Raw genomic sequence first — 103,589 nt, forward strand, 5'->3', positions numbered from 1 at the left:
CTACCCCTGCCTCCATCTTTCTCTGCCTCCATCTCTGATCCAGGATCACACCTGTTAGGCCACCCCAAAACAATGGAATACTGGAGTTAGAGGGTAGGTTTATTGTTGGGTGGGGGAAGCCCACGGTCCGGGGGTGGGTGTGGGTAGAGGGCAAGAGGTTAGGAGAGAGGAGAGTGAAAGAGAGAGATCAAGAGAGAGAGCAGGTGTTCAGTTACAGGTCCTGTTAAAACTTTGCGAGGGGTGGGGTGGGGGTTGGCAGGGAAGTAGGAGCATCGAATCCCATTAGGGTGGGGGTGGGGGTGGAACTGACACCTGTGGTCACCTGGCTTCCAGCAGTGTGTGTGTGGGGGGGCAGAACCCAAGATGGCGCCACAGATAAGACTGCACCATTTTACTAACAACAACGAGGTCTCCAGGGGCTGCTCCCTTGGCTGAGCTCCACTTCGTTGCTTCTTCCAGACTCTGGTGCCATGGGTGTCATGCCGCGTCTGTCACTTAGGGAATGCTCACTGTGGGCGGGCTTTCCAAATTAGCTCATTTAATCCTCCCCCAAATCTATGCGCTGTGTCCACAGGGAGCCCGAAGCATACAGTAGCCGAGAGGCCGCCCTGCTTGTCCAGTGAGCTCCCGTGTGTCCTGATCCTGGGGTGTTGCCAAGCTTCCAAGCAAGGCTGGCTAGAGGGGTGGTGGTGGTTTCCAGGGGGTGGTTGCAGGCTGGAGCTACTGGGCACCTTCTCTGCCATCAGGGCCTTTCTTTGGCTTAAAGTGTGCAGGAACAGATCTGTGGGGCACACATTCCCAAAGGGCGACCTGGCCGTGAGGAATCCGATATAAACAATGATTAGCTAAGCTGTGGAGCCAACAAGAAATGTCCAAGCCAGCATTGGCCCTTCTGGGATGGGACCACTGGGAGGGCGGGAGGCAGGGATTCCATTCCCCGAGGGAGCCTGGAGGGGGTGGGGCAGGATCTCCAGCCGGGATCAGAGGAATTCCCTCCTCTAGGGAAAGGAACCAGGCAAGGGTCATCCTGCCTGCCACACACTGGGGCAGCCCATGGTCATCAGGGGCTGACTCAGCTCCAGGTATCCTGGTAAACCTTTCTCACGCCTTTTTCTCAGTGTTCTACCTGACCCCTACGAGGCAGGTACGGGTGCCCTAGCGAGGGATGAACAACGTACCCGAGGTACAAAGTGCCGCGTTAAAAATAAAGGAATTGCAGAGCCACACCCGAGGCGACTTCAGAAAGTGAATGAAAATGAGATGATTTTGGTGCAAAGACAGTGTTGAAATCCAGGCTTCGGTTTTTCAAAATACACACCTCAATTTTAAGCATTTTTGACCTCAAAATGTTTACGTGACCCTTCAGCACCTGCTACTGTTTCTTGGCAAATGGTCACAGATGGCCACGGGGATAGACTCACGACACAAGAGTGCTACACAGTTTGTGGAAAATGGAATTAAGAGATAAGTTTATTTTGATGTAAACTTGTGTTGAAATCCATGCATACAAGGGGTCTTCAAGCAGTTCATGAAAAAAATAGGCATGTAGTTCAAATTTTTTTGCACCAAAACAAACCTATGTTTTAATTCCATTTTCCACAAACTTTTGAAGTGCCCTCATATTATGGAAGTCCTTACAAATGGGCAATCATGTGTCCTTGGAAAGAGAGGGAGAGAGAAAGGGAGAGAGGGTTGGGTGAGGGGATTCTTATTGTGGTTTTGTGTTGTACAGAGCCAGTGGGATTCTCTGCTCATGGGAGTAACCCTGGTTCCAGTGCTGGAATGAAAGGTACGCACAGTGGACAGTGGCCCACTGAGCTGGCTGCGATTCCTGGGAGTCTGGGAGCCATGGCAGGGTGGAGGGGGCCGGTCTGGGCGTGGGGCTGGCTGGTGGAAAGATGAGGACCAGGAGAATGGACTGTCAGGGACGGATGCAGCCTGAGGGAAATGCAGTGTGGAGTGAGGACTGCTGACAGAGTGCTCGGAGCAAGGCTTCCGGATTGTGCTGGCTTGGGGAGAAGAGACTGCATTCAGCCTGAGGTGTTCTGAGAGTTTAGGGAAAAGTTTTTTTAAAAAAATTAGGCTGAAATAGTTTAGAACTCTTCTCCAAAGAGCAGATCATTTGAGCCAAACCGAGAGGCAGGGTGTGGTTCCATTCCTTTGATAAGCTGGGGGAGAGCAACTTGGAACAGGAATTTCGGACTCCAGGAGGGAGCGGGATTGACAGGTGAGCAGTGAAGTGTGGCCCTGTTTGCTGAGGCGGGGCATGTGCCGTGTGCTGAGTTCTTCAGAGCCTGGTGGCACAGGCCAGGGGAGCTCTCCAGCCAAAGTTAACAAGGACAATGCCAGGGAGCTCTCCTGCAGCCTGGCGCCTGCTCCCTGATGCACACAGTCAGGCTCTAGGGAAGGCGGAGACAGGTGCAAGCGCTGACTTTTCCTTTCTAACAGTTCTACTGCTGAGAAGCAGCCAGCCAGAGTCAGCCCCTGTCCCTCCGTGGTGCCCCTCTGCGCTACGCAGCTCTCTGCTGGAGTAACTATCACACCGAGAGGAGCAGCCTGGGAGGGAAGACGGCTGGCTTCGGCTCGAAGTCCAAGGTGGAGCAGCACCCCCGGCCTGGCCTCTGGTGGTGGCTGCCGATGGTGGAGTGTGGAGAGGCGGCAGGGAGCAGAGAGACAGGGGCCACCTTCCCCCCTCCCTGTGGTCTCTCCTTGTGAAGCCATCATGGGGCTCTGCGCTGGCATCCTAATCCAATCTCATCACTTCCGAAGGGCCCCACCTTCAGACACCATAACTGGATCAAGCCTACCCTAATCCATCAGCTATTACCATTCACTCATGAAACATTCACATGAGACTTTGGAGCTCAAACATCTGCGTGAATTTGGAGAGCTAAATCCTCCCACTTGGAGTCATAAAGCCTCCAGTCTGGTTTGTTGTGCTCCATAGCAGTACCTGTGTTAGCCAGCTTTTCACGACCACCATGAAATAGCTGAGGCAGCCTCACTTTATAGTGAGAAAAGGTTTATGTAGCTCCATTTGGGAAGTTCAAGCCCATGGCCAGAAAGGCCCACTGTTTTTGGGGAGGGCAGTAGATGGTAGTGGTGGGGTGTGTGTGGAGCAAGGGTCCCTGCTGACCCAGGAAGCAGAGAGAATGGCTGGGCCTAAACTTGGCTTTTTCAACAGCCATCAGGAGAGCTAGCTTCCAAGGCCGTGACTTGCGTGACCTCCCACTGAGCCCACCTCTGGCGTTTCCACTCTCTCCACCATTCCCTTCTGAGCTGGAGGCTTAACACCCTGTAGGAGCTCACATTCTAACCAAGGCAAAGTGCGTTGTGCTTCCCCATCTAAATTCAGGAACCTTATGGAGGTCCTGCTCTTTCTATCCCTCCTCTGCAGCGATGTCTGCCGACCCTTCTGATCTGCATGCTGTGCAGGCACTGGTTGCAAGCATAGTGCTCCCAGCCCTGCGAGGTGTTGCAAGCGGCACCAGGCTAGGAGACTTTTGTGTCCTTTCCAGCCTCGGAGTGGGTATCTAGCGTAAGAATTTGACAAATCAGTGCCAAACCAATACATTCTATTGAGACGCGAGTTTGTGATGGAAAGCAGGGATGCAGGCTGTATCAGTGAAGAAACCAGAAGCCAGGTCTCAAAGGGGAAGCTGTCACTGAAGCACCTGTGCAGGCTGCTGAGGCCTGGGAACCAGCGCCCCGCCCCCAAGTCAGAATCCCAACCCCCAGGACCATATTTGGAAATAGGGTCATTGAGGTGGAATTAAAGATGAGGCCATTGGAGCAGGCAGTCCCCAATCCCATCTGATTGGGGTCCTCATATAAAGGGGAGGTGTGGGCACAGGGATGTGTCCACAGGGAGATGCCATGTACAGATGAGGGAGCTTCTGCATTCTAAGGAGCAGCAGGGGCCACCAGCAAGCCAGGGGCAGGGGGAGGGAAGCAACCCCAGCCACCCCGCGATCTTGGATCGCAGCCCCCTAAGTGTGAGAGTGTGTTTGCTGTTTAAGGCCCTGGTCTGGTACTTTGCCATGGCAGCCTGGGCAAAGGAGTATGGCGGGGGACTTTCAATGTTACTTCATGGCAGTGGCATGGGCAGGCCCGGGAGGCAGACTGAATCCTGCACACTCGGCCCGTGCCCTTTGTCCGTGAGCTTTGTCCCGTGGGTTCACTGGGACCTGAAGCTGACTGAGAGAAGAAGCGGAGTGACAGGCAAAACCCAACCGTGCCATTCACAATGGCCATTTAAAAAATCTGAGTCTTTGCTTGATTACTGAATTGACGCTCGGTATGGAAGGTCCCGGGCGCCAGTGTGCAGGCCCTGCGTTAAGCACACGCAGGTTCCAGCTCAGAGCCCAGCACGATGTCTCTGTCCCTCCTGGCTGCCAGACTGGCAACTCAAGGGGTGTGAGCTCCCATGTCTCCCACAACTGTCAGGGCCGGGCCAGGCCGAAGCCAGGAAGTTCATCGGGGACTCCCACGGGCCATCCAAGCACTTGTGCCGTCCTCCACTGTTTTTTTCCCAGGCCATTAGCAGGGAGCTGGATCAGAAGTGGAGCAGCTGGGACATTAACTGGCCCCCATATGGGATGCCAGCATTGCAGGCGGTGGCTTTACCTGCTACACCACAACACCACCCCCTGCCTTCTCTTTCATTTAACAGGGATTTGTTGAACATCAACCAAGATGCTTGGACACCCTTGAAGGTGTATGTGTTTTAAAAAAAAATGAGTGAGATCTGGTCCCTGCCCAAGTTGAGCTCTCAGGTTAGAGAGGAAGAGAGTTTTGCAAAGTGCTATTGGACAATGATAATAAGTTATTCTATTCTAGGAGTGCACACAAAGGGGCAGTGATGGGAAAAGCGTGGCATTTCTCCTGTCCTTGGGGGAGGTCATGGAATAGCTTCTGCTGAGTGGGTCTTTAATAGGCTCTTTTTTTTTTTTTGACAGGCAGAGTGGACAGTGAGAAAGAGAGAGACAGACAGAAAGGTCTTCCTTTTGCCATTGGTTCACCCTGCAATGGCTGCTGTGGCCGGCGCACTCCGCTGATCTGAAGGCAGGAGCCAGGTGCTTATCCTGGTCTCCCATGGGGTGCAGGGCCCAAGGACTTGGGCCATCCTCCACTGCACTCCCGGGCCACAGCAGAGAGCTAGCCTGGAAGAGGGGCAACCGGGACAGAATCCGGCGCCTCGACCGGGACTAGAACCCGGTGTGCCGGTGCCGCAAGGCGGAGGATTAGCCTATTGAGCCATAAGGGTGACAGTTCTAGTCCCAGCTGCTCCCCTTTGATCCAGCTCTCTGCGATGGCCTGGGGAAGCAGTGGAAGATGGCTCAAGTCCTTGGGCCCCTGCAACCATGTAGGAGACCAAGAAGAGGCTCCTGGCTTCGGATCGGCACAGCTCTGGCCGTTGCAGCCATCTGGGGAGTAAACCAGTGGACAGAAGAAGACCTCTCTCTCTGTATCTACTGCTCTCTGTAACTCTTTCAAATAAAAGTAAAATAAATCTTTAAAAAAAAATCCCCTTTATTCAGTTGAGGATCCAAGACCTTTTGTCGCTAGGGTAATCAGCGCTTATGCCCACTAGTGCTAACTGCCAGAAAGGGAGGAAAGGTGGCAGAGTGGGCAGTTAAGCGCGCGCAGGCATTCCCTTCTCCCAGATATTTAACCACCAGGGCGGGAAGCTTTCCTCAAAGAAACGCAGGAGTTCGGATTACAGCGGGAGGGACCCAGCAGCTGTCCACTGCACACTAATCTCTTCAACGGGGAGATCCAGAAATACCCCAGCAGAGCTGGCCTCGTATTTCTAAGCAGGTCAGGGGGTAATCTGGCCCCTGCGATCCCACAGATTGACTTCAGCATGCTCTGGGGTGCATCCACTTAGTGCCATCCACTCAGGGAAACTTGCAAAACCTCCAGAACAACTCGTTTTGGTGGACTTGTCCGGTTTTAGAGAAGTGGACAGGAGGTGCCCTGTCCCCTGCTCCCACTGACTTTCTGTGGACAGAAAGCTGGAGGGCTGGTGGCTACCCTCACAAGGTCATGGGCATCTCCAGCTCCACCCTTTGAAGTCCTTATTCAGAGGAAGGCAGCACCCAGAAAACAGCACCCAGCCCTGTGCCTTCGGCTTCTTCTCTGACGACTCCGAGGGCAGGCGGTCTTCCCTTCTTTGGACCAGGGCCTGCACTGTCCTCTCCCCTAAGGGGATAGTCCCCCACCATCGGCAATATAATAGGCCTGTTTAATTTAAAGAGCTTTATTACTGCTCACCATGGGACAACAGGGATTAACCAAATAACATGCTCAGATTTTCCTTCCTGAATTACAAGAAGACATCATTACATTATGGTTAAGAACCAATCACTTGGCTGGTGCTGTGGTTTGGTGGGTAAAGCCGCTGCCTGCAGTGCCGGCATCCCATATGGACACTGACTCAAGTCCTGGCCACTCTACTTCCGATGCAGCTCTCTGCTATGGCCTGGGAAAGCAGTAGAAGATGGCCCAAGTGCTTGGGTCCCTGGACCTGCATGGGAGATCCAGAAGAAGCTCCTGGCCCCTGGCTTCAGATCAGTGTAGCTCCAGCCATTGCAGCCAATTGGAGAGTGAACCAGCAGATGGAGGACCTTTCTCTCTTTGCCTCTGCTTCTCTGTAACTCTGCCTTTCAAATAAATAAATAAATCTTACAAACAAAACAAAAAACCAATCGCTCGGAAGCCAGTGCAATGAATGGTTTTCCTACAATAAGTGTTTTTCTCACATTTGGCTTTTTTTTTAAAAATGCGCTTTGTGTTTATTTCTTTCAATTGCTATTAACAGAAACCAACTCTGGAGAGCTTCTCAGTGGAAGCAAAGCACTACCTTAGAAGAGTACTCTCTCCCGAGATGGCTTTGAACTGCTATTGCCTTGTTTGTCCCAGGATCTCCACTGGCATTTTTCTAGAACAGCAGGATCCGCCTAGCCCCGAGTCTTTCCATCCAAGATCCAGGTATGGCCACCAGGTCTCTTTTCCCGAGAACTGTTTGCTTGACTTTAATCTCATTTGAAAGGCAGAGAGACAGAGATCTTCCATCCGTTGGTTCACTTCCTAAATGCCTGCAACAGCTAGGGGTGGGCTGGGCTGGGCGGGAGCCGGGAGCCGGGAGCCGGGAGCCGGGAGCCAGGAGCCAGGGACTCAGTCTAGGTCTATCACAGTGGTAGCAGGGGCCTACTACTTGAACCATCATTTGCTGCTCCCCAGGGTGTGCATTAGCAGGCAGCTGGATGAGCTGCTGAGTAGCTGGGACTGGAGTCAGGCACTCATATAGGCTGCAGGTGTTTCAGACAGTGAGTTAAGAGCTGCACCAAATGCCAGCCGCAGAGAATGGTTTTTACGGTCTCATATGCTTCTTCCTTAACATTCTAGACTCTGGGTCATAATAGGTTTCAAGAAGGTGGGATGGGCTTCTAAGGACGTATCCTAAGATGCATTTGTGTGCACTAAGGAACATGATGCAAACACCCGACACTTGAGGAGCGGGAGACGGGTCAAGCGCCGGCAAACACACAGCTGCAGCCCCTCAGGCCAGTCTGCAGTCACAGCGCACTCCGCACCCCCATGGAAGCATCAGCAGCATTTCTCATTCGCTCCACGTGGGCCCGTCCTCTTGGCAAACAAGGCAACACATTTGGAGAAGCAGCTCTAGCAGTTGACATTACCCAGGGGGCACAGATCCTTTCATTTCTACAATGAAAGTGAATTCTGTGTGCTCAGCCTCCGACAGTGGCAGAGGGCTGACACCGACTCTCCGTCAGTCCTCCTCGGGGCCGGGAGGTAGTAGCTGGTTATTTTACCAACCCTGCATGCGCTCTGTGCCCAGTTCGCTCCCCCCGCCCCGCCCACCTTGCTTTCCAAAGGCGTGGAGGGCACTGCAGGTGCAGTCAGCTCTCTGTTGTTAAACACGAATACACTGCTTGTAACTTTTAAAGGCCTGAGACAGTAATAGAATTGAGCTAGCGCTGAGTTTTCTTCACAGTCCAAATTACTCAATACAACGAACAATTTGTGTAACAGATACGCATGTCACAATTTAAATAATTCACTGAACTCAATTCATTGAAACTCAAGTGTCTCGGATGTAAAAATTTCTCAAAGTGCAGATTCAAAAGTTGGTTATCCAGAGTTGGCAGCTTCAGGAAACCTTTCTCCTGCCCCACACTGTACACACAGCACAGAAATGTTGACTTTACTAAAGATGCCTGTGCCTGATCTGGGGCTTGACCCATCTTCTGGAAGGGCTGAGAATCTATTGTCTTGGTGGTGCAAGGGGGGAATGGTCAGCTGGGTCAGGAGTCTGATCACCCAGAAACGGCTCCCTCTCCTGCTTTCCTCTAGAGGGAAAGCCACCGCAGATTTATTGGCACACCCACATTTCTAAGAATGGGAAGGAGGAAGTGGGGAGCCTCCCCTCCGTTCCTTGGTGACTTGGGCAGGTGCAGGAGCTGTCGGCAGGACACTAGACCAGGGTGCAAGGTGCTTCCCTGGGGAAAACCCAGACCCTCGCCCAAGAAGCAGTCACACCTGCTGGGTTTCTAACTTTACACGGTGCTCGAGGGGCTGGGCGGGGAGGGGGCCAGCAAAGCAACTCTGCCCTTGCCCTCGGGGGCATGTCAACTGGGAACCCCTCCCCCACCCCACGGCCTTAACAGGCTTCTGGAAACGCTGAAACCACCGCGCACAGCCTCGAAGCGGGGGAATTCCCAGTGGGAATTTCTGCAACCCCGGCCAGTTACAGAAAAAGTAAAAATGCCCCGTGCAGCGGGGCATTCTGGGCTTCAGAAAGCAAGTCCGGAAAGCAGGGGAAGCCAGCGAGCTGAAGCTCACCGCTAGCTCCGGTGCACTGGGGTGTGTACGCATCCTCACCAAAAACCGGTGCGCAAGGGTCCCCCAGCCTTTCCGCCCGGGGCTGGGCCGGCCTGGTGATCACACGACCGTGGCTCCGGCTTGGCGCTGTGCGACCCCAGCAGCTCAAGAGGCCTCAAGTTCAAACCTCCCTGTGGCCCGCATTGCCCCTTCGGTTGAGCTCGGTTCCCCCACGATGCTCTTGGCTCGCCTGGCCAAGTCTGGCCCACGGTGGCTATTGTCTGTCCAGTTTTGTTCACATGGACATCCCACGGTTTGGCTCCTGGTGGGAAAAAAGGAAGGAAAGGAGGCGGGGGCTGGTGCGGGGGACAGAGAGAGGCGGTGGTCTCGGCATTGGCCAGCCTCGTTCGTCCCATGAACAGCATCGCCCACCGAGGCGGGGGCGCGCCCTCGCACCTCACCTGCCCGCACCGTCTTCTCCACCGAGACGGGACCCACTGCGCAGCCTCTTCCATCAAGTCAGGTGGCCCCGCGGCGAACCCTCCCCTTCCCCTCCCCCAACCTCGCTCCGGGACCGACGCGGAGGGGCCAAGGCCCGGCCTGGGGGCGCTCCGAGCGCGCCGCGGTAGGGGCTGCGGCCCTGCCCCGCGCTCTCTTCCGTCGCTAGGCTCAGGTGCCAGCTCCCGGTGCTGAGGGTGGGGACCTCGCCGCCGCGGCTAGGTGCCCCCCCATCCCGGTCCAGATGCCCCATACCCACCCCTCCCAGGGTCTCCTGGACCAAGCTGCGAGCCACAGCTGGCCCGGGTTCTGCGGACCCCTTCCCTCCGGGCTTGGATCCCTTGGTGGCAGCCGCGAGCCCCCAGTTTGGAGGACACGGTCCTAGGGGGCACCGGATTCTCCGGTCTCAACTCCGCCGCAGTCCGGGTGGAGTCGGCTCCCGGGCAGTGAGGACACTGGCCCCGCGGGTCTCGGGACCTGACGCCCGCGGCGGGGGCACGCCTCTTGGAGACGCTGGAAGCCACCTCGGCCTTCGGCGTCCCGCGACCCCCGCCCCCGCCCCCAGCCCCGGCGGGCGGAGGGAGGGGCGAGCACTCGCCGCCGCCCGCGACCCGGTTCTCGGCGTCTTCGCTGCTCGTTTCGCTTCTCTTGCGCGTGCTTTTTCTGCTCCGGGCGCACCGCTCAGCGCTCGGGCCGGAGAGACGCGCCGCCAACCGGGGCCCGGGCGGGCGTCTCCCCCGCGCGGCCGCCCCGCCCGCCCGCGCACGCACGCCTGGAAAGCCCCCGCGGCTCCTCCCCGCCCCGGGGCTTTTCTCCGGCCGCCCGGGACTTCTTAGCGAGCACAGCCGCCAGGCGCTCGTGTCCGCTGGGCTGCAGCGCGCGGGCCGCGGCTTCTCCCGGGATTCAGGGGGCGAAGAGCGGTGACCCCGGTGCGCGCTCCGCGCCCGCGTCTACCCGCCCGCGCCCCGGCCCCCGGCCCGCGTCCCGGCCGCCAGCATGGTGCTGCTGGCCGGGCCCGGGCCGGAGGGCGGCGGGGCGCGCTGCGTGTCCCCGCAGCCGCTGACCCCACCTCGGGGCACGGAGGCCGACGAGGAGCTAGGGGAGTATGAGGAGTACGAGGACTTCTCCAGCCTGCCGGACACCCGCAGCATCGCCTCGGACGACTCCTTCTACCCTCCGGGAGGCGAGGAGGAGTTCGGCGCCCCGAGCGAGGACAGCGTCCAGGAGGGCGTCCCGGAGACGGCGACCATCCTGCGCGCCGCCTGCGCCAACGACGTGGGGCTGCTGCGGGCGCTGGTGCGGCGGGGGCCGTGCGTGGACGAGGTGCAGGAGACGGACCGCAACGGCCGGGTGAGCTGGCGTTCCCTCAGGGCGTGGGGCCCGTCGGCTCCCTGTCTCCCTCCCCGCATCCTGAGCCGCTCCGAGCCCTGCGCCGGCCGGTCGGAGGTTGCGCTGTCTCCGCTCGGAGCGCCTTACCCTCTTGGTCTCGGCGCGCGGCTTGTAGGGGGCCCTAGGTGGCCGCCCGTCCGCGGCCGGTGTGCGGGTCGCAGTTTACTCTGGGCGTGCGCCCGTCCCGCGTCCTCAGAGCATCCTCTTCTCGTTGACACCCGGGAGGGTCCTCTCTCCAAATTCCCCGGGGAGGGGGGCGTGTTGTGGCGCGCTGGCATCCAGGGTTGGTCCCTATTGTGGGGTCTCTCCAACGTGGCCTCTTTAACTGGTACCTCTCCCCGCGCCCCTGGCGGGCGACCCTTCTTTCCGCCCAGCGCCCCTCGCACACTGTCTCGCTGCCCTGTGCCAAGAGCGCTGGTGTGCCGACCCGCCGCGCGCGGATTCGGACCTCCTGGGTTCCTGCGCCGTCACCGCAGCGAACCTGGCCTAGGTGCGAACGGGTGGCGTGCGGGAGACACGGGGGGTGCCCGTTAAAGACTCAGAGAAAGCGAGAAGTCTTTAGAAAAGGAAGGGAAAAAGTTGGCTCGAGGAGACTCCAGGAATGGCTTGTGGAACACAAACTACCCAACATGATGCGGAGTAAATCAGCAGTGACCCCCGCGGCCAAGTCCCGCCGAGGTAGTGCCGGCGCCCTCCTCTGAGCTTCGTGCTCCGCGGGGCGCGCGGCAGGTGCAGAGTCAGGGCTGAGCTGTTCGTGCTCAGAAACCCACGGCTGACACAAAGTCACGGGCTTTCCCTTGGGGGCCCCGCTGACTTCGGTTGATCTTGGGGCCAGTGGGCTGGGCTGGGCTGGTGAGGGTCGCTTTCTGCTGTGGGAGCTCCAAGAGACCTTTGAGCTTGGAGGGAGAGGCGGTGCTGGTTGGAAAGTGTCAGTCAAGGAGAGGGAAGGAGGTGAAGGGCGAGCAGGTGGGCTGCAGCTGTGGTCTTTGCACCCTGGCGGGGCAGGCAGTGAGGGCTGCAGCCTCTCCTGGGACTGCTCCTGCAGCCCTGCTTTCGGTTTCACTGAGTGTGAGAGTTTGCAGGCTCTGGTGTTTCTATGGGAACCTTGGCTCCCTTCAGCAGGTGCTGGGAATCCCCCAAAGCTCAGGCACACGTTTGGGGGGGGGTGTCTCTGCCCTGGGCAGCCCAGCCCCGCCCCCACCGTGAGGCACCCTTGGGCTTCCTCAGCTGCGTTACCTCTCCATGAGAAGCAGAAGACACAAGCAAATCCAAGCCGAAGGCTTAGACCTGGCTCCCCAGGGTTCCTGCCCGGGGCTGTGGGCGGGAATGGCGCAGGTGACCCGTGTTCTGCTCTGTGAAGCTGGTGCACCAGCTCCTGGTTGGTTGCTTTCTCACCTGACACCCCCTTGCTCAGAAGAGAGCCGGCAGGTGTGGCTTGGTGTTCTCAGCCTGGCAAACCTTTTGTTTCGCTGCTTTGCGTCTCCGCCTCTCTGCTCCTCATCAGATAACGGTGGGGATGATGGGAGGAGGCCATGAGACCCCAGACTCTGGTTTTCGGGTCAGAAGGAGCATAGCCTTGCGGAGGGGAAGGCAGGCATCTCCCTCCTTCCCAGCGGCCCCTGCGTGGTATTGAGTGCACCTGCTGAAAGGATTCAGTGTGGCCAAGGCCCAGTGCAGGAGCCCATGGGACATGGGGTCTGAGCTTAAGTGTTTTCTGCACGCCTACTGTGCGCTGTTAGGTGCTTTAGGGGACTCGGTGCCTCCACCAGTTCCTGCCTTTGCGAGTCATCACTTTTGATAGGAGGACTGCTGATGCTTCCATGCAGAGACTGGAAGAGGGGACGGGAGAGAGAGGGAGGCTTGGGATGCCAAGTGTGAAAACCCTCCGAGGGGAGACCCAAGGAGGAGGCTGTGGCCAAAGGCCCCGGTGACGGGGCGACATTCCAGCCAGGCAGCTGGAGTTGAGAGGAGGGTGGCATGTGCAGTGTGGCCAAGGTGTGGCTTAGAGAGGAGGGACTGTGGGAACGAAGGCCAGAGAGGCACACCTGGGCCAGGTGAGGAGTGGCCAGCCTGGGCTAGCTGAGTGAGAAGTTGGAAATTGAACAGCAGACTGGTTTCAGCTTGGCAGCTGGTCACACAGGTTCCGTTTTAAGGGCACCTTGGCTGGAAGGCCTTTCTGCCTTCCCTTGGTGAAGCCAGCAGCAGCCACAGCTGGGGAGGAGCAGTCCAGGGTCCAGGGGTCTCTCTCTGAGGTCTGAAATTGTGCCCAGGATGGCCAGCTGAGGGAGCAGAGGCACAGAGAAGGTGTCTGGGGTAAGAGCATTTAGGCAACCGGATCAGCAAGTGCAAAGGCCCTGAGGCAGGGGCCTCCCATCATATGGGAGCAGTGAGGAAGGCCCTAGAGCTTCAGTGAAGTAGGGGGTGGTTGCATTAGTGACAGAATGACAGCTCACAGGTGCCACCCACAGCCAGCGTTGCCTCTTTGTGGTGGTGTGATGGTTGGGCTGTTTGTGTCTGGTCATTAAGGATGTAGCCAGGTGACAAGGCTTTGTTTAGGATAGCAGGTTCCTGCTGAGACTGGTGGATGTCGGATGTGGCTCAGCTTCTGTTTTCCTACTGGAATATCAGTCTTTACGGCTCTGGAAGGATTGCCTGGTTTAATTTGCAACATGTAAATGTTTGGCAAATCACTCGCCGGGACATTGAGAGCATGCCCTCGATGTCTGTTGGATTTGTGGTGTTGTGTCCCCTCTGGCATGCTGCTATGAAAGCTGCTGTCCTTAATCTTTCAATCCCACCCCTGGCTTCACCTTTTCTGCCACGGCGGCCCTGGAGACAGAGGGAACAAAGGAGCTGGCTGTCCCGACTGCTACCTGTGGGTGGTTTGACTCCGAGCCACACTGTACCCCTCTCTTTGTGGACTTCTACTCTTGCAGGTTGAAATCCCAGGGCCTCCCGGTGCACATTTCCAGCCCTTTCCCCACCCCACCCCCCGGGCTCACACCACACACCTGGTCTGGGATGTCTCTCTGCTCTTAGGGGGAGGCGTAAATGTAAATTTCCTGGATTCCAGGTTGTGATCGGGACTTCATGAGGAACTATACTTGAGAAATGTGTTGTTTGCTTGTTTCTTTGAATGCCACTGAGATTTATAAACTTGGGAATCACCTTTCCCCACAATGGAAATTACGTGATTGGAATTCATGTCCAGGCTTCTGCCTTTACCAGGCCTCGGTCTCCATGGCCCGGGTGTGCATAGAAACGAGCTAATTAGTATAGACAGCGAATACTCCGGTCCCTGCCAGATCTGGCCTCTCGCCTGTCTGTACCGGGAGAGGTTTGCTTTGCTGTTTGGGGGTATCTCTTAGGGTCCGGGTTGTGCCCACAAATTCTGAAGTGTGGGAAAAGGTGGGAAGTGGGAGTGTGGAGCAGCAGGCAGACTGGGAGCCCACGGGGCAGGGACAGAAAGGAGCCCACTGAAATGGACCAGGGCAGAGCTGGCCAGGCTCGGGGCAGGCAGGTTGATGGATGTCACTTCTTCTTCCTCTTCTGCTGACCATGGTGGGTTCCTGTGGGCCATCAGCAGTCAAGAAGCCCAGGTAGTATTGTTAAAGATTTATTTATTCGAAAGGCAGAGTTAGAAGGACAGACAGACCTTCCATCCACTGGTTCGCTCCTCCAGTGGCTGCAATAGCTGAGGTTGGGTCAGGCTGCAGCCAGGAACCTGAAATTCCATCCAGGTCTCCCATGAGGTTGCAGGGCCCTGGGCACTCAGGTCGTCTTCTGCTGCTTTCCCAGGCACATTAGCAGGGAGCTGGATCTGTGGTGGAGCAGCCAGGACTTGAACTGGCACTCATACGAAATGCTGGTGACACAGGCAGCGGCTTAACCCCCAGAGCCACAGTGCCGTCTGCATGTCTATGTGTTGATGTATCGGTCAGCTATGGCCATGGTGACGCTGTCCAACAACCACCTGTGAAACCTCACAGGTGCCTACAGCCGTGGCCACTTTCCTGAGGCTGGCCCCGCCCTGCTCAGCTCCGGGAGGCTAGATCTGCACGTTCATCGCATTCAGCTGGTGCGTTGGACTCATTGGGGATGTTCTTTAGAAATCCTAGTGCCCAGGCCACATCCCAGCCCACTTGAGTGAGAAGAAGGCCTGGGGACTGTGTGAAGCTGTCCTCTGCGGGGTGACTCAGCTCTGCTCCACGTGCGCTCTCAGCCTCCAGCAGGCTGGCCCGCGCCGGCTCTCCGCGGCAGGGGCAGGGTTCCAGGAGAGCCAGTGGGACCTCGTGAGCTTCATCTTGGCCCGGGTTCAATGTCCTTCTGCTGATGCAAGTCTCAAGGCCAAGCCTGGGCTCGAGGGGGAGGAAATAGACACCCCAGCCCTCAAGAGGCAGGAGCTGTGACGCCCTGGCAGAGCCAGGGGGAGGATGGGGTTGTATGTGCAGTGAGTTGCTACAGTAAGGATGAGGCTGTGGGAGGGACACCCACCGAGCTGTCCCCGTGGGGGTCCCTCAGACGGAACCCCTGGCCCAAACAGCTGCTATACTGGCTGTGTGTGTGTGTGTGTGTGTGTAACTGGAGCCCCTCCCCCCACCCGAGTCTGCTCACCCAGCAGACCGAGCCCACACAGGGGTGGCAGAAGAAGGTAGGTGTGTATTGCGCAGTGCTGAGCAAGGGGCCGATGGCTAGTGCTGAATTCCTGGCTCCTTGAGGGGCTTGGGTGAGGTTCCTGTCCGTTGACGCTGGTGCAAATCCCTGGGTGGGATGAGTGCTGTGGCCGCCGCCTCTGGTCGCACATGCCACGTCCCTGGGGAGCTGGCAGAGTAGGCTTCAGTCTGTCAGGCTGCTGCTTCCGGCTCAGGGACTGGGATTCCTGGAGAGAGGAGGCGGAATGTAAGGATGTTATCTGCAGACGTGATGAAAGCTCTCCTGAGTCTTGTGATCCAGGACCCCTGGGGCTGGCGGCCACTCCCTCCATTCAGTGAGTGAGTTGTAGATCTAAGGGGAGGCGGGGAGGGAGGCCTGGGAGACCCAGTTGGTAGTGTCTGAGGTCAGCCAGGAGAGGTCGGCTGCGTGGTGCGGTCTTCTGGCTGCCTCGCAGGCATTGGCTCTTGGTCCTTTTAATGAGCCACTTGGATGACTCAAATTCAGGCTCTGTCTGCCACTTAGCATTATTATTAAGAGAAAATAGCTCTTGAATTTAAAAAAAATCCCTTGGTGTAAACATATTTATGTTTATATTACTGTTGTTATTTTTAAGGATCAGCTGCTAGTTCTGCTCTGATCTCCAGAAACCAAGACGGGGCTGTGCTCACGGGGCTGTCTTGTGCATTTGTCTGAGCCAACAGGTGCCTATGCCTGGGGCTTCTGCACAAATCCCAGGGTGTACTTGGGCATCCCAATCCTGATCTCCTGATTGAGGGATTATCCCTTGTCTCAAGGGGAGTGAAGAATTTTCTGAAATGAATTAAGAAACACAGTTTGGATGCATTTAACAGCAAGTGTTTGGGAAACATTCAATCAGGATTTCCAAGGTGTCTTGTGTCACGGTGACTCCCAGAGAGCATGGTTCTTAGCTCTGGCTGGACATTGGCAACATCTAGAATGTTCCAAAAAATCCTGGTGCCCAGACCACATCCCACACACCACCTAAGTTAGAATGGGGGGGAGGGGAGAATGGTGAACAATATTTTTTTAGAGCTCCTGGGTAATTGCACTGTGTGGCCGCATTGAGCATTCATGGTAGGGAGCTTTGAAATGCAAAGTGTGGTGCTCAGACCAGGAGCTTCTGAGGAATGGAAGGTCCCAGGCCCCTGCCCATACCTGTGAATCCAGTCTGCCTTCCAGGCTGATCCTCCCATATTTCTGAGGCACCGTGGTCTTGGAGAGGCCCTAGTACATGGCACCTCATTCGTCCCTAGGAGCCCTGTGATGTGGGTGTGGTTGTCTTGGTTCCTGGGGCTGAGCCAGGAGGCAAATCTGAGGCTGTCTGGTTTTGGCACTCATTATGCCTGCAGCCCCATCCTCAGCCCAGGGTGCAGCAGTCCTGGTTGGGCCCCACAGAGGACGATGGGATACAGCCGGAGGAAGGGTGGGTTGGGGGCTCGCACGGAAACGGGAGTGGCCTGGAGGCGGGAGTGGCCCGTGGAGATGGTGCTGTGTGTGCCCTGGGGACTGTGAGAAGATCCCCCGGTGAAGCGTGGAGTTGCTGCCTGGTAGCCTTTTCCAATTGCTGTTGGTTGGCCAGGCCCTCCTCATTCAGTCACCGAGGGAAGGCCCAGCACCTTAGCGATTGAGCTAGTGGGAGGGTGATTAGGCTGCAGAGCCAGAGAGCTTGTCGCAGTGAGCAGGGCAGGGGGCGGGCTGGCCCCAGGCACCGACTGGTTTGTTTTCGACTTATCGCTACTGTGGAGAACCTTGGCCAGAGACCAAAGTGGAGGGGATGATTCTGCATGCTCCTGGTATCACCAACACCAGCCTTCCAAGGCCTGCTCTCACTTCGATGGGCAGAGTTCCATCTAATGGCACTGTGTGTGTGTCTGCCTGTGGGCACGTGTGAATATGCTGTTCATATGTGCTGGCATATGTGTGTATTGTACATGCATATATGTATAGATGCCTGTGCCTGCATGTACATGTGTGTATGCATATGTTTGTGTATGTGTGCGTGTGGAGGTTTTGGAAGCACAGAAGGACTGTCCTCAGATTAGATCCGGAAGGGATTTCAGGGGTCACCAAATCCCGTCATTTCCTAGATGAAGTAGCAGGGCACAGAGTGGACAGGACTGGGTGTGGCAGGAGAGCTGGGCTCGAACCCTCACTCCTAGGCTACCCTGGTGGGGCCTCTGCAGAGGGCCTGAGCGATCCCTGTTTACCTCCTTGCTGTGCCCAGAGCAGTGGGAGCTTCTAGTGTGGTGGGTGGTGGGGTGATGTTGACCGTGTGAGTTCTTTCCCACCCTGTCCTTGGACAGGAAGACCAAGGAGGCGGTGCTGGAGAAATGCAGGGCAGTTGGGGGGGGGGCAGGTGCACATTTGGGTGCAGTTGGCAGCGCAGCGCCCACATCGGCAGCCCGGGGAGCCGTGGTTCTCACCTGTGTGCGGTGACAACTCCAGCAGCCGTGGCCCGGACCCAGGAAGAGCTCTGGTGTTGTGTAACCACCGTCACCGCAGTTCAGGGCCTCCTGTCAGACCTCCAGCCATGGCCTCACCTCTGTGTGGCTGTCGCAGTTTTCTCTTTCTCAGGGTGTCATGGCCACTTGTGTCTTTCTAGGAAACTGCCCCACTTGCTCTAAGCTTTACATTAAAAAAAAAAAAAGATTTAAAAAAGATTTTTATTTATTTGAGAGGCAGAGTTACAGAGAGGCAAAGGCAGACACAGAAAGATCTCAGTCGGTCTTCCATCCGCTGGTTCGCTCCCCAAATGGCTGCAATGGCCAGAGCTGGGTCTATCCGAAGCCAGGAGCTTCTTCCAGGTCTCTCACGTGGGTGCAGGGGCCCAAGGACTTGGGCCATCTTCCACTGCTTCCCCAGGCCAGAGCAGAGAGCTGGATAGGAAATGGAACAGCCAGGACTCAAACCCATTTGGGATGTCGGCACTGCAGGTGGTGGCTTTACCTGCTACGCCACAGCTCTGGCTCCTGTTTGCAGTTCTTACGTGGTGAGATTTTAAGATGAAGTTGGATGTTAAGGATCCCCAGTGCCACTGAGCGTGTGTGTGTACAGAAGAGAACTTGGAGGAGACTCCGGAAGTGGTGTTCCTGGATTTCAAGGACCGCTGGAGGCAGGTTTGCTTGTTTCTCAGGACATCAGAGATGTAGAAGTGAAGGCAAAAGTGCGTGTCTGTGACAGGTGGCTCCAGTGGCAACACTGGAGAGAGAGATTTGAGAGAGATTTTCAATAATGAGGAGGAAATGTTTGCTTCCAGAGGCATCTTCCTGTTGGGTCTGGACAAGCTCAGATCAAAATCGGGCATCGGGTGGGATACAGGAGCGAGAGTTTTTCTGGTTTCTTCCTCGGTTGCTTAACTGGCCCCTGGAGAGAGGGGTGTGGGCCTGGCTGTGGAAGGGAGACCTGGGAAGGTTGCAGGGATAATCATGTGGACTGTGCTCACGGGAGGGGCCCCGTGCAGGCTGCTAAGTGGATGTACAGCAGTACTTTTTATTTTATTTTTTTTTGCCTGAGACAAGGATTTGAAAGTAAAGGGAGGCCCGGGAATTATGCTAAGTGAGAAGAGTAATCTCAAAAGACTGTAGGCTGTACCATTCCATTTATGTCACATTCATGAAATAATGCAGTTATTATTAGTAGAAAGGGAAACCTGATTAGAGATTTTGGGATTAGGTTTGGGGAGGGAAGGCGCATTGCTACAAGGGGACAGCTGGTGACAGAAGATACACATGTCTTAAAATTGCCTAAATCCGGGGCCGGCATTGTGGCGTAGCAGGTAAAGTCTCTGAGTGTGACACCGGCAGCCCATATGGGTGCCAGTTCGTGACTGGCTGTTCCACTTCCCATCCTGCTCCCTGTTGTTGGCCTGGGAGAGCAGTGGAAGACTGCCCAAGTGTTTGGGCCCCTGCTGTCCACATGGGAGACCCAGAGGAAGCTCCTGGCTTCAGCTTGGCCCAGCCCTGGCTGTTGTAGTCACTGGGGAGTGACTCAGCAGATGGGAGACCTGTCTGTCTCTCTCCTTTTTGTAACTCTGACTTTCAGAATAAATAAATTTTCAAAAATTGCATAAAACCAAACACGGCACCTAGCTGCACTTATTGCAGGTGAAGTCCCAGCTGAGCTCCGTGGATTGCGGCCATGTCACGTGTGTGGCCTTGCTATTGCACTCCAGTTGTGCAAGATGTGACCTCCGGGGTGGGGGAGTGCAAAAGGTGCAAATTCATGCGGTCTGTAACTTTCCCAGTGAAGTCAGCGTGCGGTTCTGCTCACCAGCAGCCTGACCAGCAGTGTAGTTGGAATTCACCTTGGAAATGGAAGCAGGGTTGGACCCGCAGGAACCCTTGGAGCCGCAGCAGCAGTGTCCGTGGGAGCGGTACCTGGGTGCAGGAGCCTGAGCTGCTGAATCAGTTTGCATTCTGAAACTGCCTGGGTTGCTTGGATGCTGTCGCAGGAGGAGCTCTGGGACTTTTCTCAGGGCAGACGTAGGGCTTGGTGCGTAAAGATAGGGGCTTGGCTGCGTTACTGGGTCCTGGACAGGCGCCATGGTCCTCGGATCCTCCCTTTCCTCTGCACCCCGGTCTAGGCGGCAGCACCACCTCCGATGGGTTCTAGGCCGACCATGTCGGTCACAGAGAAACTGCCTGCCTCGCAGCAGACATGCGGGGAACGGAGCTGTGTCTCTGGGTGCATCTCCCTGGGTGCCGTGGTGAAGACGAAGGCACAGGGGAGAGGAGGAGGTGGGCTGCACCTGGTGCATCTTGGGGCGTCCCAGGGCATGTTGGGGCACCTGTGCTCTATAGGTGCGTGGAGACCGAGACACTGCCCCAGGAAGCTGAACAGAAGCAGGCTGGGGCTTAGAGGACAATCAAAGGGTCTCAGTCCCATGGAAGCCGGGAGAGGAGAGAATTTCAAGGAGGCGAAGGGTGGCCCCTTGGGCACACTCTCCTGGAGCACAAGTCCTTCAAGGAACCCCGGGGGTCTGAGCCCTGGTCGCCCTGGGCCTGGCAGGGCCCGTCCCTGTCTGGTGCCGGAACCCTGAGGTTTCCTTTGATGTTGTCCCGCCTGGTAGTATTGTTTCCTCCTAGACCTTCTCTCTGCTGTATTTGAAAACTCAAGGGCTAACAGTCATCTGCTAAAAATAGCGACAGTGACACGGCTCTGGTCAGTTTTCCTGGCACTGGGGTTGGGCCTTCGCTCTGTCAGATAACGAGCAGGTTTCTAGGAAATGCTCTCTGTGTGCTGAGCCGAGCTCTGTCGGCCTCAGTGGGGACCTTCAATGCAGCTTGCAGCCACAGGGACTCCTTCTGTTGCTGGAGCCGCGTCCCTGCTGTCACTTGTCAGCGGCATCTGTCCCGAAGCTCAGAGCCTGTGACAGAGCCGCCCTGGTGCGTCCCCTGCGTGTCCTGGCTTAGATCGTCTCTGAGGTCTGTGCAGCCTCTCTCTTAAGCCGTTTGTTTTGCTGTAATGAAATGCCTGCGATTGGGAAATGCATAGTCGAGGTTGTGTGTGTGTGTGTGTGTGTGTGTTTTAAGATTTATTTTATTTACTTGAAAGGCAGAGTTACAGAGACAGGGAGACAAGTCTTCCATCTACTGGTTTGCTCACCAAAGGGCCGTAACAGCTGGACCTGAACCTGCTTCGCAAGCTGCGGCTTTACCCACTACGCCGCGGCTCCAGTCCCCACAGCAGAGGTTTTCTCAGCTCCCCACTCTGGAGCTGGGAAGTCCCCGAGCTGGAGCTTGGCCGCAGCTGAGGGCCGCCTTGTCCCCTTGGCCCTTCCTCTTCTTCCAAAGGAGCCGATGCTGTTGCACCCCCCCCCCATCCAAGTGACCTCACAAAGGCCCCACCTCTGAGTAACACAGGACTTTGGGGATTCAGTTTCCATCAGAGGAGCTTCGGGGGGCTCGCCCTCTGCGTGCTACATGGGATCCACACAGGGGCTGCTCTCTGCCGTCGAGCGTTGGCCTTGTTGTGTGACCTGGGCTAGCGCTGAAAGTCCCACCTTCTGGGAAACCCCTGGGCCGGCAAACCCACATGGTCGGTCACCCAGTGAGGCTGCCCCGTGGGGGCTGCACACGCAGGGAAGCCCAGGGCCCTGCTGGCTGTAGTGGTCACATGGTCCCACTTGGGAGGGAGGCCGTGGGTTACCTGATGCTACCTGGCCCTGGGGAGGGAAGCGGGGGCCTGGCCTTTGTCCCTGAGACTGGCTGCGTTTGTGAGATAGGACATCTGTCACCTGCCTTCGTGAGGGGCTTTTGGGAAACAGGAGAGCCTTTGATCAGGGACGGCCCCATGGGGAGCACTGGAATTGGGGGTTCAGCTTCCACTGCTGTATGTGAAAAGCAAAGAAGAAATACATTTCTGTAAAAATAATCAGTTACTTAGGCCACGCAAGGGAAGCCACGGTGAATTTGGTTTTAATTAGTTGATTCATCAGAGAGGTAGGGAGATGGAGAGCTCCCGTGGGCTGGTTCATTCCCCACACATCTGTAATGGCTGGGGCTAAGCCAGGCCTGAGTCAGAACCAGGGACTCAATGCAGGCCTCCCATGTGGGTGGCCTGTGGTCGGGGAAGGGGGGTGGGAGGGCTTCAGCTTCTCTTAGGAAACACTGTGTGTGTGAGACGCTAACTACCAGAGCTGTTACTGCTCCCTCCCAGGGTCTGCACTGGGGGGAACCTGGAGCCCAGTTACTCCAGCGTGGGCTGCAGGAGTCTATGAATTTGCTTTTAATAGAAATAATCAGTTTTGAATTTCTTGGGTGCAAACAAATCTGTATGCCTTGGGTTTGTTTGTAGTGAGGCACAAGTGTATCCAGTTAATTAAAAACAAAACAAAAACAGAACATGTCTTATTTTTTAGACAGTGACTCCAGGAATATTCCCAGAAATTTAGGGTTCTCTTAACCAATTTTTAAAAATTTCCTGATTTTAGTTCATATTAAAATAATAAAAAGTGCCTGTCAACCTTCTGTGTGCATCGGATTCCAGCTTCCTGTTTGCAAATGGACTGTGGCCATGGACCTTGGCTGTGTTTCCTGTTGAGTAATGACTTTTCCGAGGGAATGGATACTCCTGAGTTTGTTATCCAAACATAGTACTGAATGCTGAAGGAATAACATAGTTACTTATTTCTAATATATTTCTTCTTGTGAAAAAGTGTGTCATTTTACTGGAATAGAATCACATGTGTAAAACTTTCAAAAAGTTACTTTCACTCAAAAAATCCTAGGTCTCTACCTTGAAAATCTCAAGTAGATGATATACAGGCCTAACAATATGGAATCCTATTTTGTGTTTTTTTCATGTTTCAATGAATAAAATTGATTACAATTAAGCAATCATAGACTGCCTCCAAACAGGAAAAAAAAAAGCTCATTAAAGTTGTAAGTAATGGGAAATCCCCAGGTGCAAAATAAGTAATTTGAAAGGGAAAGTGAAGAAAAAGGAGTCTTCTACACACGCAGCTCTGGTGATGTAGCAGTGTTCACGCCACGTGGAGCCTGCAGATCCCTGGGTCTTGGCATATTTGCAAGTGTGTGTGGGCAGCGAGAATCTCGTGCCCTTCCATGGGTGCCTGTGCCCTCCCCCGGCTGCGGGCAACCGCTGTTCTAGTTCACGTACCGATCTCTGTCAGTCCTAGAGGGATTTTTATACAAGGAGATGTAGAGCCTCGTGTCTTTGTGTCAGCATCCTTTGACATTTTCATCATTAAACGACTGTGGCATTCACCCCACCACGGGAAGTGCCTGCCTCATGCCTCATGCCTCGTGGGACAACTGTCCGGTCTACCTGCTCGCATGGCACCCTCGATTCCTGTAAATCCCCGTGTGACGGCTGGAGTTCTCCCCAAGCACGCTGTGCTGTTGTGTGTGTGTGTGTATGTAGGTTCTGTGCTTTCCCCAGGTTTCCTGCTTGTGAGTCCCTCTGCAGGGCAACTGTAGAAGTCAGATGAGAGGGCCTAAGACCCTCCTTGCTCCTGAGGGTCAGATTGAGGTCATGAGATCCTGCTCCCTGCCCTCTTCCCCACCAGTCCACAGTCATGGTGCAGGTGCTGCAGCGAAGCCTCCAGAGAAACCCAGGACAGGGTGCAGGGAGCCTGGGGGTGGCCAAACAAGTGGAAGTCCCTGGAGGGCGTGGGAGCTGTGTGCTCCCAAGTGAATTAACTGGACTCAGGTGGGGTGGTGGTGGGGACCCCATTTATAACTGGCCGGAAGCACGGGTACAACAACTTGGGGCTTCCGATGGGTGGGGGCAGTCTTGGGGGCTGAGCCTTCAGCCTGTGGGTAGAAAGGGTCAGAGGGGAAGTGGAGCCAAGCCTGACCTCCTGGGAGCTCTCGGCAAGGCCTGCGGCTGGGGTCCTGGCCGCCACAGCTTCCTCCTCCAACCCCAGCGCCCACTGGGGCTTCCCATGTGCCGCCCCCTCCTGGCCGCCTCTGGACCGTCGGGCGTCCATGGTTGCCTCTTTTCCGAGGCTCTTGCCTTGGACTGAAACCCTCGTCCCTTAGGGTCTTCTGCATCAGCAGGGCTGGGCCCTGGCACCCAGGATCTGTGCCTGTGGCTGCCATCTGCTGTCGGAGGACTTGAAGTCAGAGAGGTCCCCTCCCTAGTGCAGGTGGGCCTCGTCCCGTCAGCCGGGGTTGCCTGAGCTTCAGCTCCTGCCCTGCGGGTTGCGGACTTGCTAACCCCTGTCGTTGCATGAGCTGATTCCTTAACGTAAATCTCTTCTTGGCTTCCTCTCCCATTGGCTGTGTCCCCAAGAGCCCCAAGTGGTGCACACTCCCTTAGCGGAGTTCTGTGCCGGCAGCGCACAGAGACAGCGCCCGCCCTGTCTCTGCAGCTGACGCCAGCTCTGCCTGGGACTGCTGACCCTTGGAGTCAGTGGCAGGGTTCCTTCTCCCAGCTTCTCCTCCTCTCCCTGCCGCGTGGCCTCCAGGGCTGGCGTCCTGGGTGGAACCTGTGCAGTCCACGGGCCCACGCTTGTAAGGGCCCCGTGTTTGGTGTGCCATGCTGCTGCTACTCTGAAGTTCTGAGTGGTTTGGAACCAGGACCTGCGTTTTCCCTGTGCACTGGGGCTGCACGTTACATGGCCAGTCCTGGCTGCTCGTATTTGCAAGCCTGGAGTCAAACCACCTTTCTCCCGCTTTTCGTTGTTGGCGGGGGTTCCCATTTCCTCCTGGAGTCTCTTGCTCTGTGTCATGTGTGCTATTACCGCTTCTGGCTTTATCTTCGTCTGTGATGACGATATTGTCTTTGGAAACTCCTGCAGGGCCCATCAGGATAGTCCTCCAAATGCTCCCCTGTGTGTCACAGAAGCTGAGCGACTTGCGTGCCCTAGCACTCCCCTCCCTTCCCCTCCCCTGCGAGGCCACTCTCAGAGACTCTCCCCTTCCGTGGACTTGCCTCTGCATGGCTTCTCTCTGGCCCTGGACCATCTCATCTCAGTTTGCAGCTCCTCTAAGAGACTCGTTCGTTCTGCTTTGCTTTGTAAGCGTTGCCCGAGGTTCTCTCTCGAAGCTTGCTCAGCTCCCGAGGGAAGTCCCTCCCCCTGCTCAGGTCATGCCTTCTTCCAGCGGAGTTTGCTGCACGTGGTTGGTGTCTGTACCTGCGTGTCACACGGAGCTGGGGTACCGTGTCCTGCTTCCGCTTACGTGTCATTGACTTTGAAAGCACCTAAAAACAGAATAGGACTTCTTGACATGGGCACGGCTGACATTTGGGTCTGATGCCTTCCCTGGGGGTCGCGGGATGCCTGTAGCTCGTGGCCTCTCCCCAGCTGGATGCCAGAGCAAAAAAGCGGCTCCAGTGTCCGAAGTCCCCCAGGGCACAGTCCCCTGACTGCGCTGAAAATCCCTGGATGAGGGAGTAAGAGGGCAGAATGGTTCAAGTTAGGAACGTGGGTGCTTTTGGACGTGGAAGAAATTCAGGCGCCCTCTGTGAGGTCTGCAGTGTTGGCCGCACCTGCTGCTTCCTCACCAGGAGCTTTGTTGTATGTACTTGTTGACGTGGGTGACGGTGCTGTTTATGGTCCTTTTCGAAGCTGGAGCATTGCCACGGTTTCCTAGGAAAGTTGCGTTTGCCAGCCGCTCCACGATGCTCCTGTCGATAAGATGAGAAGCACCTGTCATTGGAGTTGCCGGCGCTGTCGCCACTTCTGTCTCTTATTGGGGGTTTGCTGTTGCTCCGGTCTTGCCACTGGCCTGTATTTTCCTCTCCTCTCTGAGTCATCACAGGGCAAGTGAGCTGCTCAGTGTAGGAGGAGCAGCAGCTCAGCTGCCGTCGGCCTTTCCTGGTTACCCGCTGCGTTTGTCCAGTGCCACGGTGAGTGCTCCTGTGCTCAGTGGAGATTTAATGCATAGGAGGCTGATGAGTAGCAGGGATGACCGTTTCTTGTGTGGGGACTGTGGCATGCATGTCCCCAAGTGTATTTTTTTTTAAAGATTTATTTATTTGAAAGAGTTACATAGAGAGAGGAGAGGCAGAGAGAGGTCTTCCATCCGATGGTTCACTCCCCAGTTGGCTGCAATAGCCAGAACTGCGCTGATCCAAAGCCAGGAGCCAGGAGTTTCTTTCAGGTCTCCCACGTGGGTGCAGGGGCCCAAGGACTTGGGCCATCTTCCACTGCTTTCCCAGGCCACAGCAGAGAGCTGGATTGGAAGTGTAGCAGCTGGGTCTCAAACTGGCACCCATATGGGATACCAGCGCTTCAGGCCAGGGCGTTAACCCACTGTGCCACAGTGCCAGCCCCATGCATTTGGTTTTGACTCAAAGGGATTTCTGTTAACTGATAGCAAGCACTTCACACAGACACTGTGTTGTAGCTCTCCCTTTGGGAAGAACCCTCACAAGAAATGCCCTGCATTCAGTTGCACTTATTATTTTCAAAAAGACTTATTTATTTGAAAGGCAGAGTCACAGAGAGGGAGAGAGAGATCTACCATCTGCTGGTTCACTCCTCAGATGGCCGCAATGGCCAGAGCTGGGCCACCTGAAGTCAGGAACTTCATCCAGATCTTCCCTGTGGGTGCAGGGGCCCAAGCGCTTGGGCCATTTTCTGCTGCGTTCCCAGGCCATTAGCAGGGAGCCGGGTGGGAAGTGGAGCAGCTGGGACACAAGCTGGCATATCTGAGGGTGGCTTTACCTGCTCCGCCACAACACTGCGCCCTGTGTTTCTTTTCAATGCAGAGTTTTATTTAGCAGACGCTGGTTGAACGTGTGTGCCTGTGCCTGGTGCTATTCTGGGCAGAATGCTGAGCTGAGACCCCTGCTCAGAGGGAGCTTAGTGGAAGACAGAGTGATGACTCAGTGAGAGCTGAGATCCAGGGTGGGCGTTTGGCGCGGTGGTTTAGGTAGCACTTGGACGCCCACATGGCATGTCAGAGTGCTTGGCTCCTCTGCTTCTGGTCCTGCTTCCTGCTAATGTGTACTAGGGTGGGGCGCATCACATGACGACTGTGGTACCTCCCTCTCTGCCACCCACGTGGGATAGCTGGGTTGAGTTCTGGGCTCCTCTGGGCTGGGCTGTGCTGTGAACCAGTGCATGGAGGATCTCTGTCCCCACCCCACCCCCATTCTCTCCCTCTCTCTCTCTGCCTTTCAAAACAAGTGAAAAATCAATAAATTTAAAAATTGGAGGGGCTGGCACTGTGGCACAGTTGGTTAATCTTCTGCCTGTGGGGCTCACATCCTATATGTACACCAGTTCTAGTCCTGGCTGCTCCTCTTCTGATCCAGCTCTCCATTATGGCCTGGGAAAGCAGTAGAAGATGACCCGGAAGAAGCACCTGGCTTCTGATCAGCCCAGCTCTGCCCGTTGTGGCCATTTGGGGAGTGAACCAGAGGGTGGAAGACCTTTCTCTCTCTCCCTCTCGCTGGTCTGTAACTACCTCTCAAATAAAATCTTTAAGAAAAGATTAGTGGAGGGGTAAGTGTTTAGGAGGCGACGTCGGGCAGGTAGAGGCCAGGTTCTGGAGTGCTGGGTTGATGCTGGAATCTTCCTGTTACTGAGAAGGAAGCTTTGCGTGAAGACCCGGAGGAGAGGTGGACATTTGGCTCACTGGTTGAGATGTCACCTGGCGTGCCCGCGTGCCATGTTGGAGTGCCTCGGTTCAAGTCCCAGCGTTGCTTCTCATGCAGCTTCCTGCTAATAGCATGCTGGGAGTAGCAGGTGACAGCCCAAGTACTTGGATTCCTGCCATCTACATGGGAGACCCAGATGGAATTCCTGGCTCCTGTCTTCTGCCTGGCCCAGCCCTGGCTGTTGCATGTATTTGGGGGAATGAACCAGGAAATGGGAGATACCCCTTTCTCTGTGCCTCTCAACTAAATAAATAATAAATTAACCACAGACAGTTCCCAAAGAAATGGAAGTCTGATTGTCTAGAAGTCGGGGGAAAGGGCCTTCAAGTCAGATGGAGCTGGTGAGAGAGCATGGAATGTTCCAGAAGGGCCAGGAGGCCAGAATGGGGAGGGGGACTAGAGATTCACTTCAGAGACAGACAGAGGTAGAGGGAGGCCAGGAGGCCAGTGCCACTCGGGAATGAGCGTCTGTGAAGTGTTCTCTCCAGTGGCCACAGCACTCCAGGCACAGGTGAGCTTCTGTTCCGTTTGGATCAGCCCCACCTCGCGCTCATCCACCGCCCCCACTGGTGCTTCCCGGAGGCTGACGCTGACCCAGGTGGAAACCAGGGCCCCACGCATTGGCTGGATGTCTCCCTCTGTGCTGGGGCCTCTCAGGTTGGGCTTGAAGTCCCAGCGCTCGCTTCCACGAGTGTGGGAGGTTTGTGAACGTGATTACGGGAGTCTATGAAGTGTGTGTGTGCATCCACCTGGGGAGAGCAAAGCCACTGAGAGAACTGGGTGCTGCAGCTTCCTGCGGCCCTGCCGCGCATCCCTGCCGACGGGGAGACCCTGGGGGCTGTGTGTCTGACAGGTGCTGCGTGGAGTGAGGGCCAGTGGGACCTGTGTGGACGCCCTGCCACACACCCCTGCCCTTGCTTCTGGCTGGAGGCAGGTGCACTGGTCAGGCCTCCTCCCATCACACAGCTTTGATGCTGGCTTCCCTGTGCCGGGCTCTCTGTGAATGACTGGGGGCTGAGAGGAGCATGAGCCACGGGGTGTGTCCTCGAGTACCCGAAAGACAGCAACAGTCAGGTGGAGGCTGAATCCTGCTAATGTAGGTCTCCCTTGTTAAATAAAGTTTTCTTTCTTTTTTTAAAAAAGATTATTTATTTATTTGACAGAGTTACAGAGAGTGAGAGAGAGTGAGAGAGAGAGAAAGGTCTTCCCTCCATTGGTTCACCCCCCAAATGGCCGCTATGGCTGGCGCCACGCTGATCTGAAGCCAGGAGCCAGGCGCTTCCTCCTGGTCTCCCATGTGGGTACAGAGCCCAAGCACTTGGGCCATCCTCCACTGCCTTCCCGGGCCACAGCAGAGAGCTGGACTGGAAGAGGAGCAACTGGGAAGAGAACCCGGCGCCCGAATGGGGTGCCGGCGCTGCAGGCAGAGGATTAGCCAAGTGAGCCACGGCGCTGGGCCCTGTTAAATAAAATTTTCATTTATTTGTTTGAAAGGCAGAGTGACAGATCTTCCAGCCCATGGCTAACTCTCTTAATGTCTGCAATAGCTGGGGCTGGGCCAGGCCGAGGCCAGGAGCTGGGAACTGAATCCAGGTCTGCCGCATGCATGACAGGGACCTGAGTACCTGAGCCGTCACCAGCTGCCTCCCATGATGCACAGTAGCAGGAATCCGGAATCAGGAGCTGGGCAGGGACTTGAACCCCGACACTCTGATGTGAGTGTCCCAAGTGGTTTCTTATCCACTTCCTCAAATGCCCTGCCCCCTTGTGGGTCTTGGGAGTTGCTTGCTCACCTATACACATTGCCAGTTGTGAAATCAATCAATCAATCAATCTCTCTCTCTCTCTCTCTCTCTCTCTCAGAGAGCAAGGCAGGCTAGGACTGGGCCAGCTCAAAACTGGGAGCCAGAAACTCAGTCTGGCTCTCCCATGTGAGTGGCAGGACCCGCATAGCTGAGCCATTCCCTGCCGCCTCCCAGGCCTGCACTCCCAGGAAGCTGGGACGTGGAGCTGAGGGTGGGCATCAGACCTGGGCATTTCAGCGTAGGACACAGGTGTCCTTAGTGGCGTCTTCGTCGATGCCAGACGCCCACTCCTTTATGTCATCGGGTGGCACGGAAAGACAGGGCTGGGGCTGGGACCTGGTCACACGTGGCTGATTGCATCTGATGTGCTGTGGGGCTGCATTGTGCCTGGGGCTCCTGTACCCTATCTGTGTGCGTCTGTCTACAGCTTTGTTTTCTGTTTCCCTCCTGTTCATGAGACAACAGAAGCCTAAACAACAGGTCTCATCGTCAGTCTCTGATTATGGAACAAGTTTTTCTGTGCGGTCTCTATGCATAATCATGTAAGTTGCTGTTGGTTTCCTGCGCTCAGAGCCAGACTCCCATGTGGCTCTCTCTGAGTGCCAATGTGGGCCTTTTCCGGTACATTTCCATGTACCAGAACAGGACTCGTGTGCTTCCGAGCCTTTCAGTCAAGTGTGTGCCTGGCTGAGCAGCTGGGGAATGTTTTGCTTGAATTTCGCAATGTGCGTATACGATGTGTAGTGATCAGAATGCAGTCTTTTGGCACATCCGTGACCTCCGACCTTTGCCATTTGTTGGTGTTGGCCACCTTCACTGGAGGTGTTCTTTATTGTCTGGTTTTCTCTTAGTCCTGGCTCCTGATGGGTCTGGTGATTTTTTTGAGGGGTAGACGTCGTGTATGAAAATCCAAGGAGTTCTAGATGAAGTTTTCCCCTTGCAGGGAGTTTTAGATTAGCTTCTGGCCGGCCAGTTTGTAGCCTTTGTCAGGGGTCTCTTTCTGGCTCACCCCCCTGGAGGGGCAGCCCTCTGGATCTCCTGCAGGAGCTGGACCTGTGGCATAGCCTGTCAGCCTGGAAAGGCCACGAACTCCGGTTTTGCCTGCTTAACCCTTGAGACAGTGATGCTTGGCTAATGCTTTCCCTGTGGCTGCCCTGCCGCCGAGCCTCACGAACCAGCACTTGCCAGGAGGTGGAACGCCAACAGCCTGGGAGCTCCTGTGAGGGCTTTGCCCTTCTTCCTGGGTAGTGAGTGACCATAGAAGTCTGACGCCTCCCTGTGAAATTTTACAGATGGATTCACGCTGACTGGCGGTTCTCTGTGAAAGAGTAGGGCTGCTGTCGTTGAAATGAAACGTCCCTGGGGCCGGCACTCTGCAGCGGTTTAAAGCCCCAGCCTGCAGTGCCGGCATCCCATGTGGTTACCAGTTCAAGTCTCGGCTGTTCCACTTCCCATCCAGCTCTCTGCCATGGCCTGGGAAAACAGTAGAAGATGGCCCAAGTCCTTGGATCCCTGTACCTGCATGGGCGACCTGGAAGAAGCTCCTGGCTTCAGATAGGATCAGCTTTGGCCATTGTGGTCATTTGAGGCGTGAACCAGCAGATGGAAGAACTCTGTCTCTCTGGCTCTACCTCTCTCTGTAACTTTGTCTTTCAAGTAAAATATATCTTTAACAACAACAACAACAAAGGGAACGTGCCTGTTGTTTGCCTTTTTTGCTTTGTTGTTTTGCTGAGAAGATGCAAATTTTTGTGTAGTCAGATTTATCTGTGTTTGTCTTTATGGCTTTTGGCACTGCCACCGTGCTTCCAAGTGCGTTTTCCAAGCCAAGTTGTGCAAGGAGTCATCTAAGTTTCCTCCCAGCGTGGTGATGGCTGCATCTTTAGTGAGTCGCTTTGGCGTAAGATGCCAGGTAAACCTCCAACCTTATTTCTTCCTGGAGGATGAGGATGTTTTTCCAATGTTGTTAATTGAGCATTCTAGGTTTTGGTGAAATTATGAAATAAAAAAATCATTGTTATTAAATATCATTAATATTTTAGCTCATATTATATATTTCACATATTTGTTGGCTCTTTGCTGTTATTTTACTTATTTTTTTAGATTTGTTTATTTGAGAGGCAGAGTTACAGAGAGAGGCAGAGAAAGAGACATCTGCTGTTTCACTCCCCAAATGGCCGCAATGGCTGGAGCTGAGCCAGTCTGAAACCAGGAGCCATAAACTCCTTCCAGGTCTCTCATGCGGGTACTGGGGCCCAAGCACCTGGGCCATCTTCCACTGCTTTCCCAGGCCATCAGCAGGGAGCTGGATTAGAAGTGGAGCAGCTGGGGCTTGAACCAGCGCCCATATGGGATGCTGGCACCGCAGGTGGTTTCTTTACCCACTAGCCACAGCACCGGCCTCATATTGTTGTTTTTATACTTTCAAAACCCTTCCTGGTCTTGTGATCAGTAAAATATGTTAAGATATAAATGTACATGCACACGTTTATTTTGACCCTAACTTTTCGGTTCTTTTGTACATTGCATTCGATTTACGATGTGCTATGCGCGCCTTTACTGCTCAGTAATAACCCTTTTCATTGATACTGGTTAGTACTCTGCCTGCTGTCCCGGTTGGGCCGTTTGCTTTTTCTTCATCAATTTGTGCTGTAAAATTCTTGTTAATATTCTGGTTTTTTCTCTTCCTCATTTTTGTCTGAGTGGTACCTGTCTGTGCGGTGGAAACTTGAGTCCTGCAGGTGGCCTGCGGTGAACGGTGGTGGCTCCTCACCCAGAACTCTGCTTCTCAGAGCAGTCATTTTTTTTTTTAAAGATATATTTATTTATTTGAAAGAGTTACACACAGAGAAAGGAGAGGCAGAGAGAGAGAGAGAGAGAGAGGTCTTCAATTCACTGGTTCATTCCCTAACTGGGTGCAACAGCCGTAGCTGTGTGGATCCAAAGCCAGCAGACTGGAGCTTCTTGCAGGTCTCCCATATGGGTGCAGGGGCCCAAGGACTTGGGCCATCTTCTACTGCTTTTCCAGGCCATAGCAGAGAGCTGGATTGGAAGTGGAGCAGCCAGGACTTGAACCGGTGTCTGCATGGGATGCTGGTGCCACAGGCTGAGGCTTCGCCCACTGCGCCACAGCGCTGGCCCTGCCTCTGATTCTGGAACCACTTAGGAAATGGCGCTGAAAGAAGAATGTTTCGCAGGAGCCGTGGTAGCTCTTCGTCAGTGCTCTGGAGGCATAGCCAGGACCGGGGCCATTTCTTGTGCGTGAAGTCTTCTCTTTAGCGGGGAGCGTGGAGCAGAAGAGTGGATGGCAGTTGGGGAGCCTGAATCAGACACCCGTGAGCCAGTCGGTGACACGCACGAGGGGGCTCTTGGGCGATGGTGGTTGCCTGGATGGTTCTTCTTTGCGTTCAGTTTCCGTCGTTCTGAAGGCACAGCGATTACATCACAGGGATTCATTCGCAAGCTTTTTGCTCTGTCCATTTCCCTGGCCAGCCACAGTTCCCTGCAGATGCACAGTGAGCTCACAGGTGCCTGGGGGAGTGACCGTAGGTAAATTGCGAGGTGTGTTGAGCACAGCATGGTTGGATCTTAGTTTTTGCAAATGCTGGGAGCAAATGCCTGCCCTCAGAGCAGTGGCATTGACTGGAGTCCCCTGAGGCAGGGAGCGGAGTTAACCACCACTGGGAGAGGATTAGCTAGAATAAGTGGGGGAGTGGCCCGGCGGCATCTCTTCTTTATATGTGGGGAGTAAATTGCTACTCCCCCTCACCCCCTCCCTTAGCTGCTTTTTCTTTAAATGTACTTGTATCTTTCTATATTTTTAATTTGATTTTTTAAAATCAGAATAGTGGATTTATGTGGGGGGTAAGGCAGAAGTTAAGGATTGTGATTTTTAATAGACCTCGTGGGAAATGAGGCCTTTTTTTTTTTTTTTAAAGGTTTGTGTATTTATTTAATGGAGGAGTGGGAGAGAGACAGAGTGGGAAAGATCTCTTCTGCTGGTGCACTCCCCAGATAGCTACAATGTCTGGGCCGGGCCAAAGCCAGGAGCCCGGAGCTCCATCTGGGCCTCTCCCGTGGGTAGCAGGGGCCGTCATCTGCTTTCCCAGGTGCACTAGCAGAGAGCTGGTTAGGGAGCAGAGCAGCCCGGACTCAAAAGGTTCCTCTGAGATAGGGGCCAGCATCTCGTGCGGCGGCTCAGTTGCTGCCGCACCACAGTGGCCCTTGTCTGCCATCTTATATGAAGCACTTGAGCATCTGTGGATTCCGCTGTCGGGGTGGGTTCCAGAAACCCTAAAATATTGGGAGGTGACTTTAATGAACCTGTCTGCCGCCTTGCCTAGAGATGGGGAAAGTCCAAATCCATCATCACTCCTGACCATGTGGAAGGCTGCTCTTCAGTCTAGTCCGAGAGACAGCCAGGCCACTTAATGTGGGAAGGGCAAAGAGATAGAGAGAGGGAGAGAGCGAGCAAGCAGGTGAGAGAGGGAGACCGAGATCTCCCATCTGCGGGCTCTCTCACCAAGTGCCCGCAACAGCCAAGGCGGGGCCAGGCTGGAAGCAGGAGCTGGGAGCCCAGTCCATGTCCCCTGTGTGGGCAGCAGGGACCCAACTACTTGAGCCATCACCTGCTGCCTCCCAGGATGCACATTAGCAGGATGGAGTGGAGCTGGGACTTGAACCCGTGCCGACAGAATTCTGTTTGCAGACACTATTTCTGTATACTGCCTTGGAGACTACATAAGCGTAAGAGGTTATAGTCTGAGCTCTGTGAGTGGACTGTGAGTGATGTTCTGTGTATGTAGTTCACTCCACAGTGACATTGACCTTTGCACTTGGTGCCTGTGTGCTGTCTGGGGCTGGGCACCCAGGAGCACCGCAGAGGACTTGGGGCTCAGGAAGGGCAGCTGCTCAGGCCTGCGGCTGGATGGCTTGCACTGGGGCCCTGGCTTAGGGGTGCTGAGTGAGAACCCTGCAGTGCCCTGGCTGCGAGGGGGTCAGCCGCAGGGCGGGAAGGAGGGCAGTGGCTGAGGCCAGGCCGAATTCCCAGCCAGGGGACAGTGTGGGCCAGGGGCCAGCCCTAGGCTTTTCCTGTCCAAGGTGGCTCAGGAGTTGCAGGGAGGAAGCATTGAAGGTCATTCCCTGTAAGAAGTGGGCCGTGTGAGCGTGAAGAGGGGGTGCAGGGGTCTGATGGGGCCAGCGCGGGCAGGAGCCGAGGGCAGGGGGGCAGGGCCAGCCTGGGCAGCGTCGGCGGGGATTCAGTTCCCAGGGCTGCTGCGGTGAATTCTCTTCCCGCCCAGATGTGAGTCTGAAGTCCAGGAGGGCTCTTGGGGGCCCTCTCCTCCCCTCTGCTGGCTCCCGGCGGGGCCCTGTGTTCTTTGGCCTGTGGCAGCCTCAGCCATCCTGTGGTTTGGCATCCGAGTGTCTGTCTGCTGTCTCTGGTCCTGGCCAGCCGGGACCCTGTTTCCAACGGAAGGCCACCCTAGACAGATCGTGGGGAGCAGTGGGCACAGTTCAGCCTGCTCTAGATAGTCAGTGGGTGACAGAGTGGGTGGGGCAAAGCCTGGCCTGGCCACTGGCTGGGATGTGGCCTCTCTGGCCTCACCTCCCCACTGTGCCCCGGATGTTTGCTGCTGCCTCTTCTCGTAGCCGCCTTACATACGAGCAGGACCCTGGAAGCCGTTGTCTGTTCCTCCAGTTTTTGCATTCCGGGAGCAGGTGGGATGGCCTGCACCTGCAGAACAAGATCCAGGGCAAACCTGAAGCTGCGTTCGCAGGCTCGGAAGTTGGAAGAGGTCCTGTTTTCCTGTGCGCCTCGGGGATCTGTTGTTCTTGGCATAAGCTGGACAGGATGTTCTGGGCCAGGAAAAACAAAACAAATGGAAACAACAGAATGGCTTCACTATGTCCCAGCATAACGTTATTGAGAAGTTAATTCTGCCCTCTAGTATGGACCTGGAATCTGAATGGGATGGGTCTTGTGTGGGGTTTTCCTTCCCTTCGGTTTGGGTGTCTGGACCTTGGTGTGTTTGCCAGGAGGGCCGGGTTTGCTGTTCTGTGCTGGGCAGAGGCCTCCCAGGCACCCAGTGGCTACTGACTACCCCCCTGTTCTCCATCTCAGTTGCTTCTAATTTGCATCCTGTGAGCCCCGTGATGCCAGTGCCTCATCCAGGGGTCCTCTGCGCTCCAGTCCCTGCTGGGAGCCTTCCAGTTGGATTCCTCCTCCTCATTCTGCCCTTCCCAGCACTCTCAGGGCCTTTTTTTTTTTTTTTTTAAGCATTATTTAATGTTAACAACACCTGGTACTTTACAGAGGTAGAACCTAAAGTGCACAGATCCTGAATGAGCAGCCGGGTGATTCTGACGGACGTGTGCACCTGTGCAGGCACTCCAGCCTCAGGTGAGGGACACCTCCACACCCACATGAGCCCCTCTTGCCCCTTCCTAGCCGGTGCCCACCCTGCGCAGTGCTGCTGCCGTGCAGACACCTGTCAGCGTGTTCTGGTGTAGCCGGCTCGGAACCTGGTGGCAGCGCAGCAGGTGCTCTGGTGCTGGCTTCTTCCCCTCAGGGCCGTGTCGGGAGATTTACCCCTTGTTGATGTGCTGCTTTCCCTCTTGGGCAGCTTTATTGAGGTATAATTCATATGCTATACAATTCACCCATTTAAAGCATGCACCTCAATGGTTTTTGGAATATTCCACTAATTATTTTAAGTTATAAATATATATATATATGTCTTCCACAAAATTGGTCCTTGTAAGCAGTGTAGAATTTAGTGGCATTAATTACGTCACCATATTGTGTTGCCATCGCCACTCTTTCATCACCCTGGACAGAAACTGTGCAACCGTTAAGCAATAGCTGATTGCCCGTCTCTCCTCATCTGAGCCCCTGGTGACTTGTAACCTAGATTCTGTCTTTGCGACTATTCTAGGCATTGCACATAAATCCTGCAGTGTGTCCTCTTACGTCAGGCTTGTGTCACTCAGCATGGTGCTTTCAAGGCTCATCTGGCTGTGGCAGGTGTCAGGATGTCCTTCTTTTTCAAGGCTGGGAGTGGTCTGTTGCGTGAATGTGCACATTTTGCTAACTCTTCTGCCTGTTGGTGGATATTAGGTGTGTTTGCAGTCAGCTCTTGGGACTGATACTGCTGTGAGCGTGGTGTCCTCATATCTGTTCGAGTCCCTGCTTCCAATCCTTGAATAACTAGGAGTGGAGTTGCTTGATCGTGTGGTAATTCTCTGTTAAGCTTTCACAGGGACACCCACACTGGTTTCCACCATGGCTGCACCAGTTTAGATTCGAGCAGCACTGTGCACGTGTTCCAGTTTCTCCATGCTCTGGCCGTCACTGGTCAGTTTCTGTGTGTGTGGTTGGGGGGGAGGGTTAGGTGGTAGCCATCTTAACAGGTGTGAAGTGGCATCTCGCTGTGGTTTAGGTTTGTATTTCCCTCATAACTAATGATGCTGATTCCCTTGGCTAAGTCCTTGGAGGCTTTCATTGCTTCTTTGAGATGTAATTGACAAGCAATGAAGTGCCTAACTGGTCAGTGGATTTTTTGAAAGATTTATTTATTTGAAAGTCAGAGTTATACAGAGAGAGAAGGAGAGGCAGAGAGAGAGAGAGAGGCAGAGAGATCGATCAATCGATCGATCTTCCATCCGCTGGTTCACTCCCCCATTGGCCACAACAGCCGGAGCTGTGCAGATCTGGAGCCAGGAGCCAGGAACTTCTTCCAGGTCTCCCACGCGGGTGCAGGGGCCCAAGGCCTTGGGCCATCCTCTGTTGCTTTCCCAGGCCACAGCAGAGAGCTGGATCAGAAGTGGAGCGGCCGGGTCTCGAACCAGCACCCATATGGGATGCTGGCACTGCAGGTGGCGGCTTTACCCACTAACGCCACAGTGCTGGCCCCATGGTCAGTGGATTTTGACAAGTGATTATGCACATTTCAACAGCACTGGGATCCACGTGTGATGAATCTGTGACCCCAGAAAGTTCTCTGCCAACACTTCCCGATGGTCCCCTCACCGCGTTTCTCATCATGCCCTTGGATTTCATGAAAGGGGCTCAAGCAGCGTGCTGTCGGGCCTAGGGGCTGTTTCGCTCAGTGTGATGTGTTTGAGGTCCGTTGGTGCTGCTACACGTACCAGAATTCCATTCTTCGGTTGCTAAGCGATATTCCTCAGTTTGAGCAGAGTTTGCTTACTCAGTCTCTTGATGCTGAGTGTTTGGGCTGATTGCAGTTTTTCACTGTTATAAATAAAGCTGCCGTAAGCATCCTGTGTGCTGCTTTCTGTGGGCAGTGGCTTTCTGTCTTCCTTCTGTGAGTGTGTCTGGGAGTGGAATTGCCAGGTTGTAAGGTAGGCACCTGTTGAATAGAGACTGCCCGTTTTCCAGGCTGGTTCTTCTCATTCCATTCCTCCCTCGCCTTACTGGGGACATGAGCCTTCCCCTCGCTAGCCAACATTTGGTATTGTCAGTCTTTTTAATTTTAGCCATGCTGGTGGGTGTATGGTGGTATTGCATTGTGGGTTTAATTTTGCATATCCCTGATGACTAATGATATCAAGCACCTTCGCATTTGGAAAAGGTTATAATTTAAATTTTTTACATTGAAAAAAAAAGGCGAAGTGAGAAGACATTCATGAACACCTGCGGAACAGCCGTCCCCGAGCCCGGGATGTCACGGCGCAGCCATCCACCCTGACAGCCCTGAGTCAGCCAGGCAGATGTCAGTTTCAGTTGCATCCTTAATCACTAACGAGTTGCCAGCTCAGATTAAAAACGGGAAGGGGCATGTATTTAAAGAATGTTTTGAAAATAGAAGACAGTGGCTAGGCTCTGCCCTCCCACCCGAGAGCCAGGCTGTGAGGAAGAAAAGCTGACCACGCCGCATCCTGCCGAGACCCCGCAGTGTTCTCTGCTTGCTTTGGATACGGTTCCCACGCCTAAAGGCCGTCCTGGTCCGATTTCCGTTCGTTGTCAGCTCCGACCCTTTGCACAGGCTGCTCTGTAGCTGCAGCCTGGGCCCCTCCTGCTCGCTCCCTGTGAGGCCTCCAGCCAAGGCGTGGCTAGAGGCCCTGCCTGGCTGCGTGCCAGCCCCTCCCTGCTGTGGTCCCCAAGCCCAGCGGCACCACTGTTTACTTGCTGGTCTCTTTCCCCAGACGGCGGGCCTCAGGGGAAGCACTCTAGCGGGCGGCAGTGGAGTTCGGATTCTCAGCACCTGCGTGTGGGGTGGCGAAGCGGTGCCCGTGGGGGGCTGACGGGATGTCCTCTTCCTGGAGGGGCTTGGATCCTGCGTCTCCTTCTTTTATAAATTTAGTTAATTTGGGAGGCAGAGAAATGGGCCGAGAGTTCCCATCATCTGGTTCACTCCCCAGATTCCCCACAACTGCTTGGGGGGAGGCCAAAACAGGAGCCAGGAGCTCAGTCCAGATCCCCCATGAGGGAGGCAGACTCAGCTACTTGCTGCCTTCAGGGGTCTGCACCGTGGAGTTATTGAACCCAGGCTGTCTGATAGGAGATGTGTTTGTTGGATACCTGAATTTCTAATGAGCTTCCAGGAGATGTTGGTGCTGCTGGTCCAGGGCCCAGACTTTGTTTGTTTGTTTCTATTTGCAAAGTACAGAGACGGATCTCTCCACTGGCTCACTCCCCAAATGCTCACAGAAGACTCCAGGTCAAAGCCAGGAGCCTGGAACTCAGCCTGGGTCTCCCACATTGGTGGCAGGGAACCAAGTACTTGAGTCATCACTTTCTGCCTCCCAGGGTGCACATTAGCAGGGAGCTGGAATCAGGAGTGGAGCTAGGATTTGAACCCAGGCACTCAGATGGGATCTGGACACCCTAAGCAGCCTCTTAACCTGCTGCACTGAGTGCGGCACTTGGAGTGGCAGGAGTTGAACCAGAACCCAAGAGAAAGCAGTAGCTAGGTGGTTCTTTCTGCTTCTGTTAGGCTGCATTGTACGAAATGATGGCTCCCTTTATGTGATATAAACCATGTTTGTGCCTTTTGGGACCCTGTTTGTGAAAACGTTCCTTGAAAAGAGCGGAGTGTTGCATTTCTCCTGAGTGAAATATTTGGACATCTGAGTGTCTAGCAGACCGTGTAGGGGGGAGCTTTGGAAGTGAGACGTGTTTGGCAGAGCAGCCGGTATATCCAAAACACAGAGTAATTCTCTGACTCTCACGGAGGGAAAGTACAGATTCCCTTGCTTGGAATTTCATGGAGCATTTTTGCAAAGAAATTGACAAAGCTGCTCATAATCTATAGATCCTGGAAGGTCTGATTGGCTTTTTGTTTACTGATGAACTGCCTAGTTGTAGCTCTAGCTGTACCCTCCCCAGTCTTCCCAGAAGTGACGACGGGGCGGCTTCGTCTTTTCTGTACTATTCCCCACAGCCTGTGAATTTGGTTCGCGGTTTGCAGGCAAGCAGTGTCCAAATTGTTTATTCCATAAAAGTTTTATATTTTCTGATTATTAAAAGTAAATGAGGCTGGCGCCGCGGCTCACTAGGCTAATCCTCTGCCTGCGGTGCTGGCAAGCCGGGTTCTAGTCCTGGTTGCTCCTCTCCCAGTCCAGCTCTCTGCTGTGGCCCAGGAGTGCAGTGGAGGAAGGCCCAAATCTCCTGCATGGGAGACCAGGAGAAGCACCTGGCTCCTGGCTTCGGATCAGCGTGGTGCGCTGGCTTCAGCAGCCATTGAGGGGTGAACCAACGGTAAAGGAAGACCTTTCTCTCTGTCTGTCTCTCTCACTGTCCGCTCTGCCTGTCAAAAAAAAAAAAAAAACAAAAAACAAAAAACAAAAAACAAAACAAAAAAACCAACCAAACAAAACCAGTAAATGATCCTTGTAGGAAAAAATGAGATGTTTTACTACAGAAAAGAATAAAGAAAATAAAGTTACTATAACTGCAGCATTCATATCACTCACTACTGAAATTTTGATGGATTTCGCATTTTTTCATGTAGTCTTTATAAAACCGTTTTGTGGCACAGCAGGTTAAGCTGCCTCCTGCAGCGCCTACATCCCATGTGAGTTCCAATTCTGACCAAGCTCCCTGCTAACGTCCTGGGAAAGCAGTAGAAGATGACCCAAGTTCTTGGGCCCCTGCACCTGTGTAAGAGACCCGGAAGAAGCTCCTGGCTTCGGCCTGGCCCACTCTGGCTATTGCGGCTATTTGGGAAGTGAACCAGTGGATGGAAGATCTCTCTCTCTCTCTCTCTCTCCTCTCTCTCCTCTCTCTGTAACTCTGACTTTCAAATAAATAAATCTTTTTTTTTTTTAAAAGTTAAACCTTTCCACATGACCAAAATTCTTCCTCTGTCTCATTTAAAAAAAATTCAGTGGCCCACAAAATTATACCATGAAAAATGTTCCTGAACTTTTTTCTCCAATTTCAAAAGAATGTTGAGAGAAAAATGGAAAAAGTCATATTATTCTCGCGTCTTCTGGGGCTATAATAAGTCTTGGTTGAAGCCCAGAGGGGAAATCTTAGCTGATTTGTGGCCTTAACTATTCTTAACGGAGCTTGGCATAATGTGTTGTAGATCTCAACGGTTCTTAACAAAATACTAATGCATTTTATTTACTACTGCATTTCCCTGTGTTCAGCCTTAATGCGGTGATCCAGACAGAAACATCAGCTGATCTCTGTGTATTCAGGTGGTGAATGGACTTTGCCAAGTCTGTGTTTACGACTGATGGATGTTTGTGTTACTAACCTAATTCTGTGTAAAATCACCCCAAAACCAGTGGCTTAGCAGAACGATGAGCATTTCTTTCCTTGGGCACAGCTGGGTCCGCGGGTTTCAACCCCGTGTGATCCCAGTGGTGGGCTGAGTGGCTGTAGTGGTCTAGTCGCTGGCCTGGGGCTAGGGGGCCTCTTTCCCGTGCGACTCACTCCCAGGGCTGAAGAGGGCGCTGGTGCTGCCTCGGGCTCCATTTCTCCCCTGGTGGGCACAGAGAGGAACTTGTGTCCACAGAGCATAGCTGCTGGCTTCCTCCAGAGTCTGCAGTCCACGAGACCACGGTGAGAGTCGCTGGTCTGCAGCCCCAGGCCCCACCAGGAACGCTCCGTTGCCTCCGCCATATTCCGTGGGCCACATGGGACCAGCCCAGATCCTGCATGGGAGGTGCCTCTGGGGAGGAGATCACCAGGAGGAGCAGAGCCACAGGTGCTGTTGTGAGTTTCAGCAGCACAGGGTGTGGGCCAGTAAGAAGGCGTGTGTGGTGTGGGGACAGGGTCAAGCCATGGGCGTCCAGCAGGGCGGCTTCTGTCCCAGGCAGGTTTCTGCTCTTGCTCTTACTCTATTTCCCTGAAGTTCTCTGTTGAACCTTGTGCATGCATTGTCAAGATCCCAAGTTTGGATTCAGAAAGAGCAAGTGGGTAGAAGGTCAGAGAGTGTGTAATTGTTAGGTGAGGCTTTGGTCATCACTGGATGCCCCTGAGACAGCTGTGTGAAACCAGGGCCAGTGAAGAGGACAGTGGAGTGGAGGTTGGTGTTGTGTATGCGTGCGTTGTGCACTGCTGCACCTGCAGAGATAACACAGGTGAGAACAGTAGCTTCGCGAACTCACTAGCAATCTAGAATCATACATACAGACGGGGGCTGCTGTGACCATCAAGTTTACATTTCATGTCAAATTGTTTCTAAAGGGAAGTTGTTTTCAAACACTGGAGGACTCAACTTTGTCAAATCCTAATTGCAGGGCTTCCAAATGAACCTTGCCTTGGAAAGAATTTTCTTGATACATTTTACTTACTGAGTTTGCTGTATATTTATATTACATTTGTCTTGCTTCTTGATTTAAAACAGTATACTTGACATCTCTTTATTTGATGCATAAAGGTGTGAATAACAGTATCAGTAGTGCCTACAGCAACAGTGCCAAGGTAGCTTTTTTTTTTTTTTTTAAAGGTTTATGTATTTGAAAGTCAGAGTTACACAGAGAGAAAGGCAGAGAGAGAGAGGTCTTCTATCTGCTGGCCCACTCCCCAAGTGGCCACAAAGGCTGGAGCTGCACCGATCTGAAGCCAGGAGCTGGGAGCTTCCTGCGGGTCTCCCACATGGGTGTAGGGGCCCAAGGATGTGGGCCATCTTCTACTGCTTTCCCAGGCCATAGCAGAGAGCTGGATTGGAAGAGGAGCAGCCGGAACTCGAACCGGCGCCCATATGGGATGCTGACACTGCAGGCGGTGGCTTTACCCGCTATGTCACAGTGCTGGCCCCTCCAAGGTAACTTTGTAAATATAAGTTAAAATGTGTGCACCTTGAAAGGATGCTGGAACAAATCCAAAATATATAATAAAAGCTAAAACCTCCTCTCTCGCACTATGTGCCTTGAAGGTACTCAATTTCTTGTATCTTCTTGCAGAAACATAAAAGAGTTCTTATGAATATAACCATGCAAGGACGTAGCACACAGCTAAATTTTTTAAAAATTCAAAAAGCAGAGAGCAAGAGACAGGGGAAGAGGTAGAGATAGATACATCTTTCATTGCTGGTTTATTCTCCAGCCTGTAATAGCTGAAGTCAAGAGCTTAATTTGAGGGCTGGCTTAATCCTCTGCCTGCAGCACCGGCATCCTATGGGCACTGGTTTGAGTCCGGGCTGCTCCACTTCCCATCCAGCTCTCTGCTATGGCCTGGGAAAGCAGTAGAAGATGGCCCAAGTCCTTGGCCCTCTGCACCCACATGGGAGACCTGGAAGAAGCTCCTGGCTACAGATCAGCACAGCTCCAACCATTGTGGCCATTTGGAGAGTGAACCAGCAGATGGAAGACCTTTCTCTCTGTCTCTCCCTCTCACTGTCTGTAACTCTCCCTCTCAAATAAGTTCATTGATGTCTCCCATGGTGTATATTAGCAGGGAGCTGGAATTGGAAGTGGAGACGGGACTTGAACCCACATGCTCGGATTTGGGATGCAGGTGTCCCAATTGGCATCTTATTTATTTTAAAGATTTATTTCATTTGTTTGAAATCAGAGTTTAGAGAGAGCAATGGCCACAACAGCCAGAGCTGGTTCAGGCTGAAGCCCAGAGCTGCTCTGGGTCTCCCACGAGGGTGCAGGGGCCCAAGCACTTGGGCCATTTTCTGCTGCTTTCCCAGGTGCATTAGCAGGGAGCTGGACTGGAAGTGGAGCAGCTGGAACTTGCGCTGGTGCCCATACGGGATGCCTGCATTGCAGGTGGCAGCTCTACCCACTATGCCACAGCGCCAGCCCCCCAGCTAGCATCTTAACTGCTGGGCCAGTGCCCGCCCCGGACACACGTTTCCGAAGTTCACACAGAAGGAGCTTATCATGTGCGTCGTTCTGACCTCTGGCTCTTGTTAGGTTTTTTCACTGTCCCATGCAGCTCTGGGCAGGTCAGCACCATGGCCTCGATGCTGTCTTGGTGACGTAGCGTCTTGTGGATGAGCAGTCAGCTCTGCTGTGTGTGGGGGTCATCTCCAGGCTGTTGTGGTTGACAGCTCTGGCCACTTTCCCCTCGGGTGAGGTAACTCCGGCCAAGTTCTCGGACTTGGTTTCACTTCCCTTGAGTTGGTTATTGCTCTCAGGTTTCCTTTAACCCACCCCAGCCTGGGGGCTGCCCAGCCCGAGAGCCACAAGGAGCTGCAAGGCAGTGGTTTCTTGGGGCCTCAGGCCATTTCCTTTCTGCAGTGTGGAAATGAGATCAAAATCACAGAGCCCTGTCGCCATGCCTCAGCCCTCAGTTTATTGTAGGTCAGGTATTGATTGAGGTGGGCAGGGCCGGCACCGCAGGGGACCTGGCACCCCTGCAGCGGCTGGCTGGCGGAGTGTCTGGTAGATGTCAGATGCTGTGGGAACCGAGTTAAACATGCGTGATCCTTCTCCACTTGGAGCCCAGTGAGGACCCATGTGTCCGCAGTGAGAGTGGTCGAAACAGGGCACGTAGGAGAGGCATACCCAGAGGGGGGCTGCCCACGTGCAGGCCGAGTTGTGGCAGGGTCTTTGTTTTCTGTATGTATCTGCCTTCATTAGCTCCTGCCTGGAGCAGCGCGTGTGCTGGGTTCCAGTCCCATCCTTGCTAGTGCTCGGGATTAAGTAGAAGAGAATGGAGAGTGTGGCTGGGCACACGTCTGAGGAGCCTGGGACTGAGGGTCACGCGGGACAGCAAAGCACGTCGCATGGCGAGTTTCCAACCACTTGTTTCTCTGCAAGGCTCCCTGTGGGTGTGTCTTTGTTTCCAGCTGCAGCCTGTGCCTGGCAGCTGAGTGGGTGGTCTCTGGGCACCCTCTTCCCCCCTGTCATCTGGTATTGTGTGCAGTCGTAGTTTTCTACCACTTCTAGGAGGATCGATGGCTGAGTTTTGTTTTTGTAAAAGAAGCTTGGTAACTACCTTAGAATTTTTTTTTTTTTTAAGATTTACTTATTATTTGAGAGGTAGAGTTACAGAGAGAGGGTGAGACAGAGAGAGAGGTCTTCCATCCCCTGGTTCTCTCCCCAAATGGCCATAAGCCGTATGCTTGGCTGATCTGAATCCAGGAGCTTCTTCCAGGTCTCACACGTGGTGCAGGGGCCCAAGTACTTGGCCATCTTCCACTGCTTTTCCCAGGCCAATAGCAGAGAGCTGGATTGGAAGTGGAGCAGCCGGGACTCAAACTGGTGCCTATATGGGATGCCACAGCGCTGGCTCCCTGTTTTAGTATGTTCTGTGCAGCTACAGCAGAATACTGTGGGTTGGGTCATTTGTAAACAACAGAAGTTTATTAGACTCACGGGGCTGGAGGCTGGGCAGTCTAGATCCAGGGGCCGTGTATGGGGAGGGCCTTCTTACTACATCATTCCATGGTGGAAGGAGGAAGGACAGAATGGCACATGCGCTGGATTGAGCAAGAGGTGACTGAAAGCCTTGATGTATTCGGCATTAATCCATCAAAACACCTCCCAGTAGGCTCTGTCTCCCAGCACCACTGCATTGGGGATTAAGTTTCTAACACAGGCCTTTGGGGAATACATTCAAACCATGTGACTTTCAAAATAAATAAATCTTAAAAAAAATGAAATGGAAAGTCGGCCTGCAAACCGAAAAGCAAGTGGCAGCTGCAGAGAAAGCGATTGCAGGCGCCCTCGCAGCTTTAGGTTCTGGGGACAGCGTTGGAAGAAACACCTGTCCTGAGGGTACCTGCGAGAAGGCGCCTCCTCTGATTTGGGGTCGCAGGTGTCTCCTTTGCCACATCCTCATTCCAGCCCCACAAGGTTTAGTACCTGGAGTTGCCTTTCCCGGTAAGCTGGGCTTGAGTCCCTGGCGGCTGTTCAGCCCTGGAATTGTCGCCAGTGCAACCTGTGATGCTGGTGTAAATACACACTGGATGACGAAGACTTGGGCCAAGAAAAGGGGAAAATTTCTCCTTGATTTTTTTGTATTGAGTACATGTTGAAATAGTAATATTTTAAATGGTTGGGTTAAGTGAAACACCTTACTAGAGTTAATTGTTGCTTTTTTCAGTGCTGTCATTACAAAATTTAAAATTACCCTTGGGGCTGTTGTATTTCTGTTGGGCTATGCTGACTTTGAATATATAGAGATCTCAGACTGGTTGATCAGAAAGCAAATAAAACAGCAGGAAATGGGTGAAGGGTCATTCACCCCAGAGGAATTCCGACAGCCAGCAGACACTGAAATGTTTGCTCTTACTGGCAATCAGGGGAATGCATGGGAAAACACCGTAATGATTGCTGTGCCTCAGATCAGTGACAGCCACGTGGTGTCGGTGAGAATGACGAGAAGTTGTGATCTTACACATCTGCGTGGAGTGCTCCGGCGGAGAGCATTTTGGTGCACATCCTGCCCCTGGCTAGTCTACGCAAAGCCGTGATTTTTCTCTGTGGAGAGGTTTTGCTTCCCTAGGGAGCACTTGGGGATGTTTTCGATGCTGGTGGCATTGAGGGAGTAGAAGCCAGGCACGCAGCTCTTCATAGGACAGCGCCCCCCAGAATAAAGAACCGTCCCCCATGAAGGCCCACTGTGCCCTGGTTGAAATATTGACCCAGGTGAGGGCACCGAGTAGTTTCTGGCCCGGGTGCGCCAGGAGCTGCAAATCCAGGTCTCGTTTCCATGCTGTGTGTGTGCTTCTGTGGAACTTGGGGACAACGTGGTGTCGTCAGTTTGGGGGAGTGGGTGAAGCCAGGGACCACCTGCTGAGGCTCTGTGGCCGGTGGATCCCATTTGCTGGGTATTTGGAGACATCTGGCTCCTTCCCCGAATGAATTATGCCAAATTTCAGACTCACAGAAATACTACTTTGTGTAAACATTTCAAATGCAAGATAGTGCTTTATGTTGATGCTTTATGGATATGTATATATGTAATTAAAGTTCCAAACCAGGGAGGCACCTAATAGTGGCTGCTGGGAAAGGCGGGGGAGGGAGGGAGCAGGAGGGATTTCGAGTCCCCTGGATGTTGGTTTCTTTAAAAAGTGGGAAGCGGCGATGGCAAAATAGCCTCTGTGGTTGCTGTAGCCAGCAGCTACATGCACCTGCCAGGTCCCTGACTTCCCACTTTTTTCTGCGTCGGGAAGTGCTCATCACCAATGCTCTCACGCACAGCCCCCAGGTGTTGGCCACGGTTCTGTTGGGTTCTTCTGCCCCCCCCCCCCCCAAGGTCAGTGTTTGTTCTGTGGAAAGTTCCGTGGGAATCTTTACTGTGGGCCACTGAGGGAGGCAGCATCTGACTTGCGGCCTTGAAGCCTCCTTCCAGGTGGTCACCTCCCTCTGCCCCAGACCAGGACTTGACCTTTGCCCTCCTGACTTCTAGTCACACCCAATGTGCTCAAAGCCATATCTGGGGCACGGATGTGTTTAACGGGAAATAGCTGTCACACGCCGTGAGTTGTCACAAGTTTAGATTCCTGGGGAGAACCCTCAGAGGGAGGCGTGCTGCTTAGCTGTGGCTGGCAGCCCTTTGGTTTGACAAGGAGGGTTTGCTTTTGTGCTGTGGTAGAGACTTAGGTATTTTGGTTTTTGTCCCTGGTTCCTGGCGTGTAGCTGCCTCCCCAGGGCAGGCCATGGAAGCTCAGTAGGAGGTCACCAGAGCACGCTCATCCCAGGGGCACTGGGAAGGAGGGGCACCCACGCACCTGCACAGACTGGCCTTGTGGGGTGTCCCTACCTGTGGTGCAGGGAGGTCTCCATGCCAACCCGGAAAGACGGGGTTCTGGGTTCAGATAGTTCCTTTGTTCCATGACAGAGGGACTCCTGCCTGTGGGATTACCATTTTTCATAATGTATTGATGAACTGTGTGAGGGATCTTGGAATACTTAAGACTTTCATTTCATATTTCATTTTTTTATTTTATTTCATTATTTCCTTGGGCTCCTTGTTTGCAACACAGCTTAGTGAGAGGGTCTCAGTCCATTGGGCTGCTGTGATGTGGTCCCCTAAATCGGGCGCTCATACAGACACTCGCCGCTCACATTCTGGAGGCTGGGAAGTCGGGACCAAGGGCCTGCTGAAGGCAGCAGCCTGGAACACCATCCAGGAGTCCCGAGGTGGCAGGGGCCCAAGGACGTGGGCCATCTTTCGCCTCTTTCCCAGGTGCAATAGCAGGGAGCTGGATCAGAAGTGGAGCAGCTGGGGGCTTGAACGGGTTTCTGTATGGGATGCCAGCATCACAGGTAGCGGCTTAACCTGTTACACCACAGCGCCAGCCCTAGCTTAGGGCTTATGTGGGCTTCATGGGACAGAGCATTGGGTCCCTTGTAGATGTTACAGATGTGTCCTCAGACAACTCTGGGCCGCCCCCCCCCCCCCCCCCCCCCGGTGCACCTGCCTCACACCTGGGTGAGGTGACCCAGGGAGCCAGGCCCTATAGGGACTCACCCCTCCATACCAGTGCTAGGAGGAGTTTTTAGCCTGGATCCTACCTTCATCCCCAGGGGGTATTCGTTCCTTAGACCGTGAGGACTTTAGTTCGTATTGTCTTAAACCATCCTGGCACACCATTCCCCATCAGAAATAGCACACCTGGGAGGACCCAAGTTCTTCCTTCGTCAGCATCACCCTGTCCAGTTGGAGATATTATCAGGATGATTTATGGAAATGGATTTAAAGATTACTATGTGGTTCTGAACTTTAAAATACGTGAACTGTGACTAATGGGATTTTTCTTCTCCCATCTGAGCTTGGATAATTGTTCTCTGCCCATGATCAGGCTCGTGAGACTGTTATGGTCCGCTGCAGGCCAGATGGCTGTGGGTTCCACCAGCCCAGGGCCTTGGTTTCTGCCCCCGGCCTTGTCAGCCCTCGGTTCTTCTGCCGACTGCACCAGGCCTGGCGCCGCATCTGTACCCACCTCTTTGACAGACCGCTCTTAGTCGTTTGTGGGGGCTGTTCCCTAATGAGAACCCTCTGTGTGCTTGCTTGCTTTCCATTGTCTGTTAAAATGGTGCAAGTGCCTTGTGGGTGTGGCTTGGCCTGAAGAATTCTAACTGGGCTGAAACAGGGGTACAAGGTGAACGTAGTGTTTCCTAAGTGGTCCTTCCCCACCTCCGTGTTAGGTGGAGTCTCCAGAGAAATGGGTATGTGTGCATAGGAAGATCTTTAAAAAAATTATTTGAAAAGCAGAGAGAGAGACACACACAGACAACAGAAAGAGAAAAGTTCCTCTCTACTGGTTTGGCCTGGGTTTGGGCTGAGACCTCAAACCAGATCTCCCACATGGGTGGCAGGGACCCAGCTCCGTGAGCCAGTCCCTTCTGCCTCCCAGGGTGCATATCAGAAGGAAGCTGGAGTCCGGGGCGGAGCTGGGACTCAGACACACACTTGTACATGGGGATTACTGAGCTTTTAGGAGGGCACCCGGCAGCCTGTTGAGCTTAGCAGGCAGGCTTGTCCATGTCCTCCCCATGTTCGATGCGAAGGTATTTTCTTGCTGACAGCTGGGCTGCCGAGGGTTTGCCCTGAACTTCAACTTCGTCCCCCCACACAGTGGCATGATCCTTAGCTCTGGGTCGCAGTTCTCGCCTGAGGTTGGACTTGAGCATCCACCAGAGTGAGGAGCAGCACCCGGGGCTGGGGCTCCTTTGCTTTGGTGACAAGGTGTCTGAGTCAGCCTGGGGTGCTGGCCCACGATGAGCCGTGGTTAGTGTCTCACAGTTTGGGAGGCCGGAAGTCTGGGTTCTGAGTGCTGGCCTGGCTGGGTTCTCTCCTCCGGGTTGCCCTCTGTGTTGTGTCCTCACGGGGTGGGGACAGGGCAGGGGAGCCAGCTGGGGTCTTGATTATAAGGGCACTAAGCCCAATCATGAAGACGGACTCCCAAGGGCTCCACCACCTAATGCCATCACGGTAGGGTTGGGATTTCAGCGTGGGAATTCTGGGTGGATGTAAACATTGCACCCGCAACACTAGGGGATGTTTGCAGGCCCCCCGTGCAGGGACAGAGGGGTGCCTGTGTCCACTGAGGCAGTGTTCATGCTTCCTTGGTCTTCCACTGCCCACCTGAAACAGTGTCCAGAGTATGTGTATGTGTGGCGGCGGACGTCGTCCCTCGCGTCTGGCCTGTGCAGTGCCAGTGGACAGCCTGGGCCCCCACTCCCTCTATCACTGGCTTCACCAAAACGAAGCATGGTCCTGTTGTCTCAGACCCAGTTGTGATGCAGCCCCAGGGGGCAGGGTCCTTTCCTTGGGAGTCTCAGGGAGAAAGAGCTACCAGTGCCCAGCACAGGCAGAGCAGCGGGCCTGCCTGGACGCTGCCATTCAGGGCGTTTGTAAAGACATCCAGTTAATATGGCTGGTGAATGGCTTTGGGGTCTTTACGTTGAAGCTGGCACAAAGCTCAGATCACATCAGCTCGAGCTACCCTTCTCTTCAAAGAAGAAAAAGGGGAAGAGAAAAAGACCCAACAACTTTAAAAATAAAATGAGCAGGGTGGCGGTAGGTGGGAGCATCAGCTCACATAATTGAAAAGCCCAGGGTGGACGTCAGGTGAGACTTGATCCAGCTGCTCACACAGCCGGGGCAGTTGCAGGGTCTCCCAGTGTTCTTCCTCTCAGGAGCGCCACCCACAGGTTCAGCATCTCCACCCTTTCCTCCTGAGAGCAGCATGGCCGACAGGGCACCGGGCCGCTCCCTCCCATCCCCGGCAGCTACACTGGCTCCTCCTCTCTCATTGGCCTGGTCATGTCACATGCCTTTCCCTGAACCAATCACAGTGCCCATGGGGCGGGCAAGGGGTCGGCTCAGAGCCCACTGCCGCTGGTGCTGTGTGGCTGAGTCGAGGAGGAATTAACTCCTGCCAGGGTGATTGAACTGCGGCCTTGGGGGAGAGAATGAGTGTTGGAGGCCATGAACACCTTCACACAAGTTGCTGGCATTTGTCCTGCGATTGTCAGGGGCACAGAGTCGGTTAGGAAGAGATGTGTGCATGATACATCGCTGTGAAAGGAACCCAAGGTGGTCCGTGTAGGGGTTGGGCGTCTTGTCTCTCCCAGCTGCACAAGAAGCCTTAGCAACCTTGAACAACAGAAATCCAAAGTCGCACAGCTCTGCAGACCAGACGTCCGAAACCAGATGGTTGCGGGCAGGCCCGTGCTCTTGCTGAAGCTCCCAGAGGAGACGCCTTCGCTGCTCCTCGGCTCTGTGGTTCCCGGAAGACTGGCATTCCCAGCCTTGCGGTCCTGGGCTCTGCCTTCTCCCCGTGTGCGTCCCCTCTCCTTGTGAGGACAGCAGCCAGGTTGGATTAGGGGCCTGCTCTACGCCAGTGTGACCTCACTGCATCTGCAATGACCCAATTTCCAACCAAGGTCAGGTTCTCGAGAACTAGGGGGCAGCGCTCAGACATGACTGTTTCTGGGGTGTGTGTTGGGGGGACTCTCACAGTCCGGTCCGTAAGGCTTCGTGGGGAAGCCTAGGGGGGAATCACAGGCTCCCTGTGTATTTTGACGGACAGACCAGGTGGGCAGTAGGCCCAGGCCCTGCCAAGTGTCACCCAAGGCTTCTGATGCCCCCGTGTAGAGTGTGCTGTGGCTTTGGGCCTGATGGGAGCTGGGGCCTGCCACGTGGTGGGGATGGATTTGTTCCTAACCACACAGCCTGGAGCTGCCCCTTGTCCCTCATGGCTAATGTGGGGTGCCAGGGTGAGTGCAGAGAGAAAGAGAGAGAGAGAGAGTCACTTATTTGGAAGGCAGAGAGAGGGAGAGAGAGACCTCCTATCTGCTGGTTCCCTCCCCAGATGCCTGCAACAGCCAAAGCCAGGAGCTGGAACTCAGTGCAGGTCTCCCTCATGGCTGACAGGGACCCATGTACTGGAGCCCTCACCTGGTACCACCCAGTATTGGGAAGCTGGACTAGAGAGCAGAGCAGGGGCGTGAACCCAGGCAGTCTGATGTGGCATGTGAGTGTCGCAGGGTGGCGGCCCCACTGCTGCGCCACACACCGAGTGCAGGGTCCGGAGGCCAGGGCCCAGCTGCCCGGCTGCCCACAGGCCTTGTCGAGTGGCCTCAGGCAAGTTCGTTAGCTGCAAGCTGCAGCTTGCATCCTGTGGAAGTGGGGACACGAGTGTGCGCTCACAGGGTGCACAGAGGCTGGGTGTCCGTGCCTGGCAGCTAGGGAGGTCCCATGCAGGAGGGTGGATCCCAGGTGTCCCCCTTCTCTCTCGCCTGCCCTCTGGGCACAGCACGGGGCTTCCTCCTCTCACCAGGGGCCATGGACGTGGGCTTTGCCCTCAGCAGAGGCCCTGGGCACTTGTGATGTGGTTGCTTGGCCTGGCCTAGAGCTTCCAGGAGAATCCTGCCGCCTCTGCCCTGACGTTTGCTGGAGATGCAGAAGTTAGCACTGTGTTTGCTGAATGCTTTGGTAAATACTCTGCTAACAGATCTCCAAAATCAGCTTGTGTGGCCAGCTCGGGTCTTTGTTCCTCACTGCACCTGCCACCTGCACCAGCCACCTGCACCTGGCTGCACTGTGCTGGAGTCCTCCCCCAGCACCCAGTGCACCCAGCCTCTGCCTCGGCGCTCGGGCTAACGCTTGGGAGTCATCCCAGAGTCCTTGCCTCCTCTCATCCCCTGCCCTGCCCTGCCCTGCCCTGCCCGTCATCTGCCGGCTTCTGCCATAGCCTCCCCGCTGAGCTCCTGAAGCCTTTGCCAGCCCGCAGCAGAGCTGGCGCAGAGAATCGACAGCCACCTGCCCAGAGCTCCCCCGTCTCACTCAGTGAGGCCTCGGAGGCTCACTGTGGGCCGGTGGACTGGACTCCCTCCTCCCCTCACTCCCGCTGGTCCCTGTGCCACGTAGGCACAGGCATGGCCCTGGCTTGGGGCTGCCGCTCTTGCTGTGTTCTCAGCCTGGATCATCCCCTGGCCCCAGCAACCTGCACGCCCCCTGGGCTTGTTCCCTCATCACCTCCTTCTACCCGAGCCCCTGCATCACCTCCTCCCTGCCTTACCGCCCCCCCCCCCCATAGAGGGTATACTCCATGGGGGCGGGGTTTCCTCACCGATGATTTTGCTGCATTGGGTGCCCCACAGTGCTCACTGAACAGGTGCTGGCTTGCTCACAGCTGTCACTGAGGGCCAAGATTTGGGGTCCCTGTCACCACGTGTGCAGCCCCCTGGAAGGCCTCAGGTGCCCCCAGTCCCCGGCACCTGCTGCTGGTGCCCACGCTCTGCCCTCTGATGTGCTGTCCTCTTCGTTTCTAGACCGGCCTTATTGTCGCCTGCTATCACGGCTTTGTGGATGCCGTGGTGGCCTTCGCCGAGTGCCCCCACGTTGACGTCAACTGGCAGGACAATGAGGGGAACACGGCCCTGATCACGGCTGCCCAGGCAGGTAAGAGCTGCTCCCCTGCCCCCTCCACCACCACAGAGTGGGCTCTGGGCAAGAGCCTTGCTCAGGACGTGGCATTGCGGGGTTGGAAACGGATCAGAAACCCCGCTTAGGGTGGGCGTTTGGCACCGTGGCCCAGACAGTGCTTGGGACATCTGTGTCCCATGTCAGTGCCTGAGTTTGCGTGTTTTGGCTCTGCTTCTGATTCAGCTTCCTGCTATTGCACACCCAGGGAGGCTACACGTGATGGCCTGTCTCCCGTCTGGGAGAGCTGGATTTAGTTCCCGGCTCCTGGCTTATGCCTGGCCTAGCCCTGGCTCTTGGGGGAATCTGGGGAAGTGAACCAGCAAATAATAGAAAAGCGATCGTGCAGGGCACAGAGAGGGCTGAAGGGTGTGAGCATGCGTTGTCTTTGTGCACTGGGGACAGGTCAGAGCTATGCACTGGTGTAGAATTCACTGTGGGGCAGTCATGCTCTGAGCTGGCCCGAATCTTGGAACTGAAGCTGTAGCAGAAATCTACAGCACATTCCACCCGGCTCTCCACGATGGGATGGTGCAACACTAGTTTTAAAAGGTTATTTATTTATTTATTTATTTGGCAGTGGATGGGGAGGTTGTCATTATTCCCTAAATAATCGTGAACAGCCATCCACGCAGCGTTTACGTTGTGGTAGGTACTATCAGTGACCTAGGGAGTTGACAGCACATGGGCAGGTGTGCACAGGTTCTGGGTAAACACCCCGCTATTTTGTGTAAGGGACTTGAGCATCCGCAGGTTTTGGCAGCCTCGGGAGCCTGGGATCCAGCCCCACAGGTCCCGAGGGATGACTGTGGAGCTGTTGCATCAGTCAGCTTCTTGGTTGAGAGCAAAGCTGCTGTCTCTGGCAGAGGCAGGAAGAGAAGGCGATTGTGGTCGGGGCTGGGGGAAGAGGGGCTCGTGTGACAGACTCAGAGCCAGGAAGCTGCAGGGAATGCCCACACGGAACTCTTGAACTGTTGATTCCGGTAAGATGTCTGTGGCCGCCACCACCGAGACTCTGCGTCCCTCTCGTGTCACAGGCTCCTGTGTCAACACCAGCCTGGCAGATCTGATCAGGGGAGGGTCTGGTTTGGCGGTCTGTGCACCTGCTGTTTGGGGGCAGGGTGGCAGGAGTGCAGGGTGGGGAGTGTACTGCTGGTGGTGCTCAGCTCTGGGCTACAGAGCCTGGAGTCTTCACTGGAAGCCAGGGAAGCTTGCCGCTTCCTGGGTGGCGGGAGTGGAGGACTTGAGAGGCAGTGGCTTGGGGCTCCTCCAGGGGGCTGAGCCCCGCATCAGGGCCTGGCTTGCGGGTGTGAGGGGCAGCTCTGTCCTGGGGTGATTCTCCAGCTCAAGGGACAGAGAAATAGGCACGGAGCCCCGACAGCGAGGGGTCCCCCACCGAGTGCCACAGGACGGGGACACTGTGGAGCTCAGCCACTCAGGATGAGATCTGGGACAGACAGGGCCTCGAGCTGAAGCCAGGGAAACGCTTTCAGGCCTGGAGAAGCCCCGCTTTCAGGGATGGCGGGGGTCAGGGGGTCTATAGGAGGTGTGTTCCTACGAGGGATGAGAGGGACCCCCCCGGGGAGGGTTCTGGGAGCAAGAAGTGTTGGCTGCTGTGATGGGGGTGTGGGAGGGAGTCGTGGGGGTCTGGGCTCCTGGACAGGGCGTGGCCCTGACTTCAAAGGGGATGGAGTAGGAACTCAGGGAGTGGGAGAAGCGTGGATTCCGTGCTGAGCTCGCGCCTTCGGATTGCTATGTGGCAGCTAAGTCGGGAGGTCTCCGTGGCAGAAAATGCAGCACCCAAACCCAGTCCCTGCTGCAGCTCATGCGAGTTCCCAGCTGTGCACCGGACCAGGAGCCGTGGTGTGAGCATGTGCACTCGGGAGAACTTTGTTTCCTTACTTATGTGTGAGAGCTCTTTGAGTGCGAGGGATGTTAGATGTGGTTTAATTTCGCATGGGGCACTTTCTGAGTTCTTGTCTATTTGAACATGGTTTTTTTTTTTTTTTTTAAACATTTGATTTGCTCATTTGAGAGGCAGGAGGAGAAGGAGACCTCCCTTCCGTCTGCAGATTCACTCCCTAGATGCCTGCAATGGGCCGTGGCTAGGGTCAAAACCAGGAGCTGGAACCGAGACTTGAACCTGGGCACTCTGATATGGCACATGCACATCTTTTTTTTTTCTTTTTTCTTTTTTTTCTTTAGGATTTATTTATTTGAAAGAGTTACAGAGAGAGGTAGAGATAGAGAGAGGTCTACCATCTGCTGGTTCACTCCCCAATTGGCTGCAACGGGCGGAGCTGTGCTGATCCTAAGCCAGGAGCTTCTTCTGGGTCTCCCATGCAGGTACAGGGGCCCAAGGTCTTGGGCCATCTTCTACTGCTTTCCCAGGCCATTATCAGGGAGCTAGATCAGAAGTGGGGCAGCCGGGACTTGAACCACTGTCCATATGGGATGCCGGCACTGCAGGCCAGGGCTCTAACCCACTGTACCACAGCGCCAGCCCTGGCACGTGGGCATCTTAAACACAAGGCTGAACACCCAGCCTTGAACTTGCTTTTGTTTGGTGTGTTCAGACATGAGTCACAGCTTCTCTGAGTGTAATAACTTTGGGCCCTGGTTTTGCCTGCCCACAGTTCATCCTTTGCCCTCTGTGTCTCCCATATCACCCTTGCAAAGGAATGAGCTGAGTCCAGCCTGCTTTTTTTTTGCATCTTTGTTGTTCCTTGTACAAACCTCGCTCTCCCTACCTTTGATTTTAAGAAAAGGAAAAAACAAATCCAACCCTCTCACTATCTCAGTTCCTTCTCTGTTAGCTTAGAGCAGTATTAGGTCTGTTTTGCCTTTGGAGGAGGTATTTTTCTGTTACCTGCTTGGGTCTGTGTCCTGCCCCCCCCCCCCCCCCCGCCCCCAACCTTTTGCTCCAAGCTCTGGGAGATGCCTCATAGTAACTCATTCACTGTTTTTATGTCGCCGCTGAATGCTTTCATGAGAGATTTCAAGTTGGCAAGCGCATTTCCCCCAAAGCTGTATTTTGAGAAATTCAGAAAAGTTGGACGAGTCGGCCTGTTTGCTTTCTCTCTGCTGCCTTTGAGAGTTGAGTTGAGCTGCCGGCCCTTGAATGCGTCAGCAGGTGTCTCTTCATAGTGAATGTTCTCTTACGTAGCACTTGCTGTTATCATACCTGAGAAAGTGCACACCAGCGCGATAAAACTGTTCACTCTCTCTGAAGCCTATATTCAAATCCCTCTCCTACTCACCCCCAAAATATCCTTTGTGGTTTTTGCTGTTGCTGGTTGAACCTGGGATAAAAGCGAGTATCAGATTGCGTTCAGTCGCCCTCCTGTCTTCCAGCTGTGAGCCGGTCCTGCCTCTTGGTGCGTGTGCATGGGGCCAGCTTTGTGGCCTGTGAGCACCAGGTTCACCATGCTTTTCCTTGGTTTCTTTTTCTTTTTCTTTCCCCCCCCCCAAGAAACCTTTTATTTAAGGAATACAAACTTCATGCCTTTCATAAGTGCAACTTTAGGAGCATAGTGGTTCCCCCCCCATCCTTCCCCCACCCCATTCCCATTCTTATCTTTCACTAAGATCTATTTTCAATTAACTTTATACACATAAGATTAACTCTATACTAAGTGAAGAGTTCAACAGTTGAAACAAGTCAAAGCAAGTCATTACATCTTAAAGTGTTAATTTCACTTCTGTAGACTGCTTTTTAGGTGCTCTATTAGTTATCACAGGTCAGGGAGAACATATGGTATTTGACCTTTTGGGACTGGCTTATTTCACTAAGTATTATGTCTTCCAGTTTCATCTATTTTGTTGGAAATGACAGGATTTCATTCTGTGTAGTATTCCATGGTGTACATATCCCATAATTTCTTTTTTTTTTAAATTATTTATTTATTTGGAAGTCAGAGTTACACAGAGAAGGAGAGGCAGAGAGAGAGAGAGAGAGAGATAGATCGATCGATCGATCAATCTTCCATTCACTGGTTCACTTCCTCGTTGGCCACAACAGCCGGAGCTGCGCTGATCTGGAGCCAGGAGCTTCTTCCAGGTCTCCCACGCAGGTGCAGGGGCCCAAGGACTTAGACCATCTTCTACTGCTTTCCCAGGCCACAGCAGAGAGTTGGATTGGAAGTGGAGCATCCAGAACTCAAACTGCGCCCATATGGGATGCCGACACTACGACAGAGGCTTTACCCACTACGCCACAGTGCCGCTTCCCCTCCCCCCATAATTTCTTTATCCAGTCTTCAGTTGATGGACATTTAAGTTTATTTCATATTGAATATGAATTGAGCTGCAATAAACATGGAGTACAGATATCTCTTTCATATGCTGTTTTCATTTCCTTGTGTAAATTCCCAGGAGTGGGATGGCTGGGTCATATGGTGGGTCGATATTCAGATTTCTAAGGTATCTCCAAACTGTTTTTCATAGCGGCTTTATCAGTTTATTTACATTCCCACTAACAGTGGAATAGGGTACATTTTCCCCCACATCCTCACCAGCATTTGTTGTTTATTGATTTCTGTATGAAAGCCATTCTAATGGGGTGAGGTGAAACCTCATTGTGGTTTTGATTTGCATTTCCCTGACGGGTACTGATCCTGAGCATTTTTTCAAGTATTTGTTGGCCATTTGGATTTCCTCTTTTAAACAATATTTTAAGTCCTTTGCCTGTGTCTTTTTTTTTACTTTTTTTTTTTTTTTGACAGGCAGAGTGGACAGTGAGAGAGAGAGACAGAGAGAAAGGTCTTCCTTTTGCCGTTGGTTCACCCTCCAATGGCCGCCGTGGCTGGCGTGCTGTGGCCGGCGCACCGCGCTGATCCAAAGGCAGGAGCCAGGTGCTTTTCCTGGTCTCCCATGGGATGCAGGGCCCAAGCACCTGGGCCATCCTCCACTGCACTCCCTGGCCACAGCAGAGAGCTGGCCTGGAAGGGGGGCAACCGGGACAGAATCCGGCACCCCGACTGGGACTAGAACCCGGTGTGCCGGCGCTGCAAGGCAGAGGATTAGCCTAGTGAGCCGCGGCACCGGCCTTGCCTGTGTCTTAACTAGGTTGTTTGTTGTGTTGTGGTAGAGTTTCTTGATCTCTTTGTGGATTCTGGTTATTAATCCTTTATCAGTTGCGTAGCTTGCAAATAATTTCTCCCATTCTGTCGGTTGCCTCTTCCTTCCATGGTTTCTTGTGGTCAGTCTGTTTCAGTTGAAGGCACTGCCCTGACCCTGCACCCTGGCTCCTTCCTCTCAACCTTGCTGTCTTCACACAGATCTGGGTTTGCTTGGCGTCGTGGTAGGGTTGCTCATCTCCACACAGGGACTGTGCTGGCCCTGAGTGGGTTATTTGAGGTCCAGAATGACACAGGCCCTCTTGGAGACTGCAGGGACTGACAAAGGGAAGAGGGAAGGGCCCCAGCTGTTCTCAGGCCCAGGATCTGTGGTCTGGGGTCGGGGGAAAGAGCTCAGGGCCGGTGCAGGCCCCACGGCTGCTCCTTCCCTGTGCTGCCATCTCACTGCCAAGCTGACTGCTGGGGCAGCCGTGATAGCCAAGGCTGGGCCCATGCTTTGCTAGTTGTCACCTCCGGGAGAAGGTGGCATGGGATGTGAGGGTGGGGTGGGGTCTCCGTGCGTCCCTGAAGACCACTGCGCTCCTCCAGCCAGCACTTGTAGGTCTGCTTATGGAGGCATAGACCCCCGCCCCACCTGGGCCTGCCCGTGCTGCCCGCAGCCGCGTGTCTGTCCCTGGCTCCTAGAGGCACCACTGGCTCCCCTGTTCCTTGGGTGACAGGTGACAGGCTGCTGTAACAAACGCCAGCCACTGGGTGGCTTAGGAACAGCAGACATTTCTTCCTCACTGTTCCGGAGGTTGCTCTATCCAGGACCAGGTGCTGGCAGAGTCCACGGGTGGTCCGAGCCCACTCCCCCATAGATGGGTGCTCTCGTGATCCCCCGTGGCGGCAGGGAGCTCCCAGGGCCATGTATGAGGTCGCCAATCCCATCTGTGTCCTTATCCCCTCCCAGAGGCCTTGCGTCTCAGTGCTACCAGCTGGGGTACACGTGGCTGCTGAGGGGGGCGGGAGGGGCACGAGACCCCCGCTTGTGGTCTAGCTCAAGGGAGCTGGTGGGCCCGGGTCTGCAGCTGCCTCTCCCCACAGGGTCCGGATAGCTGGGGTATATTTAAGGATGCAGCAGGAGGAGGTGTCGCTCACGAGGGCCTGCTGATGTCTTGTGGGATGACAGGAAGCTATGATCTGCCCATGGCATGCCGGAACAAGACACTAGCGGTTAAGTTCAGGGTGAGGATCTCCCAGCTGCCCTGCCCCAGCCCTCTCCAGCCCTCTCCAGAGGTGGCCATTGGTGCTGAGTTGAGGCCTATACAGATTTTCTTCTTTTCCTTTAAAAAAAAAATCATTGTTATGGGGCCGGTGCTATGGTGCAGCAGGTTAAAGCCCCAGCCTGCGGTGCCGGCATTCCATGTGGGCGCTGGTTCAAGTCCTGGCTGCTCTACTTCTGATCCAGCTCTCTGCCATGGCCTGGGAAAGCAGTAGAAGATGGCCCAAGTTCTTGGGTCCCTGCACCTGCGTGGGAGACCTAGAAGAAGCTCCTGGCTCCTGGCTTCAGGTCGGTGCAGCTCAGGCCGTTACAGTCATTTGGGGAGTGAACCATTGGATGGAAGACCTCTCTCTCTCTGGCTCTACCTTTCTCTGTAACTCTTTCAAATAAGTAAAATAATTTTTCTTTTAAAAAATCACATTAGAAGTATCTTTTTAAAAAAAGATTTATTTATTTATTTGAAAGAGTTACAGAGAGAGAGAGAAAGAGAGAGGTCTTCCATCCACTGGTTCATTCCCCAATTGGCTGCAACAGCTGGAGCTGCACCTATCTGAAGCCAGGAGCCAGGAGCTTCTTCCAGGTCTCCCATGCCGGTGCAGGGGCCCAAGAACTTGGGCCATCCTCTGTTGCTTTCCCAGGCCATAGCAAAGAGCCAGATTGGAAGTGGAGCAGCCAGATCTTGAACCGGCACCCATATAGGATGCTGGTGCTTCAGGCCAGGGTGTTAACCTGCTGCGCCACAGCGCCAGCCCCTGGAAGTATCTTTAGGAAGATAGGCAGAAGGCACATGTTGGGATCCTTCTGGAGAGTTCCAGGAGCTCCCAGCCCCGCCTTCCTGAGCGTGGACCCCGCCCTGCACCTCCCCTGTGGGAGGCGGGATTAGCTGCGCCCTCGCTCACTGCAGTGGGCTCTTGGACATGAAGGAGCTGCTGAGTAAATACTTGTCTAAAAGAAGGTCGTGTATTGAGTGGATGAACCACAGTTTACTTAACCACAGCAGTTGTTGACTTCACTACAGCCTTGTATGTAGCCAGTTAAGTCATTCGTGCCGGGGGTGCTTTTTTGAGACAGCGTCTGGGCTGGGTCCTGGGAGGAGGCAGGTGGAACAGCAGGTGCACTTGGGCTGCATGGAGGCATCAGTGAAGGGACTGGCAATGGGGGGGGGGGTGGCGGGGGGCAGAGTCTAGGGGACCCAGGGTTTAAAGGACTAAGGGGAGGGCCCCTGCAGAGTGACCCTGCCTGGGTGGGCGGTCGGGAGGGCTGAGTATCCTTCTCTTTTCTCTCTTCCCATTACCTGCTTAGCCAAACCAGGAAATTCCGGGGACAGGAAGCTGGGTAGGTACAGCGGGTAGAGGGCAGCCTCCCAGGCAGAAGTGGCGTGGAGAAGAAACGCTCAGGTAGATTGGTTAGGGCGGACTTGTCCTGTCCACGGCCATGCACGTTGCACATTTACGTAGCTACCAAGGAGCATCTGTGAAGAGCCCAGAAATCAGCTTTTTGCTGAGGGCCCCCGAATGTTCTTGCTCCCCCCGGCTGGGAGCTGGCATCCCAGTGCAGCCAACTCAGAGTTGTAGCTCCTGTCCTCAGTGGTGTTTTTCTGCCTCTCGTTTGTATCTGCTCTGATGCTTCTGTCTGCACCAGTCTTGGCCACACAGCACACCTGCAGGAGACAGGTGGGGAGTGGCTGGGAGATGTAGGACCTGGCCCAGCTTCTCTGCTCTGCTTGGGGCTCTCATGGTCCCCGGGAGCCTCTGGCAGCTGCAGGCAGCATGGCCTCATGTTGCTACACTGGAGGGCTCCAGGGAGGAGGAGTGGATCCCTGGCCATGTCCCCTTTTATAAGACAAGAAAGCACTTCTAGAAGCCTTCAGCAGTTTCGTGGTATCACAAGCCTGTGGCCAGACAGGCCTCTGGAGGGGGCAGTGGTTTGCCCGTGGTTGGCATGGTTCAGTGGTTGCAGTCTACGTTCAGCCCCAGCCGACTCAGAGCTTGGGCAGCGGCGCGTGTTTGTTCTTTGATGTGGCAGCGAGGTTGGTGGTCTGGGAGTCGGGGTTCTGGCTTTCTGTGCCATGTAGCGTGTGTGAGTGTAAATGAGGATGCGATGCCTTGCTCTGGCCTTTGCGTATGCTCTAAACAGTCTAACCTCCTTGGCTGTTTTAATGCGTCATAAAAATGCAGCCAAATGTGTATTAGGCCTTCACAGTGGGGAGATGTGTGCAAATAAATCCTTGTGTAATCCTTAAATCCCATTTAGCCAGTAATTCCAATGCCCTCCACACCTCCCCTAACCATAATAAAATACGAGGGAATAAAATACGCCGGGCAGTGACTGCTAAGTCCCACACACGTTCTGTGTGTGTGGGTGCTGTCTCTGCCTCTTTCCTGCGGAACAGCATGGCAGGCATCCGGTGAGGCGAGAGTGCGCCGGGGGCTTCCTGAGTGGCCGAGCTTGCTTTGGGCACCAGTAACCTCTGATGTGTTTATTAAGATTTATTTATTTGAAAGGCAGAATGACGGAGAGGCAGAAACAGCTCTTCCATCCGCTGGTTCGTTCCCCAAATGGCCGCAATGCCTAGGGCTGGGCTGGACCAAAGCCAGGAGCCAGAAAGTCCATTGGAGTCTCTGATTTGGGTGCAGGAGCCCAAGGACTTGGGCCATCTGTTGCTTTCCCAGGCGCATTAGCAGGGAGCTGGATCGGAAGTTGCAACAACCAGGACTCAAACCAGTGCTCCCATGTGGGATGCCTGTTTGCAAGTAGTGGTTTAACCTACTGTGCCACAATGCCAGCTCCCTCCTTGAGTTTCTTTTGAAATTTCCAAGTACAAGCACTGGGAGCCAGTGAGCATTTTCCCCCAGTGTGCGCCGCCTGGGGCAGGGTGGCAGCCAGCCCCTGCAGATGGCCATGGGCCCAGGCTGCCTGTGCCGGGTGGCTCCTGAGCTTGAATGGAGCCAGGGTCCTCTTTCAGAGGAGAATCTTAAGACACGGCCAGTTGCAGCTTCCCTGCCCCTCCCAGGACACGCCAGCAGCCTTTGCGCGCAGTGGAAGACCATGACGCAGTCTACAAGGAGAGCAACTGTGTACATTGAACACCAGCAGGGGGCGCCCTCCCTGTCTGCACAGTGGCTTCCTGTAGTAACCAGCCAAAAGGGGTGGATTTCAGTATCCCTGGCCTGGCCCCAGGGACCCACGTGGGATGAACAAAGCTAGCTGGAGACTGCGAGGGTGCTAGGGTGCCGCTCCTTTGTAACAGAGTTGCTTGGCTGGGTGCATCACGTGGCCACCACGAGGGGGTAGGGTTTAGGCTGTATTACTGGAAGCATTGAATGGGAAGCAAGAAGTTCCCGGAAGGAGAAGGAAGTGGGCCCAGCGTAGATCTCCGAAGCTTTGTGCCAGGGCGGTGAGGGCTGCCCCAGCGATGCCCTCTGCTTTGACCCCGTGAGGCGTCCTGAGCCAGCTCCTTCTGCAGAGGAAGCCGGACTGGCAGTTCCACAGACATCAGGGAGGGAGGCCGTGGGTATTCTTGCAACCCAGGCCTCGGTGGGTGCTTCCTCAGCGGCCACACCTGTGCTTGGGGAAGGATGGACCGTGGTGGTGGAGCCGTGGTTACCAGGCGTACCGTACGAGGCCGACCTGTCTCCTGGCGTCTGCTCCGTGGGTCTCCATGTGGGTCAGTTGCCGATGACCAGAAACGGCCCCCGCCTTGGTGCTCGTGCTGCTGGTGCAGACAGCCTCGCTTCAGCCCTGTGGCCAGTTCCTCCTTCCCCCCGGTGTCGGCTGCCGAGAGGGGTCCCCAGGCTGGTGGGGGTCGAGAAATCCAAAGCTGTGGTTGCTTCCCCTCAAGTCGAAGGGGGATGGACGGGTCCAGCCCCAGCCTCACGGTGAGACCGGGTTGGCTTCCAGCGGCACCTGTTGCAGACTGGACGTGTGGTCCTCGGAAGATGGGATTTATCCGTGGTGCTCGTGCGTGTTCTCTGGCAGCTCCGGGGAGCTTGGTGATCGCTTGTTCTGTACCGGATGCCACTCTCGTGCCAGTGTGGCCCATGGTGGAGACATGACAGTGATGGCGTCCGGAAGGGTGGGAACCCGAGCTGTGTCTGTCTGGGTGAGGCTCCGCCTTCTTCCTCTCTTCCTGGGATCCATTAGTGATGATTGGATGATTGGTCGTCAAGCGCTGCTTTGAGATGCGCAGCCCACCTGTACATAGCCCAGAGGGCATCATCTGCATATCGCCTGGGGCTCCTGGCTTGGGAACGCTGCAGACCCGAATGCCTTTCCTAGGAACCGGCCCATGTCTGGAGCAGTCACAGCAAGGGGAATATCGTGGATGGTGGTTTTTCTTCTGCTCTGGCCCCAGGTTTTTTGGACTCGGGTCAATGATAGTGCATGTGGGCGGGAGTCCTGTGAGGAGGGGTGTTGTGTCCGAAATTCCCAATCAATACAAGGCACAGGTGCGGATGCAAAAGCGGAGGTTTATTTGTTACCAGCTGGCTGGGACCCCCCTACCCGCACACAGCCCTTTAGCAGTGCACAGGCAAAAGGCCTCTCGTTTGCATGAGGTTTTTATAGCCTCACACTTACAAGGGTGCAGGTCGTCTCCTAGGTAGGTTACCTTCTTCTTCTCTATATGGCAAGGTATTGGGACCTAACATGTTCATTGTTTCATTTAAACATAAAGACTATATACGTTATGTGGCGGGAAGGCCACACAAAGGGGATGGCACGGGGAGGCACTGGCGGGAAGCATCGGGCCATACATCCCAGGGGAGCTGGTGGGGGGCAGGAGGTCATAAATTCCAGGGGAGCACAGCAGGCAAGCAGGCAGCCAGAGTACGGAAGACTCCAGCTCCTACAGGGAGTGTCTGAGCGGTGACCGTGAGAGCGCCCAGATGCCATCTTCATCCGGGAAGCGGGAGAGGGCAGCCACAGGGATGTTTGCTGTCCTGGCTCCACACCTGAACTTCCGGGACGCACCCTGTCCCGTGCAGACCCCACGCTCCTTCCTGTTTTCCTTGAGCTGTTTTCATTTGCCGTCCTTACTTTGGGCGAGGTGGGTTTGTGCGAAGCTTGAGAGCGCCGAGCTGTGAAAGTGTTTGTTGCAGGTGTGCCTGCCAGGTGGAGGAGAGTGAATCCAGAGCTTGTGTTTCTTTTATTTTTGAAAAAGATTTATTTATTTGACTTATTTGGAAGGCAGGAAGGGAGGGAGGGAGGGAGGGAGGGAGATCTCTTACATCTACTGGTTCACTCCCCGAATGGCCACAATGGCCAGGACTGGGCTGGGCTGGCCTCACTTCAGTCCTTGTAAGGAGTCCATCCTTTCCCTGGCATCGGCTGCCGAGAGGGGCCAGCAAGCTGGTGGGCTGAGAAATCTGAAGCTGCGTTTGCTTTCTCAGTGTGGGTGACAGGGGCCCAAGGGCTTGGGCCATCTTTTGCTGGTTTCCAAGGCCATGACAGAGAGCTTGCTGGATTGGAAGTGGAGCAGCCGGGACTTGAACCTGTGCTCTGATAAGGGAGGCCAGCATCACAAGTGGTGGCTGAACCTGCTGTAGCGTGATGCCGGCCCCTTGCATTTGTCTGTAAAGTTAAACTGATCCCCGATGCGGGAGGCTTTCCTGGAGTCCGTCCTCGACTGCTGGTTTGGAGCCGTGGCCGTTCTGGGTGCCCGGTTTCACCAGCAGCCCTCTGGCTCTCCCCTCCTCACTGTGCTGCTTACAGTGGAAAACGTGGCTTTGCCACATTACCAAAAAAAGTGTCATGGCCAGAATCCAGGAGTAAACGCTCCTTCATTTTATGCAGCTTATTTTATTATTACCCCAGGCTTTTGATTGTAGAGGACCTCATTGTGGTTTTCATTTTAGTGTTCTGCTCCAAATAAGAAATTAGAACTTAATCTCATTGATATTGACATTCTGAGATGCAACACCAGCCCCTGGCTGCTGGTGCCCACAGCGTCCTGCCCTGCAGTCAGACACCTGCAGCGGGCCACAGCCAGGAAGAGGGACTCAGCCAGCCTGCAGCTCACCTGCTTCTCCTGGCTTCTAAACATCTCTCCCGTGCGGCACCGGCGTTTCCCAAGTCGACAGCGCCCTCTGCTGGCCTTTTTGGGGAACTACATTTTGAGAACCAGTCGCCTTTGTTGGCAGAATTCTGTTAACATTTGCTTATGTTTGTTGCCCGTTTCCTGTCCCTGAATACACACTTCATTTGCTCCTGTGCCTTTCATCTGGGCAAGGCTCTTAGCCCATGACTGATGCCCCGGCTCATGTTTAAGGAGTCTGTCGTTAATAATGGTCCTGTCCATTTTGTCTTGGGTGGGCTGGGCTGTGGCCACTTTTCATAAATGAACCTTTCCCAAGGGAGGAGTAGGCATCTTTCAGACTTTTCACTTCATGAATATTTATTGGGCACCCCGGAGCTCTGGGCTTGTGCACTGGGTGGTGATGATGTGGGCCATGAATCTGTTAATTTTTCATCCAGGCTCTTGTTTCCCACAGAGAGAGAAGTATGTGGAGACCAGCATTGTATGCACATGGGAACAGAGTTTATGCAGTGTTGGGGGGAAGAAGCATCTGTTCACGTGCGAGGGTGGGCCGTCCCCACACCCGAGTGGGCCAAAGATTTGTTCATAAACTCGAGAAGAAAGGAACCCAGAACTGGTACCTATGTGTCTCAGAACCAGGAGGTGGGGAGAGTGAGTGCTGAGCAGACGGGCGTGGTACCTCCCAGCGTGCTCCGTGGCGGACAGGAAACAGGAATGCCACTTCCAGGCGGAAAGAGAGAGGAGAGAGAAGAGAGAGAGAGAGCGCATGCACACGTGCTCTCCTGCCTCCCGCCCCTCAACTCCCGCCTCCTTTGATCTGCCCTGTGAATGTGTTTGATTGACAAGTGGGGGGGGGTGGCAGCAGCTTGTGACTCTGAGCTGGCAGACCTAACTAAATGCCTGCCTATTTATCCCACACTGGTGGGAGCTGCGAGGGGACAGCAGAGGCAGGCCAGGGGTCTAATCCAGGTGTGAGGGCCAGGGAAACGCTTGCATTGAAGGGTTGGCTGGGAGAGAAGGGAGATGAGCCTTCCAGGTGGGGGGCCTGGTGTGTGCGGGGAGGGGGGCCGGACTGGAGAAGGCACGGCGCGTTTGTGGGGTCACGGGATCAAGGAGACGGCGTTGGTGGTGAGGTCGCAGAGAATCGGTGGGAGTTGAGACCTCATTTGAGAGCAGAAACCATGGGGATTGAAGGGGTCATGCTGGCCCTCTGGGGAGCGGACAGCCGGGGCAGGGGTGCAGCTGTGCTTGGCTCAGCTCAGGGAGGGAGGTGAGGAGGGAGGAACAGGAAGCAGGGGTGGGGCGGGGCTGGCAGGGTGGGATGTTCAGCTGCACGAAGGGGCACTGGGGGGGGGGGGAGAAGGAAGCTCGAGTGATTGACGGCAGGTAGCTGGCCTGTGACGACTGATCTACAGGGATTACTGTCGCTCAGATGATTTTTGGAGCATGCGTGGCAGCCAGCTGTTGCTGATCTCATGTCCCTGTAGATAGGCTGGGACCAGTGGATCTAGGTGACCCTTGCTTGAGTCTGTGACTGAGCTGGGGACCCTGGTCCTGGGCCCTTGAGCCTGGGGAAACTGCTCCACCATTTCCTGTGGGGCACAGGTGTGAAGCGGGGGTGGGGATGGGACTAACCGGATCAGAGTCTCTCCCGCTTCTGCTCATGTCACACCTACAAACTTGCTGCTGGCTGAGGCTCTTGTCAGAGGAGCCACTGAGTCACAGGGAAGGGGAGGAGCCAGCCGTTAGTGAGGGGAGTGAGCTGTGAACAAGAGGAGACTGTTGGGCCAGGCCAAAGCCAGGAGCACAGAGCTTCCTCTGGGTCTCCCACGTGGGTGCAGGAGCCTGAGTACTTGGGCCATTTGCTGCCGCTTTCCCAGACACATTAGCAGGGAGCTGGATTGGAAGTGGAGCAGCTGGGACTTGAACTGGCAACTGTATGGGATGCTGGCAGTGCAGGTGGCGGCTTAATCTGCAGCCCCTGTCCCTCACTTCTTTGGTAACCCCTGGGTCAGCCACTTCTGTCCCTGCTCTGCCCTCCCCGGGTCTGGTCTCCGTCTTCTGTCGGTTGTGTGCCCAGGGAGGTTGCCGCTACCTCCGGGTGCCTCTGGGCGTGCGTGGAGAGGCTCCACACCAGGGAGTCGGCCGTGAATCCCCGTCCCTGCCTGTGTGTTTCCCTGTGGCCCTGTGCTCCATCTTTTCTGAAATCAGGCGTTTGGTTTCAGAATCGGGGATTGCGAGAATTCCCCTGCACGTAGCACCGGGTCTGTGCTGTCGTTGGGGTCATACAGTGAAGGAACTGAGGCCGAAGCCTCTTGCTTGCCAAGCCCACTCTGTACCCAGCTCCCTGTCCTGTCCACCTCCTGTTCCAGGGTCCCGGCCGGCGTTCCACATCATGTTCAGTGCTCACGTCCTCACGTCCCCTTAGACTCCTCTGGGCTGTGTTGGTTTCTTAGACTTCCTTTGCTTTTGGTGACCTTGGCGGTTCTGTGGCGCATGCCTTGACCTGGATGCGCCTGCTGCTTTCCTCATGATTGGACGGGAGCTGTGGGTTTTGAGGGAGGGCTATTCCCCTGCCGCCCCCTCCTCCCCCCCCATCATGGGCACCTGCCGCCGACAGGGCTTGTGCCTGGCGATGTCAGCTCTGACACCCTGTCTGAGGCCGCGCTCCATCACTCCTCCGCGAGGTTACCCCCATTTCTCACCCCCGGGGAAGTCACTGTGCACCACCCACAGGTCCTGGGGTGTGCGTGCTGCCCCTTTGAGACCGGCTTCCTGCTTGGCTGCAGTCTATTTCTGTGGCAGGGTGCTTCTCATGTGCGTTCCCTGCTGTGATTTCCACACGCCGAGGTGCTGTTACTCCCCGTCCACAGATGTGGAACGGGCGGTGGCTCCGTGGCCTCAGGACTTGGCCTGGAGTATTCTCGGAGCCGGGTCCCTCAAGTGCCCAGCTCTTTGTCTACGTTGGCCCCCCTTAAAGCAGGTCTGTCCAAGTTCCTGTTCAACCTGGGTCCCTTGTGCTCTTGTCTTAGGTAGGGTAAGGTGCAGTGAGGAAGTGGGTGTGTGGGGTCTTTGTGGTCAGCCCATCCTTTCTAAGGGCTTCTCTGAGACTCTCGGGAGCCAAATCCTGTTCCCTGATATCTTAAATGGAGTAGATTCCAACTGGATTCCAATATGGGCCGTGTTTAGATTCGCTTGTCCAAGAAAGGCTGTATGTGTGTGTATATGTGTGTAAATCACACACAGAAGGTGAGGAAGTCTCCCTTTGCTTAGTTGTCCTGGTTTTTAAGAAGCAAAGTTGGGGCTGACATTGTGGCATAGTGGGTAAAGCCACCACCTGCGATGCCAGTACCCCATACAGATGCCTGTTTGAGTCCCAGCTGCTCCACTTCCTGTCCCGCTTCCTGCAGGAAAGTACCTGGGAAAGCAATGGAAGATGTCCCTAGTGCTTGGCCCCTGCACCCATCTTGGCCATTTGGAGAGCAAACCAGCAGCTCTCTGTCTTGCTCTCTCTGTAACTCTGCCTTTCAAATAAATAGGAAAATAAATCTTTTTAAAAAAGAAGAAAAGATGACAGTTACATGTTCTTAGGAGCATCGGCCCACCCAGATTGTCGTCTGTGTGGGGAGTGGGTTTCTGCTGTCCTGGCAAAGCCAAAAGCCAGCACACCATGCAGAAGAGATCTGCATAATGGGCGGTTTGCTCTGCGGGTTCTCTGGTTTCCCTCTGCTCTCCTGTTCCAGGTGTATGGGATACATCGGTGTGGAGCGCATCCTGCTGAAACTCAGGTGGTCTCGCTCTTTCATGCTCCCAGGGAAGTGGCTCTAAACAGATTGCAGATTGCAGATCTCGCCACCGCCCTGGCTGGCTCTCAGTGACCGGTGCAGAGGCAGGCCAAGCAGAGAGAGCAGGAGTCCCTCCTGCGTGGTGTGGGGACCCCGTGAGTCTTGGAGCCTGGAGGTTGCAGCCGTTTGTGTCACTGTCATGTTTGTCAGGGGCTCTGTGGCTGGGAAGGGCCTGGCTCCCACTTGGGGGCAGCAGTGGGTCGAGGAGACAGGGGGCAGATGGGGTCGCGTGGCAGGCAGGCCTGCTTCTGGGAAGAATTCTTATTGGGTTGCTTGTTTGTTTCTAATGTGGCAGCTGGAGAGACACTAATCCTGGGATTTACTGTGGAGGAAGGCAGCACTGTCCCCAAGGGGGACACAGGGCGTGGATGGGAAGACAGGAGCCGCTCAGGAACAAGGAGGATTTAACATTAGGTCTGCTGGGCACTGAAAGGGCTGGGGCACGAAGGCCAAGGGCGCCGGCCCCTCCCTGCAGGAGGTCTCGGCCTCAGCAGGAGGCGGGGCTCTGGGAAGCTGCCACAGGGTGCACAGGGGAAGTGTGTGGGTCAGACTGGTGGCTTTGCCTCCTCTCCCTGCCCCTCGTCTCACCAAGTGTAGCCCCTGGGAAGCCTCAGCCGGAGGTGAAATGGGTCGGTCTTCTCCACAGCGTGTTTCCCTGGGAGGAAATAGGGATGCAGAGAGAACGGAGAGCACACGGGGACCTCTGGGGGCCTGGACACCTGCAGGCCAGCACGAGCCAGGGAGCTGCGGGAGAAGCAGCACGGAGAGGGGTTGGAGCTGGGGACTAGCGATGCTGCCAGCATCCTGCAGTGCACAGGATAACCCCATAAACTCACGGCCCTGCCCTCAGAGTGTCAGGTGCGGAGGGTGGGTGCGCTCACACAGGACAGGGTGGCGTTGGTGGCACAGGCGGCTGACCCCAGAGCCGCTTCTTGGGGTGCAGAGAGGCTACTTCCCTGCTCCATTTGTTCTTTTTAAACCGCAGTGTTTGGATTTATTTTTTTTAAGATTGATCTATTTATTTGAAAATCAGTTACACAGAGAGAGAGTCTTTCCTTCTCTGGTTCACTCCCCAGGTGGCTGTTATGGTCAGAACTGTGCTAATCTGAAGCCAAGAGCCTCCTCTGGGTCTCCTAAGTGGGTGCAGGGGCCCAAGGACTCAGGCCATCTTCCACTGCTTTCCCAGGCCATTAGCAGAGAGCTGGACTGGAAGTGGAGCAGCTGGGACTTAAACCGGTGCCCCTATGGGATGCCGGCACTGCAGGTGGTGGCTTTACCTGCTACGCCACAGCGCTGGCCCCCGTTTGGGTTTGGGTGGGAGAATCCTGGGCTGCTGAGCCTTAGACCAGGCTGTCCTGTGTGCCCCTCGCTGAGAGCGTCTGCAGATGCCCTCTGGGAATGAGCAGGAGCAGATCCTTTCTGGGAGGTGCGAGGGAGAGATCTGGGCTCTCCAGTGTTCCCGCTTGCTTAGCTTGAATGGAAGGGGCTGTTGGTTGTAACAGGCTGTGTGAGACGCAGAGGCCTGCTGCAGAGGGGTCGTGAGTGTGAACAGGTTGCACCCTATTGCTGGGCTGACGGGTTCCTCGCCCTGCGCCGAGCACTCGGGGATGGTAGAGAAGCTCCTTGCAACTCGTGTCTGTCTGCACCGAGGCTCCTGCAGGGAGCTGCCAGCGCCTGTCCTGCCGGCTGTGTCTACACCAGGCTGCCCCCTACATGCCCACAGCCCTGGCTCCAGCCCCCTCCTCAGCAGCATGATGGGACAGGGCCTCTCCCCATGGCCAGGGGCTGCTGACGGGTGTGGGCATGGGGCCAGGCTGTGTCCTGTGCCTTCTCTGCTTCCTGGGCTCTGGGAGAGTTGTCTCTTGGGATTTGACACACATATGTGCACATACACACAGTACATACAGTGCACACGCTTGCATGCATATACGTGCCAGCCCAGGGCGGGGGTGGAGCATCACCCTCTCTGTCTCTCTCCCCGAGAGCCTTGTGGGCTCGAGCGCCTCCACACGTGTGCACCTCTCTTTACAGGGCACGCCACCATCACCAGCTACCTGCTGAACTACTTCCCGGGCCTCGACCTGGAGAGGAGGAACGTGTTTGGCTTCACGGCCCTGATGAAAGCTGCCATGCAGGGCCGCACGGACTGCATCCGCGCCCTGATGCTCGCAGGTACGTCCCGCCTGCCTTGCAGTGTCCAGCCCCGGGGATGCTGGGCTGCCCCTTCGCCCTGGGAGCCACAAAGTCTAGGAGTCTGACAAAGGGCCGTGCCTTTGCTGAGGACTTGGCTGTCATCTGAACAGTTGCCTCCAGGCCTGCAGGGGGCGCTCTCTGCGGTGCTCTGGGGAGGGGTGAGAGCTGCCCTCACCCCTTACCCAGCCTGCTCCCCAAGTGTGTTCTTCAGAAATGTGTGTTCTGTGCTTGGCTGTGGATGGCAGGAATGCCCAGCCAAAGGCGGGCACAGGACGGTGGAGGAGGCCAGGCCACCGTCGCTCCCCGCGTGCCGGGGTTGGCGTTGTGTGGGGAGCTGCAGTTTGTTCCTCTTGCTGTGACACGTCTCAGTGTGGGAAGAACTTGGGCGGAAGCTTTGGGTCCACAGGGCAGCTGTCCTGGGCCACTTCCTCCTTGCCGTCTTGGAGAAGGCCTTTCCCTGTCCCACCTGCCTGGGGGTGCGCTGTCACAGCTCTTCGTAATCCGGGCCAGGATCGCACAGATGTGCTGTGCTACTCAGCTGGATCCTGCCCGACCGACTGCAGGTTGGAGGCAAAGGTCACATTTAGCAAGCTGCGTCAGGCCGTGAGAACTGAATGAGAGCAGGTGTCAGGTGTGCAGGGAACAGCTGAGGGCTGAGTCGGTGGGGGGTGCCACTGCTGGGTAGTTCATTTTGTCTTTGTTTTTGCTTTGGCATTGGGTTAGGAGTTCCCCTGGAGGGGTCCCGCCCCTCTGTCTGTCCCTGTTGCTGTAAGGGGATAGTGCGGACTGGATACTTTGTAGGTCATGGTCCTGGGAGCAGGAGAGTCCAAGACCAGGGTCTGGTGCAGGCCTGTTTCTTCTGGTAGTATCTTCACGTGGTGGAGGGGGCAAAGAGCCCCCTGCAAGCTTCTTTTCTAAGGGCACCAACCCCATTCAGGAGGGCTGCACCCTCAGGACATGGTCACCTCCCAACATGGGAACTTGAGTGGGCACCAACCTTCTGACCATAGCACCCTTCTGCAGTTGGCATCAGAGTTCTTCTGGCCATTATTACTGTTATTATTAATTATCTTAAAGATTTGTTTGTTTGAAAGGGAGGTGGGGGAGAGAGAGAGGTAGATCTTCCATCCATTGGCCACAGTGGCCGGGTCTGAGCCAGGAACTCCATCTCAGTCTCCCACATGGGTGGCAGGGGCCCAAACACTTGGGCCATTCTCCACTGCTTTCCCAGGTGTGTTAGTAGGGAGCTGGGTCAGAAGTGGAGCAACAGGGACCCACACCAGCCTGCATATGGGATCCTGGCGTTGCAGTTGGTGGCCCAACATACTGTATCAGAGCAGCAGCCCCTAAGGTCCACTTTTAATTCCAGGACCCCAGTCAGCCCCTGAATCTAGTTGTTCCATGTCCCCAGTCCCGTCTGGTCTGCGAGTGTCACCTCCTCAGGCTTACCCTGTTGTTGGTGGCTTAACAGTGTTGATACCGGGCTGTGCGCAGTGTCTCCCCACTGGGTCCTGTGTGGTGGTTTTCTTGTGACTAGGCTGGGGCTGTAGGATTCACAGCTTGCTTTTGGCTTTTACTCACCCTGCTTTAACCCATCTTAGGGAATGCATTAAGAAAAGCAAACTCAGTGAGCGAGGAGAGAGACTTTGAAGATCGAAATCTTGGAAATAAAAGAGGTCCTAATTAAAACTAGTCTCGGCCAGCACCGCGGCTCACTAGGCTAATCCTCCACCTTGAGGCGCCGGCACACTGGGTTCTAGTCCCGGTCGGGGCGCCAGATTCTGTCCCAGCTGCCCCTCTTCCAGGCCAGCTCTCTGCTGTGGCCAGGGAGTGCAGTGGAGGATGGCCCAAGTGCTTGGGCCCTGCACCCCATGGGAGACCAGGATAAGTACCTGGCTCCCGCCATTGGATCAGCACGGTGCGCTGGCCGCGGCGGCCATTGGAGGGTGAACCAGTGGAACAGGAAGACCTTTCTCTCTGTCTCTCTCTTTCTCACTGTCCACTCTGCCTGTCAAAATAAATAAATAAATAAAGAAAGAAAGAAAGAAAGAAAGAAAACTAATCTCATTGCCTGTGCTTTTGATTCCATGATAATTTCATTAGAGAAAAACCAGATCCTAGTGTCCGTGGCGTCTGGCTCTGCCTGTCATATCCGGGGGAAATGACACCTCCTAATTGAATGGTGACTATGTGGTGTTTTTGTGTTGGGCAGAAGCTTTATCCACTTCGGGCTGGCTGGATGGGCTGCTGAGTGCAGAAAATTTATGGTGTCAATCACATCAGTGCGTCTTCTCCAGAGAATTAGTGTGAAGTGCAAACTCTTGTTCAGGTCCATTTCCTTCCCATCACTGCTGTGTCACTGTTGTGCTTTCCTTCCTAGGTCTCCTAGAGGCTTTAGGCACATCCGAGGGCAGGTGCAGGGTTATGGAAACACCTGCCTGAGGGCAGTGCCTTTGTGTTAATAGGTTCCCCAACCACCCCCCCCCCCCATATTTGGAGACATGCTTAGCGTTAGGTTCTCTGCCCCCTTCCCTGCCTTGTGAGCCGCTTCCCGTCCTTGTCCAGAATGGTCCTTATCAGTGTAGGTCCTTGTGTGTCGTGTGTCGCGCACTGTGTGTTGGGACCTGGAGCAGAGATGACCCAACCCACAAAGTCGGGGCCCTGGCTTCAAGTCCAGCCCCTCTGTAAAGCTGGAGCCGACTGCTCATCTCCCTGGGCCTCAGTTTCCCCTTCTGTAGAATGTGGCTTTTGACAACACCCACTTCTGGAAGTCGTGCTGGGGAGTGAGTGAGTCCACACAGGACCGCCCTCGGATCCCGCCTGGCGGTTCCTCTTGCTTATGACCATCGGTGTGATGATCGTTGCTGGTGCATTTATGTATTTAGCAGTTGTTTGCTGCATGAACGAGGAAATGTGGCTCACTGTCCCTTGGAAAGTATCCTTGTAGTGAGATGCTTCCGCTTTCCTGTGGAGGGTCAGAGACTGTGCTCGCAGGGTTTCTCCATCCTGTCACTACTAGACGGGTTCTTCCTTGTGTCGGGTTTTGAGTAGCATCCCTGGCCTCCTCCGCTAGCTGACTGTAGCACCCCCAGGCTGGGACAGCCCAGAGGGTCTCCAGGCCTTGCAGCTGTCCTGGGGGGCGGGATTGACCCCAGTTTAGAACCACTGCTGAAACTAATTTTAGTGGGAAAGGATGCAAAAGGGAGAAGAGAATCTTTGGCATGGTGGAAGTTTCTCCTTTGCAGCTTACTCTGCATTCCTGCCTGAAATGAAAATGTGACACCTCCTGGAGGAAGCTTTTCATCTCCTCCTACTGCAGTTCTTCCTAGAAAAGTGGGGTTCATTTTCCCTTGCACTTCGTGTGTAAGTTTGGCTGAAAGACACGTCCGTGGTTGGGTGGCTTCCTGGGTTGGTGAACAGCGGTAAGGATCCTTGCCGAGGTGCCTACAGAATTCGCACAGATATTTTTATTTCTTCTCGTTTCCTTTTCAGTTCCTATCAGTGTAGACAGAATGAAAGTGTTGAGAGACAGCAGCAGCCTGGGAATTTCTCTGAGATTGCTGCTTCCGTACAGGGTGCGCTTGTATTTCCATGAGGAAGCTGACTCGAAGCTCTTTGCAGGGATCCTGGGATCACTTTGTTTATTTTATTATTATTTTTAAAAAGATATATTTATTTCTTTTGAAAGAGTTACAGAGAGGGAGAGACAGAAAGAGATCTTCCATCTACTGGTTCACTCCCCAGATGGCAGCAATGGCCGGAGCTGAACCAATACAAAGCCAGGAGCCAGGGGCTTCTTCCGGGTCTCCCACATGGGTGGCAGAGCCTAAACACTTGGGCCATCTCCTGCTGCTGTCCCAGGCCATTAGCAGGGAGCTGGATTAGAAGTGGAGCAGCTGGGACTCGAACAGGTGCCTGAATAGGACAGCAGTGTCCCAGGCAGCAGCTTTCACATATGCCTCAGTGCCAGCCACCTGTGATCACTTTAAAAGCAAAAGGAAAGCACTACGACAGATTCCTGGTAAAAATGTGTATCTCATTCTGATTTTGTCAAGCGCAGTATTTTTCTGAAAATGAGTGTTTTTTCACCCAATTTCTTTTCCTTTCCTTTCCTCTCCTTTCTTTCCTTTCTTTCTTTTTAAAGATTTACTTATTTATTTGAAAGGCAGAGTTACAGATATAGAGGAGAGACAGAGAGAGAGAGAGAGCACGCGCGCGTGCTCTTCCATTCACTGGTTCACCCTCCAAATGGCCACAAAGGCCGCAGCTAGGCTGATCTGAAGCCAGGAGCTCCTTCTGGGTCTCCCATGTGAGTACAGGGGCCCAAGCACTTGGGCTGTCCTTTACAGCCTTCCCAGGCGCTTTAGCAGGAAGATGGATCAGAAGTGGAATAGCTGGAATTTGAACTGGTGCCCTTATGGGATGCTGGCACTGCAGGCGGCAGCTTAACCTGCTGTGCCACAGCGCTGGACCCCCCTCCCTCCCAACTTCAATTTCTAAGCTATGATTTCATTATGCTCAAAAGGAACTGTTGCCATTTAGAAGTGACAAATTATCGAATTGTTTAAATTTTCTGATAGTTCATAGCATAGGAGCTCATGCTAGTTCTTATTTGCCTTGTCAGGTTGAACAAAAATATTAGAATGTTTAAAACTTTGGGTTTTAATACAAATTATGGCTGGGTTCTGAAAAGCTATTTCTTCCTTGCTTGCTTGCTCGCTCTCTTTTTCCCTTTGGATCTTTGGTTTTGACTTCCTAAGGAATAATTCCGGCTCTGCTGGTGAGAACTGCAAGCGGGAGTGCAGAGCCTCGTTAACTCCCTGAAATATTAATACCCCGGAGTGACAGGTCTATTTAAATAAGTGGCTCTGAGAAGCCACCCGAGGATGTGATTTTTGGCTAGAGAGAGGCAGAACTGGCAGAGGGTGGCAGGTCCCACACCTGTTTAGAGCGTTCGCTTTTATACCTGAGGTGTGATGACATCGCTGCCGCCGTGGGAGGCAAAAGCAAGCCTACAGAAGCCTTGAACTTCCTGCGCTTGCAGGGAGCAAAGCAGCTAGGAAACAAGTCAAGGAAGGGATGACAGAGACGCTCCTTCCCCTGATGGTCACATTTCTGCCACAAGCCAGGTGACTGATGTCACCGGAACAGTTGCTCCCTGTTTGTAAGGACAACAGGAGCTTCCTGGGAGCTGAGTTTGTCACAGCGGAGCTATTACGGTTATTAGAGAAAGGACTATAAAAACCAGGTCTGCCTGGCACCCCTCAGCAAACCGCAAGCTGAGCAGGTTTTCTGCAGTATGACCTCAGGGGGCCTAGGGAGGCAGGAGGAAGTGAAGCAGGGAGGGGATGGATGCTAATCTGTGGGGCTCGTGAGTTGGGTACGCACCCTCGTGGGCGAGTGGAACTCAGCCCCCGGGCCCCCCCATAGTTGACAGGACAACTCAGAAATGCTGTGCTGAGCAACAAGGAAGCTGGTGGTGGTGGGAGCATCCTTCTTCAGTCCTAGCTGCCCTACTGTGGAGGAGACTGGACTGGAGCTGGGCGTCTCCATCCTGGTCTGTCCCGGGAAGAGGCTGGCAAGGGCTGGTGGGTCCACAGCGGTCCCCTGGAGCAGCAGGAGGGAGGCCTGAGCTGGGCTTTGCAGGGTGGGTAACATGGGGCTGGGGACTGGCTGGGGAGAGGGGAGGGAGTGATGTGTTTGGGCTCCCCCCACGCCTCCGCCCCCTCACACACATCTGGCCTGACTCTCGGGGGGAAGCTGAGAATGAGGGATGGAAGGCAGATGTTATTCCTCTTTAGCACCTGTTTGGAGCACATGCTGCTGGAACAGACATCCCCATCTCCAAGCTGCTGCTTTCCTCACCTCCCCGGCGGTCCTGAGCTTGGTGGTCCCTGCAGGGCGGGCCCTGGGCTCCGCAAACGCATCTCAGACCCCAGTTCTTTCCTCCAGAGCTTGTCGCCTTGTCACCACCCAGCTCCAGCGCAGCCACCAGACCCTCGGGCCTCCCATCTGTGTCTCACGTTCCCCCGGTACGTCGGCCCCTTTGGGCATAGGGCAACAGCACTTTAGGGCTGGCACGGTGTCATGGGGCAGTGGGGACTAGGACTGCAGTCCTGAGGTTGCATCCATGCTTCTCTGTGAGGGTGACATTTGACGATGGCTGGGGACATTTTTAGTTGTCGTGAACTGATGGAGTGCTACTGGCACCTGGCGAGCAGAGACTGAGCATGCTGTTGACACCTGCAGGACCCAGAGTAGCTCTCCTGGTCACTGGTTGTCTGGCCCTGAGTGTCAAGAGTGCTGATGTTGACAAGTGCTGGTTTAGGGCAGTTGTGATGCATTGCCTAGAACTGAGCCTGCTGCTGCCTTGAATAACAGAGAGAATGCTGCAGCTCAGAGCATTCAACGTGGCAGCAGGTGCACCCATAGGCAGGAGCCCACCTATTGACATATTTGGGCCCTGGATGAAACAGCACTGGATGGGATTAAGGATGCAGGTGGCCTCCTGTGGAGGAGATGGGCACAGTGACATTTAAGGAGTCTCCGTATTCCTGAAAGGTTTTCCTATAAGAAGTTAGTCACCATTGCTTGTCTTTCATGATTGAGTTACTTTGTGATATTGCTGTCACCAGTAGCTTCTTTGGGCAGTAAATCCCTAATTTACGGCAGGCCTGAGATGTTAGGGCCATACTGTAGTCCCATTGCTTTTGTTCTTTAGAGTGTTTGTGTTTTCTGAGCTCATCTTGAAAAGACTGGGGAACAGGAACTCTGGACAGCTGTTCCTTTAGTTTGCCATTAGCATTTGAAAAATGTGTCTTTCAAGCAGTGTTCATTAAGATTTTAATTTTGTAGTTTGTTCCTTTTCAGAGTGGCATGCAATTAATTAAGGTTTAATGTGTCATCTATTTTTTGCAGTGACATTTTTACTGCCCCCTTTTCGTTTTAGTCACTTTATAAATTGTGCTCTAGCTAATGAGTTCCATCCTGATTTCCACTTCCAAATAATCACCCCTCTTCCAGGGTGGCTGTTCTTTTTTTTTTTTTTTTTTAAGATTTATTTATTTTACTTGAAAGTCAGAGTTACAGAGAGAGAGGAGAGACAGAGAGATATATCTTCCATCCGATGGTTCACTCCCCAGATGGCTCCTCTGGCCGGAGCTGTACCAATCTGAAGCTAAGAGCCAACATTTTCTTCCAGGTCTCCTATGTGGGTGCAGGGGCCCAAGGACTTGGGCCATCTTCTACTGCTTTCCCAGGCCAGAGCAGAGAGCTGGATTGGAAGCGGAGCAGCTGGGACTCGAACCGGAGCCCATATGGGATGCCAGCGCTTCAGGCCAGGGCGTTAACCTGCTGTGCCACAGCGCTGGTCCCATCAGCACTGTTGATCAGCCACTGTGTGCCAGACACCTGGGTCTATGTGAGGTATAAATGAAGATGCCTCAGCCGGTCCTGGTTTCCAGAGGAGCTTGCAGACTAGAAAATTGCGCTGATTCTCCACACCACTGAACAGCAGTTGCATATTAGCTTCTGTGGTATCAAGCTGAAATGTATGCAATTTCACCATTTTGAGCTGAAGCTTAATTTTGCAGTGGGTAGGGGGACAGTGGGTGCTATGGGAGGATTTAAGGAAGTGACTAGTGTGAGGGAGACTGGGGTGTGTCAGTCAAAGTTCTGCAGAGAAATAGAGCCAGTAGGAAGTGTACATTACGAGATTTATTGTTAAGAGTTATGGTTCATTGGGGCCGGCACAGTGGCTCATTAGGTTAATCCTCTGCCTGTGGCGCCGGCATCCCATATGGGCGTCGGGTTCTAGTCCCGGTTGCCCCTCTTCCAGTCCAGCTCTCTGCTGTGGCCCGGGAGTGCAGTGGAGGATGGCCCAAGTCCTTGGGCCCTGCACCTGCATGGGAGACCAGGAGGAAGCACCTGGCTCCTGGCTTTGGATCGGCGTAGTTCCAGCCATAGTGGCCATTTGGGGGTGAACCAACGGAAGGAAGACCTTTCTCTCTGTCTCTCTCCCTCACTGTCTAACTCTGTCAAATTAAAAAAAAAAAAAAAAGAGTTGTGGTTCACGCGGTCGTGGTGGTTGATGGGTTTCGGGTTTGTAGGGCAGGCTCGCAGGCAGGAGCTGAGGCTGCTGTGCCCAGGCGAGACTGCTAGCTGATTGGCTGATCTCACCACACTGGGGAGGGTCCTCTCCTTGACTTACAGGCAACTAACTGTAAGATGCAAGACCCCTGCCCAGTAAGTCCTGGGGGTGCTCTAGCCTGCAGAAAACTCATCATCCCCCTGCCCTGCTTGGGGGCAGGATGGGCACTGGGCTGGGGTCAGGAGGCCCAAGCCTGAGACCTGCTCCCTGCTCTCTGGTACCGGCTTTGCCAGCCCAGGCAGCTCCTACTGTGACTGTGGTTTGTTGGGTGAGGAGTCCTGGGTGAATGGGAGGCAACCAAACTGAGCAGGGCATGGCCTCTATCCCGGGGAAGCCCCACCCCCTCCACTCAGCCAGCGGGTGTGACAGGCAAAGGGTGGGCTGCTTCCTCCAGGCAGGACCCCCGGCAGCCCTCCAAGTGAGAGGATATCAGGTGGGCACTGGGTGCAGGCAGGCAACTTCGCCGGGTGGGATTTTCAGAACACTTTGGTCACAGCATGCAAGTGTGGGGAGATGGCTTTGTTGTCCCTTCTTCATGGAATCACAGGATCTGAATTCAGGTGAGGTTTTACTTAGGAAAGACCATGGATGGCAGTGCTTGGAGGCGGTTGTGTGATCACAGTAAAGGTGGCGGGGGAGGGCTCTTTCCACACAGTGGCAGGGCAGAGCCTGCTCTAGGGCCCTGGGCTTGGCTGCACCTCTGCTGGTGCAAGGAAAGTGCTTCTGTCACCCAAACCCACTCCCGTTTGTGTTTTCCGTGTTTCAGGGGCAGATGTGCACGCGAAGGACCCCCGACGCGGGATGTCGCCCCAGGAGTGGGCCGCTTACACAGGCCGGGCCGAGGCTGTGCGTCTCATGCGTAGGCTGCTGGAGCGCCCCTGCCCGGAGCAGTTTGGGGAATCCTACAAGCCGGAGCTGCCGCTGCCGCCCGTGGGAGCCCCGAAGCCGGCAGGCTCCAAAAGCTGCTTGCAGAGGCTTGCCGAGTGCCTGCGGTTCTCGCTGTCTTCCCGCTCCGCCCCAGGCCTAGAGGACGGAGGGGTCCTTGACCACATGGTGAGGATGACCACGAGCCTCTACAGCCCCGCTGTGGCCATCGTCTGCCAGACCGTGTGCCCCGAGGACCCCCCGTGCGTGGGGAAACGGCGGCTGGCGGTGCAGGAAATCCTGGCAGCACAGGGGGCCCAAGCCGCCGGTGGCCCCGAGAGGAGCCCACAGCCGCAATTCCGGACCTCACAGGCCACGGGCGACTCGCAGGAAGGGGTGCCACTGGCCAGCCTGCGGCGAGCCAGCCACGCCGTCCCCCGCAAGGCCAGCCTGCTGCAGCTCCTGCGGCGCAGCAGCGTGCGGCCTGGTGTCGTGGTGCCCCGAGTGCGCATCAGCAAGGCACCCGCGCCCACCTTCCAGCCTGAGCGGGCAGCGGGCAAGGGCAGCACCAAGGACAGCGCCCACCTGCAGATCCCCAAGTGGCGGTACAAGGAGGCCAAGGAGGAGAGGAAGAGGGCGGAGGAGGCGGAGAAGCAGCGCCAGGCAGAAGCGCAGAAGGAGAGGCGGGCGCCGCGCTGGAGGAAAAGGACGTGACGGCGCGGGCTGTGTGCGGGCAGCTTGCGGAAGGGTGCACCTGCGCCTGCGGGGCGCGTGCGCGGGAACCGTGCCCCTCCCAGGACCCATGAAGCTGTCCGTGTTTCTATGCTGTGTGCTCAGGCTGCTCCCAGGAGGGAATCACATTTGCTCAGGGCTGATTCCGCTAGCAATCCAGACACCTCGTGGGCCATCTGCCTGGAGGTCTCCCATTGGAGCACCCCAAGGAACGATTTTCAAGAGCAATTTATCAGAGGGCATTTTTTTTTTCAGAAGTTTTGTATTTTTAATCAGAATCAAATTCAGAGCATTATACAGACAACGGGGCTCTTTGTACTGAAGGCGGTGTTACTACGTTTGTTTGTCTGAAGGTTTTAAGATAACTGTTACCAGAGCGAGGCCTGTGACAGTGTGAGTTCACATGGATCTGTGGGAACCCCGTCCCCTTTTGCAGTTGGTTTCTTGTTGGTGCAGGAGGGCACTGGGTATTCTGATTTCTTTATGTGAACATTTGTTTCTCTTTGAGGGAATTGTTGACTTTTATAGCAAAATGATAGAGTGAGACAGAGGGATCAGATTTCATTGTATCTTATTTTTAAAACTCTTACCCGTAGAGTAATAATAATGAAGAAAGTTGCCAAATTATGAAACAGTGTGTAGATCAACAGGTATTTATTGCTAGAACTATATGCACTTTAAGCAAGGGATTTTAGATAAACTGTATACAGGCTCTTTAACATTTAAAAACATAGAAATGAGAGAAAAAAGTCACCTAATCAATTGAGGGCCTATTTGATAAGTGATGACCAGAAAGGTGAAATTTAGTTATGTGATATAGATGTAAAGATAGCTAGGAACCCCCATAGCACACACTGCTGAAGTGGGGAGGGTGATTAGGATTGGGAGGTGGTAGGAAAATGTGTTGCAGGCCGAGTTTCCCCAAGCAGACAGGGTGCCCCTTTTGGCCAAGTCTTCCCAAGTGGACAGGGTGCCCCTTTCTGTCAAGTCTCCCCAAGCAGACTGGGTGCCCCTTTTCTCAAGATGCAAGTCCAGAGACTGCCTCCTGTGGGGACTGCTTTGAGTTTTCCTCTGGTGGTTGCCCCAGTTTTCCGCTCATCTGCAAGACAGCTTTATAGAATTCCCCAGGTGTGGGTTTTGCTGATTTTCTCGGGTGCCCAGCTCTCAGTGGGAGTTTTTTGTCCATACTTTTATCTCCAGTGTTGAGAGCTGCTAATGAATCTCTGGCCATCTGGATTTGACATTTTCTGCCGCATAGACACTATATTTAAATATTTAGTTTAAGGAGTTGGAAGCCATAGATTTAAAATATTGTGGACTGATTTGGAAGTGCTCCACTGTAACCCTAGCCATGTTGTGATGTGCACCTGTCTGTCTCATGCAGATGGGGGGAGGGTGGGGGTGCTGGCTTCTCCTTGTTTCTCCCCTTGAGCAGATTTCAGGCCCTGAGCAGTCAGGGATTTCACACCAGCTTCTCCCCGCACTCCATTCAGCTGGGTGTCAGCCTGTACCCAGTCTGTGGGGAGACTGTGGGGTGTGATGAAGAGACAGGGTTTAAAATAAGTTTCCAGGAAGCGCCTTCTCAACTCCACAGAGATGCATCTGCCTTGAGAACCCCTGACAGTAGTTGGGTCACCCTTGGAGGGCGTGAGGGCTGTGACTGCCCCTGGCCGTTTTTGGAGGGGGTCCTTTCTGTGTCCCCCAGAATCGTGGCATCTTCCTGCCTTGTGTACACAATCCCCAGGCTGGTCCCGAGCCCCACATTCACTTCTGTGGGCTGAGGACCCAGCAGGGCAGTGCCAGTGGTCTGGAATCTGTGGTTCTCCATGGTGGCTGACCTTGAGAACAGCGAGAGCCCCTACCCTATTGTGCAAGGTCTCACGGGGCTGGGGGAGCCACGCCCTGGGGTTTTCCTGAAGCCCCCAGGCCCCTACACACTGCAGCCTGCATTGAGAACTGTGATTTCTCCACATCAGGTGGTGAGAGGCCCTCGTTGCTGTTATGGTGGTCTTTTCAGGATGCCCATCTTGAGCCCCCACAAAGGGTTACTGGTTGGAGCAACCAGTGTCAGGTGATCGGCATGGGCGGACTCTGGATGTTGGAATTCCCATCCATTTCCACCGTGGAAGTTTGCACTGGGAATGGTACGGAGCCCTCCGCCCCTACTGAGACCTTGGATCTCTGCTGCCTGCTACTCAGAAGTATGCATTTCTGGCCCCACCCATCCCTCTACCTCATCACAACCCATTTTGAGAGTCGGGGACTGTGCACACATGGGGTCTCACTGGAGTGACAGCCAAGGACTGTTCTGAGCTGGGCCTTCCCCTGTGAGTTCCAGCCTTGGCCGGGTGCACAGGACCTGCTGGGGTGGCATGGGTGTATCCCATGATCTCAGGGTCTGCAAAAACAGCTGTAGAGATACGTGCATTTACAAAAGCCTGCAAAGCCAGCAAGTGTGGGTCAGCTCAGTGATTTCTTTGGCCAGCCCGACAGTGGACTTGCCACTTGCCCTACTATGTGGGAGCTGCTATGATCTGGCTGGCATTGGGTACTGTGAAGGAGACTGACAGGTGCCAGGGGAAGTCTCGCTTCCTGGGGAGCTTGCTGTGGGCCCTGGGAGCAAAAGGGAATGTGAAAACCCGCAAGACCCCAGTGCAGGAAGGGCTGTTCGAGCTGGAGGGCAGACTTTGCCCAGTACCACTCTGCAGAGCTGAGTGGCATCGGTGGCTGCCTGCGGGATGCTTTCAGTCTCATGAGATGGGGAGGCAGGGGCCAGGTGGCTGCTGCAGCTCTACGTGAGATAGCTTGCGCAGGGTCTCCTTTTGGGCAGCAGCCTTGCCGGCAGAGGAATGCTGGGAGGCAAGGAGAGCGTTATCAGCCGCTTTGTTCTCTCTCCTGTTGCCTTTGGAATGGGCAGGAGGAGGTGCAAGCAGGTCAGGAGAGGAGTGCAGGAGTCAGCAGAGGGGTCAGCAGGGTGGGCTCTGGAGTTATCACCCCTCACCCTGGGGATTCGCAGGAGCTCCAGGACACGGGCCCCAGGAGAGGAGAGGGCTGTGGGTCTTTTCTGGGCGCCCCTTGCAGAGGAGTGAACAGATGAGCCACCTGAAGGGCTCATGGGGTTAGTGCAAGGTCTGTTTTAGGCTCAAGATCATGGTCATCTCACTTTGGAGAAAAGATTTCCCAGAGCAGATGAGGTGGTCTGGTACCCAGGATGGAATCATGCACCTGCCACGCTCCAAGGATGTTTTTCAGCTTCGGGCTTTTCTGTTGCTTTCCGCAGCTGCATTTACTCACTGTGAAGGGTGGCGCTCCCTGCGCACACCCCTTCCTGTGTCGTTCGGGGGGCCACTGCCTTAGTGTTGCCTCCGACTTCGTCGTGTTTGCTCTCTGCCATCTGCTTCAGCATCTCTCTGCTCCTCATTGGCCTTTTTTGCCTGTGCCCTTCTTTGGGTTGGACTGAATTCCTTGATCATCTGTGGCTCAGAGTCCCTGCCGTGTCACCAAGTCCTGACTTCCACATCCCCAAGACACAGTCCAACCCGCCCCCAGCCCACAGCCCCTTTTTCCAGGAGGTTCCTGACCTGCGATGGAGGGGTCTCTGCTCGCTCCCCTGATGTTCATTAACTGTAAATAGTGAATTTCAAGTTGACAGGTACTTCTCAGGGATTTATACATAAACGTAGTTAGGGGAGAAGGTGAGGTATAGCCTAGTGCATCTTAGCGTTTGCGTACATGAGGATGGAACGGGACAGAAGGACGGTGTCACGGCTGCTGACCGGAAGTGAGATGCCTGCTGACCCCTCGGACGTCCTGGGTGATGGAGCTGGGGCTCTGGCAGCTGAGGGGTGTTTAGGGGGACATGCAGGTGCCCAGGGTCTTCAGCTGCCCCTGGTGGATGCATGCTTTGTCTCAACAGCAACAAACCCCACTCTGTGGGCGGGATGACTGGTAATGCAGGTGGCCGCTCATGGCTTTGGCCTGCGGGGCTGACGCTGGGATATGTGGGATGCCCACGGCCATCTTCTCTGCCAGCCTCTGTGAACAACATCCCGCCGTCAGCCCAGTGCTGAACCCGCCAGGCTGGAGCAGGGCAGGGCTCTGCGCCTTTTTCTTCTCCAGCTCCCCTGCAGCTCCTGCAGCCCTGGACGCCTCAGCCTCGCGCGGTCCCAGCTGCCATCCCCGACACGCAAGCCTCGTTCTGTGGGACAAGGTGGAGTTCCTGGCGCTGGCTGCAGATGGGTCTGTGCGTGAGGAAGGGTCTGCTCCACCACCTCTTCCCTGGTCACTGCAGGAGGGGCACAGCTGTTGTGGATGTGACAGAAGCTCTCGACCGGGACAGACCCCAGGCCCACAACAGTCCCCAGACAGTTGGGAAGCCCCAGAGATACCCGTTATGGAGAAACACGTGGCAGAGAGTGAACAAACGAGCCTGCACTGAGAGTGGCCGTGGTGCTGCTGGCTGGCAGGAGCACTGTGACTCTGGCCCATGCTGCCCGGAGCGGGGAGGCAGTGCTCTCGCTGACCTTGGACCCCGCCTTTGCTCTGTGCAGGGAGGTGTGGCTCTGCTCTCCGAGGTGCGCCTGCTCCACAGTGGTCGGAGCTCCTCACCGCTTGCCTTTCCCGGGACAAAACACCAGTCTTTCTCTCTCTCAGTATCTGGGAGACTCCAGCGTGCTCCCCATGTGTGTGCTCTGCACCTGCCCTCCACCGTGGGCCACTTGCTGGATTCTGCCCTGGAGGTGGGTGCTCGTCTTTTGGAAGACCTCCCAGGGTCTGTCTCTGCTGCCTGCCCCTCGGCGTCCACCCCAGACGGCTCAAGTTAGCTCCTTTCCACTGGGCAGCCTCCTGGAGGGCAGGTGGAACCTTGGTCATGAGAGCGCCTGATGGAAACACTTCTGGTTTGTGACAGCAGCTGGGACCCGGTGAATGACCACTGCGGGGTGGGTGCTGTCATCTCCGTGAACTTGCCGAAAGGCAGTTCCAGCAGCTCTGAGGCTGTCTCCTCAAGTCTGCACCTCTTCCCAGTGCATTCACTATTTGTTTTATGCACCTTTCTGACCGAGTCAGCTGCTCAGCGTCTGTGCCCGTGAAGTTCTGTGTTTGTTCGTTAACATTTTAAATAAGTGACTAGAGGAATTCCTCTGGAGGAGTTTTTGTAAGAAGGCAGAAAGGAAACCTACCTGAATGCATTTGACTAGTTTTTTGAGCCACTCAGTTGAACGCAAGTGCTGCAGACACAATTTCCGCACTCTGACCCAGCCTGAAATAAGACTTACGAAAGGCACAGCCCCTGCTGTGTTCTGACAGTCCTCAGCAGCGGCTGCACCAGCGTGGACAGTGTTTTATAAGGTGGGAGTGTATGCACACGCATGCGTGCTGAAGGGAGACCCAGCCTTGTGCTTTGCCGTGGCCCTGGGAAATTCTAGGTGTGAGCTGCTCCAGTGGTGTGTGTTCAGTCAGACTGCACAGCTGGAGGACCCACTGGTAGCGTCCCAGCCAATGTGCCATTAATGTGGCCAGAGTTGACACAGCCCAAGCTGTGATGCCCCAACCACCTCGTGTGGACCTTTGCCAGCAGGTCTGGGTCATGACTGCCTTTGACAAGCATTGGCCACGTGGAGGGGCCCAGACACATGGGGATGTCCCCTGTGGAGACCTCCACCAGGCATCCAGCCCACAGCCCCAGGTAAGCCCAGAATCAACGTCGTACCCTGAAGAAACCCAGATTTCTCAAGTCTGCCCGAATGTTAGCTCCTCTGATCAACGTTCTCACAGTCTCATGTTTGAGAGGCACCATTGCATTGTACTGTGGCATTCTTCTACTGTTTTTAAAGAACAGGTGGGAGAGAAGCAGGAAAGGAAACTGGCCATGCAGCTCGCACAGTGGCCCATGTTGAGTGGCTGGATTTGTCTGGTGGGGGATGTCGTCATGGAGTCTCCCTCATGCCAACGTTTAGCAGAAGTTCTGGAAGCTATTGTAGAACTGTACAACTATGTGTGCTTGCTGGCAGCCATGAAAGGGTACCCCAGACCCTGCCATGTGACCGGCAGCCCCAAGAGGCCCTGGAGCATCCGAAGGACTTGGAATGCTGTGCCCTGTCCCAGCGAGCATGGAAAGCTAACCTTAATGGAGTTCTCATTGGTCAAAAGCCAGTTCTGCCTGCCACGTGCTGGGTGGCCGAGGACCCGTGCTTTGAGCAGCGGTACTTTGTGACAGCAGCAGAATGGACCGGGGTCAGCTCTGGGTTCTGAGTGTAACGCTGTTTTCGTTGTCCTGTATCTCTCACATCATGCTGTGAAGGTGTTGACTACGACTGTGACTGTATACACTTCAGAGAGCTTTATTTTGAGTGAGCATTTTGTTAGGGTTTATAAAAGATATTTTCCTATTTAGACCTCAGGGCTATTTTGGGATCCACGATGAAATGTCACCCCAGCAGCTTCAATTCTCAAAGGGGCGATCGCCTTTCTGTGAAATACGATGTCCTGTTATTTCCAGGAAAGACTGTGTTTTTCCTTTTTAACTTCTAACCAGTTCTGTGTCTGATGTTTTAAAAGGATGTAAGAGAGATGTCCTAATGTAAAGAACTGGGAAAATTATGGCTAAAGAATTAAAAACCACTTGCAAAATAAACATGGTACAAAGTGTGATAATGGAGTAAACTTAAGCCTCTATAAATTAGGAAACAATAACAGTGAAGCAAACCAGTATTTTTCATGTCATGGATTTTAACGGGAACAAATGAGTGCTTCCTTCAGCACCGCTTCCTCTGTGTGTTCAAAGATTATGAGTTCGCGAGTCCCTGGGAAGCACCGTCTCCTCTGTGGCCCTGACCTCTGATAATCCGCCCCTTTCCAGAAGTGCCCCGGGCAGGCGGGCTCCCTCCCAGGCGTTGCTGTGGCAGACAGAAGCTGACATGGAGTTTTGTGTGTGTGCTTCTCCCTCAGTGGTACGCTGCAGGTGTTGGCCTTCAATTTCCCTCGGGGGACTTTAAGAGGATTTAGAAATTCTTTTCTCTTAGTGGCTAAAGACATGCTATGTGAAGTTAGAGGAGGAGAATTCTCAGAAGCAAAGTCACCTTACCTTTCCCCTGCAGAGCCCCTCAGAACGGTTCCCTGTATGTCTGCGTTAGCTTCTTGCCACTCTAACAAAATACCCGATGCAGGCAGTTTAGGAAGAAGTTGGTCTGTTTTGCTCATGGTTTTGGAGGTTGGACAGCGTGGTGCAGGCTCTGGCGAGGGGTGGGAGTGGAGCTTGAGCACGCGTGTGCGCAGAGTAAGGCTTGTGTGATGAGCTGGGTGGGGTCTCATCGCTTTGGAGGGCAAGCCCGGACTGACCCCAGCGCCTCCTACAGCGACGCCCTGGGGACCATGCCTTAAGTCACAGTGGGTGCTTGGGTGACGCTCAAACCACACGCAGACCATAGCAACTCCTCTGGAACTGTACTCGTGTCCACGCAGGTGCCTGTGGTACAGTTTTGCTCACTCTGCTTTGGGGAGAGCGTGTTTAAATCCCCTTGGTTTCTGAATTACTGCCTGGTATCTCTCTGTAGGTGTGTTCCGTGGTGCGTGTCACCGTTTCGTCTGGGATGGACTATTTATGGACAAGTAAAGGGAACCTTGCACTTCCTAGTTGTACCCACAAGTGAATGCTCTTAGAAGATGAGTAGCTTTGGGGTTTGCCAAGTTGCAGCCCTGGGTGATTCAGCCACCAGCAGGGGTCAGGAGAGGCCATTGCTCATCAGCAGCCCTGCTGGCTACTCAGAACGTTCCAATGTTTGCAGCTAAATAGGTAAAAAAAAATATATAGTAGCTTGTTTTACTTTTCATTTCCCCAATTATTGATGAGATTTTTTGTGTGTTTTCCAGCCATTTTAATTTCCTGTATTATAAGTGGGTTGTTTCTTATTTATGTTTTTCTAATTTTTTTGCTGGTGTTTTTTGCTGATTTATACCGGAGTTTGCTGTGCATTTTGGATCACGGGTCTTTCTTGCAGCTTGTGTATATTTTGTCTTCATTTTGTCACTTATTCCTAAGACAGTTGTGTGAATGATTTAAATTATGTTTTAGTTAACTTGTCAAACTTTGTTTTTTGGTGGTTGCTTTTTCTGTTTAAGATCTGACCCCAAATGGACTTTTTTTCTTATAGTTATTTATAGCTACTTTGTCTTTTCTTCTTAGTTCAAAAACATTCACGTTCAGACAAAAGCGTGAAGGTGATTTTTGATGGGATCAAAGCCACTAGCTCCTGCTTATTTTGAAAGTTCTGTTGTGAACTTAGGAAAGCTGAAATCAGCCTGTAAACTTCATAATTTGACATGTTTGTTAAGGAGGGACCTAAACAGGGAATACAATTTTAAGTAAGACTTTGTTCCAGAGCAGGATCACAATCAGAAGTTATTTGTACTCGTTTGAGAATTAGTGAGTGAGGTGTGTGTGGGGTGGAAATGCTGCTACCAGGTGGTAAACACACAAGGGGGTGGGCCTTGAAAGAGCTTGAGAACTGGGCTGTGAGGTGGCTGGGGAGAAGGGTGGTCTCAGCTCCTTTGTTTTCCTGCCTGGGTGTGGCTGGGCGCAGGAGGCACCGAGTTCCCTCTGTGGAAGGCAGGAGTGTGGTGGGACGGGTGTATCTCCTTGTGGTCTCGGGAGCAGTGTCCGAGCGTGGGAGGCAGCAGGCTGCTCGGGAACGCCGCCTGAGGGTGGGCGCGCAGCTTCCATTGCCGCCTGTTCCCCAAGGCCCTTCTTGTGGTTGCTGGCTTGTGTCAGGGCAGGTCACACCTGCTGTCTCCCTTGATGCCAACTGGGCTGGTTTACAGCCAGGGACACGAAGGTGACTCTGAAGCCTCCGAGGTGCAGGTCGCTTGTGTGGATTTGCTCGCCAGTCAGCAAGTGCATTCTAACCCAACTCTTCTGCCTTGCTATTTCTTTTCGTTTCTTTTTTAAATATTAATTTTTTAATTTTAAAGACAGAGGCAGAGAGAGAGGGAGGGAGGTACTCCATCTGCTGGTTCACTCCCCAGATGGCTACAACAGCTGGAGCTGAGCCAATCTGAAGCCAGGAGCTAGGGTTCTCTTCCAGGTCTCCCATGCAGGCTCAGGGGCCTGCAGAGCTAGATCAGAAGTGGAGCAGCTGGGACTTGAACTGGTGTCCATATGGGATGCCGGCACTGCAGGCCATGGCTTTACCCACTGTCACTCCCCGTCTTCGCGGAGGAACAACACAGGACCCTGCGCTGTTCTTTTGTCTGCTCGGCCCTTCCTGGGTTTGCTGCTGGTTCTTCCCGGGTTGGCTGCCGACCCTTCCACCTCCGTGGAAGGGCGGTTCCCCCTGCCACTTTCCCCACTTCTGCGGGGGAGCGGCACACCGCCGGCCGGCTCTCTCGGGGGCTGCTCAGGTGTTCCCTTTAGATGGATGTTCCTGGTGTATGTTGTCTCTCTCCTCCTTTATAGTCCTCTTCCACCAATCCCAACTCTGCTACCCACACGCCGAGTGTGCTGCTCTCCTCCAATCAGGAGCAGCTCCTGCAGCTTGTCAAGTTGGTGAGAAGCAGCTGTGTAGAAGCTGTTTCCTCCTCTCCCAGCGCCATATTGTGGGAGAGCAGATGCATAGAATAAGTCTTAATTCCAGTAACTTAGTCTAGTCCGAGTTGCTCCCCACAGTTCCCCCTTTCTTTTTATTTTTTGGTGTTGATACGCGCCTGTCTTCGGTGCCCCGTGGCACACACTCTGCTCTGCTTGCTAGAGTTGCCCACAGGTGCTTACAAGCCCTACCAATCAGGCAAACCGAATCTGGGTCCTCTCTTCACCATGTTGTGAGGAGTTTTTTAGGCACTGATGCGTGCCTGTGTTCGGTGCCCTGCAGCGCATGCTCTGCTCTGCTAGAACTGCCTGCAGGTGCTTACAAGCCCTACCAATCAGGCAAACCGAATCTGAGCCTTCTCATTGCCGTATTGTGGGGAGACTTATTGATGTTGATTCGTGCCTATCTTAGGTGACCTGCAGCTCATACTCTGGTCGAGCTGCCTGCTGGTGCTTATCGCCTAATCAGGCAGACCGAATCCAAGCCCTCTCATTGCCGTGTTGTGGGGAGGCCTTATTTTTCTCTATTTCTCTATCTCCGGGCATTCCTATTTCTCCCATTTTACTTCTATCTGCCAGCATTCCTATTTCTCTCATTTTACTTCTAAACTTCTGTTTCTCTTATCCCCATGGCTTCCCGGCGCCCGCCCCGAGGCAGCTTCTCGGCGCCTCGCCCCGCGGCTTCCCGGCTCTGTGCCGCTTTAGCCCGTGCTTCTCATCTGCGCGGCTTCCCGGCTTCGCACACGCTCCGCGGTCTCCGCGCCCCTTTGCGCCCGCACCACAGCCCCGCGCCAGCCCTGCATTCCTATCTATTCGTGCCCCGCACGCTCTCTCTGCGCGCGGCAGCTTCCGCGAATCACACAGCCTAGCTCACGTTTCCGCTTCTTGGTTTTCAGTCTAAGTTCCCTGGGCTAACCTGACGAAATGCAACCTATAGCTTACGTCTCCGCTCCCGGTTTGGCTTCCCGTCTTTTGCTCACCGGGCTAATCTGACGGATTCCAACCTAGCTTACGTCTCTGCCTCTGGTTTTAGCTTTTCGCCTTTTGTTCCCCGGGCTGACTTGACGAATCCCAAGCTAGCTTTCGTCTCCGCTTCGGCCTGCCACCGCGGCTTCATCCTCTCTAACATTTTTCTCTACCCGGTATGTTTCCTAACTTTTCTTCCAACAATATTCCCCTCTCATTTCTCCTGGCTTCTCCCCACAGTCTGTATCCGAGTCTAAGTTTCTTCTAGGTTTCACTTTCGCTTTCAACCATAGATTTCTCCTAGCTTCCCTGCCATAGTCCGTATCTGAGTCTATGTTTCTTCCAGCTTTCACTTTCGCTTTCAATCCTAACTTCTTCCGGCACTTTTTCCATCCAGCTTTTCCCTAGGCTCTCTCTAATCTCTCTCTCTGGTATTTTCCCGCTTCTTCCCGTTTCTTCCCTCCTAGGTTTCCTATCCGAGTCACGGCACCATTATGTCGCTCCCCCTCTTTGTGGAGGAACGACACTAAACCCTGCCTAGGTTTCCTATCCAAGTCACGGCACCATTATCCCTCCTAGGCTTCATATCTGAGTCACGGCACCATTATGTCACTCCCCCTCTTCGCGGAGGAACAACACAGGACCCTGCGCTGTTCTTTTGTCTGCTCGGCCCTTCCCGGGTTTGCTGCTGGTTCTTCCCGGGTTGGCTACCGTCCCTTCCACCTCCGTGGAAGGGCGGTTCCCCCTGCCACATTCCCCACTTCCGCGGGGGAGTGGCACACGGCTGGCCGGCTCTCTCGGGGGCTGCACAGGTGTTCCCTCAGATAGATGTTCCTGGTGCATGTTGTCTCTCTCCTCCTTTATAGTCCTCTTCCACCAATCCCAACTCTGCTACCCACATGCCGAGTGTGCTGCTCTCCTCCAATCAGGAGCAGCTCCTGCAGCTTGTCAAGTTGGTGAGAAGCAGCTGTGTAGAAGCTGTTTACTCCTCTCCCAGCGCCATATTGTGGGAGAGCAGATGCATAGAATAAGTCTTAATTCCAGTAACTTAGTCTAGTCTGAGTTGCTCCCCACACCCACTATGCTATAGCACCAGCCCTGCCTTGTTATTTTGAAAGTGTGATTTAAACAACAATGAAGTCCAGCAGTCAGCTCCAGGGAGATGACATCAGCTTGTCATGGCTCGTGTCTGGACAGAGCCCACATCAGCAACCACAGCCAGGGTGAGAAACAAGGGAGTCCCGCAGGAAGCCAGCCCACAGCCTGGGCCCGGTGTGTTCTGCCCAGGGTGTGTTCTGCACAGGACCAGCTGCCCCTTCACGCCCTGTCCTACAGCCCTGACCTGCGCACAGGCTCGAGTGATCCTCGGAGGTGCAGATGAGGGGTCCTGATCACATCCCACCGAATGGGCCCCGTGGTGCATGCTGCAGCCCCCTCTCTTGAAGTGCACAATGCCCTCTGTGGGTGAGGGGTCATAGGTCAGGGGTGAGGAAAGCCACGCCTCCCCTCTCGCCCCCACTGCTTTGCAGGTGCCGAGGCCCGGGTGTCTCCTCCCTTTGCTGGTTCCTCTAACCCTACCTGCTTGTCCTTGAGACCATGCGACAGCTCTCGGTGCTCCTGATCACCCCCAGTTACGCAGCCAGTGGTGGTCCTGGGCTCTCAGCAGCAGTCTCCTGGGGCTGCCTTAGCAGTGTCCACACCTTGGGAGGCTTTCAGCAGCTGAATGTCCTTGAGGCCCCACGTCTGAAACCACGGCGTGGGCGGGGCAGGGCGTGTGCCCTCTGCAGGCTCCAGGGGGTCTCCTTCCTGGTGGGAAGCCACCTGGCTTCTGGTGGCTTCAGACTTGGCCTGGCTGTGGTGAGCTCCCTGCAGGCTTTGTCTCTGTCACCACATGGCCGTCCTCTGTGTGTGTGTGTCCAAATTCTCCTTTATAAAGCCACCATGCCGTTGGGTTAGCACCCTGTAATCCAGTGCAGCCTAATGGTCACCTGCTTATCTTGGCAAAGATCCTATTTCCAAATAAGGTCACGATCATAGGAAGTGGGGGATAGGACTCGAATGTGTCTGTTTGGGGGACACGGTCCAAGCCACAGCCCCACTCTAGCTGCTGGGAGCCCAGGCAAGTGCCCTCCCCACACCCCAGCTGGCTGTATCCACCTTGGTGATGAGGGATTATGGGGATGGCCAGACACCAACACCTGACCCTGGGCGGATGACAGACACCCCTGGGGAGGAGGACCCTGTAGGCCACACGGGGCCACACTGAGGAGATACGTGAGCAGGATGGGAGGGGAGGCAGGCTTTGGAGTATCATGGTCAGTGCCCCTTGGGTTCCACAGGAGGATGCAGTTGGCTGGTCTGAAACACAGCTGGAAACTTGGGGACAAGCAGGTGCTGTGCCTGGTCCCGTGACAGGAGGGCTGGTGGTGATGAGGGGAGGAGAGGAACTCACCTATGAGAGTGGAGCTTGCAGTAAGATAGAATTCTCTCCCGGTTTTCCCAGCTGCCAAGGCAGCATGGAGTGTACGTTGGATTTTAATTCCAGACCTTAACACTGTTTATTTGTCAAATGTGCCACAAATCCTGCAGCTGTCCTCTGCCATCAGCCCAGGCTGAGCCTGCTCAGTAACACCGTGCACCTCCCAGCGTAACAGCCATGGACCCTCCCAGGGTAACAGCCACTGCCCCTCCTGCTGCAGGACCCCTGGAATCCGCTCGCTCTGAGACGTGAGTCACATCGGACCGTATTTCTGCTCAGAGCCTTCCACAGGTCTGTGTTACTGCCAGAAATAAATGACAGCCTGGAGGCATGTGGGGTCTGGCCGTGGATGTCCCTGAGGTCCTGGGCCTCAGGTGCGCCAGCTTTCGGCTGAGTTGTGGTAGCCTTGGCCATCTGCCTGCCACACTCACACCCCAGGCTCTGCTGAAGGCTCTCAAGCAGTGTCGGGCCCTGCCTGTCCTGTTTGCACTGTTGCACCTGCCTGTTTCCTTTCTGGCATTTTCCATGTGGTCCTGCCTGTGTCTTCTCCTGTCCTGGCATAGCCCCGTGAAGCAATGGCTTTGTCCTTGTAGATCACGAACAGGGCTGAGCCACGGTCACTAAAGCCTCTACCATGTGTGCCACCTGTAGGCTGTGATTCCTGAGACTAAAACAGTGACCACAGATGGGGCTTGCGCCGGACATGGCTCTTCCATGCCGGACATGGAGAGCCACAGTGAGAGGAGGGGCCGTAGGTCCCTGAGCTCCAGGGCCTGGGACAACCTTGAGGCCCAAGCCTTGGGTGAGCAGCACCCCCTCCTCTGGGCCATGCTGGGCTGCAGGAAAGTCCTTCCTCCCCAAGTGCTTGGCCCCTGCAGCTGGGACCGTGCAGATGAGGTGCTGATGTGTGGCCAAGAGGTGTGAAGTGGAGACTGGGAGCCGGCTCCACCAGCTCAGGGGGAGGCAGAAACATGGAAGACACGTGCTGGCTCCTCTCCCAGAGAAGCAGACGGGAGGAAGCTGCTTAGCTCGCTTAATTAAACCCGATGACAAGATGCATGCGCCCAGCTGCCTGGGGAAGGTCTCTGGAGCAGACTGGCGGGCCCAGTGCTGGCTGCATGCTTGCCTCGGGCTCCTGGTACTGTTAGGGAGTCTCTGAGTGAACACAGCACACCCCACCTGCTGCCAGTCCTGGACCCATTGCTGCGGGGCTCACTCTGAACATCCTCTCTGCCCGTTTCCTGGATTGCCAGTGCTCGGGGGCTGTCCACCTCTTGTCTGCCTCCATGTCCTCCAGGCAACCGAAGCTTCTCTGAGAGCTGCTAGTTTTACCGACAGCTGCTCGTTCTCTGTCGCTGTTCATCCCTGTGTCAAGTGCTGCAGTCATCGAGAAAGGGGTTTCTCGACTTTTCTTAGAGGATATCTAAGGGGCAGAGCCAAAAGCCTTTGGCGGTGTCCTGCCGGCCCTCAGCTCCCTCTGGTGATGAAGGAAGCGACTGTTCTGTAGAACCCTGCACTCCGTGCACGGACAGATCTGTCCTGCCTGAGGCTGTCCACTGTGTCCAGGGAAAATCTGCACCCCGGCACCTTGCCGCGCTCTGCTCCAGGGACTGAAAACTCACTGGGATGAGAGCCACCGTAGCTGCTCCACCAAGCCTGCCCTCGCCCCATTGCTTGCTTTCGGGATTCTGTGTGAGGGAGATTTGCTTGGGGTGACGCCCCTGCCTCATGGGAAGTCACACTCTTCAAAGTGCTGTAGGCTCCTCCACCTGCCATGTATTGGGTTGGATCATTCTCTGTTGTGCATGGGAGGATTTTTGGTGATGTGCCTGGCTCCCCACCAACACCCTCACCCCAATTCAGTTGTGATGACCAAAATAGTCCCCAGACATTGCCAAATATCCCCTGAGGGACAGCCCCCCGACCTGGAGACCACCATCTTTAAGCTAATGAAGAACATCGCTCATTCTCCGAATATGCCCCACACTCCCACAATAGCCCAAGTGGGTTTCTACTGTTCCCACAGGAATCTGAGCGCTTACATTACAAACTGTGGGGCTGCTTCTATTTAATTATTCTTTTTAAGATTTATTTATTTGAAAGAGTTACAAAGAAAAGGAGAGGTCATCTATCCACTGGTTCATTCCCAAGATGGCTGCAACAGCTGGGGCTTGGCCAGGCTGAAGCCAGGAGCCAGGAGCGTCATCTGAGTCTCCGATGTGGGTACCAGGGCCCCAGACTCTTGGGCCATCCTGTACGACTTTTCCCAGGTGCGTTAGCAGTGAGCTGGATCAAGAGTGGGGCAGCTGGGACTTGAACCAGCACCCAAGGTGGTTGCATGCAGCGGCGTTACCTGCTGTACCACCATGCTGGCCCCCGGATGGCTATGTTAAAAGCTCATTTAGAACTGGTTGGTTGAGTCCCCGGTCTTCCAGATTGTTCGATCTTTACATGAGATCACACTGGGTGTCTTCCACTTGACAAATCAGATATTTCAGAGCATGGCATTTGGATTTATGATATTTAGGATTAAAGGAGAGACTGCAGGAAAAATAATTTTCTCTTGTTATGAATGTCCATAATTGAATGACAAAGTGTGTTTGGAAGAGCAAGTTAAATGTTAGACGGCTGCTGCTAAGATGGCAGATGCTTCAACAGGGCCAACGTGGGAACAACCCAGGATGCTGAGGGCCTGGGGAACAGTGAGCTGCCCTGAACTCTCAAGTTGGTTAATTTCATCTGAAACCCTGGCTGGGCTACGGTGCCCAGATATTTGGTTTGATGTTATCCTGCATGTTTCTCTGAGGGTATTTTTGGGTGGTCTTTATATTGGACTTAAAAATTATTTGAGAGGGAGAGAGAGTGAGCAGGCAAGCGCCTACCCACAGGTTCATCCACCACATTCTTGCAATGGCTCACACAGGCTGAAGCTAGGAGCTGAGAACCCATTCTGGGTCTCCCACAGGGGTAGCAGGGACTTGTGTACTTCACCCTTCACCGTTGCCTGCCAGGGTCTGCATTAGCAGGAAGCTGGAGTCAGGAGCCAGAGCCAGGAGTTGATCCGGGTACCGCCATGTGGGAGAGGCACATCTTCACTGCTACAACCAACACCCACCCTAAATCATTGCACTTTGGGCAGTGGAGATGCTGTCCACCTTCAGGCCTGACCGGAAGGAAAGACTGACCTCTCACTGCAGGAGGGGACCCTGCCAGCCAGCGGCCTTGGACTTGAGTGACAATGGCAGCCTTTCCCAGCCTCTAGTCTGCCGGGTCACCCTGCAGATACCGAAGGTGCCAGGCTCAGTCTGTGAGCCAATGCCCTGAAATGTGTTTCTCTTTTTCCCTCTCTCTCCGTGTGTGTGTGTGTGTGTGTGTGTGCGCGTGTGCATCCATATGTCCACGTGCTGCTTACCCACAGGGATGCAGCCTGGAAAACACATCGTTGGTTTTGCCGATGTGTAACCTCCCCCGCCCTGCCCCGTGCACTCACACCAGGGCAGCCAAGATGCCCCTGGGTGATGCGATTGTGTGGGACCTCCCTCGTGTAGGAGCTGTGCTGAGCGGCTGTGCCCTCCTGCGACTCGTGACTGCTGCACCACGGAGAAGCATGCTGGTGACACCATCACGAGGACGTCTCGTCACCCGAGGTCTGTGCCTGCCCCGCCCCCCACCACGCGCCCTTGCTGTGTTCTTCCAGACCACTTGGCTGTGGATGACTCCTGGACGGGTTATGGGATGCCTGGGTTTTGTTCTGATATGATCTTTTTTTATACTGCAGAGGCTAGCAGGATGCTGGTTCTTGGAGGAAAAAAAGTTTACATTTGGATTTGTGAAAAGAAGTTTGAGCCAATACAGCAGCTGGGAAAGCAGCTAAAGCTGCAGAAGGGCCAGACACCTCGGGCTGGTGAGGCAGGAGGCGGCTGTGTCCAAGGTAACTAATTAATTAATGAAACACCTGCTGGGCCTGAGGGTCTGTGTCCGTACCCAGCCCCTGTCCTGCCAGGCTTCCCGCCCTTTCTTGGGCTGTGCAAGCAGGGCGGAGCCTCCATGTGGCCGGCTGTCACCCCCTGTCTCATGGGCACATCACTCACTGGGGCTTCCGTTCCCCGCACACATGTGGTACCAGGACCCAGGCTGGTGGGAGAGCAGGGCTAGTCTGTGGTGCAGGTTGCTCCAGGTGGGTGTGCACCGGTGCCCCTAAGCCCATCTCGGAACCTGTTTTCCTGTTCACCATCCCTCAGCCTGCTCTCAGCCCTGGCCCTGACTGGGGAGCATCTCACAGCGTCTCCATTGCCCTGAGTCACAGAAGGAATAGCGACAACGATAACAAAATGTTAAATATGGATGGAGCACTCACTGCTTTCATACACACGTAACTGGGAGGTTCTGGAAACTTCCCTACATTGGGAGGATTGAAGAACAGCCAGCCAGCCACCTGCAGTCTCACAGCAAGTGAACAGAGGTGGGACGGGGCCCCAGGCCTGCGCTGGGCTTCTGGTCGGGGCTGCTTTAGCTTGCAGAATGCAGCCGAGGGCGTCCGTCCTGTGGGCGTCCAGGCAGAGATCAGGATGGATGGTCACGTGGCCCCTGGGCCAGGGAGGCAATGCCTCCTGCAGGAGGACCCGCTGAGGGAGGGGGCCGTCCACAGGGCAGGGCAGCAGGAGGCTCTCCGAGGGCCAGCCAGACAGCAGCACTGGGAGAGGCGGTGCCTGCAAGCTGTGAATCCAATAGTGATGAAGAGGTTTCCTGGTGCAAATGTTCGAGGGGCTGTGCTTTGAGCGGGGGCCACGGGAGCCCCAACAGACTGCAGTGCAGAAGTCAGAAGCACACGGTCCCTCCAGGGACCTCAGGATGGTCCCGCCCACCCTGCCCCGCCCATCACTAACCTGGGCCTCCTGTCCCTCCTCCCCCTTGCTCCCTCTCCCTCACTGCTGATGGGTAAGTGTCCTCCCACCTTCTCTGGAATCTTCCTTCCTTGCCAACCAGAAACCTCTGCCCCCGCCAGTGCCAGGTGTCCCTGCCGGGAGCCTGGTCTGCGCATCCCACTCGGGCCTCGTTCCTCGAGCACCTGCACTAACTGGCAGGTTTGTGGTTGGTTTTCATCTGAGCAAAGCGTATCAGGACATTGTGGCCTGATCTGACGCCGACCCAGGGACTTCCCCAAATCCCCTCCCGCCACTTGCTTGGGATCCTGCGCCCAGGATGGTGGCCCTGGCACTTCTGTGTCTCTGTGGACCTCCCTGTTCTGGACATTGCCCGAGAATGGCATCTTGGAACACGTGCTCTGCTGTGACTGGTAGATTTTCACGGTTCACTCGCACTGCACTGTGGCTCAGTACTGACTCCTTTTTAAAAAAATTTTTTTTTGATATTTATTTTATTTACTTGAAAGGCAGAGTTCCAGAGAGGCAGAGGCAGGGGAAGGAAGTCTTCCATCCACTGGTTCACTCTCCAAATGGCTGCATCAGCCAGAGCTGAGCTGATCTGAAGCTGGGAGCCAGGAGCTTCTTTCAGGTCTCCCACGTGGGTGCAGGGGCCCAACCACTTGGGCCATCTTCCACTGCTTTTCCAGGCCATAGCAGAGAGCTGGATGGGAAGTGGAGCAGCCAGGACTCAAACCAATGCCCATATGGGATGCCAGCACTGCAGGCAGAGGCCTTACCTGCTACACCACAGGGCCAGTCCCAGGGGACTGGTTTTCATGGCTGAATAGTACTCCGTTTTGTGGTGGATCACACTGTTTGTCCTTCGCTGTTCTTCAGCTGATGGGCATGTGGGCTGTTTCCTGAGTAGCACTGCCATGAACATTGGTGTGGAGGTTTTTCTGCACACACGCTGTCACTCCTCAGGTATGTACCTAGGCGTGAGCTGCTGGGTCCCATAGTTATTCTGTGTTTCATCATCCTACGGACTGCCAGACAGTTCCTGGGGATGGTGGCAAATTTATTCTTAAAAGCACTGCTGGAGAGTTCCACCTTATCCAGTTCTGGTCCACACTCACCATTATCTGCTACTGATTCCAGCATCCGGGTGAAGTGGTATCTCATGGTGGTTTGATTGGCATTACCCTGGTGATTAAAGATGCCAAGCATCTTTTTTATAAGAAGTATTTTTAAAATTTTATTTGAGAATCAGAGTTACAGAGAGAGGGAGAGAAAGAGAGGTCTTCTATCCACTGGTTCACTCCCCAGATGGCCACAACAGCCAGGGCAGTCAGGCTGAAGCCAGGAGCTTCTTCTGGGTCTCCCACATGGGTGTAGGGGCCCAAACACTTAGGCAATCTTCTGCTGCTTTCCCAGGCCACTAACAAGGGGCTGAATGAAGTGGAGCAGCCAGGACATGAAACAGCCCCCATATGGGATGGTGTTGTCACACACAGTGGTGTTACCTGCTATAGCACACCAGCTCCTGCTCCCCAAATTTTAAGAGAGGGAGGGAGGGAGAGACAGAGCGAGAGCGAGTGAGCTTCCAACTACTGGCTCTCTCCAAATTCCCACAACAGCAGGGCTGGGCCAGGCTGAAGCTGGGAGCCAGGAACTGAATCTGGGACTCCCACATGGGTGCAGGGGCCCAAGTACTTGAGCCATCATTTTGTGACTTCCAGGGTTCAGGGAGCTGGAATGGAGAGCAGGACAGGGATCTGAACCCAGGCACTCTGATATGGGATACAGGATACAGGATACCCAGGCACTCTGATACGGGATACAGGATACGGGATACAGGATACGGGACACCCAGGCACTCTGATACGGGGTACAGGATACAGGATACCCAGGCACTCTGATACGGGATACAGGATACGGGATACCCAGGCACTCTGACATGGGATACAGGATACGGGATACCCAGGCACTCTGATATGGGATACAGGATACAGGATACCCAGGCACTCTGATACGGGGTAGAGGATACAGGATACCCAGGCACTCTGATACGGGGTACAGGATACAGGATACCCAGGCACTCTGATATGGGATGCAGGATACGGGATACCCAGGCACTCTGATACGGGATACAGGATACGGGATACCCAGGCACTCTGATACGGGATACAGGATACGGGATACCCAGGCACTCTGATACGGGATACAGTATACGGGATACCCAGGCACTCTGATACGGGATACAGGATACCCAGGCACTCTGATACGGGATACAGGATACGGGATACCCAGGCACTCTGATATGGGATACAGGATACGGGATACCCAGGCACTCTGATATGGGATACAGGATACGGGATACCCAGGCACTCTGATACAGGATACGGGATACAGTATATGGGATACCCAGGCACTCTGATACGGGATACAGGATACCCAGGCACTCTGATACGGGATACAGGATACGGGATACCCAGGCACTCTGATACGGGATACAGGATACGGGATACCCAGGCACTCTGATACGGGATACAGGATACGGGATACCCAGGCACTCTGATACGGGATACAGGATACGGGATACCCAGGCACTCTGATACGGGATACAGGATACCCAGGCACTCTGATATGGGGTACAGGATACGGGATACCCAGGCACTCTGATATGGGGTACAGGATACAGGATACCCAGGCACTCTGATACGGGGTAGAGGATACAGGATACCCAGGCACTCTGATATGGGATAAAGGATACAGGATACCCAGGCACTCTGATACGGGATACAGGATACCCAGGCACTCTGATATGGGGTACAGGATACAGGATACCCAGGCACTCTGATACGGGGTCCGGGATACGGGATACCCAGGCACTCTGATACGGGATACAGGATACGGGATACCCATGCACTCTGATATGGGATACAGGATACGGGATACCCAGGCACTCTGATACGGGATACAGGATACGGGATACCCAGGCACTCTGACACGGGATACAGGATACGGGATACCCAGGCACTCTGATACGGGATACAGGATACGGGATACCCAGGCACTCTGATACGGGATACAGGATACGGGATACCCAGGCACTCTGATACGGGATACAGGATACGGGATACAGTATACGGGATACCCAGGCACTCTGACACGGGATACAGTATACGGGATACCCAGGCACTCTGATACGGGGTCCAGGATACGGGATACCCAGGCACTCTGATACGGGATACAGGATACGGGATACCCAGGCACTCTGATACGGGATACAGGATACGGGATACCCAGGCACTCTGATACGGGATACAGGATACGGGATACCCAGGCACTCTGATACGGGATACAGGATACGGGACACCCAGGCACTCTGATACAGGATACAGGATACGGGATACCCAGGCACTCTGATACGGGGTGCAGGATACGGGACACCCAGGCACTCTGACACGGGATACAGGATACGGGACACCCAGGCACTCTGTTACAGGATACGGGATCCCGGGTAGATGCTTCACCGCCGTGCCCTGTGCCTGCCTCCATGGAGTATCTTCTCACATGCTAGCTTCCACTTATATTTCTTCCCTGGGGAGATGTTTTCCAACAGAGACTTTGGGCCCTGGACACTCAACTTCAGTATTTTTTAATTTTACTTTTTCAGCTTCAGTCTTTGCATCTGTAAAATGGGACCACAGCACCAGCAGACACCTGACAGAAAAACAGGAAGTGGGAGTCAGAAGCACTGTGGGTGTCTGAACTGGGGACAGGTACCGCTGGAAGCCACGAGTGCTGAACCAGGGGGTGGACAGCCCTGCAGTCGGGGCCACTTCCTGTCTCCACTTCCAGGCTTCCGTGCCTGCTGCAGACAGGCCTCCAGGGCTCTGCGGCCAGTGCTGCTGGGTTATGGGATCCGCAGCAGGTGAATTACTCTTCCAGCGACACTTTTTCAGGAGGGCAGTTCGCTAAAGGGAGAGCTATGCAGATGACGTGAACAGTCTGGGCAGACACATGCAGAGAAAGACGCCCTGTGGCCAGTGCCAGAGGCTGGGTCAGCTGTCAAAGGGCAGCCCCCGGAAGCTGGGAGAGGTGAGGAGGATCCTTCCCTGCAGCCTCCGTGGGAAGCATGGCCCTGGTGACCCTAACATCAATGTCTCGACCCCAGGACTGAGAGCAATGCTCCTGCTGTTGTCAGCCTCCCAGTGTGAGCCACGTGGCCACGGCAGCCACAGGAAAGCACAGTGATGCTGATCAGGAGGTGGGAAGCCCTGGGGGTGTTCCAGGTCTGCTGTGTGCGTGGCAGTTCTGTCCACCGTGTATTTATGGGGAGTGGACTCTCACAGAGTCCAAGAATGCCCGTAGGAGCCCGTGGGAGGCAGGATGCAGATACCAGCAGCGGCTTCCAGAACAACACCAGGACTG

The 103,589-nt window shown here is 54.5% G+C and overlaps 1 protein-coding gene across 11 annotated transcripts; it reads left to right on the forward strand.

Moving 5' to 3' along the window:
• Positions 1–6,337: 6,337 nt before the first annotated feature.
• On the forward strand, positions 6,338–87,913 carry ANKRD33B (ankyrin repeat domain 33B). Of its 11 annotated transcripts, XM_089312609.1 has the most exons (5): positions 6,338–10,695; positions 52,950–53,079; positions 71,356–71,496; positions 77,470–77,549; positions 80,433–80,832. In XM_089312609.1, exons 1-5 carry the CDS (start codon positions 10,342–10,344, stop codon positions 80,691–80,693), a joined length of 966 nt encoding a protein of 321 aa, XP_089168735.1. In that variant the 5' UTR covers positions 6,338–10,341; the 3' UTR covers positions 80,694–80,832. The 11 variants fall into 11 exon arrangements, with proteins under 11 accessions (XP_089168735.1, XP_089168733.1, XP_051709527.2 ...); XM_089312607.1 differs by lacking the exon at positions 52,950–53,079 and having other exon boundaries at positions 6,342–10,695; positions 80,433–87,913; XM_002714089.6 differs by lacking the exon at positions 77,470–77,549 and having other exon boundaries at positions 6,709–10,695; positions 80,433–87,913.
• The last annotated feature ends 15,676 nt before the right edge of the window (positions 87,914–103,589 follow it).

Source organism: Oryctolagus cuniculus, chromosome 14 (genome assembly GCF_051225735.1).
Source record: "Oryctolagus cuniculus isolate XC-2025 breed Fujian yellow rabbit chromosome 14, ASM5122573v1, whole genome shotgun sequence".
Lineage (NCBI taxonomy): Eukaryota > Metazoa > Chordata > Mammalia > Lagomorpha > Leporidae > Oryctolagus > Oryctolagus cuniculus.

Excerpts from the sequence above, each read along its gene's own strand:
- ANKRD33B (XM_002714089.6), top strand. The coding sequence starts at position 10,342 with ATGGTGCTGCTGGCCGGGCCCGGGCCGGAGGGCGGCGGGGCGCGCTGC. Across the intron at positions 10,696-52,949 it reads AGACGGACCGCAACGGCCGG|ACCGGCCTTATTGTCGCCTG; the intron begins GTGAGCTGGCGT and ends CTTCGTTTCTAG. Across the intron at positions 53,080-71,355 it reads GATCACGGCTGCCCAGGCAG|GGCACGCCACCATCACCAGC; the intron begins GTAAGAGCTGCT and ends CTCTCTTTACAG.